A 121896-nucleotide genomic window follows, 5' to 3' on the forward strand; every position below is an offset into this window, starting at 1 on the left:
TATTTCGAAATGTACTAAGGTAATTGAAGAACCAGATGGAAACATACGAAAAATACAAATGTGGCGCCATCTCTATGCGGTTCTACACTACATAAATGCATGGGCTATAATTTACTTCTACGAATTAGTTCTTTTTAAAGGGTTGAATGTTAACCAATTCATTACATTACGTATCCTTAAAATCTCTCAAAGATGTGTACAATGATTAAAGTTTTATACACTCTAGTATTCAGATTAAATACTCAAAGAGAGGTAAATACTTACATAATTGTAAAAATCAGTACTGTCCAGAAAAGTCAATAAATCTTTTGAGTATCTTTACTTTAAATTGGCTGTTTTGAGAACTAAAAACGTTATTAAAATTAGTTTAATTAAAGCAGTTAAATAAAGAACATAATTATACAAATCATTCGATTTATTACGCTCAAGACTTGCGCTTATGGTACATATTTAAAAATTTTACATATTAAAAATTAAAAATAATAATAATAAAATCTGAAAGCTTTCAGATATTACATGACCCCCAAAGGGGCGTTTTTTTAACGTTAAGTGTGCTACCTGTATTTATTAAATATCATGTTCTTCGCACATAAACCATAAAATTCAATTCAACAGCAATATCGCATAAGCATATTTTTAGAATTTCCGATACACAGTCTCGCCCGCTGGAGATAATTTTTTTTTTCCCCCGTACAGTATTGCCATTGCTAGCTTTGAGATCGCTGAGTCTGTTAATAAAAAATTCGTTATAGTGTTATAAAATATGAAATCGATAATAAAACAAATTTCAAATTCGGGCTTTCAGATGCCCATATTCAGTAGAAGATTATATTATTCAAAATTTGATGACTCTAGGTACTGCCGTTTTATCACAATGAGAGAAACATACATACATTTATGCAGATTCTTCATTATTTAATTTCTTTTAATATAAAAGAGGACTCTAATATTTGGTGGGAACAATTTGAAAAGTGAATCGACATTTATAGTAAAATGCGAAAACAAAATTTATAGCCCTTTCCTAATAAGTGAAATACTGTTATGAGATTTTTATTTAGCACTTAAAATCCTCAAGAAAAACTCTGTTATAAACAAAAAACTAATATCATATATTGCACTAAAACCAACCTGGTAATTTACTGATAAATTTTAAAAAGACCTCTTTTGTTGCGTTTCAGAGAGAAAAATTTGCAATTTAAAAAGGCATTTTTCCAGTTACTACCACCAGAATATTTCTCTTTTCTAGAACCTTTACTCAACCCGTAGAAAGTGCTTAAATCAAGCCGGAGCTCACTGGACTCGAATACTTCTCAGTTTCGGAGATAAATTATTGTTTTGATCGGAGCCTTAAAAAAGAGAAGCTCCGGGAGCTATTTTGTAAAACTGAACGACAATTTCAAAAGAAATTCCTTTGATCTTGTAAGATTTTATTTTAGTTATAAATATGTATTAAAAATGGGCACAAATTGGCAATTTTAAGGTAAGAAAAGCCCTCATGCACATGCCAAATCTTCTAGGAAGTATAATAAACTCAAAAGAGCTTGTTTGAGAAAAGGTAAATTTAATTCTGCCCGAAAGTAATAGAAGTCATCACGTTGGTCCTGCCTTCGTATTCGCGTTTCGGTATTAGTAGTTTTAGTTACTTACGATTTACGAAAGAATGGTGAATGATAAGCATCATTTATGTTCATAAGTACTCTTTAAGTTACATTGGGCTTAATATAGTGATATACTTAAATAAACGGCAAAATGTTTTTTTGGGGGGAGGGGAAGGAATAGTCACTTGCATAGAACTGTTGGGACAAGTAGTTAAAACATCCCTCAATAGATGGCGGAACTAGCAAACATATATTTTTTGTGTCCCTTAGGCTTGACAATAGCACATGCTAATTTAAAAATAAGACTTAAATACTGTATAATAAAGGTTTGAAAGTGAAATTGGAACTACACTTATATGTGCCCTCAGGTCGCCAAACATCCACGGTGCCATATTACTATCTAAATTTTTTGTTTACATTTCGAACTTTAAGCCTAAAATGCCTCCAAAAACGCGGTTTTCGCACAAGTAAAAACCACGTTTTGAACACACAATTTAAGCTAAAAATTCGAAACAAAAACAAAAAATTTAGGTAGCAAAAACGTAAAGTTTCTAACCAAAAATATTTGACAAGAATTCATGTACTCAGCGATATGTTTTAACCTAAAAAAACATCTACGAATTGCACGATCTAGGCAGAGAAAGAATCTACGAACTACGCACACCTCGCTTTAATTAATTAACTTAACAACAATAAATTTCAAAGAATACCATGTACACAGCATACTGTTTAAACTTAAAAAAACCTCTACGAATTGCACAATCTAGGTATTGCACCCAAATCAACAAAATAAATTACAAACAATTCAAATAACAACAGAAATTCATAGTAAAAAAACAATGAACATAACATTCTACAAAATAAAATGCACTTATCATAATACATGCGTGAATAAAATTTCGCCAATCACACAACGTCTGTGAACCAAAAGTGCCACGGTTTTGCCATATCACATGTCTTTCTGTGATTCAAAATTTCGAAAGTAAGGATAAAAACTTCCTCCAAAGTTAACTTACTACACAAAAACCACGATCCAAATATTAAACTCCGCTGACAGCCACATACTTTACCATTTGACTGCAAACCCACACATGTCTATCAGAAATACCATTCTTCGTCCGAGTTCTCATATCAGCGCTGCATTTCGGACAAGCCAAACTCCCTTTTAAAAACAACTCCAACATCGTACCTTTTAATAAATTTGCAAACAATCTAAAATATGCCACTGAAATCTTGCCACCACGTCTCTCATTGCAACATTCAAAACACGCACGACACGAACCAACGAGCAATTAAACTACTGCAGCAAAAGAGTTAAGTTTCAACTTCAAAAGGGTTGCCATACAAACAGCATCGTCCACCAAACCATCCCACAGCACGGAATTGCACCAAAGACCAGCGCACAATACATATCGCCACATTTGGTGATCTTAGGGTGCATATAAAAGTAGAGCCGTGAAATTAATATTTAAATAGTGATGCATAATTTTTAAGATTCAATTAGTATATCTGAGCTAACGGGGACAACTAACAGAGCCGACCCATCTCCAAGGCCAGTTTTCCCCATTGGGCAGCAAGTTGAAAAATCTGAGTTGCAGGCATAGCGGAGCTAGTCGACACAGGGAACTGACTCCGTTAGCTCAGATAAGCCCTAGTGGGAACGGCTCTTAAGAGTGATGCTTTTTTTTCCGGTCACATTAAATACAGACTTGATCCTTGCTTTCCCCCTGTACGAAATTTTGCCACAGATTGCGCCAAAAGAGTCTCATTTTCTCGCCAGTTTCGTATTACGTTATCAAACAAAATCTGTGATGTGAAGCGTGATTGATATGAGAAATTACGTGCAAGTAAACCGTATTTTTGCATTTGCAAAGATAGAAGTTATAATAAATCGGCTACTATTCATCTAAATGAAATGAATATGGAATTTGAAAACAGACTATCTGGGAAATCTTCCAGTGGTATTTCAAGATTATCTGAAAACTTATCATTCAAAATGGCAATGCGTTTACGTGTAAGCCATAAATAAACTTCTTCATTAATCATAAATAAAGTCTTGATAAATGAACTTCCTCATTGTATTCAGCAGTTAAAATTGTTAAATGCTGCTTTATGATAAATTTATGCATTTTCTTCCAATTTCTTTTTATTGATGCTGGTTCGACCCGTGGTCGATAAAGAATAAGTCTGTACACCGTTTTTCTTCAAAACGCTTTGTCAGTTTTCATGCATCATGATAATTAGTATCTAAATATATTATTGTATATATTATCGCCTGTAAGACATTTTAATCATTTAAGAAATATTAATAAATTATTCCAAAAGTGAACCTTTGAGCTGCTTAGTTTCATATATGTACATCAATAAATATACTGTAAAATTTTCTATGGTTTCGCAGTACTTTCAGACACTTAGACAAATAATATAAATCTGATTATAATAATATAAATTTAATTAAATAAAAAAAACTGAAATGTACATGAGATACTTGTCTTGATTTCTTCATTTACTACGATAATGTATACATAACTGTTATCACAAAAGTTTAATGTGTAGTATTAATAAAAAATATATACAGTACTTTTATCACATAAACTATAGTTCTTAATATTACTAAATCAACTGCCGGGACTAGTAATGTATTTTGATGGCTTCTCACAGCAACTTGAGCAACTAAATACATACACAAAATACATAACTTGTATCATAAATAACTACACATGCATAAATACATACACAAAATGATTAACTCTTATTATACCAAAAATATATACTATACAGTATTTTATTACATAAGACTATAACTCTTAATCTTAATATTAAATCAATTGTTCAAACTAATAATTTATTTTAATGGCTTCTCACAGCAATTTGAGGTGGAAAAGTTTATTTTACTATTTATCATAACTGTGGCTGTTTCCTCAAATAAATGATAATTGAAAATTCACATTGGAGTAAGATAATGCTACCTTTTTAACACAGGTTGAAGCAAGACCGGCACTTTGCATCCAAGCAGGCATATTAGGTATTGCGGGGTCTTGCTAATTGCTGAACTCCACCATGAAAGGAATTCCGAGGGATCTTCCTTTTCTCATCCCCTACTACCAACTTCTTGAGAGGATTTATCCTTTCTGTGTGTGTTGAGTGTCCCCTTACCGCAGAAGCACTATATGCTTTATGTACTGTATGCACTATATCCATGCCTTCTTTCAAAATTACTTATTGCAACATCTTATTGAGACAGGTACAGGTTGAAGCAAAGCTGGCACCTGTACATACAGTTAGGCAGTTGCTAACTGCTAAGTTTCCGTCTCGGCTGGAGTTCGGAGAGACAACATCCTAGGTTGCGGTCCGAGGGTTTCCAACACCAACCTCTCGATAAGACTTCAGCTCACCATGTATTTTGAGTGCGCCTTTGCTATGCAGGTGCACTCAAAATGATTACAAATATTCATGCCTTTCCTAGGATTTGAAACTGAATCCTTTGTTACAGCAGTCAGCATCACTAACCATTTTCCTATCTGGGTGACATTTTATTGACACAGTGAGATAACCTGCTAACTAAATGATGGATTATTTTATTGTTGGATTGGTCGACATGGATATTTCTGTTGAAGTATGATACCTGACATTTTTTGTGATTACAATACTTTCTTTACTTCATACAAAGAAGTAAAAATAATACATAAGAAAAAAATCTGAAAGGTTTCAGATTTTAAATTACGTCCAAAGAGGCGTTTTTTTAACGTTTCTGTGTTACCTTTATTTAAATATCATGTTCTTTGCACTTAAACCATAAAATTCAGTTCAATAGCAATGTCGCAAAATAATTTTAAAATGAGCATATCTTTAGAATTTCCGATACACAGCTTCACGCGCTGGAGATAAAAAGGTCTTTTTCCCCCGTAGAGTGTTGCCATTGTCCGCTTTTAAATCATTGAGTTTCTTAATCAAAAATTCGTTAAAGTTTTAGAAAATATGAAATCGATAATAAAACAAATTCCAAATTTCAAATTTGGTCTTCCACATGCCCATATTCGTAGGAGGATTGCGTCATTCAAAATTGGATGACTCTATGTACCGTTGTTTTAACACAGTGCGAGAAATATACATACATTTATGCATCTTTTTTATTATTTAATTTCTTCAAATATAATTCAGGACTCTAACATTTGGTGGCAACAGTTTGAAAAGTGAAATGGACATTTATAGTGATTTAATGCAAAATTGCAAAACAAAAACAATAGTCCTTCAGGGACAAAGCCCCCTTTGGACTAAAAATTGATTCAACATACATTCACTCAATCTACATCTGTTAACTTATTCAAATCTCTATCTAACACATTTCAATAAAGGAAATAAATAATAACAATTAGCTTTCTAAGGCAGCCTATGAAGTAAGTAATATCTGACAACATTTGTTAATTGAAGAAACCCTGTAACTGCAACAGGTCTCTGCCCATACTAGAACTGAAGGTAAGATTGAAGATTCAAAGAAAATTCAATGACAGAAAAACCACAAGCTTGTGAATTTTCCTTGCCAGCGGTCATTCAGTAATTATAGGATTAAGAATCAGACATAATTCAGGAATGAAAATCAATACAGAAGGCACAAATTCTAATTCTAGGAATCGCCCAAACTGAATTCATTCCTTATCTAAGTGTGCCATACAATATTGATATTGCCTCAGAATACCCCATAGAAAATTGCCTCTGATGGATACCCCATAGAAAAAAAATTTATTCTTTGGATATAATTAAAAATATAATATACGTATATAAGCATTAATCAGTGTTGTTGTATGAGCAGTATAGACTGTTTTCATACTTTGATGAATATAACATCCAAACCTGTAAATTACTTAATTCATTATACATTCTTTATATTTTATACTGAGATAAGTATATGAGCAATTATTTTAAGTTTTATCTTTAACAATATTTCCTGATGTAAATTTAAATGGTGGAATAACTAAAGTTTTGAAATATTGGTATTTCAGCATTAATTATATTGTTACCAAATGTACAGGCGCGGTAAGATAGCTAGGGATCATCATTAATGACGCACTCACGTGGTCACATCATATTGATCACGCGAGAAGCCAATCAATCAAAATCTTGAAGTGCCTACTTCCCATCATAAGGAAATACTCAAAGCTGGATCTTAAAAAAAAAAAAAAAAAAAACCCGCGCATCTACATTTCAAGCCTTAGACCCTTGATGACTTGATGACTTATGCTTCTCCAAGCTTGGGCTACTGCTACTCTTTCGGATACTTCCTTTCTACTCTTACTGCTACTCCTACTACAAGCTCTAAGTTGTGCAAAACAGATTTTTAAGGATCAGCGCTAATGCACGCTATTATGTGCGAAATAAACTGATACATGCTGACTTCAAACTGAAAACACTGGATAGCTTTCTCAGGAAAGCTTCAGAAAATTCTTCGGGCGTGCTCAATATTGTGACCAAATGAACTTTTTTCTAACTTTTCACGACAAAAGTGCTCAACGAAGATACTAGATATGTTCGCCCTCATGCAGCCTTCATCCTTAGTGAAATCCAGGACTTTCCACTTATGAAAATTCTTGTACAGTTATGACACTACTTTTTAGAAATGTATTACATTTTCATAGTTTAATTTCAGCAGATGCCAGCAGCATTCTTCAAAGACAGCACTTGAGTGCGTGACCATCCACGTGACTCCGGACTGTGCTCGTTGTGTTATATAGCTTCAGTTACTGAACTTTAGCACCTACGATTTGTAAATAGATTCATGGACTGCCTTCCGCAGCTAATTATATGTAATCTTATATATTCCTTTATTATTTATTCCACTGTAATGTATTTTGTTTACTGCACTTTTAGATGAATTCAACCCAAATCTCGTGATACATGCAATTATGAACTCTGATTTGATATGCTCTCATCAGTATTGTTATCCAAGTTATTCTGCATAGCGACTAAGACTGTTATAAGACTGTTTTATGTATCAATTACCCTCCATCCATTCTAGTTGTCCTCCTGGACTCATCGACCAAATAATAACTACTTCAAGTGCTCACTCAGGCAACCACATCAAGATAGCCAGTAAACGACATGCATTTATAGCATGTTAATCGTGGTGACTAGCACAACCTAGAAGTTTAGACAGAGCGTGATTTCGCAATTATAAGCGCACATTTGCTATTTTTTCCTCCAGCTGTTAACTTAGTAGGAGCTACATATTCTGGCCCTTTAGTTAGTCTGTCGCCGGTGTAAGTTGCTGAGTCAGCCTGTTAGGTTAAATTAAATTGTGAAGTCTAGCACTATTTCTTACGTTTTGAATTTATTATTAAATTACCTTAAGTTCTCACCGCAGGTGGTCGATGTTTTTTGTGAGCCTGACGTCCGTGCCTTTCTCTTAAAGAGTTGTGATAAATAAAAGGGCTATTTACATTCTTTCTCTGTTGGATTCATTTTCACGCCTGCTCGAGAAATCACCAAGTTGCACTCGGACATCTAGACACTTCGTATGATAGGAAAAGAAGTTAGAACTAATAATCTTAGTAGTAAGTGTTACGAACAATGTGTTCAGATTGTAAGGAACTATTAATTGTAATTACTGGCAGCAAGAGCGCTTAGAAATATTGAAATAACCAGGCTGCTTTATTAGAAGCAATTAGCGGAGTGTCTAAACTATTCGGCAAAACGGTGGCTTTGCAAATGCGGTCAAGAGCAGGAGACTGACGTTAATTACGGAAGGGGAAAGTAAACGGCTGTGTCAGGGATCATAAGGGGAGATATATTTTAAAAGAAAAGTGTGTTTAGGTCTCATTCAGTATCAGTATATCAGGAATATATATCGCGCGCTGGAGATAAAAATGTTTTTTTTTCGCACAGTGTTGCCATTGCTCGCTTTGAAATCGCTGAGTTTGTTAATCAAAAATTCGTTGAAGTGTTATAAAATATGAAATCGATAATAAAACAAATTTTAAATTCAAATTAGGGCTTCCACACGCCTATATTCTATGGAAGATTACGTTATTCAAATTTTGATGGCTCTAGGTACCGCCGTTTTATTATAAGCGAGAAACATACATACATTCATGCAGACTCTTCATTATTTAATTTCTTTAAATATAATTTTTTAGTTATGGAATGAGATTAATTAATAGATCTTTTTTAAATTCTATAATAAAGTTTATTTTTATCGTTCGTTTAAATTAAAAAGATGTGCATGAAATTCTTAAAACATTGGTCTTCTTGTACAAAACAGATATAAAAATATTAGCTTTCTAAAATTATTCAACACATTTTAATCTTTACAGGCGTATTTAGTTAGATATTTTATTATAAGTGGTTAAATATTTTTATCATTTCATCAAAACATTTGGCGAGTAATGGCAAAATGTTTGTTTCGTCTTGTGTTACTAATTGTGGTAGGTGTTTAAAAATTGTTTTCGAATTTTACACAACACGTTTTGCGAAATTTGTTTCATACAATTGAAATCTCGATAACGAACACAAAATTTGAATATTTGAAGAAAATTAAACCGTGATAAGCATCGCATCATTCATAGCCATATGCTTATAGTCATTATCTTGTTAGAATTCGGAATTATTTTGTAGATTAAAATTTCGAGCTAATGGCTTAAAATGTCATTTTGAAATTTTAGTTACGTTTAATTAAAGTTTCATTTTGAAATTTTAGTTACCTTTACACTGATTCATTATATTTATCAATAAATATAAAAAAAAAACATAGTTTCAAAAGATGACATATACTATCATATTATTATTCAACCTGCGTCACATTTCTCCTTCGCTGAATAGTAATTGTTATAGTAATTATTATTTAGTGGAGTAAGTTTTCGAAATTCTTTTTTGGGGTCTCTTTGATACTGAAAACGTATCACACTATCAATGACATCAAAATGGGTTTTATCAGTACATTTTCTAATATAGTGTTTAGAATTTTTATTTTTATATACTTAGAATATATTTTGAGAGAGAAATAGCTGAATTTTTCTATTTTTTCATTGAGATGAAATTTTTTCCTTACGACTTGGTTAATATACAGTAAAATCTCTCGTAATTTCTCCAATAATGCAGCAATTTCAAAATTACCACACTTTTGAAAGCCTGAATTTAGATCATCTATCCAAAGAGTTATCTAAAACGTAAAGATGAATTACCGACTTCTTTTCCGCATCGATGAGTGAGCTTGTTTATGACTTTCAGAAAATATTCACATTGAAAGACGACATATTTACTTTGTGTCTTGCCTGAGATGTAAAGAAGATGTAGTCGCAAATTGTGGCTTATGAATATAGTTATAGACTGATGAGTTTGTAGAGTCATTAGGTTAATTGGAAGCAGAAAAGATGAAAAATGGCAAACGCCTTCGCCGGGAATCGAACCACGGACCTCTGGAATACCGGCCCAGCGTGCAGAACCACTACACCACGAAGGACGCTAGGAAAGTAGGAGAAATACAGGGCGATAATATTTGGTGGCAACAATTTGAAAAGTGATTCGCCGTTTATAGTTTTCAACGCAAAATGCCAAAATGAAATTAATAATCCTTCTGGGCGAATTGCCCCTTTGGACTAAAAATGTATTCAAAGAGCGATGGGCTGATGCCTAGCAGTAAGGGTTTGGAATCAAGAATATGTTTCGCAGAACCATTATATTACTTGCAAGTATTTTATTAACTGATATCGTTAAATTTTGAAATTTGATATAAACTAGAAAAGGGATATAAAATTAGGAAATATTTTATTTTTAAATAAACATTCAATTTATTTAAAAATATTTCACTCAGTTGTTGTCGCAAATATTTCACTCAGTTGTTGCAAATATTTCACTCAGTTGTTGTCGCAGAGCTGTAATTTTATTGGGGGCGGGTAAGTAGGAAATTCCACTGGTTAAGTAATGGAAAATCAAGAAATTTTTGCGATCGAGGAGCAAAACGCTTTTTTCTGGGCGGAGGGGGTGGTCTATACCAGAAACGAAGCAATACCACAGATAACTAGCATGTGACTAAATAAAATATTATAATTTTTTTTTTTAAATTACAAATTTACATTTATTAATCAATTCAAGAAATGCATACAAAAGCATTGAATTCAAGATTACTGTTTAATTTGACGATATTTTTAGACATTATGCTGTACATAAAACGGCTTTTCTTCGTTAAGAAGTTCGTTTTTAAAAAGGTACCATTTTTCATCGAAATCGTCGGCACGGATACGAAATGAAGGGCGATTTATACTATACCTCAATTTCCTGGCCTGTAAGACCCGCAGTGATTTATCAAGTTAAAACTTGGGAAAAATACTTAGACAGAAAACGATTAAGTACCTATTTTAATGATAAACACTTTATACAACGAAAACGGAACTGTTGCATTAAAAATTGGCAAATACATCAGCGTTTCTTAGAATCCCAGAGATTCGTCAGCATTGTTGCTAAAATTATAGTTATTTTCACTTAGGTTGTCACTGTAACTAGATTTACAACTTTCCTAAAACACAATGTCGTCCTTATTTCCAACTAGTGCACTGCTAATACGACACTTTTTAAAAGATTTATTTGTAGGATAAAATTGGATAATAGGATAAATGTATTTTTCAGTATTAACTTCATTCTGAAGAATTTTCTGCAGTCTAGTTGGCGTTATTTTATTCATAAGTCTCAAATTAAAAACAATTTAATGTTTATATGTCATTAGAAAATTAACCAAAAAGCAGCGACCACAATGTAATTGAAAAACAGTCCCTTAGACGTGAAAAAGTTGAAGGCCATTTGGGTTAAGACTATTTTCTCAGATACTCAGCTACTTCGAATACATGGAACATAGCATTCGAAATGAAAAATTCAATATTTACTACAAATTCATTGATGTAGCAAATATCTGTCTTTCTACTCCTACTTTAAAAAAAGATATTATTTGCCTTACAGTTTATAGTTCAATAATACATTTTCATTGTACAAAATTGCATTCATTCGAAGAATTCAATTTGTATTTTCCTCTGTATAAAAACTGAATGTAAAGAAGTTAGATGTTTAAACGACCCCCACATTTTCTCAAGACCACGAGCAAGATTATCCCCTTCTTTTCAGCACACCCCGTGAAAAAAGGGGTTCTAAATTTACGACCTGACCGCATATAGGGTGATTTCGCAAAACAACACGGATTTTGGAGTTCCCTCATAAATTTTTAACATACAACCTTTTATTATCTTCGCTAAATAATATATGGTTTACAGCGTCAAAAAATTCGATATCTTTGATAAACCTTATCGCGACATAGTAATAGAACATCAGATTTATATTTAAATAATAATATACCAAATAATTAAATCATAGACCAGTGCAGCAATTAACTCTTGTCATGGTCATGATGTTCTTATTAGGATATAGTTTGCTAAACAAAACTGAAAAATCTAAACGTAATTATCAAAAATCAATGCTGCGTAAAAACACTAAAATATCTCGAAGGAGCTCTGGGGATTTAAATTTTATTTCAAACGTGTTCAAAAATGCACTATTACTCGTTTCATTTATACATTTTTCACTGGCTATATTTGAAATCTTAGATTCTCCAAACCTCAGTCATAGGCTGTATCATAAAAGCATAAGGTTAGAAAGTGAGTTAAACGCAATTACATTTTTTATATGTTCTTTGAAAAAAAAATGGCATTCGTTAAAATAATTGAACCTATGAGATTTGATGCCTTTGTTTCACATGCTCATCGTGTAACATATTTCACTTTAGTTTGTTTCCAAAGCAGTAATATATATGCTTTGAGGAAACTGGCTATTTTTTTATCAGTGATTCCAGTGTCTCTTAAGACAGTTCATTATACCTGTAGCAATGTAGTGACAACAGAGAAATAACAACTTTCCAGTAGAAAGGCACCCAATCTACCCTGCTGTAGGAGATATCTGTGAAGAGGTATTCGCTCCTTTGATCATAAGTGGAGAGTCAACAAATATTTTAATCTATGGCAAGAAGTCTTCTCACTTTATCGAAAAAAAATAGAGGTTTAAAGTTCAAAAGCAGAAGACTCTGATTTGAAGTTCTACATTTGCAGAAGCTGCACGTTATATTGTCTTTTCTATCTTAGAATTTTAACGCAGCATACTATTTTGTGATTAGTTCTTTGTGCTCTTCAATTTTCTGCATTTCATATTCATTAAAGAAACATAACGTATTCAAATCAAAAAATGAAATCTGTGCTTTACAGGACTTTCATGTTTCTGGTGATGCTTGTGGTGCAGTGTACGTCAGCTTACAGAAAATGTAAGTAATATGCAGCAAATTTAGTTTGCTATTTTTATAATGAGATGATATAAATAATAAGCGTAAACATAATCAGTATACACCGAATGCTTCTTTTCGAATAATGTATTACTCATACAAGAAGACTATAGTTTTAAAAATTAATTTTCTCCTAAAATTTATAAATTCAATATGGAGAAAATTTATTAAGAAGCAAATAGTCGAACAGGATTTTCGTCAAATTTTTAGTGTTTTTTAATGCAGAAGGAATTACTCACCGTAATAGAACACCAGATTATCTCGAAAGTCGTATTTAGGTTGTGTACAAAATTGTGCATAAGTATACAGTAATTTTATTTTGGTATTTTTTCTATCAATAATCTTTGCATCAGATAATATTAATAGTTTAACAGTGAAATTTGTGTTAATAATTTGTAAATATCAGACTAATGTTATTGTATCTACTTCGTTGGTTCCGTTAGGGTATATAAAGTTGTTGGCGATGGTATTGGGACGCGTGAAATCAGAATCGTCACCAAAATAGAATTTGGAATTTCATTTTCTAGGGATTTTAATCCCTTTGACACAAATCAGCTACAAATTCGATGCAAGAGAAAATGAGGAAAATTTAGAAGGGGTGAAGTTTACATTAAATCTAAAATCGGTCAAAAATGCCTCGGAGCAGTTGCTTTTGTCACCTTTCTCAGTGTACACTAAGAAATTTATAAAAATGTGAAAACGACGTATAAGGAAATAAATAAAAACACTATATGTATATATATATATTTTGAAATAAAGCTTCGATTCCATCACTCTCAAGTGATATTTTGCTTGCTTTCCTGCTTAGCAAAATCGTTATTGTGTAGAGGCATTAGGTAATTTGGAAGCAGGAAAGATGAAAAATGAGCAACTGCCTTCACCGAGAATCGAACCACGGACCTATGGAATACCGACCCAGCGTGCAGAACCACTACACCCCGAACGTACGCTAGGAAGGCGGGAGAAATACCTTACACTACACTTCCCCTTTTAAAGGGCGACTGGGGTTGTTAGGGGACCCAATCGCCAAATCTTGGGTGAGAAGAATCATCATCCAACACTTTTTTGAGTTCGGACGCCACAGTAGAGACATTAGGTATTTTTGGAAGCACGAGAAATGAAAAATTAGCAACGCCTTCTCCGAGAATCGAACTGCGGACCTCTGGAATACCAGCCCAGCGTGCAGAACCACTACACCACGATGGCACGCTAGGAAAGCGGGAGAAATATCTTATAATTGATATTCCAGAAGTTTGTCTCATTACTCCATTTGATACTTTATATAAGTACAGTAAGATATCTTAAACGGAAGGTACTCATGTTTTACCTTAGGTGCTTCTTAATCATTCGTATTTATGAAAACTCTTCAGTCCAAGAAGTATTACAGTAGTATTACAGTGTATTTCAATAATTACGAGTATAATTACACTCTGAAGACTGTATTTTACAATAAACTGCAAAAGTTCAAAGTGACTATACTTTCACCGCTATTTTTCGTCTTCCCAAGCTATAACAGAAATAAAATTTCGAAATATTTCTCTTTAAAAAAAAAAAAAAAAAAGCAAGGAACTATTTATTATGTATGCCACCGTGATCACAATTAAATTGAAATTAGTGTTTTCCATTCAAAAGTTTCAATGAAATAAGGAAAGGTTAACAAGAACGTGAAGTTGTTGATACCTCGGTGGGATTTCTTTGAATACTCTTTTCAGCGTAAGAGTAATTATCTTCTGAATTCAGTTTCGTATGATAATTCAGCATCTCTAACTCTGCACCTCACCAATGATTGGATGGATAATATGGGTGAATACTGGTAGTTTTGTCAGGACTGCTATTCCTTCTAATTGCCTTTGGGAACTATTAGTAATCCTGAATGGAAGCACGGATCTTACTCAAACTATGCTCGTGTGTTTGTAGAAGACACAACACAAACAAAAAGCGTTAACTTTACACTTTACTTCTCACAGAGTACACTCGCTGCCACACTTCGGGATACAGAGACCAGCATTTTTGGTCTCTGTATCCCGAAGTGTGGCAGCGAACGTAGAAAATAAGTAGTAAATAAGAAATAAACTAACTTAACTTAATAAGAACTAAACTTAAATGCTTTACAGAGACTATTAACGCAAAGATTGACATTTTTGACACTACGTCTGTAGTGAACGAAATGAAAAAACTACAATACGTCTTCAAATATCAGCGGGAATTAAGTTCTGGCCTTAAAGGCAGACATGGACTGACTGAAAAGCACACGCGAGGCAGGGCAGCAAGAAGTCTCTTTCTTCTCTTGGCTAAAAGCCATTTCCTAAATACCTATACAATTTGTAACCTCATTAGCATAAACAACTCCTAATCGCGTTTATTCTGGTCGGCAAGGGAAAATAAGAGAGGATAGCAAAATTTTAAAATAAAATAAACGTTAGGAAAACTTAAAATCCTTACAGTTTGATCGAGGGTAAAATTCGAAAGGATGGGCTGGCTGCACAAACGCTTTCGTGATTTACCTTTTGTTTAACATACCGTATGTAATAACATTGTATTCACACATACGTGAAGTGAATATGAGCCACTGCCCCTTGTATAACGTAAATTTGAGCCAGTTCTCAGTTTCTAAGCTTTTCGTGGAAGATTTTTGCTCCTCCACGAAGACATCCCTTCGTTGGACAAATAACACCAGTGATCCGTATGACGTGAAAAATGCCGCCTCTATACCACCTGGGCTAGATTACCCTATTTATCGCTGATTACAATCTTTTAATTAGTTCATTTTGACATTTAATTATGGTTCGAAAAAACTTCTAGTTGTTAGAAGCTAGAGTGATACGCTTAATCCCGGAAAGCTGCTATTAAATTAACCAAGTTAGTTCTATCTTAATTATTGGATTTTTGTACTAGTTTTTATTCGCTTTTTGCTTTTTTCTGTTTTTACATAAATCAGCCTTCAAGTTTAAAAGTTAATTCCTGAAATGAAGCTGAGCATTACATCAGTCTGAGAGAGTTTTCATTAAACTAATCCCCGTTACTTTCAACTTTTTACTAGGTTTCGGAATATTACTGTCATTATATTTTATTCACATTGCATTTGAGTTTTAATGTAAATCGATCTGTAATCCTGATTTGTGTGCTTACTGAAATCAGGCTTACGGATTTTAATAATGTGCAGATTTGATCTCTTGAATCATTAAAGCTGAATCAAGCTTAATTTTGGAACGTGCTCTAAGAAGTGTTTAAGTCTTAAATGATTGTTTTATTTAGTGCTTACTGTTCAACTTAATGAAGTGACATAATACTTTACTTCAAGAATAAGTAGTTTTTAATAGCTAATGACTTAATTTAACCTAACTGGATAAGTCTACTCAAATTATTACTGAGATTCTTTGACACACATACGTCAGCTGTGCTTTCACAAGGGAGAAAAGCTACCTTCAAATTTTAAAGTTAAAATTTAAATTCTGGAGAACTCTAATTGTTTTGAGTTCAGTTATTCGGAATTTTAGTTATGAGGATTGCTTTTTCTTTCTCTAGCTGAGAAAAAAATAAGTGTCTTTTTAATTTATTTAGTTTTCAATTTTTTTTACACTGATTAAAAAAATGTTAAAAAATAATTAAGCACTTCTATTCTTAAAATCTAAGTACTATAGGAGAAGAATTTTATTGTTTTTACGTCAAAAAGTGTTAAAAAACAAGATCTTACTTTAATTTTGACTGAATAATAGTAGTTTAGGCGTTTTATTCGTGCCAAATAAAAGACAATTCCTTTATTTAATTTTAGTAATGTAAAACGGAGAACTAAATATTTACTTAGTTTCAGAAGTTGCGTAAATGAAATTTCCACTCTGTTGTTTTTGTTTAGTAGAAATTAAAATAGACTGAGTGTTTAGGCAAATAAAAAAAAAATATTTTTGGTTTAAATTTTGCGGAAAAAGTGTGCAATTGGTTTTCCAGAAATAAAAATGTTTTATATATTTGAATCGTAATATTTTATTGAAACAAAACTCAATAAACGGAAAATATAAATTCTCTCAACTGCATTATTATAAAGTATTTCGTCATAGATAATGCTGATTTTGGGGATATCCGAATGGATCCAAAAAATCTCGATTTTTGGAAATCTGACACTGTTCCTTTTACATCTAGATTCGTTTGAAGCTGTTTTCTATTTAAGCTAAAATCTTGCCACATTTTATGATGCGATTTAAACGACATATAGCTACAATAAATAGATAAAAGATTAAAGCAAGATCTGCAAGCTTTCTTCTTTTCGTAGAACATACATAATCTTAACAAATAAATAACAACAATTTCCTGATTTTAAATGGATATTCTTATTTCACAATGCAAAGATACTAAAAGATATGTTTCATTCTTATACCTACCTCTCTCTGCTCATAAAATTTTAAAGCATGTAAGCAATTATCTGAAACAATTGAGTGTCACAGTATTCGTAATTGACTTAAAGTAATAAAAAGGGATTTTACTGTGATTTTCTTTACAATATTTCAGCTTCATGTTCGCAAATAAATTACCATTCGAATGCTGAAGTAGTTAATTCTAAAACCGAAATGGTGGCTTGAAAACAATATTTGTAAAGAATAGTTTTAACAGCTACCACAGATAGGTGATCGTTCCTGGTGGGTGCAACAATTTGTAAGTGTTGCACCCATATCAGGGTGACCACCACCAAGATTTTCGTCATCAAGACCACTACCAAGATTTCCGAGGATTTCCTTTATATTTTAAGTTCTTTATTTATTGGAAAAAATAAGTTTGAAAACAAGCGATATAGAAATGCCATATACGGAAAATTTGCATTCTGCTTCTCCAATTTCTAATTTTTAAGACAAAAAGAAATTTTAGTGCTTAGTTTCGTTCCCCCCCTCCTCCCACACACCGATATAATACATGGAGGTAAGAAAGGAAGGAGAGGCCATCTCCGCATTACCAGTGAAGCACTGCTCCGAGGCTTCGATCTTCAGATGGGGTGCTTTTTGTTTACATGCAGATGCTCTCTTGACACCGCTTTGATAGTAGTATTTCGGCACACGACAGTTCCATACAAATCGAAAAACGGGAAACTTTCGCATAAAATAAACATTCACTGTGTGATGGATAATAGGCAATTTGTATAGTTTACTGACATTTACGCAAAAATCACATCTTGGTTATTTTTTGATAACTAATAACAGAGATTTTGATTATGAATTTGTTTTATAAAATTCTAAGCTGTTGAACTACAGAAATATAGATTTTAGCAAAAATGCTATGCTTAAAGAATAACAAATACCTTACGGTACCTTTAAAATTATAGACGTCTTTCGATACCCTCGATAGAGTATTCGCTACATTGATTTTATGTTCCAAACGTCAAAATGTTTTAAATAAAAAAAATTTTTGGTCACCCACATATTATTGTAACATGTACTTTTTAAAAATTTTTAGAGGAGAGGCTTTATAGTTGCTGATTTTAAACTTGTAGAGACATAAGGTTTTTTTGGAGTCCGGGGAGATGAAAAATTAGCAACACCTTCGCGGGGAATCGAACCGCGGACCTCTCAATTACGTGCTGAGTGTGCTGACCACTACACTACGAAGGCTCGCTAAGAAGGCGGGAGATATAGCTTATATGCCTGTAGAGTTGCGCGCCTCCAACCTGCAGGCAACCAAGAGGTGACTGTTGAAACTGGAAAATAGACAGAGTCTTGCTAAGGGTTTAAGTCCCTTTTTATTCAACTTAAGAAATTACAATTGCGTGCTCTTGACGCTCACAAACTACGCCGACCCGGCGGTAAAATAAAAATAAGAATCTGAAAAGAAATAATAACAAGACTCTAACTACGAGGCTCTCTAAAAGTAACTAACCTCACCGCGTTTTACAATACCGCTGCTAATTCAGCAAACTTTGAATATCACGTTGAACGATTAACAATTCTCCGCGGCAAGCACACAGGCCGAAACGCGGGGTTCTTCAATTTCTGGCTAACTACCTCCGCGCTCGTGAAGTAAGAACAGCACACCTCGAACTCGTTTCCTTTCTATTTAACTCAGAATACTTCCGCTGATAATTTGAATCCTTGCGCGTTCTATTAAAATTTACATACTCTGGCATTGGCAGTTCCAGGGTAAAGTAAGGCTTGACAGGAAAGATAGTTTAAACTTAAAATAAATGTTAGTTAAAATAAATATAAACCCTACATACTCCTCCTTTTAAAGGACGGCTGGGGTTTTAAGGGGACCTTATCGCTTAATCCTGGTTGAGGAGAATCATCATTCAACACCCTTTTAGTTCGGGCGCCACTGTCGAGACATTAGACACTTTTTGGAAGCAGACAAGATGAAAAATTAGCAATCGCCTTCGCCGGGAATTGAACCACAGACCTTTGAATACCCACTCAGCATGCAGAACCACTACACCACGAAGGCACGCTAGGAAGGTGGGAGAAATACCTTATAAACTCAACATTTTATTATTATATAATTTAAAAATAATCACTTTTGGTTTACACTTTTTACTTATTTGGGTTAATTAAAAAATAAAAATACCTCCAAATGCCGAATGAAGCAGTATTATACAGAGTAACGCAATCAAGATTTGCGATCTGATTACAAAGCGGTTAATGTTTAAATATGAAATGGATAATTATTAGGAAATACTCTTTTATGCTATCTGACTTGGAGTGATATTATTGTTCTTTCGGCACTAGGGTTACATATCGATTTTCTTCAGGTGTGGTGTTCCTACCACGACCATCGGCATGCTTTTGCATAGCCTTTCCACCCCTAGCGGCTCTTTTTAATCTCGAGATGACATTTTTCGATACTCCCATTTCTGTGGCCACAGTGGTGACACTTGCTTTCAGCTGTCCAACTGCTCGTCCACGATCGTAATCACTGAAATGATGTCTTTCAGACATTTTGCACTTAATTATTGAAACACCACATTACATTTCCCAGAAATAAGTTCAACAACGTATGGCGTTTTTTAGATAAAAGACCTAACAGCATGAAATTTTGAATGAATGAAGAGCTTGTGTGCCCTGCTTTTTATATAGGTAACGGGTCCTGCTCTACCACTTCCTATACACTTGATTTTACTGTTAGTGGTCGGCTGTCGGGAACGCTACATTGCATTATTCCTTAGCAATTGTCAAGCAGGGTAAATAAAAAATACCTGTCTCTTTTAGGTACTGCAACAAACTGGCATTCACCTCTTTCCCGATTAAACTGTCAAGAGGCAAGTGGCATTCATTAAAATGTTTCAACCGAAGTCTTTAAAATACGGACACTTAGTTAAAAAATGATGAACTGAGAGTAGAGTATGTGTGTGTGTGGGGGGGACAAATCGGTTCATTCTCTACTTTTAGTAAATAGCTGTGAGTAATTCGTGAGTGACCAATTCTAAGTCGAGTAAGTAGGACTTCCACCTTTCAGTTCCTAGTAGCATCCCAGTATTCGATTCTAGTTTTCACATTTCTTAGCTTATTATTTATCTGACCATCCCAGTGTTTATGCCATTTATCTAATATTTTCTTTTTGATAACCCTGCTAATATCGTCAGCAGGGTCAGCCCGACTAGGCAAGTAGATTGCCGACTTTGCTGTGGCGTCTGCTAGCTCGTTACTTCTTATGTCGACATACCCAAGTATCCAGCAGTACAAGATCTCGTTCCCATAGTGCCTCAATTTTAAATTGAGAATGTGGCATCTACTGTGACAGGGTTCTGGGTATCAGCAAGTGCTTATAATGCTTTTAAGGCACTAAGTAAGTCTGTATATATTTCAAACTTTTTCTGGCTTAACATGGATATGAATGAGAGGGCACAATATAGCAGTCAAATCAGATGCGAGGACTAAGCAAGCGTTATGCAATCGTCTGCCTACCATGCGGTCTCCAATAATGAAAGATATACCAACATGTCCAGCTGCTTTTGATCCATCATAAATACAGGAATATAATTATTGTAGTTTTGTGTTCAACAAGAAGCTGCCTGTACCCCAACTCGTTAGTATATCTTTTGCCAACATTTTGGAAAATATCAAGGAGCTGAAATTGAATATTTTCCCAAGGTGGTATTGCAAAATGCTTACTGCCTGGGTGCTCAAATGTGTCGTTTGATGTTTTTCAAGTAGTGAGCGAACCTTCAGGGAAAAATAAGGCACAGAAGAAGGTCGAGCATTAAGCAGACGCTCACACATATCATCTAACAGATTCATCTTACAAGGATGACCATGTAGTGATCATATCTTAAAATAGTAGCTGAGAGATAACTACTCAAGCTATAACTTAAGTGAAGATTCATAGCAATCTACATATAGGCTTTGAAGTGGAGAAGATCTGAAAGCTCGAGAAGAAATCCGCAATGCCTAATGGTGAACCGAATCTAATCTCAATAGCACATAAGGACGTGCTGATCCACAGACAACTGAGCCGTAGTCCAATTTAGAGCAGACGAGGGCTCTGTAAATATGGAGCATTGAGCCACGTTCTGCACTCAGGTGGAATTCCCCAAAACCTTTAATATATTTAATATCTTAAAATACTTCTTCCTCAAATATTGAACATGTAGAAGGAAAGTCAGCTTTCGGTCGAATACCAACCCTAAAAAATTTATTTCAGGTACAACTAGAATTTGTGAACATTTGAGATGAAGCCATGTAGACCATGTAGCCGGTTCGATTCCCGGCGAAGGCGTTGCTCATTTTTCATCTCTCCTGCTTCCAAAAAATACCTAATGTCTCTACAGTACAATACATTAGAAGAGAACGTTTCAGCATCTCCTTTTAAGTAGTAGTAGCATGAAAGTAAGAGATACAATATTCCAACTAAACTATATAGAATGAACATCATGCGTATTGGTTTAGTCGATTTCAAATCTTGGAAAATATTATTCACGAAGGCGTCTAGAGGGAGATTGATATGCATGTAAATTCCAGTTTCAATTTCGTAGACATGTATGTAAGTTTACTTTCGGAGAAATGGAAATGTAGTATCAATGAAATTTAGGGGAAAAAGTTAAGAGTAAAATAAAAATGTGAAAAGAAACTTTTTAAAAGAATAAAAATTTTAGATTTGTAAAAAGGAGAAAGAAAAGAGTTAAAATTTGCTTTAAAGTAAATAACAGAAATAAATAAAATAAAATAAAAATTGCGTTTGTTAAAACAGAAAAGAGAATAAAAATCAAACTTATGAAATTAAATATTATTGTTGTAAAATATATAAACTGAATAATGTAAAAAGGGCTTTTTTAAAATACAAAACCAAAAGGGAAATTTAAATTTGTGACCACAAATATTACTTTTAACAAAATAAAAAAATCTGATGCAGAGACCACATGACTTTCCTGTACGAAATATTAAATTGTACGCATTTTTTGCTGTATTTCATTTAAACTTATTTCCTTGAATTTCATTAGAGATATATTTTTCATTCAGTTCTCACTCCGCGGCAAGGCAAAAATACATAAAACCTCAAAATATCTTTATTAAAATTAAAAAATATAGAAACACATAAAACACGAAATACAGTTAAAACGATAAAAAAAATTACAATTGAAATTAGAGTTTCTACATAAAAATAAGCAATTCCGCCTGCGGGCGAAAAGGCTGATTTTTCAGTGCACAAAACTAAAGTTTGCTTTTGGTTCCACTCGGAAAAAGGACACTGAAGGTGCAGAAGCTGACTTAATTCACTATTCTGCTAAGTTTCAAATGTAAACAAATATGGCTGCTATGGTAAAAAAATAAGCTTAGCCGCACTTAAACACTTTTAAATTGTTAATAATTCTACAACTATTGCATGCAAATTAACTAAAGGCATAAAAACTTTAACCGGAAAAGAAAAACATAATTCAGTCATTTTAAAGCAAAAAATGCATAATTTACAAACATAAAAGAATAATAATAATAAAAAAAAAAAAACTGAGCTCACCGAGCCGAGTAAAAGAGTGGCTCTCTCTCTCTGTATGTATATATATATACATACAGAGGAAGGAAATATATTATATATATATATATATATATATATATATATATATATACACTTTTAGTGCAGCGGCCGATTGCAACCAAAAAGGGAGGTGCACAAGTACGTGTTATAGCAGTCCTATATACGAAATGTCAACGTTCTAAGGCTACTCGTTTTTGAGTTATGCTAAATACGTACGTACAGACGTCACAAAAATTCTCTTCTGAAACCATTTTAGATCCATTTTGGGAAAACGAATCCTTTGTTCTGTCCTTACGAACAGACGTCACACAAAAACATCGTTAAGTTACATTTGATAGCGGTCAAAATGAATATTTTCGTTCAAATATGATACCCGAAAATTTTTGCGATTACAATATTTGATTTACTTCGTACAAGGAAGTATAAAAGTGAAACTTAAAAAGTTTTTTAAGGTAAAAATATGAAAAAATAAAGATCTGGGAAACGTACTTTTGTAAAATAAAAAAGTTCAAATAAATGTAAAAAGTAAATCTACTTTTGTTGAAATAAAAATTACTTTGCGAAAATTTAAAGTATGCATGTGTTACCACTTAAACCTGGAGAGCACACAATGGGAAAGGCTAAAATTCCTTAGATATGTACTGACGCAAAGAGAACTAATATCCTTCGAAGTAATACTTTTAAATGAAAATGACGCATCGCATACAATGAATCTCAGGAGGCACGAAGGACTTTAATTAATAAGACGTTATATCGTCCTTTATGTTTTCTGTCCTATCGTGTGAATTTCTCTTGTTTGTAGCTAAAAAAATGGTCATTTTAAAGGTCAAGTGAAATTTTATCTCAGACTGGCCTTGATACATAAACGTTTAAATAAAGGACATAAATATCTTGAAACGTCTAAAAAGTACAATCTGAGTTTTTCATCATTGGGATCAGTTATTCTGCTCCTGAATTACTGCTTCATTACTTTAAGTACAACCTTTATGCTTTGACAAAATATATTTATTGGTTCTAAGGGCTCGTTTGTATTCAAATTGAGGTTTCTAGAGTTCTACTTGCTTTTTAAACGTACATTAAATAAAAATTTATTTGAAAACATCCAATCTAATGTTGCATTTTTTAAATTGACATATTTCTCTTACATTTCTTAATAAAACACCAGAGTGAAATACACTACCCGACAATGAAAATGCAATACCAAGAAGGGGAAGCCAGAAAGTGATGAAACTCGCCAGATAGAGAGAGACAGTCGAACAATAAATAATTTCTATTTCGAAATGATATACATAATACAGAACGAGAACAGCGTCGGCTCAGTAGGTTGTAGAACCACCTTGGAGGGCGATACACGAAGCAACACATCTAGGTACAGAGTTAGTAAGACTACGGATGGTGTCCTGAGTGAATGGGTCTCTATTCCCAGTCAACCTTTTGCCATAGTTCGTCGTCTGAACGTGGCAATGGCAGGGTCTTCAAATGGCGTCAAATCACATCCCAGATATGTTCGATTGGTGAAAGATCAGGAGAGAACGGTGGCCAGGTAAGCATCTGCACACCTTGAAAAGCACGTTGGCTGACGCGAGCAGTGTGTGGTCGAGCGTTACCTGCTGATAAAAAGCATTGGGCACTCCCTGAAGGTAGGGGAGTGTCGGCAGCAGTACATCATCCACGTATCGTTTGGCAGTCATAGTGTCCTGAATACGAACTAGAGGTGATCTGGAATCGTACGCAATTGTGCCACAAATCATGATGCCGCGTTCCACAATTGCTGCCGGATTGGACCTGTCTCCACATCGATGCCAGACTCGTACGCAGCGACTATCATTGAAGAAACAGAAGCGTGGCTCATCTGAGAACACGACCCTGTGTTCGTCGTCCACATTACTCGAGCCTGCCACCATTACGGACGTTGGCTTCTATAATGTGGGGTCAATAGCAGTCTTCTTAATGGACGCCACGAATGCAGGGCACTAGCCACCAATCGACGGCAAATGGTTCTGGTCGATATGGGAAAATCCAGGGTGTCTTTGCTGCAGAATGGAGGTAGAAGTGGCTTGCGGGTCGATCCACGCGTGCTGACGTGTGCTACGTCGATCCTCAGACTGGACCTGACTTCACTCAGGCTGGACCAGCACCCCTCGAACTTGCCAAATTTCCTTGTCGCAACCGTCGTCGCCCCAGCCGGTACACTCTGGACGCGTCCAGGTATGTGTCAGCTGAGATTTGCTGTATAGACCAACCTGCCCTTCTCAGTCGATACCACGTTAAATCGTCTTTCTTCTAGAACTGCCTCAGTTGACGAAGGGCTGATATTCTCTGCTATTAAACCTATAGATCTCTGAGACAAGAAAACAAATTTTACGATGGTTCCCCTAGCAGAAATAATGACACGAAAACTGAACATTCTGCAGATTCCTTCCTTTTTATCTTTTCCAAAGTACGCTGGAGAGCTGCTCATTTCACATCATTCTCATAACTTATTGAGGTGTGTCTACCCTGAAATTTGCATAATTTTCGGGCCACTCCTTCTTGGTGTTGCATTTTCAATGTCGGATACTGTATTATAAATGAGAATAAAGTTACAGAACTAAAAATGTAATGATGTAATGCCACACGGAAGCAGAAGAAATATGGATTTCTAGTATTCTTCTTAAAATCCAAGTCAAAGGATAGGAAGTTCCCATCTGTAAAGGTACCTATCAAGTTCTAAAATTAAAAGTGCTTCGATTCCTTTAGACTACGTCGAAGACGAATGTGTTTCTCCCAACAAATTCCAGAAAATTTTCTTCAGACTTCCAGCATCCGGGCCTGATTCAGTGGGAGAACTGCGTTCGAATCGCTTTGGAACTTACTCCAGAACAGGAAGAAATTGCCTCATCAAACTCAAACCTCCGAAAGGGCATGGCATCATCATAACAGTGCTTAAAGTTGATTTCAGGAATCACAACAGTTGCAAGGACTATATCAAAGTAAGTCAATTTTCAGAATTAATTTTTTAGAAATAGTTTGAAAATGTAATAGATTAAATACTTAAAAAAAAGCTGCAATTTTTTAAATATATATGTTTGAATATGTGTCAGATATAAATTCTTAATTTCGAAGAAAGTAATTAATTAAAATTTTAAAATAAAATATTAGTTACATTGCGGAGATGTTAGAGCACTAGCACTTCAGTCAACTTGGATATAAAACTATTGTTAATAATATGGTCTTATATGTACAGAATATTCAATATGCAAATTGCTATTCAACATCAACATTTATATTAATTTTTTATATTACCAATATTGATGAGTAGTAGATAGGATGGACACTGTTATTAATCTCATTTTTAAATTTCTACTTTAATAAGTGAGGGAACAACTAAATACGCTCAAGAGTATGCCATGGGAAATCCTTAACTTTTGACCTCGTTATAGGCATTTCCAGCAATGCAATTATTTACAGCTTTAACTGCAAGGATTTCCGATTGGAAGTACTTCCAATTTCCTAGTTTCAGCTGCAAAATGTTCAGTTTAATCCCTACAGGATGTCTATATGTCTATTCAAAATTTTGATACTTCTTCAGAAAAGCACTAAAAAAGGGGACTAACAATAATACAAAAAATTATTTTATGTTTGTTACACTTTTCTGAACATAGGTGTGCACAGAACGCTGGATATTTGCTTGTAGAAAATTTCACAGTAGAACGATTGAAGATTATTTAAGTGGGTTTCAGAAGTTTTATCTTTCTGAAGTAATGCTTAACAAATCGTTATCAGGTTTGATTTCACTATACATGCAATTTTTTACATTTTAAGCTTTAAAGGGTATTTTGTAAAGTATAGCTGTTGAAACTCTATTGAATATCGGTAACAAAAAAATTAGGCAAATGATATTGTAACACTAGTATCGATACGTTATTCAGTATGACAGGGGAGAAACTATTAAGCAGCTATAGTTCGAAGTTTTAAAAGACTTTCAGTTTCATCTAATTATGTTAGAAATAGCCATTAAATTAAACACTCATGGGCAATGGCCGCAAATGTTTTACTTAATAACGGATTTTTTTGTTAAAAAAAAGAAATATTAAAGGAAATATTAATATATATGTTTTTTCAAATCTAAAATGTTTATTTCTTTTCTGCGAATTGCGTCTTTGCAGTCAGTGTCAAGTTGATTACATCATCACTCCTCACTTCCTGTTTCAGGACAGAAAGTTCTGTGAAACACCCCTTCTGTTCTAAATTCTGGTGCAATCTCTGAGACCATACCGGAGGCAGAAATTAGAGGCGGCAAAATTTTGACAGCACCCGGTGGCAGAATTTGGGAGAAACAGAGATTGCACCGGAAGAAAAAAAATCCTTGCTTCGGGCTCGGCTCTTAAGTCAGTGCAAGTCGGATTTGAACATAGATAATTGTAGAATATAGAGTTACGTCATAGTCATGTCTTGGGTCACATTCGTGTGACCAGCATCACTATATGAGATAGAAAAGACAATCCTAAAGTCTTTTCTTAAACGACTTGTCGTTTCAATCTGATTTGAATTTAATTATGTATTTCCAGTTAAATCTGATACTAAATACTGACTTGTAATTCGGCTGATGTGTGCCTTCTGATCAACAGAGCTTCTCAAGATACTTGTCATAAGGGAACAGGAAGCAGTTTCCTCTCCTTTCGTAACAGTGCGAGGACTGTCACTTATATTGGCAATCTTCAGCGGCATGTTTTCTTTTGCTAAGTTTGATAAGACAAATAATGTATTTAATCACTAAATATTTGAAGTAAAGAATATTATTACCAGAAACTTAATGTTACTTAAATTGTACTTAATTGTACTTATATTTTTTAGCCATCTCCCTCAGTATCTTTTATATTTAAAGAAAAGATAGATACTTCAAAAATCATAATAACCTTTCTTTTTTTAATCTTACACTGATTACTGATAGCACACTGAGGAAAATCTTAAAAGAATTTTAAAAATAGATGATGTTATTCACATTTGGTATTCATAAGGCATAAATTTTCAGCATAATTGTGTTTTACTTTAATTGAAAGCGCATTACTTCAGAAATATTAATTTTTTTAAATGTAGAACTTGGAGACATTTCAGGTTATAGATATAAAGGATCACATAGAAACACTACAGATCGAAATTTAGTACTTAATAGGCATACTGACTTTTTTACGTAAAAATCACTTTATTTATGTCTTTTCCTATGAGCATAATTTTCTCTATGTTCTAGTATATTTAAATTTGTAATAAATCAATTTTAATGGATGAACCTTCATCATACAGTTTATATGTATAACCATATTTAGGGAGCGATCAAATTATACGACACTAAAATGAACTATAAGAAAACACCCTGAAATTGCTTTGGTTAAATGCTGAAGGGCCTATAAACGTCCTCCTACAGCGCCAAACGGGTGAATGGAATGCAACGAAGTTTTGCGCTCACGGAATTTCGAAAAAAAAAAAAAAAAAAAAGTTCCAAATTGTCCACCAGAGAGTGCCTTATCGAGAAAAGCATGAAATTTAACACAATAAACGACCAAAACGGAATACAGAAACAATATTAACATTTATTGACTAGTTTCTGCTCAGTTTATCATCGAACCACATTAAGTTAAGGTAAGGGAGAAACAAAAACAATTCAGTTTGCCGAAACGACAACAGATTAGGACGAAATTGTACAAGAGGAGCAGTTGTTAATCGTGTCGAAGACGATGTAGGGAAAGGTGCTCCACGTGACCACCCTCATTCACCTGCAAAATTTCAAGTCGATGGACAGTGTGTTCAACAGCAGATCATAACTGATCAGCTGTGAGGCTTCGCAAATGAAGCGTTATGGAGTTCTTTAAGTCATTCAATGTCGCAACAACTCCACGATACATCAGACTTTTTATATAGCCCCATAGCCAGAAATCGCACGGAGTTAGATCCGGCGAACGTTGTGGCAATGGATTAGGAAAAGAAGGACTAATAACACATTCCTCTGTGAAGTGTTGGAACAATAGCGCCTTCACGGACACATAGATATGTGGGGGGCGCACCATTCTGCATGAAAATGGTCGATGTAAGAAAACGCCTCTGCTGTAGTTGCGGCACAACAAACGTCTGCAGCATGTCATGATACCGACGGCCCGTAACGAAACGTGTGACAGGCCCACGTTCACCGATTTACTCAAAGAAGAACGGCCAAGGATGTCGCCGTGAATCCACACCAGGCAGTGATCTTTCGAAACTGTAGGAGAATGTCAGTGTGGGTCTGCGGATTTTCCTTAGCCCAAATGCGGCAATTTTGTGTGTTGACTGTCCCATTGAGGTAGAAATGAGCCTCGTCGCTCCACAGAATATTCCAAGGCCATGACAGATCAACAGTCATTTTGTTGAGAAAACTGACTGCGAACAAGGGACGTTGTGGCTTGTTCCTATCAAGCAGCTCATGGGTATTCGGATCTTGTATGGGAAGTAGTGCATTATGTTTCTGAGTAATTTTCGGAAGGTGCTGTAAGAATAGCCTGTCTGTCAAGAAAGTGCATGTGCGCTACTGCCCCCAAACTCTAATGTCTCTGACTGTGCGTCAACAGCTCTCTTAAGGGCATCAATAAGAACCGGTGTGACAGGTTTACGACTCTTCCAGGTTGAATTCCTAATTTCCCCGTCTCTTAATCATGGTGCGAATACCTTTAGTAGACATTGGTCCCCGCCGTAGGTTCTTTCTACGACGAAATTCACGAACTACAGCAGAAGCATTCCCCTTGTTTTCGTAAAACAACTTCACCAGTAACACACGTTCAACTAAAGAGACCGTCATTAGTACAGCCGGAAACATCGACTTAAACATAACAACGTCTGCCTTAGCCTATGCCTTAGCCTTTTATGCCTTAGCCTGTTTTGCATAAAGCTTCCTCTTCTTCCCAAGCATGCAAATATCGACATTTTTCTCCTACAACTGACAGTTTTTTCCCGATTTTGCATACTATTACTCATAATTCTTAATATTTTTTCTGTATTTCGTTTTCGTTGTTTATTGTGTTAAATTTCACGTTTTTCCCAATAAAGCGCACTCTGGTGGTCAATTTGGAACTACTTTTTTTTTTTTTTTTTTTTTTTTCAAAATTTCGTGAGCGCATCTCGTGTACAGCCCATATACAAAATTTCGTTGTATTACGTTCACCCGTTTGCGCTGTAGGATACCGTTTATAGAGGAAGTTTAATTATAACCACCGGGTATGTTACATGATTAATTTTTCCTGCTCACAATTCCATTGGTTATATTAGAGATTCTCAACCTTTTTCTTGCATGGACCAATTTTAAAGCAATTGTTTTTATTCATGGATCCCCTACACTTTTTCCTCTAATACTGTTGCGAAATGCCCAGCTGCGGTAAGATAGCTTCCCCGCGAAGCGGGATTAGGGTTTCCGGAAAGTGGCAGAGAAACGCAGGGTTGCTGGATTTTAAGCGAGATCTCCTGTTTGGCGACAAAACTGGTCACATGCCAGAGACGGAGCGAGAACATTTTAGAAGCATTCTTAGCGAGTTTCCTCGGGAATGTTCTCGAAGATAGGTTAAAACAGTAGTAGTGCTTTGAGCTTTGAGATTAACTTGAGAGCGACCGAACTGTGTCGAGAGCTGTACTTTAGTGCTTTGCCGTGAAGCTGTCTTCACCGTAGCAGCCTGAAGGCTGTATTTCTGATTGTGTCAGCGTGTTTATCGTAGTACTATTTCGACGACTATAAACGTGTCTTTGGAATTCTCCTGCCTAATACTGGCGAATAAATTGTGTTTTGATTCTTCATCAAATGTTATCATCAATTACTCCAAATCACCGAACCCGTAGAACGCAACAACATAAAGTATGCAACATAGTCATAATACTGTTGCGTGCATACGGGTTTGTAATGAATTGAATGCACAAAAGCAAAATGCTTAAATTTCCTCTGATATTCATACAATATTGCTATATCTCACAGTAGTTATCTTTTAAACTAATCAAACGTTCAACAGAACTTAATTCAAAACAGAGAAACATAGAGAAAGCTAATCCAATCTCGCCGCGAATTCGCTACAGTAAACCACAACAGTTTTCTAAACAAAACTGAGCTGAGATTTTCTCTCTTTGGCTATTATAGCTTTTTTAATCGGCCGCACGAGATTGTTCTAGTAATTTCTCGAAAGCAAAAAAAGTAGAATTACGGTTACGGCTAGTCAATTAACATTTATTCGAATTAAATATAAATTAAAAGAGATATTTATTTATTAAATCCGCGTGCTCCTGCATTTTTAATTTTTCCGGCGTAGCTTTCTCTTCAAATAAGTCTCGTGTATTGCACGGTAATATAAAACAATTTTTATTAATTCTATTTAAAAATAGCTATTTCAATACAAAAACCATGACAATACAAAAAATTGCACATAAATAACTTAAAGATAGCAATTAGATTAAGAATATGATCAAAAGTTTTTAAAAAAATTGTTAATTAAATTTATATTTTATAAGGTATTTACCCCGCCTTGGCATGCCTTCTTTGTGTGGTGGTCTGCACGCTGGACGCGTATTCCAGAGGTCCGCGGTTCGATTCCCGGAGAAGGCGTTTGCTAAGTTTTCATCTTTCCTGCTTCAAAAAATACCTAATGTCTCTACAGTGGCGCCCGAACTAAAAAGGGTGTTGGATGATGATTCTCCACACACAGGATTTGGCGACTGGGTCCCCTAAAAAAACCCCAGTCGCCCTTTAAAAGAGGGAGTATATAAGGTATTTCTCTCGCCTTCTTGGGGTGTCTTAGTAGTGTGGTTGTCTGCACGCTGGCAGCGTATTCCAGAGGTCCGCGGTTCGATTTCCGGCAAAGGCGTTTGCTAATTTTTCATCTCTCCTGCTTCCGAAATAAACCTAATGACTCTACAGTTTAATTATTTTTGTATTATTATTATTTTTTAATTTTGTAAACATAAAGAGATTGCGGAGATTCATTTATTTTTAGTAACAGTTAATTTTCAGTTAAAGCAAATTTCTTTTCAGTCTCGTTTTCACACACGCTTTCCTGCCATAATGCTCATCAGCTAGCGCGAGTGTATTGAAACTGAGGTAGAAAAAAGTTCCAATTAAGCTAAGGTTTTGAAGATGACTTGAGAGCGTGTTATGCCTCTTTGAAGTCACGGTGCTATTTTGAATTACTAGGGATTTGTTTCCAGCCGGTTTTTTTTTTCTAGTTGCTTCTAGCCATTAAGCATTAAGCTTGTTTCTCCCGGCTTCTACGAGCCAGAGCCATCCTACGTGTTAAATTATCATGAGAGCCGTTAGGCTAGATTTACTATATTTTTTTTAAAGTTCATCGTTACCTATGCATAGAATAGTTTAAGATAAGCCAGGAGTCTGGCTTTGGGGCAGCCCAAGTGGGGCCCTCTATTAAAATTATATTGAGTGAATAAAGGGTTCTTTACACCCTTCTTTTGACTTACTGTTGTATTTAAAGACCTAGGGATAATTCCTCAGACAGTCTATTTAGAGCTCGTTAGCTTTTGCTCCCAAAGAGGATGAGACTGTATAAAGTAAGAAAAAGGAAGAGGGAAAAAAAAAAACAAAAAAAAAAAAAAAAAAGAATCTAACTGCACAAAAGTTTGATTTTAATGTGATGGCTTCGCTTGATTTACTGACGCAATATTTTTAATATTTGCCATGAAATTGCTTAATTTTATTTTTAAATCAGCTTGTTCAATCTGTTTCTTGTTTTCCATTCCAGTTTTGAGTTTATCGTTTTTTTTTTTTTTTTTTTTTTTTTTTTTTTTTCCAAGGTGTGCAATGTAAGAAAGTAAAACGCAAGAACACAAGAAAACACAGTATAAAAAAAAAAAAAAAAAAAAAAAAAAAAAAAAAAAAAAAAAACCTGCCGCCCAGATAGTTATAGTGTTTAGCGGAGCCGACTGAAGGGCCCGGGTTCAAATCTCAGAGAAGGCGTGGTTGTAACTGTCCGTCTCTTCATAGGAGGTAATGTTGGCCTTCTCTTAAGTACCCCCGCAATAAAACGGCCACCACGTCCCGCCTTAGGAGTTGATAATGACGAAAAAAAAAATAGTGCCCGCCGTTTTATGAAAAAATAAAGAATTACGTACTTAAAAAAGTTATTAATTTAAAAAATAAATTAAATAATTTTAATGTATTTCCCCCTATATCTATCTTACATGATTTCTTTCCTTAATATACTGTACAGCTTTATACCAATAAATACTAATTTAAAATTTTATTGTTATTATTATTATTATTCTGCAATCAGTGGGATCTTGGCCAATCAATTGTCGGTGCATATTCGGCTCTCTACCTTCGACGAACCCTTGATCATCTATGACCCTCTTCAAGATATCACCGACTCCCAGGGCGTCAATACCGACCACATCGGAAACCCCCTAGGCTAAATGCAGACGCTCGTGTCTTTGTCTAATTTTCGTCCGCGACGTGCCTTTCATTCTCCAGTTGACTTCGTCAACATAATCGTGTGGAAGCAAATTTTAAGATAGTGGTAGGCCATTTATGTGACATTCGCCAACAAGAGCTATGGTGTCAAATGTACATAATCTTCGTATTTTAAAACTGTTTAAAGAAGAGCAGTTTCTTAAACGAAACTTTAGTATGACAAATATTGTTAAAAATACGGTAAATGCTTAAAAGTCAACAGACTATGTCTGCTATGATATTGCTATTCCAAGTGTTTGTGGATAACACATGTTTGTAACTTTTGGCTCGTAACGTATGCTCATTATTAATAATCTATGCACTTTTCTTCTCGCTAAAAACTGCTACGTACATCTGTTTTCTTACTGGATTAGATTGCAGTTCCTCTTATTACTCCATTCACACATAATTAATTCCTTTTCTTAATAATTTATTTTATAAAAATAAATCTAAAAATCTTTTTATATTTACCAGATCTTTGAGAGTGATGATGATGGTGAGAAACTGTGTGGTTATCAGGAACTAGGACTTAATGGAAAAACATTTTTCTCTGATGATGGTATTAATATTCTCTACCATACATCTGAAGGAGGAATGGGTTTTAACGATGGCTTCAAACTCATATTCACAGTAACTAAGTTAGGTAAGTATCATGTTGCTCATTTTTAGAATTAATTTTATAAGGTTTGGCATATTATTCTCAAATAATGTAGAGATAAAAGAGAATTCGCAACTGTAAAATAAGAATATGCATATTTATACAAGCTTGGTAGTCACCATCTCCATAGTCCCACAGTCCTAAAGAGGAGAAGGAAAAATCTCAGTTACTAGCACAGGACGCTTTGGCTCTCCTGCCTGTGAAGCTCGAGAAATGTTTGGCTTGCCTATCAAAAGTAGAACATAAGTAGTTTTATGGGCAGTTCCTGACGAAATTACGGGTTCGAATCCCGGCGAACGGGCTAGCTGCATGAGCGTTTTCGTGGTTTTCGCCATATGTAGCGTGTATACGAGCCAGTTTCTTTAGAAAGTCCTCCACTAAGGCAGCCCTCCCCTTAGGTAGATAGCCCTCGAGTGCTTTGTGTGCTAGAGTCATTACGCTCAGCTACCCTCAGCCGGTCTAGAGTCATTTTAAAGCCTTGCCGCTTAGCCGGTATAGTGGTTAGTGACTCTGACTGCCGTAGCGATGGGCCTAAGTTCGAATCCCGGAGAAGGAATAGTTGTAACTGTCCTTTCATACAAGACATCGGTGGCCACTTATTAAGTGCTTCCATAATGAAACGGGCACCACTTCCGGCCCTTGTAGTGGTGCAAGGATAATGGCTATTAAATAAAGCGTCCGGCCATCAGGGAAAAAATTATAAAGCCTTTTCACTTAAAATGCATGTTATTATACCTTTTAAGTCGAAAATATTGTGCCCAGTGAGCAATAAGATAACGCTAAAAACGATGCAATGAGCGGTAAAAGTAATAACCTCAAGTCTTCGGGCGACGAAAGTGGTCGTATTCAGAGGAGCCTGGATAACCACACAGTAGAGTTGGCTGGGAGTAACCAGAAATGACGTCACCGTCGACATCTTGAAATCTTGTAACAAGTAGAATTGACGTAGCCGCTTTTGAATGACGTAATGTATGGTATTTTTATTTTTATTTAAAATTTACATGCATATAATTTCACTCTGCAGGTCTTCATGGACAACATTTTCTGAATCTTAAAATCGACTGAAACCAATATATACAGTGTTCATTCTACACAGTTTACTTCGAATACTAAGCTCCATACAACGTACACTCATGTCCATAAATTAAGGATAATTCGGAGTCACGCGGAAGTCCAACTCTAAAATAAATATCTCACCTGTAAAATCACTACACACATCTTCAAAAATAATATGCAAATTTCAGGAAGTAACCAGATGACACCGATGGTACGTCACAATGACAAGAGTGTAAGAGAGTGATATATAAGGAATACAGGCAAAGAAGTAAAATTGTTTGCAGGCGCTTTATAAGCATTTCAGTGCAATAACCGAATAGTTATGACACAAAGGACGCATATGGATGATTTTTACGTGGTAGAATTATCGGCCATCTGGAATGTGGACGTACTCAACTGGAAGTATCAGACGAACTTGGAACTGCCCAGAGTGTCATCTCCAGGCTTTGGCAACGATTCCAAGATGATGATAATGTGAATAGACGTTACAGCACAGGTCGCCCCAGAGTTACAACGCCGAGTGAGGACCGGAATTTGGCAGTTACTGCCAAAAGAAACAGGCGGAGCACAGCCTCAGACCTGTCTTGTCAGCTCTCTTCAGCCACTGGTACGACAATTTCAAGGCAGACCGTGTACAGACGCTTAGGGCAGATTGGTCTATATGCTCGTAAACCTGTCAGATGCGTTCCACTTACTGAAACTCACTGTCGCCTGCGGTTAGCCTGGAGTAGAGAGCATGCATTGTGGACACAGCAACAGTGGGCTTGTGTGATGTTGTCCGACCAGTCCAGGTTTAGCTTGCAGTCTGATTCTCGCCGGACTTTCATATGGAGAGCTCCAGGTACCCGTTACTACCAAGAAAACATCATTGAACGACATCGTTACGGTGGTGCAGGAGTGCTCGTTTGGGGTGGAATTATTCTGGGTTCTAGAACTGACCCGCATGTTCAAATTGGAACCATGACAAGCCAAATCTATCGGGACGTCGTTCTGGAACGACATGTACGTTTGTTTCGGGGCGCCATGGGAGCACAGTTTGTGTTTATGGATGACGACGCCCGTCCTCACCGTGCAAACATCGTAAGCGAATGCCTTCAATCGGAGGATATCACCCGTATAGACTGGCCAGCATTCTCACCGGACTTGAATCCAGTAGAGCACGTGTGGGACATGCTTGGCCGACGAGTTGCAGCCCGTCAACCTCCTCTTAAATGTCTACCGGAAGTTCGGAGAGCATTGCTTTTTGAGTGGTGTAATATCCCCCAAGATCAGATCGATAATTTGATACTCAGCATGCCTAGGCGTTGTACGGACTGTATTGCATCGTCTGGGAGACATACAATGTATTAACAATCATACAAACCATGTTATATTATTTTTTTGTAAATAGGTGTTAATTTGCTCCAGGGAGAAAAAATCGCTAATTTTTTTAATAATATCAAACATATAGCATCATTTTTTGCTCTTTACCTTTTGTTTAATAAATAAGCTTTACAAATAAGACAAATTTGTTTTGCTTCTAACTCTTCCTTTGCCTGATTTTAAATTATCCCTAATTTATGGACATGAGTGTATTTATACCACCGGCATGTAATCGGAGATATTCAGAACATTTATCTTCTAATGTATTGTACTAAGTACTAATACTTTATCAGGACTTGTATTCCTCTTGACTTGCTTTGGAAACATGAATTGTCCTGACTCGGAACAGGGAGCTTACTCAAGCTATGTTCAAGAAATTGTGAAGTAGACAATACAAGCAGGAAGGGTATACGAAACCCTTTATTTTTCCATCTTTACAGATATTTCCGGAACTTCGGAATACAGAGACCAACCACTTGTGGTCTGAACGTAAGAATATAAAAACTACTAACTAAAACTCTAATTAAAACTAACTTTGTACTAGTATACAAGTGCCTAGCATTAAGATTGGCCGTTATTTAACAAAGTCCGTATGTAGTACGCCGAGCTGCTAAAACTACGATACGTTTTGCAATTATCAAGAGGACTAAACCTCTGGCCTTGAAGACAAACAGCAACCGAGTGAAAACTCGTAAAACGACAATGGCAAGCGGCCTGCTTCCAATAACTCCTTCCTCTCTCTTGCTTGGCAAAAAACCACAACTTAAGTACTTGGCGTTAGCAAGACAAATTTGCATAAATAAGTTAAAGCTTTTAATTCTGGCCGGAAGTAGAAAATAAGAAGTGATAGTAAAGATTTGAAATAAAGTAAACGTTAGTAAAACTTAGGATCCTTACAACTTGTACTAACATTATAAAATATACAAAACACCACGAATTCTCTTTTAGATTTCTTATTTTAACCTTTTTTCTTATTTACATTTTCTTATTTTACATTTATTACACTATGTGTAGCAACTGCAAATTTTACATTTTCTACTTTCTATTTACACACTTTCCCTTATATTAAATTTTATCCTCCTTTTAAAATACATTCATGTTATATTTCTGATTATTTTTCCTAATAAAACAATGCAGACTTACACTAGTTTCTCTATTTTAAGATCGATTTATTTTGAATCAAACCTTATAATACAGAAAAAATAATTTTTCATGGCATACAGTCTATACTGATACCAATACGTGGGCATTTCTAGCCACTTTAGTTCAAATACGTACGAAAAAATATTGAATTTCTTATTTTATGTCCCATATATGTATGTAAATTTACTCAGAATACTTTCTTTTACTCCGCACAAGGGTTCATTTACACTACTAACACATATTTTGCAAGCTCCTTAAAACGGCTTACGAAAATATCTTGGAATTTCTTGTATACAACTTACCTTATGCCACAAAACATATGGTAAACCTTGATTTTACTCTCGTGAAAACTTTATTTGGATCCTTCATATGATTACCTCATCCATAGCTCAGCTTCATAACAATAACTGTATTCGAACGTATCAGTAAAGATCCCTTCCTTATTTCAATATAATGAATATTGAATCTTGTAGGAAGAATAAAGCTAATTTTTCAGAATAAACAAAAAACTTTTATTTAAATTTTAAAACAGAACCAAAAAAATAAATATTGCAGCTCTTAACTATCAAAATTTTAAACTCTTAACTACTGCAGTTGAAACTCTTACAACTATTAAAATATTCAAAAATCCTAAACTCTCTAAAAAAATATATATATATATAAATCTTTCGAATCCTCTTCTTGTTGCCACACCGTAAAATGCAAGTTCTTGTCCTATTATTTATATTTCACGTTCTCTTTAAGTCACGATCTTCACAAGTCCTGATCTTTACAAGTCACGATCTTTACAAGTCCCCCCACAAGAAGCACATTCGTCACCGTAGAGACAATGCTGCTCAGAGTTCATTGAGAGAGAAAGAGTTAATTGCTAACCTTGACAAAGCATCAGCATTCCCATGTGAACTTCCTTTGCGGTATGTCACAGTCATGTTATACCGTTGTAACGCTAAGGCCCAACGAGACAGTTTAGCACCATGAGGGGTGCTTTGGGTCAAGTAGGTGAGGGGATTGTGATCAGACACAATCTGCACTTTGGCACCGAAAATCCATGTGTCAAATTTTTTCAAGGCTTCGATGACACAAAATGCTTCTCGTTCGATGGTTGACCATCGTTGTTGACAGGGCGTTAATTTCTTACTGAAAAATGCTATGGGCATTTCTTTGCCATGTTCGTCGTTTTGAGCTAAACACGCTCCAATTGCGAAAGCAGATGCATCCGTATAGAGTTGAAAGGGCTTGCTGATGTCCGGAGTATGCAGAGATGGCATTTTAATCAACTCTTCTTTAAGTTTGTTGAAAGCTGCTTCTTTTTCAGAGTCCCATGGAATATTATTTGGAACACTCTTCTTTGTAAGGTTTGTTAGAGGTAAAACAATCTCAGAAAAATTTGGGATATAATCCCTATAGTAGCTTGCTAGCCCTAAAAGACTCCTGACTTCTTTTTTAGTGGTAGGCTTAGACAGATTTCTGATGACTTCTACCTTCTCAGGATCTGGAGAGTGAGTGCCAGAACCTATTACATGTCCTAGAAACTTCACGTGACTCTTTCCGAAATCACACTTTTCTAGATTTGCGGTTAGACCTGCGTTTCTCAGTGTCTGAAACACTTGGTCGATGTGATAGAGGTGGCCATCCCAAGTTTCAGAAAATATTGCCATATCATCAATATATGAACGGCAGTAGTTCTTATGGTTTGCAAGCACCTTATCCATCGAGTTTTGGAAGGTACTTCCAGCATTTTTCAAACCGAAAGAGAGAACTTTCCATTGGTAATGGCCGGAATGAGTGATAAATGCTGTGTAGGGTTTAGCTTCTTCTTTCATAGGAATTTGCCAATATCCCTTGGTTAAATCGAGAACTGTTATGAATTTGGCTTTCCCTATTTCGAATAGTAAATCTTTAGCAATCTTAATCGGATAGGCGTCCGGAGTTGTGAAGCTATTTAAAAGCCTGAAGTCTATGCACAGTCTAATGCCGCCATTCTTTTTTGAAACACATACTATAGGATGTGCCCAGTTACTGTCACTGAGTTCTATAAGATCCCATTCTAACAGTTCTTTAACTTGACGATCGACTTCCTCTTGAAGTGAAACAGGAACACGGTAGGGCCTCAATCTTTTCGGATTACATCCTTCTGTAACCTTGATGTCATGACCATCAACATTGGCTTGACCAGGTTTGCTACTGAAAACATCTACATAAGATTTTAGTACTTTAAATAGTCCTTTCCGTTGGTAATATTTTAAGTCGCCTTTCAAATTTTGTAAATGGGTCCAGATATCATCAGCAGATTTATTCATAAGGTCTGCTGGTGCATAGTGGATATCTCCAAACTCTTCATCTTGGTCAAAAATGATACCAACGTGATCTACACGAGCAATATATGGCCTTAACTTATTTATATGGAGTTCTCTAATACTTCCGTTTTCCATTTCGATTATGGCAGAGTGTGGCCTGGTAAGTTTGATCACGGTAGCTGGTCCTTGCCACGTGTTGAGCAATTTATGTGATGATGATGGCATTAACACGAGGACTTTGTCCCCAACATTGAAAGTCTTTTCTTGAGAACGTAAATTGTATCTTGAAGTGTACTCTTCTTGAGATATTTTGGAATTTCCTGATGCAATGTCATGAGCTTTTCTTAATTTTTCTAAAAGATCCTGTAGGTAATTTTCAATTGAACGGGAAGCTGTAACTGGAATGCTACGTTCACCTGTCCATATCTCTTTCAGCAAAGATAATGGTCCTGGTGGTATTCTTCCATATACCATCTGGAAGGGAGACAAACCAGTGGTGCTATGTGGCACTTCTCTGTAGGCAAACAGGAGATAGGGAAGATTCAAATCCCAATTTCTCCCATGTTCTTGGATATTTTTGTTCATCATCTCTTTTAAGGTTCTATTCCAACGCTCGACGGCACCCATACTCTCGGGGTGTCCTGGAGTGGAGAATCGTGGAGACACACCAAGTAAGTTCTCAAAGGCTTGGGTGAGTTTGGCTGTGAAATTAGTTCCCTGGTCGGAACAAATCACTTTTGGAAATCCACTTTGAGTAAAAAACCTCATCAAAACGTTGCATGTTGTTTTCGCACTTATGTCTTTGACGGGGGTGGCTTCTGCCCATCTGGTGCATAGGTCAACTGCACATATCACAAACCGATGACCCCTCCTGGATGGAGGTTCTAATGGCCCGATACAATCCACGCTCCATACTTCAAAGGGTGTTTCCGGTCTAACAATAGGTTGAATTGGAATTCGATCTTTGTACGTAACTGTTCTCCTCAATTGGCATTCTTTACAACTTTCACAGAATTTTTTAACATCTTGCTTAATAGTAGGCCAAAAGAATGAGTACTTGATTCGTTGAATTGTCTTTTTCTCACCGAGGTGGCCGGCAAGAGGGATTTCGTGTGCCATTCTTAGGACTTCCCTTCTTTTTTCTAAAGGTAACACAACTTGCTTAATGTTTTCACCACAGATATATTCGGAATGAAGTAATATGCCATCATCGAAAGTATATGAATTTTGATTTTTATTTGCCCATTCAAAGCATTTTTTCAGAGTTTCGTCTTGTTCTTGATGTGTCTTGAATTCTAGTCTTACTCTATTCGTTGTTTTCCCAGACTCAATGTTTTCTTGGGAAAGCTGATTAACAACAGCCAAATTTGTAGTATTTTCTTCAACTGGTAACGGTTTATCATCTGTCTCTTTGCACTCTAAGGGGGATGCATCCCAATAACGATCACAGTTAAACAGTTGGATATTCCCACAGAGTGTTTCATAAGCTGAAGAACTCAATAGCAAATCGGTAACTAGCTTTTTTGAAACAGCACACGTAATGGACACTCTACCGTGAAAATCATCGTCAATTTTCATCTGGAAAATCTTTAGTGGAGTAATTTCGTTTTCACCAAAAGCAGAAGATATCTCTATTTTACTTTCTCCTTCGCAAGGTATGTTGTCAACCAATTTCTCACGGACTACTGAGATTTGTGCTCCCGTGTCTACGATTCCATTTAAAATAATATCTCCACATTTAACTTTGACAAGTTTTAATTCATCTATGTTTCTAGACACGTCCACTGATTTCGAGACAGGAATAGAGATCTTGGCAGTTAGCACTTCTGGTTTTTCTTTTTCTGTAAGGGGTGCTTGTGTTTGTATTAAGTTGTTTTGTGCTGTTGCAGAAGCACTTCTTGGTATCCAATTTTTGGTACATAACTTAGATGTATGACCTTCTTTTCCACAATTATAGCAAGTTAGTTTGAAACTAGGCTTTTGTGGTTCGTCACTCTTACGGGATGGGTACACTCTTGGCGTGTTTTCAACGGACAGCGATTTATTTCTGAAAGCTCTTCCTGGAAGTGGAGAATGAGGTTGCCATTTTTTATTAGTTCTGTCTGCTGATGGATTACTACCAGTCCGTTTTGAGATATTACAAACACTGTCATATTCGTCAAGTTTATCAGCTAATTTGGTTGGAGAAACGAACTTCGCCCAGTCGTCAAGAAGATGGTCTCTTACTTCATAGGGTACTCTTTTCTTAATTTGGTCAGTAATAATCAAGTCTTTTAACGCGGAAAAATTTGTGATTTCAAGACCATTGATCCATTCTTCAAAATAACTTGTAATTTCGTAGCAAAAATCTCTCCATGATTTTTCAGCGCTCTTTTGGTGCATCACAAATTTTTTTTCTAAAGCTTTCAGGATTTAATTTAAATCTCTTCAATAAAATGGCCTTAATGTACTCATAATCTTCAAAATTTTCTTCAGATTCCCTACCAATTAATTGAATGATTTCAGATGGCATTAAAGTCAATAAACATGAAACCCAATCTTTAGGATCAATCTTTGTCCTTTTAGCTTGTCTTTCAAATAAAGATAAATAAATCACAATATCATCGTGTCTTAAATTGAATTTGGGAATAAGCTTAATTAAATCAAAATTATGATGTCCATTTTCATTTGTTGGTGGAGTTTGTGTTAGTCGAACACGAGATTCAATTTCGAGTTTCCTCAATTCAAACTCCATTTGCTCTCTTTTCTGTTGTGCTTCTAATTCTTCTTTCTCCTTTCTTCGCTGTTCCTCAATCTCTTCTTTTTCCTTTCTTCGCTGTTCCTCAATCTCTTCTTTCTCCTTTCTTCGCTGTTCCTCTTCTTTTCTTTTCCTCTCTTCAATAATCGTTAAAAACACTTCTTTAGCAAATGCTTCATCATATGTATCACTTTGAATTATTTCATTTTTTATCGCCACGATTTTCATACTTGGATCTACTTGAATTTCTAATTCAGCAGCTAAAACTAGCAAATTCTCCTTTCTTCGCTGTTCCTCAATCTCTTCTTTTTCCTTTCTTCGCTGTTCCTCAATCTCTTCTTTCTCCTTTCTTCGCTGTTCCTCTTCTTTTCTTTTCCTCTCTTCAATAATCGTTAAAAACACTTCTTTAGCAAATGCTTCATCATATGTATCACTTTGAATTATTTCATTTTTTATCGCCACGATTTTCATACTTGGATCTACTTGAATTTCTAATTCAGCAGCTAAAACTAGCAAATCCTCTTTTTTCCCACGTCCCATAAAAGCCATGTCTGGATTTTATTCAGCCAATAGACTCTTAGTTTAAAAAAAAAAAAAAAAAAAAAAAAAAAAAAAAAAATTCTCTCTTATTTTCTATTTAAATATAATTCACAATGAATTTAATTTTATTCGGCACGAAAATCAATCAGTGGAATCAATACTTAATGTGTTGTTCACTTACTCTGGCGAGTCAAACGAAATTACATTTGAACACTGGCGTATTCATTACTTTGACAAGTAAATAAACTAATATTCCATGACGGAAACAATAATTAACTTTTCATAATCTTAATTAATTATTTTACGTTAACAAGGTAAATTGAGCTCTCACCTGAGTTATTTTGGTTCGTAATTATATGCGGGGAAATCCCGATCCTGTCGACTGCGCCAGTAAAGATCCCTTCCTTATTTCAATATAATGAATATTGAATCTTGTAGGAAGAATAAAGCTAATTTTTCAGAATAAACAAAATACTTTTATTTAAATTTTAAAACAGAACCAAAAAAATAAATACTGCAGCTCTTAACTATCAAAATTTTAAACTCTTAACTACTGCAGTTGAAACTCTTACAACTATTAAAATATTCAAAAATCCTAAACTCTCTAAAAAAATATATATATATAAATCTTTCGAATCCTCTTCTTGTTGCCACACCGTAAAATGCAAGTTCTTGTCCTATTATTTATATTTCACGTTCTCTTTAAGTCACGATCTTCACAAGTCCTGATCTTTACAAGTCACGATCTTTACAGTATCATAGTCTTATTTCTTAAAAAGGTACACGGACCTCTGATTGCTTTTAACTACAGAGAAGTAGTATTTCCGCACTGTATCATGTAATTTAAATTTGAATAATAACCAGATCCAAGAGCAAGAACTTAAAACAGAGTCTAAAATACAGATAGAACTTATTATTCAGGAATGGAAATAAATGAAAGCTTGTCTTCTTTCCTGAACTTGGAATACGAAAATTTCTCAAATTTTAATATGTTTTTCGATAAGCATCATCATTACGTTTCATAAATCTCAAAGATTTTTAGCATATTCATTCTAACTTAAGCTAAAAGAGACTCTTCCTTCATTAATATTATTTTATTTTTTCTTCTGAGAATACTTCAGATTCAGCATTTAGCAAATAAAAATCATGAGTAAGCTTCATCCATAACTGGTAATATTGATATGACATGAGAGCAAGGAATATTGACGTCATACAAAACAAGTAAGTTGACAATTCCAAATAATAATCCAACACGGTAGTTAGCAGTTTTAACACATTCATTCTAACTTAAGATACGCATTTCAAACTGACATTATGTTACTAAACATTAAACTTCTGCAAATACTTGCGAGTATCTGAGATTTAATTTCTCATGAACAGCAAATATAATTATTTATAAATACGATAAATAGCAGGTAATACTGACATGATATAACGATTCAACATAGTAGGTAAATTAAGCGAACTTTGAACTCATTTTTACTTAAGCTAAAAAGAAATATCTGCAACAAAGCATAATTTAAATTAAACATTTGAACCAAAATGTTCTTCGGACATAAACTGTGACATATTATTTACCATGACAATCAGATGCAATAAATTAAAGAAACACATTTTATAATGTATGAAACACATTTTTATCTTTTAACCGGCAGTATTTTTAAGAAGAGCAGATGCAATGTGAATGCTTACAACCCCTCGGTGCCAGTGTTCCTCATTTTTCTACGCATTCATCAAAATACGCGCGTACTTTAAAATCAGCTAAAAGAAATTTAAAATGCAGGTATTCAAACAGGAATACTTCACAAATTAGAGAAAAGACAGAAACGGCAAATGCGACAAAGCAAGTAAAGTATTAAAAAAAAATTGCGTTCTTGGAAAAACATTCTGAGGCTATCACAGAGGCTACATCCTTCGTTTCAGATTAAGCAAACATTCACGATAATTCCTGTATACCTATAAGGTATTTTTCCCACCCTCTTAGCATGCTTTGGTGGTGTAATTATCAGCACACTCGGCGCATATTCGAGAGGTCCGTGGTTCGAGTCCCGGGGAGGGTACTGCACATTTTTCACGTCTCCTTCTTCAAAATAACCTAATGTATGTACAGTAACGCCCGAACTAAAAAAAATGGTGCATGATGATTCTCCACCTTCAGGATTTGGCGACTGCGTCCCCTAATCCCCGGCCGCCCTTTAAAAGGGGGAGCATATAAGGTATTTCTCCCGCCTGCTTAGCATGCCTTCGTGGTGTAATGGTCAGCACAATCTGCGCGTATTCAGAGGGTCCGCAGTTCGAGTCTCGGCATGGGCATTGCCCATTTTTCATATCTACAGCATCAAAGTAACCTAATAACTTTACAACTCTACATAACTAGGGATTTTATTCACGCATGTTTGTAATGTATATTATTAGAACAGTTACAGGCAGCAGGAGCATTATGGAATAACCATAAAAAAAGTTTTCCGAAGGAACAAAACGTAATAGTGAAATTTGAAATGGAATAAGAAAATGTCAGATGTAAAACAAAACGTATGCACCTGAATATGAAAAACATAAAAAAAGAAATGAACATTTTTTCTCTATTTGATCCAAAAAAGACAAGTCCTTAACAAGATTCGCGAACTTTGCAAGAAAAATAATGAAGTACGATGTTGCTCAGATCCGCCTCCAATTTTAACGCGCAGGACCCCGGAGGAACAGGTCCGAGAGACTCCTACCCCCTCTCCTCCTGCCACCAATCTCTCGAGAGGACTCTTGGCTCGCCGCATATTTAGAGTCCCTCATGCCGTACAGACACTGTACATTTACAAACATCCGTGCCTTCTCCTCCATTCGAATCCGGCCCTTCGGTACGGCAACCAGCGTCGCTAACCTCTATCCCGATTGGGCGGCTACATCAGTTTTTCCACCAGTTAATGAAAATGCTGATTTCTATTCTAACCAGTAATTGCACTAGCGTGTTACTTTAATGAGGCAAGCATGCTCTTTGACCCACTTATGCCAAATTACAAAATTCCGCACTTAATGCTCGATACATAGAATAATTCGGATGTATGATAACTGTAAATACTATAATGTGCACGCATTTCACTTTTTGCCAAACATAATATAAAATGTATACTATACTTAAAGGCAAAAGGCTATTATTTAAGAATTTAGAATATTGCATTCAAAATTATATTTATGACTTCAAAATTCTGAATTGCACATTTTTATATATAAATTATATTATATATATACAGGGTGATTATAATTAAAGTTTAAGTTTCAAACCGCTATAAAAAAAGAACCACTCATGAAAATGACGTCAAATTTGAAAGGAATGTTATTGAAGAAGGCGGAAAGCGTATGGCAGAAGAAAAAATTTGGTTTCAAAAGTTAGCAACAGATGGCGCTGCAAGCGAAAGAAGACTTAAATTAAAATGTTAGTTAAATTTCAGTGTTATAAAGCCACCAGGTACCAGGCTGTTCCTCATTTCGCGTCTCAGACGTTCGCCATGGGTGTTTCACTGCAGGACCGCGCTCTGCTGGTAAAGCTGTATTACAAGAATGATGATTGTCAAGAGTAGCTCTGCAAAAATTCAGGACACTGAAGGGTATAAAAGAAGGCGTTGGTCCAATGAGTGTCGTAGGTCTAAAGAAAATGATGCAAAAATTCGAAACGACAAGTTCGTTTGATGTGCAATCTGGTAGAGGGAGAAAACGAGTGCATTCGACGGTAGTTGAAGAAGTGCCCACAGCATTACAGGAGGGGTCGGCCGGTGGTGTGCAACCGTGCAGTGCACGAGGAATTGTCCGAACATTGGACAGGCCTATGAGCACAGTGCTGAAAATTGTGCGAAACATTCTGCAATGCTATCCGTACAAAATTGGCCATGTGCAGGAGTTGCTTCCGTCTGACCTGACAGCTAGGGAGACGTTTGCGTTAGAATTCCTGGCTCGCATGGAAGTGGATAATGAATGGCCGTGGAAAATTTTGTGGACAGATGAAGCCCATTTCCATCTGACAGGATACGTGAATACCCAGAATTGTCGAATATGGGCAACAGAAAATCCACTGGCAACGCACCCCGTACCACTTCATCCTGAAAGGGTCACGGTATGGTGTGGCTTTACGGCATCATTCATCCTACAACCATATTTTTTCGAGCAAACGGGTGCTTCAGGTCCTGTTACCGCAACCGTCACTGGTCAGAGGTATGCGTCTCTTTTGTGCAACCACGTGATTCCAGGTCTGCAACAGCATGGATGTGTGGATGAAATCATTTTTATGCAAGATGGCGCTCCTCCGCACATTGCACATCCCGTGAAACAGCTGCTGAGGCGCCATTTCGGAAATGCTCGAATTATCAGCCGTCATTTCCCTACATCCTGGCCATCCCGATCGCCTGATCTTACTCCGTGTGATTTCTGGCTGTGGGAGTATCTGAAGGATGTTGTGTTCCGTGCTCCAATTGCAAATTTAGCGGAATTAAAGACACGCATTTCGCAACACATTCTGAACATCACCCCGGAGACACTGCGATCCGTTGTGGAACATGCTGTTTGTCACTTTCAACTTGTTGCACACAACGGTGGACACCATATTGAACATGTTTTGCGCCAGTCTCGCGACAGTTCCGAACTTCTTTGATGAATGGTTCTTATGCGGTATGTCGCCGCAAAACTCTTGAAACCGATTTGTCCCTTTCGATGTGATATGTACAGTCATGCAAATAAAATTATTCAACAATTCTAATTTGTCAATGCGTTTTAATGTGTAACTTCCACCTTAGCCATTGTTTTACGAATCATTTCTCGTTTCTCGTCGTGATTCTGCCGCTTACAGCGCCATCTGTTGCTAACTTTTGAAACTAAAATTTTTCTTCTGCCATATGCTTTCCGCCTTTTTCAATAACATTCCTTTCAAATTTCACATCATTTTCATCAGTGGTTCTTTTTTTATAGCGTTTTGAAACTTAAACTTTAATTATAATCACCCTGTATATATATAGATTAAATTAAATCTTTTATCATGTCAAGCTCATGTTTAAGTATGAAAAATCTGTAAGCTGTTTTACTTTTTCCTAATAATAGTTGCGCATTTCAGAAATATGTTTTCAACTGCTTGTATTTTATCACAATATTAAAATAATTTTCTTCTGTATTTAAGTAATACAATGGAACAATACTCGTTACTTCTAGCACGTACTTTGCTAGAAGCAACGAGCATGTGCAACGCATCTAACAACAGCACATACTTTGCTGTCATTAGATGCGTTGCGTCCTTAGGGTCATCATTTTTACCTCATTCTCGTCTTCTTTTTCTCTATCTGTAACTCATCAATAGTCTCAAAATCTGTTGTTTGGGTGGCAACTTGGATATTATTGCTATTAAAAAAAATCTTCCAATGCAATATCTATTTGCTCGTTACCGTCGATATGACATAAATCTTGACATATGTCATTTGAATCAAATTTGTGTTTTAATCATCATTCATGTCAGGTTCTGTATTCCGATAAAAACCTAGCAAATCGAAAAGATTGTTTAATTTTATTTTGATATACATCTTTTAATTATTGCACGTATACCAGTGCGTATACCAATATATCTTAGTTTCATATCCAGACGTAAATGTATGATGTGGTTTTCCAAAATCCAGTATTAACTTTTAAATACACTTACTATTCAGTAACTTATGACTAAAGTTCAAAAGGGCTATTTGTGAAAAAAATTTCATTTCGGTATTCGGTAGGTTTAAAACACAATGACATGTTGAGCAATTATTCAAAAAGCAACTAAATTTTTTGCCTCTTTTTTCCCTTTCTCCTTCTTTTTTAAAAAGTCTTTATCCTAGGCCAGCAAAAAGGTTTTGAACTATTCATAGTAATCCAGAAATTTCATTTTATGTTTATATGATTGATCAGGATTGATCAGGATATCGTTTGAAACATCGAAATGATTTACTTTTGCCGGTTTTTAACGATTTTGTTTTCATAGTGCCTTCAGATTGGAATCTGAAAAATCGCGTTTGTTTTACTGCTTTTTTCCACTGTGATATTTTTAGTTCTACCAACTATATCATATCATTGTTTAAGTACTATAATTAACCGGATCTTGCACGAAATTATTTATATCGTAAAGACTTCTGCTTTTTGCTGCAGTGTGGAATCAAAAATAAATATATTCTAAGAACGAAGATCCATGGCGATTACTTATTATAGAGGTTTTTCTATGTTGTCATAGGCAGACCTTCGAATGTACCTAACAGTATCAATATTTAGATGTTCATTTAACTTTATTTCGACGGTTCCTTTGCTTTTCAATATTACTTAATGTACTGAGAGGTATATTGCATTAATTTACTGCCACGGTTTTTTTATCTTCATTGCCCTCTTTATGCATAATTTCGATCTTCATATGGGGGTAGGTTTTTCTCTTTGTTTCGCTGATGTTTTTAATGTTAAGCAAATTGCTGATACACAGAATAGTTATCCTTCTCTTCCATGCAACATAATTTGTTATTTTATTATGTGATCAAAAGTCAAGCTGGGAGCATTGCCTGAGGTTTCAAGATTCCCATGTCTGGGGAAGTTTAAAGCGCTTCTCTGTCTCTCTTCCGTGTGCTACCTCTTCGCATGAGAATTCCTTTAAGTTTCCCTTTCACCTAAGGAACTGAAACATGCACGAGGAACACAAAACAAAATACGTGAACAAGGGCTGGATTAAGACCTTCAGAGGCCTTAAGTACATAAAAGATTTTGGTGTCCCCACATATTTTTGCGCCAATTTTTTTTATTCCATCTCTCTCTCGCTCTCTATTTTAGTTTAGCGGCACCGACAATGATAAATTCTTTGATGCCTCCTTTCCTGAATACCTAAACATTTTATTGAACTGCTCCTTTTCGTCGATGCCCTTAAGCACATGCTTATATTGCTTAGCGGTTGATCCAGCCCTGACGTGAACGAACTCCAATTCATGTATCAGGTTCAATATTCCTTCTAACCTTCTTCGGGAACATACAAGGACCTGACTAGGAACAGAGAGCTTACTAAAGCTATGTTCACTAATTTGTAGTAAGTAGACAGGATACAGACGAAGGATATACAAAAACCCTTTATTTTTTCTCTATATACAATAACTTCCGTACTTCGGAAACAATGACCCGCCACTCGGGGTCTAACGTAAAGGTATAAAAATAAAACTAAACTCTAATTTAACTCTAGAACAATACACGTGGAAGATTGGCCTTATAATAACAGGAAGCGTATGTAGCACAGAGACTGTGAACACTACAATACGTTTAATTTATCAAGAGGATTAAAACCTCTGGCCTGGAAGGCAAACAGCAACTGCGTAACTTCTAAGGTAAGCGGCCTGCGTTGACTTACTGCTTCCTCCCCTTCGCTTGGCAAAAGGCCACACTTAAATACTTGGCGTTCGCCAGACAAACTTTGCATAAAATCCTTCACGCTTATAATTCTGGCCGGAAGTAGAAAATAAGAAGTGATAGTAAAGATTTAAAATAAAGTAAACGTTACTAAAACTTTAGATCCTTACATACTTCCCGCCAGAGTTAATTAGTTTGAAACTGAGGTCTAAAACGACCTTGTTGAAAACTTTTAGCTCTAGAATCTAACGCGAGGCCAATCTTTTACAAACATAACTTCGCTAGAAACTAGAAAATTTAAAAGAAAGAAATTTGTTACAATAGCAGCTCCCAGGATATACAACAATCTTTTTTTTTCATCTGTACTGCATCCAAACAGGAGCTTTTATTCAATTCTGGTTCCTTCCAGAGATCTGGAAGGAAAACTAGTTTAATGAAATGTTACACAATGACATGGCAAGTAACATATACAATTATACTGCTCTTAACATTCTTATTTCATTCATGACTATTTTAATTATCTCTCCCCGTGCTCTCTGACATGTGTTGTAAAAGAACACCAAACACGAATGTGTTTCTGTCTACGTGTGCCACACTTCCTCCTACAATCAAAACACTAACGTGTTAAAATTCAACATAACGAGACCTCTTAACACACCCTAATTTCAACTCTAAACCCTGAGGTACTATTCTAAAAGTGGCTAACTCTAAAGTGTAGCGTCAGAGAGCCTAACTACATCATTCAACCTTTAACACATATTCGCCATGATTTAGTCTTTACAGTCACACGAAAAATTTTTAACATTACTTTCACTTTTACCATATCACGGTATTTCTTAACATTTAAAATAACAGAACATATCAACATGCCGTTAATTTTACAGATTTGAAAACATACATTAGTAGTACATTGTTAACTTCTATTCTTTTCAAAGCAAGTGCCAATTCTTTCTACATTGAAATAATACATTTCAAAAAGTCTTTCAGACTAAAACTTCTCTCTTGCTAGAATGTTTTAAATAAAATTTATACAATAACTTTTTACAATATTTAAGTTTTTACACAACGCTATTATACATCAACTTTAGTTTTACGCGCGAGTAATTGAAAAACATAATACGAAAATCGGTCACAACTCATTTCTCGCCCTTTTGGCGATAAAGGTAGACCTCGCATGAGGTAAAACTTCTTGAAATCTGCCACTTGCAGTAAGAATGAAAGATTAACTTAAGTTTGCAAAGTAACATAAAATTTTACTTATCTTTGTAATATTCGGACATCCTTTTCTGGGCCCAGTCTTTAAAGGTACTGCAGATAGTAGTTTGGTTTGTCCTCCTTCTTGTACGGGCTCGCCCTTCAGTGCTTTCCTCTGGAAGCTTCCTTTTTTCACCAGTACGGCCACCCTTGAATACTTTCCTTTTCTCCTCTGCTTGGGGTCTTGGCCGTTTGATGGCAGCTGGTCTTGGCGGAACCGGGAAATTTCTTCCGTGTTCTTGCTTGGACCTCGTTGCTGGCCGTTCAAACTTTCCTTGTACTTTTTCCTCCGCCGCTGATGGCCCTTCCGCAGTTCGGCGACTTTTGCTGCGGAGAGTTCTGTCGGATGAGTAGATCTTCCGTTTTAAAGCCGGGTTATAGTTGCCGTCATTTCTCCTGGTCCTCTTCACATACGTCGTCCTTCTCCCTTCTTCATTCTGGGGGTGTTCGTGAACTCTGTTTTCTGGACGGTGGAACGGCTTCTTTTTCTTGTTACCTTCCATTTTTCCGCGGGGCAATTTTCTTTTCACTTGCTTCTGTCTCTCATTGGCTTGCCCTTGTACTTGTCGTTTTTCCACCTCTGTAGCTTGTGCCTGCGGTGTCTGCCGTGCCGGATCCTGCAAAAGATCACTTGTCGGATTCTATCTTGCTCGTCATTAGGTAGGTGGTCAAGATTTACCATCGGTGGTTCAGCCTTTTCAGTACGAACTGGTCTCATTGTCAGCTTAAGGGACGCTTCATTAAAATCCAGTGTTGCTTGTCCGTCTACGCACTTACATTTTTCTCCTTGCGCCGCTAACACTGTTGTATTATCCGCATTATATATGCGGTATTTGCGAAAATACTTCCTAAAAAACTGTTCTGCCACACAGGAACACTGCGCGCCGGTATCCAGGAGTGCGGTGGCTGGGATATTATTCACCAAGACTTCAATCTTCGGAAGAGTCAAATTTTTCACCATTACTGTATTTAACTTGTGGGAAGAGGGATTTTCGTGGCCTTCGGATTTCCGCACCCTCTCGTCAGCAGAAATCCGTTTTAGTTTAAATTATTTTTCCTTTCCGTGCTTTCCTTCTTTTTCCACTGGCCTTGATACTTTTTTCCTGGGTTGCTATTGAACTGTCGACGTTCGCCGGCTGTTTTTGAATGCTCGGGTTTCCTTGCCCACTGATTCGCTTTTTCTCCGTAGCCGTATGCTTGAGTTTGCTGTAGTCTTGGCGTACCAAATTGGTTTCCCTGTTGATATTGGCGTCTTCTTTCGACGTCCGCCGTTCTTCTACTTTCAAACTGGATTGCTAGCTCAAATAACTTTTCCAGTGTAGTCGGATTTCTTAATTAATTAAAGTCTTGCACTTGGGGTAGTAACCTCGGCAAAATCACTTGAATTATTTCAGGATCCGGACGGTTTCCATACAAGAGCTTGAAAACGTGAATTTTTCTTAAAATAAAGCTCGATTCTTTGTTGATATATACTGAAAAGTTCCGTTTCTAATTTCGCACGATCCCTTACAACAGGGAAGGCTTTTAGTAGGGCAATCTTGAAATTTTCGTAAGTATAGGTGGGACTTCCTGCTTGACCCAAGAGACTTCTGCCTATACATTTGAACCAGTTAAGCGCTTGGCCCCTCAAAGCGCTGGTAGCTAAGGTAACTTTTTTAAACTCGTGCACGGGGTAGAGCATGAAGTGGTCATCCAATTTTTCCAAAAAACTGGTTACCGGTGAGTTTCCCTTAAATGTTGCTTCTGGTTTCATCGAAGCGCGCATGGTCTGGACGATGTCCCCAAATCCTTCCAGGACGGCAGCTGGCATTTCTGGATTCTGAGCCGTTTCTGCAGGCAGCACAGGTTCTTCTTGAAACTCGGCCATGGTTATTCTTCTTCGTTTGGCGCCACTATCAGGTTCAATATTCCTTCTAACCTTCTTCGGGAACATACAAGGACCTGACTAGGAACAGAGAGCTTACTAAAGCTATGTTCACTAATTTGTAGTAAGTAGACAGGATACAGACGAAGGGTATACAAAAACCCTTTATTTTTTCTCTATATACAATAACTTCCGTACTTCGGAAACAATGACCCGCCACTCGGGGTCTAACGTAAAGGTATAAAAATAAAACTAAACTCTAATTTAACTCTAGAACAATACACGTGGAAGATTGGCCTTATAATAACAGGAAGCGTATGTAGCACAGAGACTGTGAACACTACAATACGTTTAATTTATCAAGAGGATTAAAACCTCTGGCCTGGAAGGCAAACAGCAACTGCGTAACTTCTAAGGTAAGCGGCCTGCGTTGACTTACTGCTTCCTCCCCTTCGCTTGGCAAAAGGCCACACTTAAATACTTGGCGTTCGCCAGACAAACTTTGCATAAAATCCTTCACGCTTATAATTCTGGCCGGAAGTAGAAAATAAGAAGTGATAGTAAAGATTTAAAATAAAATAAACGTTAGTAAAACTTAAGATCCTTACACATGTAGTCTTTGACCAAATATTCGAAAGAAAACTTTAATGGATTAACTTTTTCAAACTTAAATGTCATTGATATACGAAATTAAGCTTTAAATGTCATTGATATACGGAATACACATCTTAAATATATTTTACTATAAATGATTTGGTTTGGCTTATTGAGATTATGGCAAAGCATACTAGGGCTATATGCCTAAGGGGAGGGATGCCTTCTTGGAGGAATTTCTAAGGGAAATTGGCTCGTATACACGTTACACATGGGGAAAACCACGAAAACGCCCATGCAGCCATCCCGTTCGCGGGATTCGAACCTCGGACCGAACTACCAGTGTTCAGCGACTTTATTGCTCGGCCGCTGGTGGGCTTTTTACTATAAATGATATTTCTAGTCATGTTTTCCATTGCTGTTTATAATGTAAATATTTTAAGTTAGAAATATGCACTAGTGTGAGACAAGCGACTTCGATTATGAGTCAGTTTGACTGATGATACTGTTACTGATTATGCACTTAATTTTTTTTTCTTGCTACTAGATGAAGACGCAGCTGCATGTTCCTCTCCGGAAGACTTCAAGTGCGATAATTCACATTGCATATGGGCTGGTGTAACCTGCGATGGTATCAACAACTGTGGAGATGCCAGCGATGAGAACTCAACGGAGCATCCACATTGTCGTATGTACAACCAGATTTACAAGAACTTCTTTTTTAAATTAGGTAAACACATGCAAAGGACTTCCACATTACGTCAATGACGAACAGTTTGAATTCTTTATTAAAAGTTAATCGTAAACTCGAGGAAATGTGGCCGACTTATACTCGCCATTCCATTTGCAGAAAGCATCAAAAACAATGATTTGAATTTCCGAGATAAAAGTAACCATTTCTTTTAAATTTAGAGGGTCTGATCACGAATAAGACAAAGGAAATTCGTTAAACGGATTATGGCTTCCAGTAAGCTACATTAATTTATTGTATTTTCAAGATCTATGTAAATAACACACATACAAATGAAAGTTCGCTTATCTTAAGTCCATCATTTGCCTTTTGCACTTTGTAACTATGTTACACTTACTCTTGCGAGTGTACAACAATAGCCAGACAATATAAAACGGAACATTTTCTTGGATATATTTTCAATCAATAAATCTTCTTAGTGGCTTAATGAAATGTATTTTCTCACTCCTTTCCGCACGCCTTCGCAGTATAACGGTAGAACACTCGGCTCATGATCGAGAGGTCTAGGTTCAAGTCCTGGCGAGGGGATTGCACGTTTTTCGTGTCTCCCCTCTTCAAAATAACCTAATGATTCTAGATGGTTTAACGCTTTCATCACTTACTATACCACAGATGTCTGGCAAGAAATCAGAAATCCAAGAATCAAATAGTTGGATTTTTAAGGAAAAATTGCAGCTAAGATTGTGAAACAGTGAAGTTTAATAACCATTCTGTAACTTTTCTTCCTGTCATGACTGAAGAGGCTAGCCGACCCTAGACGTCACGTGTCTCCCTCTCCCTCCCTGATGCAAATCTCGTCTCTGAAAAATAAAAAGAACTGCTGTTTTAATGCTGGCTTTTCTGAGTGAAGGAAATTTTTCAGCAAGAACGCTGATTCATTCTATATTGTAGTTTTTTCGATGTTCTTTTTGTGGTCTGGCAGAAGATAGGTAGGTAGTAGAAGTGAGAACAGTACCAGAGACTTCAGCATGGTACAAGTAACGCTCCAACACGCTAACCATCTTTAGAATTAACCCTACCATTGGCCATTAGTACACTGTTGAATTCATGGGCTGTTGTTGGGGATGGGACTCATTTAATGTCAATATCACAGTTGGGTATTTCATATACGATGTGTTCCGTAGTACATATTCATCTGGGCACATTCATGATTTGTTGAATCGTACAGCTTTTTATATTGTTCAGTACACTGTGGATGCTGATTATATTCGGCATTTCTTGCGTTATTCTGCTTGGCAAATTTCAATCCCGTAATGGCTCAGTTTTTCCATAATTTTTTTTAGTTTCGGCAGGATAAATCGCTGTTTTATTAATAGATAGTCTGACAATGTTAGATACTGAATACTCTTTTTCGGCCTTAGAATATGTTTTCAGAAGCCAGCCCTTCTTCAAGTATTGCAACGTCTTTTAATCTGCTGTCTCAGTAAATTAAGAAAAGGCATTGCCTCATATATCTAAATAGAGGTCCACAATAAAGATACTAGCTCAGCAGCATCCATAAAATAACAGCCCTATTTGCGTTTTTCATGCCTCTCCAACATTTGCATTTAAATTGAGGATCTGAAAGTAAGTTCCGGTGAATCAATATACAGCCGCCAATTTTACGAACTATGTGTGATCCCAAGGACAGTATGCCATCTATACTGCAGCAGACTAAAAGTCATCTTCTCTTTAGAAGAAATTGCTCGAACTGCTGCTGATAAGGAGTGCGAAACACAATTGAATATTCTTCCGATTCTAATACTGAAATCTTGATGTCGATAATTCAGTTTTACTCTTGGGTTTGGTTTGGTTTGTTTGAGTGTGGGAAAGCATGAAAGAGCTATCTGCCTAAGTGGAGTGATGCTTTCGTGGAGGGCTTTTTAAGGTTTGCTCTTAGTAAATCTAGATCGCAAATGAGATTATTAAATTCTTCCTACATGATTTTTTTGTGATGCAGATTACTTATCACTACAGAAATAAGCTTCTTCCATAACTCCATAATATTAAGACCCTCACATTTCAGTAGGAACCAAGGTCCGTTAGTATCTGTCATCTGAATTCGAAGAAATTTCCTATAGACGGAGAAAGAAAAAAATCGTCGCTGTATAGAAATGGTAGAAGATATAGTGCATTCGACTAAACTACATTGGTTTCCAAAAAATAAGGAAAAATCATAAAAATAGCGATAATTCGTCCAAACATGAGCCAATCCGCATAAAATTTGAATATGTTATCAAATAAGAGTTGTAGCGTAAAACTGCAATATGCAAATTAGTGGCGCTGCAATCGGAATGTGCCATCTGCGAGGAGCATAAAATTGCATGTTTGAGAGAAAGCCTGTAAATTTCTCTGTGATATTGATATAAGAAATCTGAGATAGCCAATTCATAATAATGACCACCAGGCATCATTTGCCCGAAGAACATCTATGGAGATCTACTGGGAGACTAGAGGCAGAACAAAGTCAGACAGAAGTAGCCATATGGCTAAATGTGAGTCCTTATGTAGTTCACAGATTTGGGCAATAATTTCTAACCACAGATTTGGCATCCAACAGGTTCAGCCAAGGACGGCAAACCACTACTACGAGCCCCGATGACCAATATTTGTTGTTATGCTCAGGAAGGAATATAACCGCATCCCGACTCAACTCAAATCTTCCCTTGCTGCAGCCATCAGATGATTGGTATCAACGTCAACTGTGCCTAGAAAGCTTCACGAAGGAGATCTGCATGCGAGGAGACTAGCCATTTGCGTGCCGCTCATGTCACATCATGGAAGGGAACGTTTGAGTTGGGCACGTCAACCTGCCCACTGGACGGCTGAGCAGCGGAGAGTTTTTCTCATCAGTGATGCGTCTTTGGAAGAAATGGATAGAGAAGAATCAAACAAGGCAAAATCCTGGCAGTGGGGCAAGCAATAGCACAACGGCATAGACACCTCATCCGCATGGCTGTGACAGATCGTACAGAGTCCTCTCATGTATCAGCACAATGTTGGAATACAGCTACAGGTGTTGTGTTGTCTAGCTACACGGGTCGTCGCCGTCTGTTGCTTGCATGAACTGCTTGCAAGAGTTCCTTAACGCAGGATTGCCCTATCGCTGAATCACAGACTCCTCTGACTTCAATGAGCACTTTCAACACAGTGCGCGGTGTGCCCTGTGGCAACAAATTGTTTTATCCAATGAATCTCGTTATAATCTAGAGTACAATCATGGAAGAGTACGTGTCAGACGTTACAGACGGGAACGTCTGCTCCCACAGTGTGTTATCCAGCGTCATACCGCACAAACGCCTGATATCATGATGTGGCGAGCTATTGGGTATAACTGTCGATGCCATTTAATGCAGATTGCAGGCAACCTCAACAGTGATGATCACTACATAGTGGACGTCGTGGAGCCAGAGATCCTTCTCATTCTTCGACGCATTCCGGACGCACTATTTCAGCAGGATAATGCCCATGCACATGTTTCTCAGACTGCACAAGCCTTATTTAAGGCACAACAGGTTTCGCTTCTTCCATGGCCTACTTATTACCAGGATATGTCGCCCATTGATCATGTCTGGGATTTCATAGGTCGGCGACTCGCTTATACAGCTGGTGGGGCACACACTAAGATTGAACTTTGGCGTCAAGTATGGAATTCTATTTGCCATGATTACTTTCAGAACCGGTATGATTCAGTACTATGGCGCGTACAGGCTCTCATCGCTCAGCGTGGCTGACGCACAAAAATACTAATTTCTGACGTTCTTTTTTTTTGGGGGGGAGGGGAAATTTAATGGTTTCTTTGTAACTCTATCAGTGATATGTGGAATAATTTTCATTCATTTCCAACAATTCCTTCATGGTGTTGCATTTTCCACAAACATTAGTGGAAAAATGCGTTATCTGGACTCAGACTCCCTACCATTCCCCTTTTTCCCGTGCGTCTTAAAAATAATCTATTCTCTAGGTTACTAATAGTTTTGAAAATAGGTGAATTACAGAAACTTATCTTAAAGCATTGCGATCTTCTCCAGATATAATCAAGCAGCAAGTAAAGGAAGGTGTCATAAGCATATCTAACGAAAATTAGTTTAAGTAGCATCAGATTTTACGATCAGAATTTCATGTTTGAAATATATATGAGAAATTTGAAATAAAGTACTTTGTAAGAAAGAAACAATACATGATTTGGCAAATGCATTATTGATGGTGTACGTTTTGTCAACTCGAGGCAAACCAGTATCATTCAGATGCGCCGCGATGGCTTAATGTGAGATTTTCTGCTGCCCAAGTATTCCGAAATAAATTCTTTGCACGGATTCCTCCCTCCGAAAGTTCAATAACACAAGGCTTTCTTCAACCCTTGTGAAAAACTAATATCTGTGATTAACTTCAAAATGACTGTGAAGTACTGAAAATTGGCTTTTCCTGAGTATGTAAGATTTTGGTAAATGTAATCTCTATTTTAAATAATTTATGTATCCTTCAGGTCACATAAAAGCAAACTAAGATACTGAATTCGACACTCAGTCATGTTTCATAGCTTAAAGACTTATGAAATTTCGTACTCTTCCTAGATGAATGCAAATAATAGAGCGCATTATCAGAAGTTATTTGGAATGGAGAGGCATGAAAGGAACCATACATTCGTAATCATCTCATGTGTTTTTATGTATGCTTTTATGCAGGTACCATAGGAAACAATTTCATATTAGAAGACTATACGTCCTATTATCTGTATATCTAGGGTATAGACTATACGTCCTATTATCTATATATCTAGGGTATAGACTATACGTCGTATAGTCTATACCCGACTATACGACTATACGTGTCCATATTAATCTGGAGAGGAAGAACGATAACAGACTGCTGGGTGCAAGGACTGACCAACTCAGTTTCTAATCATAAAATTGCCTTCTGCACGTGTGATGCGTTCAAATTAAATATTTTCTGTTCTCACACTGTCAGCTAATACAAGCAGATAGCTTAGGCTATTTTAAGGTAAAGATGAAACATACTCCTTACTGAGTTGATTGGTATTATCACGAGCAGCGCGGAAACATGCCTATTAATTTTACGTTACGGAAAGCTAACAGCTGCATTTTTTACCGGAGTTAACTTTCTTATTGCTATATCACCCCTCCTTTTTATACAAGCTTTCATATGAGAGGATTTTTGACTGAAATATTTTTCTTACAAGATACTTTCACGCCATTCTAAAAGTCGTAATGTAATACACGTTTTCCTAAATTTCAAAATATTTTAAACAGATTGTTCGATAATTTGCTGAAAATATAATTCGAAGTTTATAGCTGCAACTCGAATTTGTTCTTTGCTTAAAAATTATTTTTTTTTTTAAATTGATATTTTACACGATGAAATCGATTTTATTAAATAATATAAGTGACTTTTATACTTTTATAGAAGTTTCGCCTATTTTAAAGCAGATTGATTTTTTTTAACCGTAATTACATAAAGTTACGTGAATTACATTTTTATTATTATGTTATTTATATTTTTAATTTTCCCCCTAAAATCTCAGAAATAGTAATTTTCTTTTATCTGCTATTCAGTTTTCAATATTTCTTCATTCTTGCAACTGAAAGTTTAATACAGGCTTTTTATAAATTAACCAGGTTACTTAACAGCAATACTATTATTATTTAAGTTCACTCTTTTTATTATATCCTCCACTTGAATGAGCCCACCAGCGGCCGAGCGGTAAAGTCGCTGAACACTGGTAGTTCAGTCCGAGGTTCGAATCCCGCGGACGGGCTGGCTGCATGGGTGTTTTCGTTGTTTTCCCCATGCGTAACGTGTATACGAGCCAGTTTCCCTTAGAAAGTTCTCCACGAAGGCATCCCTCCTCTTAGGCAGATAGCCCTCGAGGCTTTGCCGTCATTAAATAATTTAACCTAACCACTTGAATGACTTTTTCATTCTAATGCTATCCTAAACGCAAAACGTAAATAATATCCCGTGAATTAACAGGCAATATGTGCGATCTTCAAAAGCTGGTTAAATCTGCAGACATTGATGAAAAAAATGTATGCATCGAAAATTGCACTCAAAAAGTACACATAGTAATAAATTTTAATACCTTTAAAATAATCACTGTGACTCACATTTTTCTAGTCTGTACTTATTTGATTACATCATAAGACATTAAGTGCACTAGCCCGGATAAAGGTCTAGACACACATAACTTTTTCTATTTCTGCCATAATTATTTTGCGCATGCGTGAAATAACTGTCGCCAAGAAGCGCCAAAGCTCGAAGCTGATGTCGAAGTTCGAACAGGTTCGACGGTCACATTACATCTATGGAGCCTTTTCTTCTTTACATAGACTTTCTTTGACTTAGCCGACGCACGTGTCGGTATCGGTGCTACTCTGTATAAACGTGTCGATGTCGGTGCTTAAAACTAATTGTTTAAAAAAAATACCCTGGAAAATATGACTACAGGAAACAAGAGATTAAGCTATACAATTCTTTATAAACTAGGAGTGTTAAACTACGCCAAAGTGCATGGAAACAGAGCAGCAGCAAGGCATTTCGGTCCACCACCTACCGAAGAAATGATACGTACTTGGCTACTGCAGGAAGATCAACTGAAAACTGCTAAAAAACAAAAACATAACCTTCGATGCCCAGCTCCATCTTACCCTGAACTTGAAAATGCCGTAAAAATGTGGGTGATAGATAAGAGGAAATCTGGGATAAGTGTTTCAACTAAAATGATAATCAATGAGGGGAATCAGAACTTTTCAGGGTTTGAGGGCTGGTGCTACAGGTTCATGAAAAGGCAAGGCGCACAAAAAGAACTATTGCACAGAAAATGCCAGCAGATTATGATGAAAAAGTACTAGCATTTCATAGGTTTGTCATAAATGCACGCAAGAAAACTTCTTTTGAGCTCGGTCAAATAGGAAATATGGATGAAATTCAACTCACATTTGATGTACCATCCAACAAGACTGTGAGTATTAATAGGTCTCAATCAATAACCATAAAAACCACAGGTCATAAAAAACCCAATATACGGTAGTTCTAACATGTTGTGCTGGTGGCACAAAACTACCGCCGTTTTTCATATTCAAAAGAAAAACTCATCCGAAAGAAAAACTTCCAACGGGTGTAATTGTTCATGTTCATCCGAAAGGCTGGATGGACGAGGCTGGAATGAAACTGTTGTTACAGAAAGTATGGGCGAGGCAACCTGGTAGACTCTTAAGAAAACCCTCTCTTTTGTTTTTGGGTCAGTTTAGCGCTCATAGAACTGAAACCATAAAGAATAAAGCGAGAGAATTAAAAACCCAGATAGCTGTCATTCCTGGTGGAACGACCAGCCAATTTCAGCCTTTAGATGTATCGGTGAATAAGCCATTTAAGGAAAAAGTGCGAGAACGATGGAACAAGTGGATAGGAGAGCCACATCACGCCCTCACACCCTCAGGCAGAATGAAGCGGCCCTCTATTTCAGAAGTGTGCGAGTGGGTAAAAAGATCTTGGGAAGGACGTAAAGGCTGAAGTAATTGTTAAATCCTTTAAAAAGTGCGGAATCAATAATGCTCTTGGCGGAACAGAAGACGTCGCATTATTCGAAGAAGGTGATATGAACGATGACGGAAACAGTAGTGATGACGATATTCTCGTTTTCGATGATGATGATAGTGAAAAGGATTTTTATGGTTTTGAAAGTGATTAAAGTCTAATTTCATGATAGGCAATGTTTTCCTTGAATCTGTGTTTTTTGTTGTTTCTGCTTTATTTTGCATTATGTTTGATTGATTGCCGTTCATTCATTTATTCATTATTGAAATTTACATATCATGTTCAAAATAGCTTGCCGTTTGTTAATTTTCCTTAATAAAAATATGTTTGGTAATTGCATTCAATGATTGTTTATTTGGCTTTTACGAAGCGTGAGAACTAAAAGAAACCACATTAGTTATTGTGGTACCGCGCTGTCGCGCGGACTATTGAAACTTTTTGCCTTGTGTGTGGCCTTCTAAATAAGGGTGCGTCTTATATGCCGTCAAATACGGTAAATGCAGTATCGCTTGACTGAATTGTTTACGTCTTAATTAAATTATTTTTTGCCAGTAACTAATTTTTATCTTTATTTACTTCAACTAATGTCTTCAATCTTTTTTATGACTAATTTTTCTTCGACAATACAGCAGGCGTTGAAAACATTTAAGTAAGAATTTTTCTATCATTTCAATAATTTTTATTTAAAAATGATATTCAGATTTAACAAATCCAATAGATTTGACCAATAAAAGTTCAAATTTCAAAATTAAATTAATGAAAAGTTATTTCATTAATTTTTGTCCAGTCGTTTTCGTATGTTTATATCCTATTTGTCTAAAAAAAAAAAAAAAAAAAAAAAAAAAAAAAAACTAATAAATATAACTGCGTATTGATTGCAATGTTGAATTGTTTTGTGGGTACATGGTTCCACAGTTGATCAGCGGTTAAGACCGCTGAGTACTGGTAGTTCGACCGGTATTCTATCCTAAGCGAACAGTAGGGCTCAGCGTATAGTTTCTGCAGATTTTTCGTATGTAATGTGAATATGAGACAGTTTCTGTTAGAAATTTTTTCACGAAGGCATCCCTCTCCTTAGACAGATAGTCCTCGTGTGCTGTTTGTATTCAAATAACTTAACTTTATCTAATTCTGTAGGTATAAAGTAGTTAACTTCTGTTAAAACATTTCTTCTATAATTTATTTTAACTTATAGTACATCACATTTGTTTGATGGCCATCCCTCTGTGAAATTTTGATATTTGTTAATTTGCAAACTAAATTACTTTCTGTTATTTCTTGCAGTCTATTAAAATCAATTAAAAACAATCTGTTAAATCAGTTTTCATACTTGTCATAACAAGAATTATTGTCGGTTTTAGGATGTAGAGTATTTGCATTTATACAGACAGCCGAAAACTTTCTTCTTGTATAAGGACACCAATACTAGAACTAAAATATTAGGAAAAAATCTGCTTTGGCCTAGAGTTGATTTTACAAAAGATTCCATCGGTTTTGAAAACATAAGGTTCTTTTACTAGAAGGAGCAAACTAATTTTACTTCCACATTCAGAGTTGTGAGATCCGCTTGGATATAGGTTGTGCGTCTAGAACACCAAGAATTAGTTTAAATAGTTTATGTTAAGAAATATTTGCCATAGTGCAATTCTTTCTGTATAAAGTCGTATCCTCCTGACAGCATTTTTTTAGTATATATAATTTATTTTACTTTCGTTGAATAGACAGTTGCATTGTTTTATGAAGATCATTTTTGAGAGAAATACGTACTTTGTTGCCAGCTGTGCTTAATCGTAAGTCCTTTAATAGCGTCCATTGAAATAACAGTCATTTATTTCGATAAATGACTGTCTATACAAGTCGTAATATAAATTTTAAGCATCGAAAAATTACCCTTTAGCTTATACTCTAATTGACGGTTTCAAAAAAGCCGTTATAATTTGGTGAGAGTCTTTTCGGCATTTTAATAGAGTAACATTTGATGCACAAGATGTTAAAGATTCATATTTATGCTTAATATACTAAATGCACTTCTCTCCTACAGCGAAGTTTTGCAATTAAATTATTACTTCAAAATATCAATAAAGTTTAACACAATAGTAGGATAAAAAACAACAGCGAGGATTATATAAACTATTAGGATGAAATAAAACAGTAAATATATATATAGGGTGTCCATAATTAAACTTAAAATTTGCGAGCAGTCTGTAGCAAAAACTATACAGCGGAATTGTACGAAATTGGGAATGGCAAAAATGAAATAATGGGAATTTTACAGAGGGGAAAAAAAAAAAATGAGTTTCAAAAACCACTCCTAGGTGGCGTATCATAGCTTTATTGAGAACATATAAATAATCTATAAAACATGCTCGATATGATGTCCACCATTGTCTGCTACCATCTTGAAGCGTAAAATCGCATGTTTGACTGTGGAAAGCAGCTTAAACTGGGGAATGTTATGCACATGGCTTTCTATGCTTTCTTTAAGGTCGGACAGAGATGTGATGGGATCACGGTAGACCATGGCCTTGAGGTATCCCACAGCCGGAAAGTTGCAAGGATTCAAGTCCGGAGATCTAGGAGGCCAAGCTGTAGAAAACTGCTAGCTGATGATTCTGTCATCGCCGAAATGGCGGCAGAGTACTTTTTTCATACAACGGGCGATGCGTGGGGGAGCACCATCCTGCATAAACACTGTGGTTGTTGGTTGTTTTTGAAACTCACTGTTGTTTTTTTCCTCGATAAAATTCCCATCATTTCTTTCTGCCATAACCCAATTTTCATGCAATTATGCTGCATAGTTTTTGTTACAGACTGCTCGCAAATTTCAAGTTTAATTATGGAAACCCTGTATTTAAAATATTCGTATTTTAAAAAAAATATTTTTCCTCAAAACTTTCGTTTAGCATGAGTCCTGCTAATTTTTCATTGTTAAAATACTTCGAGTTCTTCTGAAACTGTTTTTGACGGACTGCATTTTAGAAAGTCATCATATTCTTTCATTTTGACTAAAAATCAGTCAATTTTAAATTTGTCACTTGTAATACACATTTAGTAGATAAATCTTCAATTTTAATATCAATGCCATGTTGTTTTTTTGCGAGGGAGGAAAACCTTTGAATAGCTTCCTGAAGACTGCCAATATGCAATTAATTTGGGCGAAGAAGTATTAATGCTACAAAAGAAGCAAACCGTTTAAACCTATAAATCCAAAAACATGTGCTAATACATCATCATCGTCATATATTTCTCTCAGTCTGCTAAAAACTTCAATGAAATGCACTCTTTTCTCTCGAATTACCCTTATTTTATTTTAGAAATAACTATATTCTTGCTTTTGCAGGAAAAGTAAGAAATTTTAAAGATCTTGAGCAGCAGATAAAAGAGTATTGTATTACACATTTAATTAAGAAAATTGAAAATTTGAAAAATTTGAAATTTTTACAGCTAACATCACACCAATTGCTATTGCTGCCACTGTGCTTGGAATAACAAGCTTCATTGCAATCCTTGTTGCGATGTGCGTCTGTTGCTGCCGCGGACAGCCAGACAAGCCAACCAAGCCTCCTCTGATGGAAGATTTTCCTTACAGATCTAATGGTGGCTACATACCCCTTCCTGGATATACCTATGGTTCCATGAAAACCACAATCGGACATCTCCAGCCAGTGCATTCATCAGCAGTGCAAACAGAAGTACAACCATCAGCTCCAACCGATTATTCTCGATATACTCAACCTAAATCTGAGTTTCCGTTAATACATCAGAAAGTAGAAATAAGATACGACAGACCACCGCCATACAGAGCATGATTTTCTAAAATGATATTCTTGCAATATTTTTATGCCACAAGCATTGCTTTTTTATTGCGAAACTTTTTTTTATTTCCATGTTACATTTGTTTGGATCTTGTTTAATAATGATATTTCTTAGCATATTCTATTTTGAACTAATTAATTGTCTTCAAAGAGGAAAGTTCTCTGCATTTAATCAGTGTTTATCACGCTTTCTTACAAATTGCATTTATTGTACTATTCTTCAATAAATGTTATGATATTTTTAAACAGGTATTTGTGATATGACTTAAGGCAAAATTAAGTTTTCAGTGGCAATATAATATTTTAAATGAATTAATGTAACATGAATTTATAAAACTTTTTATGTTTGATACTACACTAATGTTCATTTACTGAAAACTGCATTTGTTGTTAATAAAACAGTATCAACATTGTATTTAACCTATGGAATACTTCTATAATTTTCTTCTTAAAGCTGTGTTAAAAGAAATTTTTTATGTTTAAAAGAATTTATTCAAGCACGTGGGCGGAAGATGTTTTAAGCATAATTCAGTTTTGTCTTTTTCAACTTTAAAAATTACTTTTACTTAGAAATTGAATTTTCAAAAATATAAGACAAAAAACTTCACAAAGTATGCATCAATTGATTTTTAAAAAGAAAAACATGATACTGAAATTTGATTTTAAATTTAGGACAGTTTTGTTTTCAGTCTTAATGCTTTTCTCTTCTATTATTGTGACGTAGCTGTGGCAATCATTTATTGAAAGAAGAGTAACCACAGTTATAGGATAATATGTTTCAAAATGAGGTTATTTTTACTGTCAGTCAGAAGAAAAATTTTGCTTCTGAAATGCACTAAATTTATTCCACAAAACTTATCAATCTATATAAACAGTAATGTTTCCTTGGAAGGCTTTCGCAGAGAAACGAGCTTGAATTCAGTTTATAAATGAGGAAAACTAGGAAAATACCCATGCACCCAGTACATTCGCAGTTAACTAAACAAGGGATAAACTCGAAGTGTTTAATGTATTAAGCATACGGCCGCAGTTTAGCCATAACCATCTTGAGTACGAACATCATCCAGTCTTTTCCTCAAAAGCTATGCTGCATGATGCTGCTTCCTTAGAAACTGTTTTTAATTTTTAATAAAATATTACAGCACAAAGTATATGATATTTTATTTTTGCAAAAACACCAAATACAGGAGAAAACAAATGAAGAACGTAATTCGGGTGAAAAACATATGAAATACATCTAGTCATTTTATTTATCTATACGATTGTTTAGATTTTCTTTGAAGAATGGCTTCAGATGCATGGTCATGTAAGTTTAATACTGTACTTCAGACATCTCAGTAGATGGAAATTCTAGCAACAAGATTGGCATGCCTGACCTGTAGCGCTTTCAGATGAGCCTAAAAAATAACCATGTGTGAGGGATTAATATGATAGCATCGCTTTTACATTTTTTATGCATTTATAATCAGCAAGCAAGGGTTTTTAATTTAACTAAAAAATAATAAAACTATTTTAGATATAATTTGTTTCAAAATTAATTAGTTATTTTCAGCATAATGATTTCAGTTTTCAATATTCAAAGAAATATAGCCGAAGCAGAAATTGAAAGGAAGCAAGACCAGTTGCATAGTTTAGGTAGTATAATTTATCTCTGAAGAGCAGACTCCGAGATATTGAACTTGATTCACAACTCGAACGTCAATCTTCACATTATTTTCTTAAATTTCATACCTATGTTTTCAATACTGTTATGATTGGAAGATCTTATATATATACACCAGAGTGGAAGAATACTCCAAGAGGTAAGGACAGGCTGGGTGTAAATAGAATATATTTTAGTCACCCTATTGTTTGAATAAGGACAAATTGTTATAATGCAATTTGCACGTGTAGTTGTACGCAGTATTTCATGAGATTTTTTACGTTGATTTGATTAAAAGACTGGCTTACAGAGAAAAGCTAAGGTTGATATACTGCCTGCTCATTTATATTTTTGTGGTACGCACCAAGAAAACTTCTCATGACTATTTTTTTCGGCTGAGGAAAAACAGTGCAAGTGAAAATGGTTTTCTTGGACTATTATTCCTTAATTGTTGGCTATCAGCTAATGATACAATAAAAGAAATATCATTGATATCAGGAGTTTGACTGGAAATTATTAAATGCACATACATACACTATTATTAAATAAAAAGAAATGAAATAATTTACAGTTAAATTAGTCGAATCTTTTAATTAAAAGTGTATTTAATTTAAGTAGCAATAACTTTTAAAAGCCTGTATTTACATTTCGTTACGCATGGATATAGGATGGAAGAAAACATATAAACTACACAAACGACTTCAATTTTTAAGAAAAAAAAAAAGTTGCAAGTAATGAGCATTTGCAAATGGCAAACGTAATACATTTTAAAGACAACCATAAAATTAAAAAAAAAAAAAAAAAAAAGCTACTTACAGCAAAACGAGCAACGATTTGCACCTCTTTCTCGATATGTCCTAAAAATATCTGTGAAAACTGCTATACAAGCCATAGAGATACAAAACCCACCAAAGAGTCCTAAGACACTAACAAGAAACACTGCAGTAATGACCACAGCACCTAAAAAATGACAGTAAAAATAAAATGTTTCATAAAATAAAAGTAATTTTTTTTTCAGAATTAAAGCACTATGCACAGTAGTTGCCGCGTAATATGATCACGTACAATTGTTATCGAATTGGAGCTCCGATTGTCTGTATATAAAAGCATCGAGAATTCATCATTTATTACAATCAGTAAGTCATTTAATTTTTTTTCCAGTTAAAAAGAGACTGCGAAATAGAATGGTTATCATGTGCTATTTAAATGTGCTATTTAATCAATCTATATTTTTATTGGTTTTTAAATTAAGTAGACATGTATAAAGTGTAATGATGTAAGGAAAAAAAAAAAAAAAACAACTCAGTTCATTAAAATTCTTTGGATGGCTCTTTGGCGCGAAAGGCATTAGCAATTTTTAACGAATTAATTTTGAAACGGAATAAAGAACTGAAGAAAATATATCATGAAATTGTTTTAAAAGCTTCAAATTTACCATTATATTAGTTTATTTTCAACTGCAATAAATACACATAACATTGTCAAAACAAAGGGTTATTTCACAGTTCAATAAAACAAAGCATTTGCGTTATAAAAGATTACTGATGAGAGCAAAATAAAAATGGTCTGTATAATGAGCACAGTTCATGCAGATTAACTATCATACCGAATTTATTTAAAATACCCACTCATTCATTATAAAAAACAATTTCAGTTTAATTACACCAACTATAATGCAACTAGAGTGCACTGTGACCTAAATTAAGACATAACATGAAATAGCATATAAACGTTCAGTGAGACATGCGATTGCATTTTTTGGCACAGGTTTCTTATTTTACGTTTAACTGATAATAACTGCAATCGAATGTCTGGTTCTGCGTTTAAGTGGCTTTTGTACTTTGTTTTGGTACTTGTATAAGCGTCTCGTTTCACAGAGATCTTTAATTGAGAGTGAAACAATAATAATTGGAGTAAATACATCTCAAAATTCAATAGTTTTTGTTTTTAAAATGAGATTTTTAGTTAGCTGTGAAATGTCAACTCTATAAAACCCTCGTTTTCTGCTGAATTTAAGCGAGGTGTTTTTTTATTTACTCTGAATACATCAGAACCCATTTAAAGACACTAAGCGCCTTTTCTCGAGGTGTCGGAAAATAATGTTCAGGCTAGTCTTTCAAAGCTTCAAGATGCAACTGAATATTTTTCTATATTTTTTCTTGAACCTTGCAGTTATTTTCATTCAAGAAGCTCTTGATAGCAATCAATATCTTGCTCTTACGTGCTCTCCAACCAATACATAAATTTCCTATTAAAAGAAGATATTTTGGCATTTGTATAAAAAAAATATGGCATTTTTTCTAAAAGTGTCAGTCAAATAGGCCAGTTTGCATACTCAGACTTCATCATTTAAAATCGTCTCCAGTAGAGCGATATGGCCCATCAAAAATACTGCTACTTCTCTACGAAGTTCTATCAAACGTGTCAACGTTTCTACACGAGGCAACCACTTTACTTCAGTGTTTAGCTGGAGAGATTCATGGTGACTGCCCGTATCTTCAAACATTAGTTTGAAGAAATGCTTTTAAGAGGTCTCTAATTTATATAGTTTATTGTTTTTCTATCATCATTCAACGCTCTTATAAGCTCAGAAGACATTTTACTCGAGGCTAATACTTATCTATGAAGAATACAGTGGCTGCTGCTATATTTCTCTTACTTCTATATAATTTTAGCAATGACTCTTGCATTGTGACCCTTCATTATCTTTGCTCCATCAGTGCATATAGCTACAAAGTTTTCCAACGGTATTTAATTTAATGAAGAATTCTTCTAAAGGATTAAATGTTTCACCTCTGGATATGGCGATTGGTAGTCGTTTGCAAAGAAGGAACTCTTCTTAACACATTAAAGGCGGGGGATCTTGACGAAAGTATGCTAGATAACGCGGCGACCGCTTCGCCTCGTTTTTCGTCCTAGAGCGGGCGATATTTTGTGTAATCATAAAAAATTTAGACTTAAAAAAGTTTATTTAAGCTCTTAAAACTACAAGAAATATTAAAAAAGAACTAAACACTAATTACAAAAAATGTTTTAAAGTACATATTTATAACCTAGTATTTTTTATGAGTGCGATAATGTTGATAACACTCGCCACGGTGAAAAGGTGCATTGCAAAACTCGCATTTGAAGAAAGTCAACTTTCTTTTTTTATGTGCCGCACAAACTACGCAGTTTCGTTGGGCATATAGCTTTTTGCCTTTATTTTCTATCCGAATTAATTTGTGCTTTTTGATGTCTAGCGAAAGACGTCCAGGCGGATCAATTTTATATCGTGGTGTCCGTGGTGCCCAATTCGATGTACCAGGTTGTGGCTCTTCACTGTCCATCAAATCGTCTGCATATATATATCTTGATTTTCACGTGAAACCATATTGAAGGATTTCCAAATTTACTGTAAGTAGAATTTGAACAACCGAACAGCTTCAAACCACAAAACATACTAAATACAAATGTAAAGATGGCGCATGGATTGCGCAATGCATGCGCTAGCTACAGTGGAGATGCGCAAGCTACAGTCGAGATAAATCGTATTACTACGACTCCCGCCTTTAAAGCTACAGTCGAGATAAATCGTAGTACTGCGGCTCCCGCCTTTAAGCTACAGTCGAGATAAATCGTAGTACTGACTCCCGCCTTTAATGTGTTAATTAATAGCTTTGTAAGTAAGCATAACGAACAAATACCACTAAAACGGTTAAGCCGGCGACATCAATCGATTCATCCATTCGTAATGTAGAGCGAATTTCGTGTACCTGATACGACTGATTAATGTCTCTTCCACATCGTCAGCCACAGCGCTGAATTGTTGAGCATATATGTTATTTGTCAGTGCAGTGCAGTGTTTACATAGTGCAAGGTGTGTGTCAAAGTTAGAAAAATAGCAGAATTTAGTGCGGTGCAGTGTTTACATAGTGCAAGTGTGTGTGACAAAGTTAGAAATAAATAGCAGAATTCAGTGCAATGCAGTGTTTACATACTGCAAGCGTGTGTGTCAAAGTTAGAAATAAATAGCAGAATTCAGTGCAGTGCAGTGTTTACATAGTGCAAGTGTGTGTGTCAAAGTTAGAATTAAATAGCAGAATTCAGTGCAGTGCAGTGTTTATATAGTGCAAGTGTGTGTGTCAAAGATAGAAATAAATAGCAGAATTCAGTGCAGTGTTTACATAGTGCAAGTGTGTGTGTCAAAGTTAGAAATAAATAGCAGAATTCAGTGCAGTGCAGTGTTTACATAGTGCAAGTGTGTGTGTCAAAGTTAGAAATAAATAGCAGAATTCAGTGCAGTGCAGTGTTTATATAGTGCAAGTGTGTGTGTCAAAGTTAGAAATACATTTACCGTGGATAACAATTATTAGATTTCAACTAATTAATATCAGATGAAGAACAGAGAAGTCTGTCTGCCAAGATACCCAGAGAGGCACAATCGTGCAATAGCGCTAAAAGTGTGTTAAAGTGTGTCAAGTGTTATAAGTTCACCAAGTGTGACGCAAGTGTCATCTCGAAGTGCTAAGTGCTAGTCTTTTAGTGTTCAGCGCATAATTGCTCAGTGCTGTGTTCCACTCTGACATGACACGTCCGACAACTTTATCAGATAAAGCAGGAACTACCTCACAAGATAACTTGGATACGGAGGCCTTATTGACGTCTGAGCTTACACGCGAAGAGCGAATTGCAGCTCTAGCAAGGGACATCAGTCTAATTGCCGACACTTATCGAGGAGGCAAACACGTTCTTTCCCAAGTCTTAAGGAACAGGCTCAAGGATTCACTGGAAGTGCTAAAAGGGTTGGCACTCGAAGGGCCAGATTTCAGTCCAAAACCGCCAACACACGAGGCAGGCACAAACACATCTACCCTCGTCTGTTGCGGCTTAGCGCACTTCCAACCTAACGCAGGACCAAGTGATTCAGCAGCACCAAGCCCTTTCACTGACGTAGAAACAGCTGTAATTCCCCAGGTTCCCATCCCAAGATCTTTTGCGGAGGCAGCAAAGCTGATTCAGAAGCCCAGCCAGTCTAGAAAACCCAGAACCCATACTCTGCTGATCTATCCGGCCCAAGACGCCAAAGGAACAGGCAAAGATCTAAAAGCCACCTTGAATGAAAAATTCCCCCTTGCTACCTTAGGAGTTAGAGTTAATGCAATAAGGAAAATCCAAAAAGGAGGACTGGCAGTAGATTGCCCCACAAAAGAAGACCTCTCTAAACTAGCCAATACATTGGGCAGTGAAGAAGGTCAAAAACTTGTACAGACGAAACTCCCGGAAAAAAGGCATCCTAGGGTTGCAATTCACGCTGTACCGCCAGAAGTACAGAGGGAGGAGGTCGAAAGGACTCTAGCTTCAGAATTTGCTCTTACAAAGTCCACAGCAAAGGTTCTGTACAGACTAAAAGAAGGACGAAATGGAACAAAGTGGATTATCCAATGCGAACCTGCGGCATACGACAAGCTTACGCAACTCAAAAAGATCAGCTTCGGATGGAGAGTCTACAGAATCTCAGAATATTTTAATACGCGACGGTGCTATAGATGTCAGGCATTCGGACACCTACAAAGTGAATGTAAATTCCAGCAACATTGCGCCTTCTGCTCAGGAAGTCACAGCGTTAAGGAATGCAGAGCCAGCAGACCAACCTGCATCAACTGTGCCGATTTTAATTTCAGAACACGTGGTAAAATCAATACCGCGCATGCAGCATACACAGCCTCATGCCCGACATACGCACGATATATTGAACGGCAACAACGCAGCACAGCGTACTAACAGCCAACTAATAGCAACAAGTAATAATCAACCGATACCCACAGAATCAAATAACCCTACGACAGCACAGATAATCCGCTGCACACAAATAAACCTGCAAAGAGCAGAAGTTGCTACAGCACAGGCGATACAACATGCAACGGAGCATTCTGTAGACTTCCTGATGATCCAGGAGCCGTACTGCCAGGAAGGACGCATTGCAGGTTTCCCTATAGCATGGCAGGTCTTCCAGTCAAAAGCAAGGAACCAAGATCAAGCACCAAGAGCGGGTCTAATATGTTGTAACCCAGCCTGGAATCCGCTGCTAATTAAACAGGACAGAGACTTTGTTGCCGTTTTAATTGTGCTCAAAAATGCACAACTGATTCTTATATCTGCGTACTCCTCCCCAACAGATTCCATCGACAATTTCGTAGCAAACGCAACGTACGTCCGATCTAAATGCCATTCAACGCCACAAGTCTATGGGGGTGATCTTAATGCGCATCATGTAAACTGGGGATACCAAGATATCACTCCCAAGGGACAAGCGCTAGAGGACTACTTAACAGCAAACGACCTACATTTGGTCAATACCAGCGGCGCACCCCCTACCTTTGATAATACGTACTGCAAAGGTTGGCCAGATGTCACCCTGGCAACAGGAACGGCTCTATCGCAAGTACAGGACTGGAAAGTTAGCGACGAACTAAGCTGCTCGGATCACCGTTACATAACCTTCACAATCAACTGTGACACCAAAATCTGTATTTTAAAGCGCTTTAAGTTACCCAAAGCCAAAATCCGTCCTCTGACAGCAGCCTTCTCTACTTTATTAACAGCAGAACAGGAGACACTAGAAGCCTACAACGGCAAAGACGAGATGGAAGAATTTACAGAACATCTTCTGGATAATATTAAGACCATCTGCTCAAATTTGCTTCCAACGCGAGCTGCCAAGAAACGGCACAGCATTTCATGGTGGAGTAAAGAACTCAGGCAACAGCGTCAGAAATGTCGTGCTCTAAGGCGCAGAATAAGAACAGCAACCGACGAGGACACAAAAATGCACTACCTTACAATTTTCCGTAAGGAAAGGGCATCATACAAAAAGAACATCCTCGCAGCAAAGATAACAAGTTGGAGAACTTTTTGCACGCAGAATAACAATCCATACAGCGTCCTCCATAAATTGTCGACTAATAAAATCTACCAGCCATCACAGATCTTCGCCCACCCCTCTCTTACAACAGACATCGCAGGAGCCACAGCTGCCACCTACTTAGACGCACTGTTCCCGAATGACGATTCAACACAGGACACAACAGAGCAAAGGGAGATACGTGCAGACTCAACACCTCCAGCAACTCCAGCCGACGAGCCCTTCAGTGACTCAGAAATCAGACAGATCTACCGCCATCTCCCTCTCAAAAAGGCACCGGGACCCGATGGCATCGATTATAACATCCTTAGAATAGCCTACAAGGCAAGACCATCCTTCTTTACTAAATTCTTCAATCAGCTCTTGCACCATCGAGTTTTCCCTCGCGTCTTTAAAGAGGGACAAGTCGTCCTCTTCTTAAAAAAGAATAAAGATGCAGAAAATCCGCGCTCCTTCAGGCCAATATGCCTTCTATCCTCCCTAGGGAAGATATATGAGAAGTTAATAGTCAATAGACTCAGATTTCACCTTCATCGCAGCCGCTATCTCAGTAATAGACAATTCGGCTTTAGAGTTGGACAATCCACCACTCATGCTCTGCACGCTATCTTGGAGGAAATACAAAGGAATAGATCAGGCAACCTGCACACCGCCTTCATCTCGCTGGACCTCCAGAGTGCCTTTGATACACTCTGGTGGCCAGCAATCAAGCAGGCACTCAGGAAAGCGCAATGCCCCATCAATCTCTACAGCGTCCTCTGCCACTACCTGCAGGACAGAAGTCTACTAATAACTCATAACAACGGAGTTACTACTAAACACCAAGAAAGGGGCTGTCCGCAAGGCTCGTGTGCGGGACCGATTCTTTGGACGATTACTTTCAACGCCATCCTGGAGGCCACATGGCCAAGACATACGTCCATCGTCGCCTACGCTGACGATGCCGCACTGTTAGTACAAGGAAGAACCCGCGACGAGCTTGAGAAGAATGGCACCGAGTCTTGTGCACTCTTTGCAGAACTCTGCGGCAAACTTAAACTTCAACTATCTGCTGAAAAGTCCTGTGCCCTGATCATACCGAAGCAAAGAGCCAACCTGAGACGCAAACCATGCATCAAATTAATGCAGAGGAACATTAAAATCAATAACACCTTAAAGTACCTTGGCCTTCTGTGGGACAACAAATTAACATGGATTCCCCACCTCCAAAGTATTAAACAGCGAACTTCCGAAATAGCAAGAAAAGCCCGCCTATTTCAGGGGCGAAACTGGGGTCAAAATCCCCACATACAGAAAATTCTTTATCTCACAGTCTCAGAGAAAATAACCCTTTACGCTTCAGCAATATGGGCCAGTCCGATGAGTGGTAGAAAAGTCAAACAGCTGGGAATTATACAACGACCTTACGCCTTACTCTTGTGTAAGGCCTACAGAACAACGGCCACTAGTGCAGCAGTGGTATTATCTGGTCTGATGCCACTGCACATACGCGCAGAAACTGAAGCTGCTTACGCTACTGTTATCCATTTAAAGAAGGAAGCTATCTTGTGCGGAAACACTTATAGTCCAGTTCAGTATGAGCATCCAAAGAATACCCTGGAGACGCACCCTGCACACAAGGGAAGAAATATAAGGATTCACGTCAGCAGAAGTGGCGAGCAAATTACAATACAGGATCCACGGTACCCAATGCAGTACTATACAGATGGATCCAAGCTCGACGAGGGTACAGGTAGTGCCTTCGTCCTGTACCACGGAGGATGCAAGGAAATCGAGTGGAAGGGGCATCTTCAACCAATAAACAGTACATTCCAGGCTGAAGTCATAGCCATTACCACTGCGATTCAGCATGCAATTGACAGCGGGATCACCGATGCAATGCTGTTTACAGATAGCATGTCAACGCTATTCGCCCTAGTCAACCATAACCACACCTCCCCATTGGTAGCGGACCTCCAGAATATTCTACAATCACATCCTCAACTAACTGTAAATTTAATATGGACTAAGGCACACGTTAACAACGAGGGTAATGAGACAGCTGACCAACTGGCAAAGGAGGCAGCACGCAACATAGCTGCACAGATGGTAACTATTCCAGCGCCACCCTCGTATCTCAAGAGAACTCTTAAGGAAAAAGGTCTGCAGAAGTGGCAAGCTGAATGGGAGACCTGTGATACGGGTCGCAGAACCAATTTATTTCTGCCTAGAGTGAAAACGGAGCGCCAATACTCCATACCTCCCATCACTAATTACATCTCGGGGCACGGGCCTTTTCCCACCTATTTTGAGCGATTTGTTATCTCTCATACAGGCTTGTGCGTCTGTGGGTCGCTCGGAACTCCAGACCATTACATCTTTGAATGCCCGCTCACGGAGGATAATCACCTCCACTTGCCAGCAGACAACCAAATAGCCTTCAAACGATTCATCGTTAATAACAAAGGCACAGTGAATACCATCTGCAGAATAATCAGCCAGATAACCGCCCTGGGGCAAGACCTATGCCAACCCCACTAATTCAGGGTCTTAAGTGAATGTAAGTACTCCTCTGCATCTAAGGAAATACAGTATCTTCCTTCTGCTAAGCGCATGTACCTTCTTTATTAATAGTATTTATGTGTCATGTCATGTATGTGTTATGTTAATATTTTTTTTTCTTTTTCTTTCTTTCTTTTTTTTTTTTTTTTCTTAAATGTGTAACCAGTATGTTATGTAACGTATACGTTGCAAACCTAAATCTGTAATACAATATAAATAGCCAATGTATCTCTCATCTGCCCCTGTATGGCAATATAATAAATCTTTTAAGATCTCAATAAACCTCCGGTAGATAGGGGAGGGCGCGGGACATATGCCTGTTTACCTCTGTTAAACACCAGGCGTCCCCGTCCTCCGTCACCTGTCACCTGTCAAATAAATGTTAGATATGAGTTACAACAGCTCGCGCTACAAAGTAGCTTTTTAGGTAGCAAGATCCCAGTACCTTTGTATTATTTGTTTTAGCAAATTCTGCATACATTTCTGTGAAGCTAAAAGTCTCTTAATTTCCTCATGAAAAATTCAAACGGTTTACTTTTCAAATCAGTATAGTTTTCTCCGGAACGGCGCAGCAGTTTAGCGGGTAATATGGAACTATTTGTGAACACTTTTTCCGCAAATCACATAGAGAGGCCAGGCGTCATTTGTTTCTATGAATCAGATACTCAATTAACTTTCTTCATATTTTAGTTTTAATTAGAGCTCTTTTCCCTCATCATCCCACTTCTATAATTTCTGCAAGCGTTAATTGCGGCGACGCTATATATTCAAAAATGATTTGTTTTCTGAAAAGCTTAGCTGACAGACAAATTCTGAAGTGCATTCTTCCGTTATTTCTTTTTCTTCGTTCGCTCTTCTGGAAAAGTAAGGTAGTGAGCATCTATTTTATTCAACATGTCTGTTTGAAGACAACGAAGATAAAATCCTAAAAGAAAAGCCTAAAAGAACATCAAACATAACAAATTCAAATACTTAACTACTTAAAAACCATTAAAACCATCTGCGCCAATCAATAACGCAAAATTTTTTCCCTGAAATTTAGCGCCAAAGTTTGAGATTCAAACGTACGAAAACGAAACACAAAACAAATATAAAGTTTATTTTAATTAACACATTTTGGTTATCTTAAAATCTATCCTATATTCCACTTTTTCGTTTACTCCATCAGAATATGTAAATAGGAGAAGTTTTAAGTAGGATCCAGGAAATTAAGAGAGCGAGAACGGTTGCGACCAGCATAAGATAGTTTGTATCTATCTGCTGATGATCTTTGATGATCTTCAATATTAAGTAATAGTTATTAAAATTAGCCGAGACAGCTGATAGGACATAATTTAAAAGTACGAATGATAAATATCTGAATTATCTTATCTGAATTGGCTGTTATTTCCCGAAAATAAGGAAGTCAAATTGTAATATTTAATTTAGTTCCATACTTCAGGCTAAAAGCGTAACATTGTAATTCACTTATTGTTACTAAAAGTCTAAATGAAAATGCGTTCGGCAGGCTAAGAGGTTAGACTAGTATTCAGTTAAGCTAAAATGAACTTAACCTTATACACACACTAACTCCGCAACTAAACCTCAGAATTTGGTGAAACGCACACCGCAACTAAATAATTTCCTAGAGTGATCAAACGCACTTCACAACTAAACCTCACAAAGTGATCAAACGCACAGAAAACTCGCGGAAGAATCGCTGAGAAACCACAGTGTTATCAATGTGAAAATTCACTGCGAAATAACTTAAATAGCCAGTTCGTGTTTATATGGGGCTAAATTTTAAAAAGCTTTGAGCAGATTACATGAATTCTCGAAAAGTCGACAATAAGCAAGAAAATTCTTAAGTACAGTAGTACCTCGGGATACGATGGGTTCACGATACGATGTGTTCAAGATACGAAGTGGAATATCGCAAATATTCGTGCTCGCGAAACGATACGTTTTTCGCGATGCGATCCCAATATCTCTTGCCGCTTGAAATTGTTTTGAAGTTGGCGCGCTACGGGCAAACCTCACGCGTCACTAAGCAAGCCTCAGTAAGCCTCAATACGTCACTATTCAAGCTGTTCTGGTATTGGTCGACGTGACGTCATCTTCCTTTCTCTATAAATCCTGTTCTCCTATTGGTCGGCATCACGGCATCGTAGGATACCGAGTCCACACAAAGCGTCGATGTGATATCGTTCTCTCCTTCTCGAGACCGCGTGGCGTTCGTACAGTTCATACGATATTCTTGTGATTGTGTGATCGCAATATTATTTTGTGATAAACTTTATTCGCCATGGGTCCTAAATGTGATTCTAGTGCTGGTGGTGATAAGGGGAAAAGAAAGTCACTGATAACCATGGAAGCGAAGTTGGAAATTATAAAAAAATACGAAAGTGGCATGCGCATCATGGCTATTGCTAATGCATATGGACAAAACCAATCGACGATTAGTACCATTATAAAGAATAAAGAAGCCATTAAAGCCAGCAAGTCTGCAAAGGGCGTTACCACCTTCTCATACAATAGAACTGCCCTTAATGACGAGATGGAGACTCTTCTGATTTGGATAAAAGAGAAGGAAATTGCTGGTGATACGATAACACAAGCTGCTATATGCCATAAAGCCATTGCGATCTTTGAAGACCTCACAAAAGCCCAGAGAGACGAAGGAGGCGAAGGGACATCAACACAAGAGGCCCCAACGTTCAAAGCATCTCATGGGTGGTTTGAACGATTCAAGAAGAGATCGGGGATACATAACGTGGTCAGGCATGGGGAAGCTGCCAGCGCCGATGAAAACGCAGCGCAAGAATTTATCGACGCCTTCAAAAAGTTAATCCTTGATGAAGGCTACATCCCTCAACAAGTCTTCAACTGTGATGAAACGGGGCTTTTCTGGAAGAAAATGCCCCGTCGTACATACATCAGAGAAGAAGAAAAGAAACTTCCTGGACACAAACCCATGAAAGATAGGCTTACCCTTGCCCTATGTGCGAATGCCAGTGGGGATTTAAAAATAAAACCCCTACTGGTATACCACTCAGAAAATCCTCGTGCCTTCAAGGCACATAATGTGTCGAAGGATAATCTCGCCATCTTCTGGAGGTCCAACGGCAAAGCCTGGATCACGAGGCTTTTATTTGTTGAGTGGGTTAATTGCTGCTTCGGACCTGCAGTGAAAAAATATTTAGAGGAGAATGGTCTTCCTCTAAAATGCCTCCTTGTGCTCGACAATGCCCCTGCTCATCCTCCTGGCCTTGAAGAACAGATACATCCCGACTTCGACTTCATCCCTACTGAAGAAGAAACTGTGGATGATCCTGCTCCATTGGAGGAGATTATTTCTCTGTCAAAGTCTTTGGGGCTTGTTGTCGATGAGGCTGACATTGACAACCTACTCGACGAGCACAAGGAGGAGCTCAACACTGACGACTTGAAGGCATTGGAGGCGATGCAAACCAGCGATCTTCAAGAGGAACATCATTCGAGTGTTGAGGAGGAGGTGGAGGTGGCACTGACATCTACGGAAATAGGGGAAGCCATCGGTTGGTTTGAAAACTTAAACAGTTTTATTGAAAAAAAGCACCCAGAAAAAATGCGTACAGCTCGTGCAATGGACAACGTGAATGACATTTGTATGAGTCATTTTCGAAACATTTTGAGGAGTCGTCAGAAACAGGCTTCTTTAGATAGATATTTTTCGAAGAGAAGTGCCCCAGAAAGTGAAGAAGCGAGTGTTTCTAGTAAGAAAACTGGAAAGGAAAGTGAAGACGATGATGTATCCCCTCAAATTTAAGTTCAGTTAGTTAAAAAAATAGAAAAGCGAAAAAAAAAATTACAAAATTTTACATAAGAAATTTTATTTTAAAAGAAATTTAATTTAATTTTAAGTTTACATTACTGTGTCTAAGTTTTATAAACGTTGTGCGCAATTTATCAGTGTCGTAATAAAAACTATCCCTCGCTGACTGTACAGTACTTTACGGTAAGTGAAATTAATTTTTCTTTTTCTTTTTTATTTACTTATAAGGTTATTTAAATTTATAAATGTGGTATAAATGTTTATTGTGTGTATGTGGTACTTAATATATACTATTTTGTGACTAATTATTATTACGTATAGACGATTTTGGTGTTTATATATGGGGCGTTGCACGAATTAATTAAATTACATAAGATTACATTGTTCATTATACGATTTTTTACGATACGATCCCTGTCCAGGAACGGATTAAGATCGTATCGCGAGGTACCACTGTATGCGGTTCAAAGTTATCAGTCAGACAGTTAAGTTCCAAGAAGGGCCAATAAAAACGCAGCGGGCGACAGAATGCGTATGTCAGCGCTTTGTTAGGCAAGAGACCTTAAAACCGGCCTTAATTCCCAGACAACTTGAAAACATATTTAACGGAATTAAAATTGTGTAAATGAAGCAGATAACCATATTCTACAAACGAAGCTAATATCAACTCAACAAATGAAACAAATAAACATTTTCAAATGCTTAATTATATATGAACTAAATTTTCACATAGTGTGCAGTTTCGCATGCGTTTTCGCTTACAGAAGTAATAAAAAATAAGTTTCTAATATTATATACCTAGCACAGATCATCCAGAAAAATATTCCTTGTTAACCTTCATCAGTACTGTAACTGTATTTTAGGCACGGATCTCCAAGAGACTGAAGAAGCAACGACAAATTTTTAAATTAACTTTTAGGTAGTTTCCTCTTGTTAGTTATAAAAAGATTAGAAAAGTAAGTTTAATAAATAAGTTAATAAAAGTAAGTTTCAAATATTTTCATTGCATCGTTTTCGGGTACATCTTCTTGAAATGTGTTTTCGATATCTTTGAGAATCTTTATTGCGCGATTACTGAGCATTTTCTGCAGTCGGCAGCAAAGCAGAGAATATGATTTGTGAAAAACTTAAACCGTGAGTAGAATATGGAATGATACTAGAAGCGTTTCTGTGAACATAATGATGTTAACTTTATGACCATTTGATATAAATATTAAAATGGTAGAGTCATTAGGTATTTTGAAGCAGGAGATGTGAAAAATGTGCAATGTCCTTGCTGGGACTTGAGCCTGGACCTCTCGAATATGAGCGAAATATGCTACAGTTACACAACGAAGGCATGCTGGAAGGAAGAAGAAAATACACTATAAAATGATGTGCATTTTTTAATCAGATTAACATCTACTTTGCAAGAAAAAAAATGTCTTGCTATATTTCTGTCACTTGAATTGCCAAAATCTTGCTTAAATTTGTCCAAGAGTAGCCCTGATTTTTTTTCCCAAATAACTTATGAATTTCTATTTCCGCTCAACTACCTCTGTAACGTGTCTTCGGACTTGCTGCTTTTTTTTATTGGAAACTTATTAGTTACGTGTTAGCAGTCATTCGAAAAAATGTATTCATCCATGTAATACTGATACTCCAAACTGTAAGCTCTCAATATTTATTTCTTTATTTATCATTCCGGCAACAGAATCAAGTTCTTTTGTTTTTTTTCCAGCGCAAATGTAGCTTTGCCTTATAGATAAAGTATCATATAACTTTTTTACAAGACCTTTTTTTTTTGAGTATTTAATGAACTCTATATTTAAAGGCCTACAATATCTAGTACCAAATTATTTTAGAATAACTGCTATCAGGGTCACAAACTAAATGAAGATGAACGAAGATGCCATAAATACAGCTGAACCATTGGCTTTATGAAATTACTTGTTTATAAGAACTGTTATGATATTAGATGCAGATATAAGATGAATGCGTGCATTTTTATAAAACAGTATTTTATTTACAGCATAAATAATACTAGCAGAAGAGCGCGTAAAGGTACGCCGGTGGCTTGTCCACTGACTTAGTAGTGGGGAGCAGAGAGTGGAAGAGTGACTGCAGCGCCACTCCTCCTGAACTAAAACTGCGTTCCCTACAAAGTTTCCCACCAGTGACGAAGGGAACGACGCAGATACATATACTAAGTATTTAGACAGATGATACAAAATGACAAAATATATGATATAAATGAAACAATACAAATACATGCAATACAAATACATACAAAATTTAAAACAGATTGTCAAACATTTATGAAGTACGTGTTAAAGGAACGACAAAATAATGAGTATGCAATTAACTAATATAATAATGAAAATACCATTCATATACATAATAATTAATTGGCACGAGTTTACATTTCACCAATCAGTCTTTTCCGAAAATGGGCAACGTCTGCCTGATTTTGTTGTTTTGCTGTCTGCGAAGGGAATAGCAGAGATTGGTTCCAATTTGTGTTGGTTGTTTTGAAATTCAAATGATATTATTTAATGTTTGAATATAATTTAGGCTAACAAAAGTTTTCCGAAAAGTGAAAGGCAGGTTTGAGTCTTATCTATTGTTACGGTAGTTGGTTTCCCATTTAAATCTATTACAAATGTTTTGTCTGTTCGCTTTATTCCTGGGTGTGGTCCAAAATATGGAAGTTTGAGTGGGGGAGGGGGCGAATTTTTTCGATTCATAAGAATATGTGTGTTGCATGTTTTTAATGACAGATTGACATACGTTTTGATATTGCCATGACTTGTTGAAACAGTAGGATTAAGTTTTCTCCTCATTACAATTAAATTAGAAATATAAGTAGTGGTAGCAGTGGTAATAGGATGTTTGAGAGATTCTGTAGAAACAAGATCGGATAGTAATCGTAAAGAAGTTCCGTATACCAGTTTGAGAGCTTGTTGTATTTAGATCATTTTCAATAGCTGTGTGTAATCCTAATAACACAAATGGTAGGATTTCTGTCCATTTAATATGTTCATGAGCTGTAAGAGCACTTTTGAGATGTCGGGCGATTCAAAATTGCGTCCTTGATTTGTTGTAATTGTGACAGGCGTTTCAAATCTAGAGCTCCAACCGTGTAAAAGAGTACGTGTTGTGGTCTCAGCAGACATATCTGAAGTAGGAATAACCTTAGGCCATTGGGTGAATCTATCAATAATAGTCAGGCAACATTAATTGCCGACCGATGGTGGTAGAGGTCCAGTAATGTCCAGGTATATGTGAGAAAAACGCACGTTAGGTAAAGCAAATGCGCTAATCGGAGCTTTAGTATGCTTAAAGACCTTAGCTCGCTGACATATGACACAACTTCGAACTTTCATTTTAATCTTTTCTCATACCAGTGCAAACGAATCTTTTGGAAATTAAATGTGGTAGCTGAAATTCCAGGATGCGAAAAATAATGCAAATTTTCGAAAATTATTTGCCTAAAAGATTTAGGAACGAAAGAACGGGCATGTTGGGTTGATCTATCACAAAACAGGTATATATCTTCAAGTGGAAAATAATGTTTTTCTAACTTCAGCGGTGAATTTGACTGAAAAAATTATTGCACTTCAGCAAGTCTTTTATAATTGTAGAATCATTATGATATTTTGGAAGCAGAAGACGTGAAAAATGAGCAATGCGCTCGACGAAACTTGAACCACAGACCTCTTGAATACGCGTCGAGCGTGCTGGCCATTACACCACGAAGGCATACCAGAAGGCGTGAGAAATACCTTATATACTCCCCCTTTTAAAGGGCGACTGGGGATTAGGGGACCCAATCGCGAAATCCTGGCGATGGAGAATCATCATCCACAAACGTTTTTAGTTCGGGCGCCATTGTAGAGACATTAGATTATTTTGTTAAAGCAGGAGAAATGAAAAATGAGCACTGCCGTCGCCGGGACTCGAACCACAGACCTCTCGAATACGCGTTGAGCATGCTGACCACTACACTACGAAGGCATGCTAATAAGGCGGAGAAATATCTTATATAATCAATAGCAAACGGTGGCGAGATAACATTGATCTCTATCCTAGATAATGTTTCAGCAATGATGATTTGTTTGCCATTTCATTACAATATCCGCCGAAAATTGAGATATATAATCCAAATGTCTGATTTGACGAGGGGGAACATTCATCAGGCTTTTGTTGTAAAGCGTGTATCAATGGTTTTTGATCCGCGTAAAACAGCTAATAGCTCACGATGGTACGTTGACCAATTTCGCTGAATTTTATGTTTCACGGACAAGAATGCTATTGGTTACCTATGGTTATTTCAAAATTGCATAAGAGAGCTGCCGATTGCTACGTCTGACGCACCGCTCCACAGATTCACTTTAGCACCAGGAATCGAGTATTCATGTAAGGTTGCTTCAGCAAATGGGGGCTTCTTTTGCTGCTGAAAATGCTACTTCAGCCTTCGCAGTCCATTAGAGTGAATTTTCAGGTTACTTACATTTCACTGATCAGTCTTTTTCGAAATGGGCAAGTGTCTTTGATTTTGTTGTTTTGCTATTTGCGAAGGGAGTAGCAGAGATTGGTTTGTCTACTTTCTGTTGGTTGTTTTGAAATTCAAATGGTTATTTAGTATTTGAAGATAATTTAGGCAAACCCAAATTTTCCGAAAAGGCAGGTTTGAGTATATCTATTGTTACGGTAGTTGGTTTCCTTGTTTGTATGGCCTTCTCTTGTTTGTATGATTTTCTTTTGTTGTATGGCCTTCTAAAAATTGCACCAATGGGGCTAAATTGTGAGCAGCCTTGGGAATAAACCTATGGTAAAAATTGTGGATACCGAGAAATCTGAGAAGCTGAGTAATCGTATTCGGTCTAGGAAAGTGTTGTATTGCTTGAACTCGATCAAGTAAGGGTGAAAGTTTCTATTTCGGAAACTCAAAATTCTAGAATCTAAGGAGGATGCTTCTGAAGTGCATTTACATAGTTTTAATAAAAGACCATAATGATTAAGACGTTCAAATAACGCTTGTAAATGATGACTATGCTCCCTATGAGTTTTGGATGCAGTCACTATGTCATCAATGCAGGCATAAACACCATCTAACCTCTAGTAACGTCATCAATGAATCGTTGAAATGTCCTTGAAGCATTGCACAGGCCAAATTGCTTTCGAATACTTTCGAAGAATCCGAAAGGGGTACAAATGGCTGTTTTATGGGTATCTTCAGATGCGACAGGAATCTGATGAAAAGCATTTACTAAGTCTATGAGAGAAAATATCTTAGTACCGCAGTTTACACGTAAAGTCAACTATACTGGAAACACTGATCTTTTATAGTCTACGCGTTTAAGGCGCGATAATAGCCAACCGGATGTCAGTCTCCACTTTCCTTTATAGGAACCATATGAAGCGGTGAGAAATAGTTGCTGTTCGATGGACGCATATGACCTAAATCAAATATGGTGTCTTCCTTTTGGCGGTTCTTAAAAAGTTCCTCTTTCCGTGAAATCATCAATCTTCATTAGCCCCTTCCCCAAGGGGTTACATAGTAGGGGGCCGAGGGGACCTTGACCTCTCGCGAAATGTAAGAAAGGAAAATATTTTTAAATTAAAAAAGAATTTTTAAAAGAAATAATCGAAAAGTACTTACGATCTCAGATCTTTGCATGAATGAAGCTAATACTGTGTTTAACCCTCTGAGCGTTATGACCGGGTTTAGGCGGTCAAGACGGCCTACCTCGAAAGCGTTACGGACGCTTCTAGGCGGTCACTGGAAAAGTGTTCGAAAGCGTTACTGACGGTTCTAGGCGGTCAGTGGTGAAGACCTCGAAAGCGTTATGACCGCCTTAAAGCGGCCGTGCAGATGTCTCCTGCCCCCCTTATTTCTGGAACCCTGGAGATCTCTAAATGACAGTTCTCAGTAGGAGGCAAAGAGGGTTGCTCTTTTTCGTTTTAGACCGCTATGTTTAATCGCCAAGAAAACGCTTGAACATGTAGTGGTTTATAAACAACAAACAAACGTGGACATTCTTCGCGAAATAAAAAAGTAGCATGTAAGCATGTTTTTTCAATACTCTCTTTAAACAGATAACATTTTCATAAAATATCCTTTAGTTTTTAAATTGATTGTTCAGAAATATGCGAAATGCTCGTGAATTCAATTAAAATAGCATTAGGAAATATTTAAACAAATTTACTTATGGATATATAGATACATAATTAAAACCGACAAGTTATAAGTTTCAATTATTCGAGCGAACGAATAGCGCATTTAATTACTGCATTTAATTTAATACTGCATTTAATATGAGTTATATAATTACATGTAAAGAATAACATAATTAAGCAATAATTCAAATAAAAATTAGCCATCAACAGTAATTTATAATAAGCGTATTTTGAACGGGTTTATGAAGCATAATCTAATTTGATAGTAAAAATAATAATGGCGAATTATTTATTCATTTTGGAACAATATTCGTCACTTATACTGGTTTGATGAAGTTCTGTTCAAATTCATTTCAAATATTCCAAATCTTTATATGTACATTGATTTCAATGCAATTTTTATTAGAAAAATATTCAATGAGTTTGATTTTCTTACATAATTGTAATTACATTGTTCAACGCAAAATAACAGCAAGCAGAAAGGCAAAGGTGTGTTAAAATTTCTGTATTTTGCTATATAAATTATTAAAATAACCAACCTACAGCCTAACAACTGAATGTCCAAAATATAACCCGCCACTTCTCTAAAAGTAACAAATTTCAGTTAAAAAAAAACCGCAGTAAATAAATAAAACGAAATACTATTAAGAAAAGAACCACGAAAATTTACTTTTTTATGTTTGCTTACTTTATTTTTAGTCCAAAGAGGCAATTTGCCCTGAAGGACTTTTAATTTCGCTTTGGCATTTTTCATTGAAAACTATAAACGGCGGATCACTTTTCAAATTGTTGCCACTAAATTTTATCGCTCTGTATTATACTTAAAGAAATTAAATAATGAAGAATCTGCATGAATGTACGTATGTTTCTAGCATTGTAATAAAACAACGGTACCTAGAGCTATCAAAATTTCAAAAATGGAAACCCTAATTTGAATTTGAAATTTGTTTTATTATCGATTTCATATTTTATAACACTTCAACGAATTTTTGATTAAAAAACTAAACGATTTCAAAGCGAGTAATGTCAACACCGTACGAAAAAAATCCCATTTTTATCTCCAGCGCGAGAGACTCTAAGATACGCTCATTTTAAAATAATTTTGAGATATTGCTGTTGAACTGAACTTTGTGGTTTGAGTACGAAGAACATGATATTTAATGAGGTAACACACAAAACGTTAAAAACGCTCCTTTGGACGTAGTTTAAAATCTGAAACCTTTCATATTTTTATTTATTAGTCCAAAGGGGCGTATTAGTATTTAAAACAATAGTCCTTGAGAGACTATTGTTTTAAATACTAATGCTGTTTTCGATTTTGCGATTTTGCGTTGAATCACTATAAACGGCGAATCACTTTTCAGACTGTTGCCACCAAATGTTAGAGTCCCGCATTACATTTGAAGTAAGTAAATAATGAAAATCTGCGTAAATGTGTGTATATTTCTGGCATTGTGATAAAAAAAAAAAAGGTTTGAAAAAAGACCATCCAAGTTTGAATGATGTAATCCTCCTACGAATATGGGCATGTGGAAGATCAAATTTGATATTATCTATTTCATATTTTGTGAAACTTTAACGAATTTTTGAGTAACAAACTCAACGATTTCAAAGCAAGCAATAGCAACACTCTACGGGGGTGGAAACCTTTTTATCTCTAGCGCGCGGAATTGTGTACCGGAAATTCTAAATATATGCTCATTTTAAAATTAATTATCGACATTGCTATTGAACTGAATTTTATGGTGTAAGTACAAAGAACATGATATTTAATAAATAAAGGTACCACTCAAAACGTTAAAGAAATGTCCTTTTAGACGTAATTTAAAATCTGAAACCTGTAAGATTTTTTTTTTTAATTTTTATTGTTTTTTGAATGTATGTTGTTTGCGAATGACGCAGTAGTCGTGTATAATTTGAATATATAATAATTATTTGTGCTATTTTTTATTTGAAATGCATATAATTCTCTAAAATAGTAGCATTCTTAGATTGAATATTGTCTAAGCAGGTGCAATGATATTTTAACTTCATTACCATATCAAATACAGTTTCTTTTTAATTTAAAAACTTCGTCAGCGGTCTGAAGCACCTTTTTGAATCATAGGATGAGTTTTACTAAAATTTGTATTAGTCCGAATTTTTATAAGTATTCAGAATTACTGAAATAAAAAAAGCTAAACTTTTAAGAATTACTTTATCAAAGTATTACATCTTAGGCCAGCAAGACCTGATTAGTAAAATCTGGGAAAGGATCTACGATTGTTTAGTAAGAAGTAAAAAAAAAAAAAGTACTCTAGGTCTAAGCAGTAAAAAAAAGCTTGTCCCTCTATCGAAAATTGTCACGTATGTTAGAAAGATTTTGCAAGACATTAACATTTTAGCTCAAACATGACTTTTTTAAAATTTAATCTCTTGTTTTGGAGATGGTGTTCAAGCATTTTACCATAATTTTATTTTCACATGTGCAGAATTTTTATATTTTTTATTGATCGCTGTATTTTTAACTTCCATAGCATAAATTAAAGAAATACACATAGCAACTTCAGCCTAAACAGATGACTTAAGAGAAATTTGTTTTGACATATTATGCGAAAGACTAAATAAATATTAAATGCTTTTGCAATTATGTGACATGACAGTAATTAGAAAACAATAACTGTAGATGTGCAAAAAAACTGTACTTATAACCTTCTGTATTTTTAAAGAAAGTGCAAAATAGTTCAGAATAGCAGATGGCTTTGAGATCATTCAGTAATGTCATCGTAAGTATATTCTCTTCACGTTTCGGAAGAACTGCAGTAGTTCAGATTTGTCGTAAAAGAGTAATTACACCCCTGGGGATTGGCGTACTTACGGAACGGAAAAACAAGCTTTGAAACATACTCATACAAAAGTCCTACCTTTTCTTCGACAGATAAATGACAGATGTGATAATTTGAACACATGCTTTCAATCAGTTGTTTCCTTCTAACAAAGCGTCTTGGGCGGCTAGCAGGATCCTAGCAAAGTCTTGAAATAGTCTCTTGTTTTAAATATGCTGTATTCGAACTCAAATTCAAAGACGGGCATTTAAAGATTTTATTAATGCTTTTTTTTTTTTTTTTTTACATTCGACGATTCAATATTTGTTTAAAAAATAAACACATAAATAAACTTGCATAGCAGATCAAAATTATGTTGCTGTGGAAATGTTTCATCAACAGTTATTAGTAGTTATAACAGCATAACTAAATAAGCCCATTTCGAAATATGGATGATATTGCATTCATTATTTTTAATCTGAAACAATATCAAGTTGTTATTACTAGGTAAAATGGCTTAAAACAAGCTCACACATTATAAGAAAATTTTTTAAAATGAAAATTGGATTCACTTTCTTTCACGTAATTTCTGACCAGTTCTTCCAAAATATTTTAAAGCTTACTTTACTACATAATAGAAATGTCTCCACGTTCGTTGTTTTTAGTTAGTAATTTTAATTGGGGCTGTTATATAAGAAGGCTATTTATCGTTGTTGTTGTGTTATAGTACTTATTTTATTATATAATGCAAATTTTTATCAATTGGTTAATTTTATAATGTATAGAGGAACTTAAAAAAGAACAAAAGTAATTTCCACCGTTATAATATGTCCTTAAATGGTTCCTAATAAAAACATAGTTAACTAAGTAGTATACTACATTATATTAATTAATTTACTAACCAAATTGCAAAAACATTTCAAATTCGAAATCCATCTTTTTACTAAGTACTTTTTGCAAAGTAACAAAAATTCTAATCCCTTTGTTGTTTAAATTAAAGATAAACAAAAAATGTTGTTTTTTTCCCCATGAAATGCTAATTTTATGTTATTTGATAAAAACTGGGAAGTGCAAAATCAAAATCCTGGCGAAATAGATATACTTATGAATGAACACAGCACACAAACATTTCTTCCCCCTAAGCACGAACACAAATAATATTTTAAACAGCTTAAAATGAATCTACATTCAAAGTATTTAATTTGTGATAGATAATGACAGCTGAAAATATTTTCCAATATTACAAGATAAAATGAGGTTATTTCTCAAATAGTTTCACAAATAAACTCACAAAATAAAGAACGCTTTTTTAAATTTTTAATTTGCAATACGTTAGATGCTTTATTGAAGAATTTGCAATAATATCGTTCTGATTTTCATTTTATACAAGATTGCCATCATGTTTCACTGATGAGCAACTTGCTAATTATTAGTCCAATGTAGAGTCCTCCTTCTGTTTTCTCATAAAATCGCTTTTGTAAATTTAGAGTTTAATTTAGCAAAACGTTTTCCACCTAAGTGGTAAAATGTCTTTGTAAAGGATTCCCTAAAGAAATCTGATTTGTATTTATGTTGCGTTTAGGTATATTTTCAAAAACACACGTTGCTGATTGTTATTTTTAATAGGTGAACAAAAGAAATATTTTTTCTAAGAAAGAATATAACTTAACTGCAAGCTATATCTTATTCCTAGATAGCGAAACTTGATTACAAACTCAATTTTTAAAATACATTTAATTATCTTTATGCTTTAAAAAATGTCTTGTCTGGTATTTGGACACCCACTTAACTTACACGTTGACCATTTAAATAGAGCACTACCAAATGGCACATTGAAAATGATCATCGCATACCTTTTCTGTTTCGCATCTCTTTCTCGGAAACAAATCTACCTATGTAGTAGATTAATGTATAGGTAGCAGACATTCTGTCACTGTCAGCCGAGCGGTAAAGTCGTTGAATAGTTGCAGAATACCGAGTTCTGACTTAAGTTCGATTCTAAGAGAACGGGCTGGCTGCATGGGCGTTTTCATAGTTTTCCGCATATGTAACATATATACGAGCAGTTTCTTTAAAAAGTCCTGGGGCCCACTAGCGGCCGAGCGGTAAAGTCGCTGAACACTGGTAGTTCGGTCCGAGGTTCGAATCCCGCGAACGGGCTGGCTGCATGGGTGTTTTCGTGGTTTTCACCATGTGTAACGTGTATACGAGCCAGTTTCCCTTAGAAAGTCCTCCACGAAGCCATCCCTTCCCTTAGGCAGATAGCCCTCGAGGCTTTGCCGTAATTAAATAACCTAACCTTTAAAAAGTCCTCCACGAAGAGACCTTCCTCTTAGGCAGACAGCTCTAGTATGCTTTGATGTAGTCAAATAAGCCAAAACATTCTGTTGGCGAAAAAGCAAGATTGCATTTATCATGAATAATTTCTAATGCAAAAGTTATACTTGTCACTAAGGAAAGAATTTATCTTTGTGTAAAATTCAGATTGCTTGAATTTTAATAATTCTCAGAAACGAAACACAAATAACAAAAAACTAAAAAAATATTCAGAATTAATTAAGATATATAAACGATGTAATTAAGCATATTTTTAGTAAGAAAGAATATTTTGTAATAAATAAATGAAAAATATATTTAATACTAAAGAATCCTCTATATATCTCTACAAAGTATAAAAATTACAAATATTTTTCAAGGTGCATGTGTATATGTACCTGATAAAAATATTTACATTGTTTATTATTCTAGCGATAATTTTAACCAGGTGCATATTTTCCGTGAGGCCTTTTCCGGAGATTTTTTTTCCCCGATATACATTTTCAGGATATTTTCTTGGCACTCGTTTTACTCAAGTGGTTAGATTAAAGTGTTATTTTGTACGCTGTGAAACCTAACTAGAATTTATTTTCATTCCATAGTTGCTTCACATAAATTTTCGATTTCATGTAATATTCAGTTTCATAATTGCACTATCATTTTGAGATTTACTATACTTTTCAGTTTTTTTTATTAAATGTTGTCTACAACTACTTTCAATAAAATACTGATATGATATATAATAGGGACATACACGTGCATACATGCTCACAAACATACATCACCATATGTATACACAGTGTTTTGTATGTGTGTTTACATATATCTATATATAGTTTACATGCAAAACAGTTTTAATAATTCCTACGAAAAATGTGATAAATTTTCACGAAATAAACTGCTTAAATTTTTATATATATATATATATATATATATATATTGCGCTTTCCATAGTTTAACATAAATGAAGTTTTTAAAGTCTGAATTTAAATAGTGATATTGTGTTCATATGTACTGTAATTACTGATGAAAGGATGTTTCTGAATTTAAAGCCAGGGTAGCTTAAATTACTAACAGACAGCAAATACACAACTTGAAATCAGAGTCTTTGGAAGAAGCAATAAATTTAGAATTTACGGCAGCTCCATTTCTCGTCATAGTTAACAAAATGAAAGAACTGAGAAAGATAGATAGCGGATGCTTTTTTGTCCTTGCACAAAGGTAATGGTCTCCCATATAAAGTAGAAAATGTACAAAGGTGGTAAGCTTTTAGTTCAATACCCCCTGGAGGTATATTTACGTTGAAGTCAACTTAAAGATTCCGCTATTAGGTGTTTTCTTTGAAAAGGGTAATATCTTTTTCAGCACATAACCAGAAATAAGAGTTTATGTTTTCATTACTTAATCTTCAAAGCTGTATAATTTGGAGCATCTGCTCGAAAAACTATTAACTTATTTTTCATTATTCATGAAAAAAATACACACCTGTGTAAATGTCTTAGAGAAATAATATCGTTAACAATTTTGCTACAAAGAAATTTTTTTTTTTTTTTGGTTTCTATTAACATCTCGATAATGCACGTAGTATATAAATACTTGCATTGTAACTCATATATAGCTAATTACAAGGAAATTGCATTGTAACTCGAAAATACATTTATTTTCTCAAGAAGCTCCTTCGTCCAAGCTGTTTACTTGTTTTCTACCCCCAAAGTGATTTTACTCTATAAAAGCCGAACTGCCTGATCTCATTCATCAGCCACTTCATCTATTCTGCTGTTGAGTTATGCGATATACATGCATACATACGTATGGACATACGTCGCGCTAAAACTAGTCATAAGTCCCAAATATAAAATTTCAACATTTTATGTTAAGTTATGCGACATACGTACGTGTAAACGTCATGATGGAACTATTCAAAATGGAAATTTCCTTTGAAATATGAAAATCGAAATGTTTCACGATTACAATACTTTATTTATTTCTCACAAGGGAAAACGGTGTCATAAATAACTAACTACTAATAAATTTATGATGCAATCTAAAGAATTATTTAAATCTAACACTTTAAACTGGAATAAACTTATAATATTTGAAAATTAAATATAAACATAATACTAAAATAAGTTGCGAATAATTTGTATTCGAAAAATTGGAACACGAGAGAAAAAAATTCTCACAAATTCCCTTTGTATATTAAAAAAGTATTTCCTCAGAAAATAAGGATAAAAAAATGCAAGATTAATTTTTCACCATTATCGAAGCAATTCCTTAAAGAAACTGGAAAATTAAAGCATTTTACATAGTTTCTATTACTGATGTATATTGACTAACTTTCTGTATTCGGCTCATATCTTGATTTAAGATACGAGTAATATACAGTATATGTGTTAGTGTGCAAATTATAAAGTAGCCAAATAGGAGATGAAATACTATTTTAGCAACCAGTCTCGTGACGAAGATACCATAAGGAGAAAAACTAATTTCACTCGCTAAATTCAACGGAGGGGAGAATTAGCTTAATTATATCCACATGGTAAGGGGGGCCCGCTTTTGAAGCAGTTTGAGTAAAAATGCTTGCCGCTTTTGCGACAGACCTGGTAAGAAAACACGATTATTTTTACGTCTTTTCCTGAAAAAACCCGTAACGCTCGGGGGGTTAAAAGAAAAGAGAGAGATGTTCAAACTCTGTGATGAATTTTTACAATGAACTAAAATATGGGGAAGGAGAGAGTGGAAGCGTGTTTACAGCACCACTCCTCCTGAACTAAAATGCGTTCACTACAGAACTGTGTCCTGAAGAACCATTGAATCCCCACTTTTGAATTAAAGAAAGTTTTTCCGGCTAGTCTTGGTAACGTGAAATAACACTTTCTTGCACAATAATAATATTTACAGCAAGAAAATGAAAAAATTAGAATGTCCTATTTCTGCTATAACTATTTATTATCATTATGCAAACAAAAGTGCCGGAACTGACCCGGAAACTAAACTAAACGATTTCATTCTTCTTTGTTTTAAAACCACAAATTTTAACCATCATAATTCAATAATTCAAACTTTTTATTACTAAGCACAAATGATAAACGTGCATTAAAACATACATACCTGTACTTGACTTACCCGTGAGAAATAGTTAAAATAAAAGGACAGTAAATCAGATCAAACATTTATCCTACGAAATGCTTCAGAAAGACTTAAGAAAAGCTTTCTAACTCTCAATTTACTTTTAACACATATTTCAAACAGAAACAAAGAAACAAAAACAAGAAACTAAAATTTCCATTAATAACTTTTGCATACTCAAATTTGAGAATGTTTTTGTTACAAAGAAAGCCACGTCCATGGTTACCACATGCAAATAAGCTCGGAAGAAAAAGCAGTCTTTCCCTAGTGCCCAGTCCTAGTGCCTAGTGAAGAAAGAAAGACAACATTTGAAAACTTTTTAATTGGTTTGTTTCCTTGTTTTATCGATTAGAGAAAAGCATGCGAAGTTATTTATCTAAGGTAGAACTTCCTAATAAAAATTGACTCGTATTCATCTTGAAACATTTTAGAAAAATCAGGAACCTAATTTTACACTGTATTTTAATCTGTTTCCTTTAAACGATTTCCTATTTATTGCACCCTTTTGAAACTGAAAGGAAAGCGTTACATAGATTCTAATATAACGCAACAGGAAAGCGTTACGTCGAAATCTATTTCCTTATTTTAAACTTTTAACAAACGAATTACATTGCATTAAGCATCTTTCCATTTTTAAAAAATAAAATGTCTCCGGGTAATTTAAAGTTTCCTAATTTTCAACAAAATAAATACCTAAAATTGTCCAATATTCGAAACATCTTCAGAACTACTTAATTCCAATGGCATGAAACAGTACCGGTGTGGAGTTAAGATTACAACAGTAGGAAACGTTTCCGTTAATACAGAAGCAAAACATTTTAAGTATTAAAACGTTAGCTTTTTTTTAATGATAATAAATAAAAATAATGCTTTTTAACGCAAAATAACTTAAATAGAAACTTACTAGTTTTCAGACATGCCCTTTCATCACTATAATCTCCGCAGTTGTTATATCCATCGCAGATGAAACCTTTATAGATACAATATCCATTGTCACAAAGGAAATTTCTTAGAGTATCACAAGGAAGACCTACAAAAATAATATGACACATATAAGGCATTCAAGGGGAAGTAATAAAAATTTTGAAGTATTATATTCAATTAACATTTGAATAAACTACTTCAGAAACTTAACACTAGCTAGGCAAAAGAAGAGGAATTGAACTAGTTGCACTTCTACTCAGATTAACGTTTTTGCATTTGAATCAATGTAGTCTTTAATTAAAATATAGTCTAAGACGAAAGCATATCAAGTTTTACTTAAGTAGAATATTGTTAGCGCTGTAGCATTCTACATGGCATGTAGAAAGGAAATACATTCCGACAAAAATACATATATATCAGCTTTCAGTTGTTGAGTGAAACATATTTTGGATGCGAAAGAGTAGAGAATGGTTTGATTAAACCTCTCTATAATGCCAATCTGACTGGGGATGTAACGGTGCCGTTTGAGTTTTGTCGATGCCGAGTAGCTTGCAGAGTTCTTTAATTAAAGTCGAGGTAAAATTTCTTCCTTGATCGGAATGTAACTGAACAGGCATTCCAAATCTGGAAATCCAATGCTGTATCATTACCTCTGTTACTGTGAAAGCCTCTTGATCAGAAATAAGATACGCCTCAGACCACTTGGTGAAGTAATCAATGACAAAAAGGATGTATCTGTTGCTATCAACAGTTTGTGGCAGAGTTTCCAGGATGTCAAAGGCGATGTGTTCAAAAGGTGCTCCTACACTGTAACGTTGCAGCCTCCGTCGGCTGCGTTTCTTCAGTCCTTTCTGGACTCGCACAGGCGTCGTAAGATTGGCACCGCTATTGCATTACTCCAGTAGAAGCGCTCTCGAACTCTGTGAAAGGTCTTCATTATTCCGAAGTGGCCTCCTGTACGGCTAATATTTAGTTCTTCAAGGACGTCCGAGATCTCGGAAGTAACAGCTGCTATCGGAAAGCGCTTCCATCATCCGATTCGAATGTCCGGTAAAAGACGTAGTTTGGAATATGAAGTGAGGTCCCAGAGAGCCCAATATTGTTTGTCGTAGGACTACAAATCGAAATGTCCTGTCAGGTTGGTTTTTCTGTTTGAAGACCCCATTATGTCAATTATGGGTTTAATGTCTCCGTCTCCCAGCTGGACTTTCCTGACTTTTTGTCACTCCATTGGTCTCGATCAGCCGATGTTGATGTTGTAATTTCTCGTGCGACTGGATTAAGCAGCTCGTATTTCGCTTCGGCCCTGAAATAATATCGGCAGATTTCTGGGCAAGGTCTTCTAGACAGGCCGTCGGCGTTTCCATGTGATGGTCCCTTCCGATGACGGATAGTTATGTCATATTCCTGGAGTCTCTGTATCTACTTGGCTATTCGACCTTCAGGATACTTGAAATATAAAAGTCAGGTAAACGATGCATGATCCGTGCCTAGCAGTAATTTTCAGCAGTAGTTTCTAAAAGATGGAAATGTTCTATGGCTTTAACTATGGCGAGCAACTCTTTGCTGGTGACACATTAATGCCTCTCCGGTTTAGATAGGCACTTGTTCCAGTAGGCCACGATACGTTCTTGGCCGTATATTTCCTGGGACAAAACAGCACCGACACTCTCATTTCTGGCATGTGTGTCAAGAATAAATGGTTCGTTGAGCTGAGGATACGTGAGGATTGGAACATATGTTAAAGCTTCCTTCAGGGTGTTAAATGCATTCTTACATTCCTTTGGCCACTAAAACTTTTGCTTGCTCTCTGTGAGCTTGTGAAAGGGTCTTGTGATGGAAGAAAAGCCCTTCGCGATTTTTCTATATTAGGTGCAAAGCCCTAGGAAACTTCTCAGCTGTTGGACATTTCTGGAGCGTCTCCAGCCTTTAACTGTTAATACTTTTTCAGGATCCGTACACACACCTTCAGCAAAAATGACATGTCCGGTGTAAGTCACTTCCTGTCTGAATAATTTATATTTGGAAGAACTTAACTTTAGATTGCCTTCTTTAAGTTTCTGAAGCACCATCCTAAGATCTTCTAGATGTTTTTAGAAACTCTTCCCGATGATCAAGATGTCATACAAGTATACCAGCCAGACTTCGTAATGAAGTCCCCTCAACACGGTCTCCATGAGGCGTTCGAATGTTGCCAGCGTATTACATAATCCAAACGGCATCACCGTGAACTGTCAAAGTCCTTGCCCGGTAGGTCTCTGCGCGGTCATTAGGATGTATCTCTACCTGCCAATATCAACTCTTTAAATCAAGGGTCGAAAACCACATGCTTTCAGAAAGAATGCCTAAAATGTCGTCAATTGTAGGAAGAGGGTAGCTAACTTTCTTCGTAAATTCATACAACCGGCGACAGTCAATGCAAAATCTAGTTGAACCGGCTTTCTCTGACCCGGACGATGGGTGATGCCCATGGAGTTGCTTAAGGCTCGATGAAATCGCTTTCTTGCATGTCCTTTAGAAAGTTCTCAATGACATCCCTACCTCTTCCTGTTTTTAGCAATCGGTAGACGTCTTGGATGTTGGATATTGCTTGATTGGTGGAATACTTTCATTATCGATTCTGTGCTGTGTCAAACTGGTTCGACCCACGTCAGAAGACGAGCGGAAGAAAACATCTCGAAATTTCTGAATGTCACGTTTGACAGCATTCCTTTCTTCATCTCCTAATTGTGCATTCTGCAATAATTTGGATGTAATACTCTCCGAAGACACGGATTCTGGATGTTTACTGTTTCGTTCAACTTTGGTTACTGCAGTACATGCTGCAACCACTTCACCTTTCCTAGTTATTTTCACTTTATCACTGACGTTAATGATATTTTAGATGCTACCGAGCTTCTGCCATCGAAATGTGTTATTTCACGGGCGCTCGCATCGTGTCTAGGAGGAGAGAGAAGCGTTCCGCTGGACTTCTTGGTGTCTGTGGGGCCTGCGATCTTGGGGGCCAGACTAAATGTTTCCCTGTTTTGTGGCATGATTCGCAATTTGTTCGGGTGGGGGGCGGCTATGAGAAATCTTAAGAAAAACTTGCACACGCTCAGTACAGTATTCTAGACAAAGTTTTTATGAAGTTTTGGAAACATAGGCAACTCGTCTTAGATCAAGCGAAGACCTGTGTATTCAGTGCTAGGATAATGAATGTTCAGCTGTACTGTAGTTTAATACATTACGCTGCTGGCACTGAGTATGAAATTTATGAGCTGCAATTAAACTATTCGCATGTTCTGAAAAAGATACTCTTTCAACTGGATACCTACTAGATTATTCGTTTCGCAACGTAACGATGCAACGCAACCCAAAGTAATTGTTCTGCTCATTGCTATTTATTTTTTCATCTTTATGTACAAGTTCAATAAGCTTACACAGCCTTGTAAGCCTGGGTAACATTAACTCACGAGCTCTAGAAAGACTGTAGAGGAATTACCCTCGTTTCTTTAACTGTAGGCAGACAAAGCCAGAAGAAGTACATAAATAGCCCTTTTATTCGATCAAAAATAATTAACAGTCGACCTCTATGGGTTTACATTAGCCAGCACTTTTGGTTTAACTTAAAGCACGTAATCTTGGACTTAAAATGCAATTTGGACTAGCCTAACCGTTCACAGGATAATGTAAACGCGCAGGATGACTCTGGCTCGTAGAAGCCGGTGAAACAAGCTTAATGGCTAGAAGCACTCAGCGCCACAGAATCAAATCGCTATTTAGTCACGATAACAACATAGCCTCAAGTAAGCAAAACGCGCTCTAAAATCCTTCGTTTGCAAAACCTTCGCTTAAATAATATTTCTTTCTCCTTTCAACTGAATAAACGCGCACTATCTAATTTACCTTCTGGCATGAAAAGCGCGGATGAAAAGAAGCGTGACAGTGAAGTTGCTTAACTTAAAAATAACTATTAGGCAAAATAAAAAAAATAAAATTCTCACATTTTTTTTCCCCTTTTTTTGGTCCATCGTATCCTATAAATGTTCCATCTCTCGCTTTACCTTCATATTTTCAAACCAAATACGGGTGCGGCGGCAAGAGGCTTGAGGCTTCTTCACGCCAGCTATCAGTAGACAGATGGATATCATTGCTGAACTCGTCTGCTTGTCAACTAAGTTCGTACAGGTGATCGATCATACCGGTGTTGTTTAGCCCTAAGATCTGTACAAGCGCAGTGCTGAATTTGCTGCTTTCCGAAATGCAAAGGCATTTTGAATGGAGCGTGATCTTTGACTTCTATATTCATTGCTAGTAAATTGTATTGCATTTTCTCATAATGCTTGATTGGAGTGCAAACTAGGAGACGTGATTCAGAAACACTTGGACATCTTATAAAATTAAAACGACAGCCTGGAGCAAAGGGCCTTCTGAAAGGCATAACAGATCTCATGCTTAAAAGGTCCATTTAAGCTGAATGTATTTTTATGCTTTCTCTTAATCTCTCATTTCATTTCCTCCACAGGAGAAGTTTCACGAACATGTTGGTAAGGAGATTTTCACCAAATTCTGAAATGACGCGTTATTTCTAGCAACGCGGACTATTTAGATTAATTTTTCCTAGATTTTATTAATTTTCTTTAAAAATTTTATTAACAGAGTTAAATCTTTGTTAAATGGACTCCATATAAATCTTTTGACCCTTTTAGTGTCATATAAAAGCTATATATTATCAATATGATTTAGGACATCTAGATTTCGAAGTTTTTCACCATATTATAAATACAGAAAAATAATGCTGATTTACCGTTTAAAGCAGTTCTAGACAGTATTATGTACGCTCACGAACTATTTATGAAATTCACTGTAATGTATAATATAAATGCATAATGTAGAAACGGACTTTTTTAAAAAAATGACATTTAGCAAACTTACCTGCAGTTGCTGTGTAGATCATAGAAACACCCTCCAGATTATCTGTTGCCCTTCCTCCTGCATGGGTAAAGTAGTGGATTCTGATAGACTTTCCGTAGTACTGCATATTTTCGTCCAGGTCATTTTTAGAACCACAAAGTGCAATACTGCGTTTTCCATCAGAAATCTAAGAATTTATAATGTAATGATATGGAATGAGAATAAAATATGAGAAATAATTAAAATAGAATAAAACAGTCTGTTATACAACACTTTATATTCGTTATAATTAGAATTACAGCAATAATTGTGTAATAACAATCGGACAAAGTATTCACTACTGCCAATTTTACACGTAACATTTAGGAATATTTATCAGTGTTTCCATAACACACTGTGATACAGAAAGAATGGGAGACGTACAGAATAACAGAGGTGCCTCTCTTAACTAACGCCTGACATTTTGAATGACTCGCATAATGAAAGAATGCACGAAATCTTTCTAATTTTTTAATCTTTGCTTAGGCTCATGAAAGTATACAAAATGGGTATGCACATAAACTAAAAATCAAACAGATTAGGGGGAAGTAAATATATTTTTTATTATTATATTACCACTAAAGAAGAGCGCACCCTTCTTGCGCAGAAACATGGAGAATCTTAGAAATTTCTTTTGACAGGAACAGGAGAACTCAAAGGTTCAAAGGGTCTACAATCATGAACCACCTTCTGAAAAAGAGGGAAGAATTCTAGGCTTCAAATACGCAGTACCAACTCCAGACACTAACTACTTTAGGACATTTTTATTGTGAAGAAGAAGTACATCTTCGTGAAACCTAGACCTCCCTCCTTCCAGAGAGAGATATGAGAAAAAACATGAAGAATAACCGTGTGTTCACCTCCACTCCAGTAGAAGAATGTAGAATAACTCTGACTACAAGCACAAAAACCATTTGAGTCCGGTACATATACAGTATATATAAATAATTTCATAACTAATTTATTAATGGCGAAAACAATCACACCATTCTTAATATTTCTAACATTAGTGGTGTTTAAATACTCTGTAAACTTTTTAATGAATTTTGCTATTTGGAATCAGGTTCCAAAATCGATTGTTCCCGTAAAGTTCGGGAAACAACGTCCCGCATAAGGAATACGTTTCGGGAACGGATAGAGTTTTCATGCGAGGCACCACATGGATTGCTAAACACTGGATTACTGAATGTTTTTAGCTTTTTTCGAAGTTTATGAGAGTGAGCATTCATGGATCAAAAGTCATTTGAAGTAGATTTGTAAATTTCAAGGACTGTAACAAAATTAATATTTCGTATACGATAACGAATAGGTAAAAATATGTCTGTCCTTTGATAATGCTGTGTTAATCAAACTGAATAGTATTTCCTTGAAATCTTTGAAAGATTGAAAACCCATAGAATTTCAGCAACTCGTAAAATAGATTATCATTTTCACGATCCTTGCTTACAGCTATGTTACGTAGTTAGGCTACGCAGCTAAGTCATGTGATCCTTTTCAGGCAGAATCTTTCTCCTGATATGCTGACCTACATGCAACTCAACTTTTACATTCTTCCGAATAAAAAGTTTCGGTTGGAAATTTACCTTTCAAACCAGTTCTGAGAGCACGCATTGCTAGGAAATGTTTTCTGTTACTTTCTTACTCTTTAATGTGATAGCGTCTTAGCACAACATAGTGCCACAGCTAAAACATTGTTAAATAGTAAAATTTATTTCATTAATCAGCTTCTAATCCTTAAGATAATTTAAAAAAGTTATGTAAAGTTGGTATAGTTGTTGATTTAATGAACTGTCAATTACACAAATAAACAATTTTTTATTATGAAGAAGTAGATATTGGTAAGAATCAACACAAGGATACCAAGAAGAGATTCTCACACTCTCAAATTTTCTTCCTATAAAAAAACTGAAATTGAAAAACATTTTTGAGAAACAACAGAAATTGTTAAGATGCAGAAAACACAATCTTTCCTTGCTGAAAATAATACAACATCAAGAGCAAATACTCCCATTCGTTGAACTTTCATATTAAAAGGTAGTCATAATAAAAATGCATATCCCCCTCCATATTATTTAGCTTTACTTATTAAAAAAGAGCTAAATGTAAAATATTTATCTTTTGTTCTTACAGAAATCATTTAAATAAGTAAACAAGTTTGCCCACGGCGTTTTCGACAAAAAATTAGAGTACTTTCCACGAAGTTACGTACAAAACGGTTAAAAGACTGTAATTGTGATTAACACTACTCCTTCTTGAACACTTGAATAAGGTGCCGGAAAAAAAATGCAAAAAAGGATTGTCATCATAGAGATAACGCCAAATAAATTATACCTACAAGAAAAAAAAATTAATCATTTTAATGTTTCTCAAGGCTAGTTTTACCATTAGATAAGCCTAGGAAATTGTCTAGAGACGTGGTTCTCAACGTTTTCAGCCCATGTACTCCTTTCCCCATTGTTAGAATATCATTAACCTTCCTCCTTTCCCAACCTCGCAAAATACATAGATAAATTAATTTAAATTTAGATTACTTTTTAACTTATTTCAAAAATTCAACAAAAAAATGCATACAAAATGTTGATAAATACCAACATTTGAATAAAAGTTGTATTTTATATTCAGAACTATAACTAAATACTTAAAAGATAAATAAAAAGTTGACTGCATTCCCCCTAAAGCTATGAAATTACCCCTAGGAGGAAATCCCCATGGTTAAAATCCCCTGGTCTAGAGGTCCCAATATACGGGAAACCATCTTTTATTCATGAACAAAGTAAAGGTAGATTACGATTTTTTGATTCTGGCAAAACATTGTTTGATTTAATAGTAAACAAATAATTAAAATAAATATATTTAGAATTTTAAATGCAAATAAGGAAACAACTACTACGATACAACTACTCGACTTATAGTAAAGTACTCGAGGGCTAGCTGCCGGGAAACAGCCCTTCGAGGACGACGTTTTAATGGAAACTGACTCGTGTTCATGTTACACATGGAAAAAAATCACGAAAGCTCTTATTCAGCCAGCTCACTTGTCGGAATTTGACCTCATGTCGAACTACCAGTGTTCAGAGATTTTAATGCTTGGCCCGTGATAAACCTTCACAAATAAGGAAAAGAAAAATGCATAGGAAACGAAAATGATATCAAATGATGCCATAGTAGTATATGAAAGTGGTTTTTATTCCATTATAGTACTTAATTTATATGTACATATTGTACATAGTAGAGACATTAGGTAATTTGGAAGCAGGAAAGATGAAAAGTGAGCAACCGCCTTAGCCGGGAATCGAAGCACAGACCTATGGAATACGCGCCCAGCATGCAGACCACTACACCAAGAAGGCGGTAGAAATACCTTATAACGTAATAATGAGTATATAAATATTGTTAAATCATCCGTTAAAAGAAAGTTTCTCAATATTAAAAGTAAATCAAGTATACAGCCACAAACCTTCTGTTTCAAAATAACTGCATCAAAATGCAAGAATAATGTAAACAGAAACACACATCATGTGTACTGTGAAGTAATAATAATAATAATAATAATTAAAGAAACAGGAGAGAAAGGGGATGTATGCGCGCTTTCTCTCAAGAGAACGCTCATTTAATTTGCATGACCAAATAAATGCATTTATTCGCCAGCGCAGTTTACAGGAAGAAAAAAATGGTAACCCTTCTCTTGAGTATTTTTTACTGTTCTCGGATTAATCATGATTTTGAATTAAACCTAGATGTTGCTCCTGGTATTACCCGGTTAATCAGGACATGACTGTACTTCTAAAGGTATGTTAAATATGTAAGTATACAGTTGTATGCATGCATTTCTTTGGTTTATGAACATTGCAACGTGTCTTGTGTAGGTAGGAAAGCGCAGTGAAACCTCACTAAAAACACCACTCATGGTTCAAGACGACACTGGTTTTCTAGGATGTGGTAGCTTTTCAAAGATGTCGTTCAGTACCAAGGTTTGTTTAGGGATTAAAGAATGCGTGCTAGTACTCTTAAAAGTAAGAGGTATATATGTAGACGCTGGCACAAGAGAGCTTAATTTTTTTCCTTTGTCTAGAGACATTAAATTATCTTGAGAAGGCCCTGATTTTTCTTCTTAGTACCAGCAATCTCTCATGAAGCAGCCAAAAACTATTTTAATAATTTTGAATCCACATGCAACCTTATAACATACAAGTCATAGAATACGCGAATATATATTCACAAAATATCCAGAATTTAAGGGTAATACTAATTTTTTACTCTTGGATATATAAATAAATATACAACTAAGAGAAAATAAGTGCATAGAAAATATCCAAGGCATGTACATGCAAAGTATTTAGAAAAAAAAAAAATTGCATGACTAAATACTCTTCAGCAGCTGACGGTATATCATTGATTCTAGTTTAAGAAATAAATCAAATAAAGTTACCTTTCAGAAAATGGAAACTTTTATCCGCAAAATATTATACGGAAAATACAAGAAATTTAAATTTTTATGTATTCCTGTTTAAGGAGAAAATTGAAGTTAGTCGTTTCTACCGTTATCTAACATATAGGTTTTATTAGCTTCTTTCCACTGGATTATTTTACACTGTTATTAACTCATGTCAGTCTTGATTACTTTTTGAGTTTTAAACATTCTGATGTTCCTAATGAAATATGATTACTTTTTGTCTTGAATGGAAAAATAATCGAGCTTTTGATATATTCCTTATCATCTTTGAAGCATTAAAAGGAACCTCCGTTGTTTTACTGCTGTAGTAAACTAATGCTAAAAAAAATTCAGATTTAGAGAATAAAAGTTATTTTTCTACTTTCAATTTAATTAAGCACAGAGTTCCTAAAAGCCTTTACAATCTTCATGTTGTAGGGTTTATATTTATTTTAACTAACATTTATTTTAAGTTTAAACTATCTTTCCTGTCAAGCCTTACTTTCCCCTGGAATTGCCAATGCCAGAGTATGTAAATTTTAGTAGAACGCGCAAGGATTCAAATTGTCAGCGGAAGTAATCTGAGTTAAATAGAAGGGAAACGAGTTCGAAAGTGTGCTTTCTTGCTTCACGAGCGTGGAGGTGGCTAGTTAGAAATTGAAGAACCACGCGTTTCGGCCTGTGTGCTTGCCTCGGCAGATCGTTAATCTTTCAACGTAATATTCAGAAGTTTGCTGAATTATCAGCGGTATCTTAGAACGCGGTGAGGTTAGTTACGTTTAGAGAGCCTCGTAGTTAGTCACTTGTTACTATCTCTTTTCAGTTTCTTATTTTTATTTTACCGCCGGGTCGGCGTAGTTTGTGAGCGTCAAGAGCACGCATTTGTAATTTCTAAAGTTGAATAAAAAGGGATTTAAACCCTTCTCAAGACTTTGTCTACTTTCCAGTTCTCAGCAGTCACCACTATTGTTGCGTGCAGGTTGGAAGCGCGCAACATTACATTGGCGCCCGAACACTTGTCGAACTGAAATGGCCGAAAATTGGATGGAAGTTGCTGGACAACAACAAGAAATGGCAAGCCAATTGGAAGGATTTGGATACCTGGTCCAGACGATGAGAGCGTCAATTAAGCCAAACGTCAATTTCGACGGAAAAAATTCGGTGGCGATGTTTCTAGAAGGCCTAGAAAATCACTTCCAGCTCTACCCTGTGCCTGAAAGACAAAAAGTTGCCATCGCCACATCTGCACTAAGAGGATAGGCCGCGCTATGGTGGAAGAATATAGGCAAATTTTTATTAGGGGAATTCGGAGGCCAGACATATACATTTGAAAATTTCAAAAAATCGTTATTAAAGGCCTTCCCCATAGTGAAAGATCGAGCAAAGCTAGAAGCCGAACTATATAGTTTTGCCTGCTAATTTATGTAACACATCTTTTTATAACAGGTCATAAGGTACTTTCTCCCTTCTTTCTGCATACTTTTGTGGTGTAACAGTAGCACACTTGGCAAGTATTTGAGAGGTCTAGGTTTGAGCGCCGCGAGGGCATTGGTCATTTTTTCACGTTTCCAGCGTTAAAACACCCTAATGACTCTACAGTAGCGCCCGAACTAAAAGAGGTGGTGGATGATAATTCTTCACCACAAGGATTTGGCGATTGGATCCCTTAATTCCGAGTCGCCCTTTAAAAAGGGGATTATATTTTCTCCTTACTTTCTGCATGCCTTCGTGGTGTAACGGTAGCACATTCGGCTAGTAATCCAGAGGCCCAAGTTCGAGTCCCAGCGAAGGCATTGCTTATTTTTCGTGTTTCTTGCTACAAATAACCTGATGACTTTACCAAGTGTGCAGCATTTTGTTAAATGCAATTATTCGGACAATAAGAATAATGCTTTCAACTTTATTACGAAATTTTCTGTGGAACATAACCGTGAAAGTATTGCTACGAAATGAAATCTTTAACTATAATTAATTTAAATAACATTTGATATTTTAAAAAAAGGAACAAACGAAAATTTCATTCACGGTTCAGCAGAATAAGCGTATTTAGCTAAAGTTAAAAATTAGATTTTAATGCAAAAAGAAATTTTTGATTTTATGAGGTATTTCTTCCACCTTCTTGGCATGCCTTCGTGGTGTGGTGGTCTGCACGCTGGGCGCGTATTCCAGAGGTCCGCGGTTCGATTCCCGGCGAAAGCGTTGCAAATTTTTCATCTCTCCGGCTTTTCCAATTAACCTAATGTCTCTACAGTTTCAACAATAAATTAGTGAACAATCAGCTTAGTATCGAACTTAGAGAGCGCTTAATTCATTGCAACTTAACTTTAATGAATGCATTAAGAACTAAATTGTATAAAATAATAAGACTTAAAATTGTGTAAAAATATGTCTTAAAAACTGCTTAATAAGCACAAATTAAGGCCTGCTGCATTTTAAAAGGAAAATTGAAAATCCACTTAAGAAAACATATTGAAAATTTAATGAATGCGTTAAAAGGAAAAATTTTAAAAAGATGAAGTAGAATTAATGAAAAATGAAGAAACATAAATTTGTGGGCGGGACTTAGCCTTGATCAATGCTATGGTGTCCAGTAGTCACCTTACGAAAACACATTCTGAGTAACTTAAGCAAAGATTATTTACAGCAAATTATTTACAACACGATACGATTTCAATAAAACTTGAACTTCTGGGATAAATATTAGCAATTTGAGCTAAAATGATTTAACAAAGATTATTTACAACAAGTTACGAGTTCTAATTAAACTTGATCTTCTGGGATAGATAATAGGATAAATAACGAAATTTCTTAAGTAAATATAGAGTAAATAAGCTTAAACTGAGTTCATATGAGTATATAGGAAAAGTACAAAATATATTTTACTTTTATATAATCGTGGCATCCAGGTCTGAATTGGACTTGTCTCACGTTAATTATAAGGCCATAAACTGACGTAATTTTGAAACTGCAGTTTCTTCCAAGACTGTATGTTCCCCTTCTGCTTGATTTTACTTCTCCTGTAGACTGCAGACCTACACTAGGTACCGAAATCCAAAGATCTTCACGTGAGTTTAAGTTACTTATGCGGCAGATATCGTCTAGATAATCTAAAAAATGTTTAAAATAAGGAATGCATAAAATTCATTAAATTACACGACAAGAACAAAATCCTCGAATTTTCTTTTCGCGTGGAATTGAACTAATAACACTATTTACGCATAAAACAGCTATATAGAAAGTGATTAAAAATATTTGACAAAAATGTAAAGAGGACCGATATAAGCAGATTTTAGAATGGGCGGAAATGTAGAATTGAGGTTGTACAGGGATTTGTTGGCCAGGTGGATAAAAACGTTTTGCTAGCATAAATCGTCATTCCTCTGGTTGATTTCCAAAAACATGCAGCTCTACACGAGAATGGAGCTCGCTAACATGCATTTCACATATGAGGCCTAAGGGAAACATATGCTCAAAGAGGGTACTCAGGTATTATGTGTTGCGCCTCCTTTGAGTAGCTGCTTAGTTTTAGCCCGATCCCTTAAGTTAAATGAATGTCGACTAGCTCCAATTCCTTGTAGAAATACACATTGCTCGAAAGCGCAAGGAGAACGAACGATTTACTTAGAAGAATGCTTTTATTTACCTCCCACACATTCGATTATAAAAACCAACTTACTTCGGTCCCCCTCTACCTATCTCTGCATTTTATCATATATATTTTAATCATCTTACATGATAAAACTACATCTTCTGCACTTTTAAAACTATACACAGATCACTTTGTAAAAGTTTATATCTATTTTAGATACCGAACGTAATTCAACATGTAATCAATGTTCTTACCTTGAAATATGTGTCGCAAATGAAAGGTGGGGTTCATGGACCGACGAGAAATTAACTAATTTTGAATGTTACTTCAATTATTAAGAAATGTTCATTAAAATATGTTTCAATGGCTTGGCAGAAGGCTATAGAACATAAAACAGAAACCTGTTACCGAATAATTCCATAAAGGTCACATAAAACAGAAACTTGTCACTCATGCATTCCGTAGAGGTAAGAATTCATGGAGCCACTCAACCGGGATAAGGGTTAGCGACGCTGACTGCTATAGCGAAGGGCCCAGGTTCGAATCCCGGAGGTGGAATGGATGTTCGTAAATGTATAGTGTCTGTGCGGCATAGGGGTACTCTAAATATGCGGCGAGACAAAAGTCCTCTCGAGAGATTGGTCCTAGGGAAAAAGGGGTGGGAGACTCTCGGACCTGTTTCCCCAGGGTGCTCTCCATCAAAATTTGGGGCGGTCCTACTGTCACCTGTATGGTGCTCAAAGCTCTTTCCAAAGACAGAAGCAAACTTGCACTCTTTGCCACGATAAATTTCGTGGGCTTGTGCTGATGTTACTGTCAGACAAGTGAGATAAGTCGCATCAACAACAGAAAAGGCGCAAATGTAGACAGGGGAATTAAAATATGCAGTATTCTTATGAGATAGAGGTTGGATCGCCGAATGCAAATAGGCAACCAAAATTAGCATAAAACGCAAATCCGCCGTCACGCCTTAAAAAGAGGCTTGCGAGAACCTAGACATCAGTTTGCAAGCAGAGATAGTTCCGTGTAATGCGAGATAACCAAAGCCGAAATGAAAGGTGGAGCCTTTCATTGCGATGAAGTGCCTTGGACGGTTGTCGGTTGTCGGTATGGTGCAAGACAATCCGCTGTTGTGAGAGAGATAAATGGGCATCATAGTGTCATCAATAGGCTGTGGTCTCGTTACCAAAGCGATCAAAACCCTACAAAAGACGTGGGTGTGGACATCGGAGGATTACCACAACTGCAGATGATCACTTCCTTTTGCTATGTTCAAGACGCCGTAGATCGCTAATAGCACACCAGATGGCGTCACATCTGTCTGCTGCTGTAGGACGGTCCATATCCCGCCAAACTGTCTGATCGACTGCACGAAGGTGGGCTATACACCTAACGACCTGTGGTTTGTATTCATTTGCCTCCATCTCATCTCAGAGCGCATTTGAACTGAGCCTGTGGATATGGCAGTTAGACACCAGAGTAGTGGGGCCATGTACTCTTTACGGATGAATCACGGTTTAACATCCTGATGGATTCCCGAAGGGCACTGACAGGGCGAGAGCCAGGGATACGCTATCGGGCGCCAAACATCGTCGACAGAGACCATTACAGAGGAGGATTCTTAATTGTATGAGCTGGGACAGAAACAAACGCCGCACCGTCACCTATACGTGATTCCTGGTGGTTTCGTCACAGCCGTCCGATATCGCAACGCAAACTTCCACGAGCACTGCATTTTCCACTCCGACCCGTTTGGTTTTTCGCGATGTGATGGTCATAATACATGTGTTTTTGCATGTCTTTGCTTTATTGTTTGTTATGTAGTCTAGTAACGCCATAGTCTCTTGGATCAACTTCACGCATATCCATTAAATAGTTTTTTTTTTTTTTTAAATTTATTTACGTGTTTTGCCTCTTTGTTGCTTATTTATTGAACAGGAGTGTATTTATACCAATAAGCAAAATTTCTAGCGTTATAATCCTAGAATTTTAAGAGGGGGATAGATCGCTAGAGATGTCAAATAGTGCAAATAACTTCCTTCGTTATTTTCTTTTGGATATACATAGAAATTCATGCTATAATTCCGAGGAATATTATGAAACAGATAACTTATACCGTGGTATATAATTTAAGAAATTAATTATAATATTTGATAGATTTTATTCCTATCACTTGCAATATTTGTTCACACCATTCTTAATACAAATTTACTGAGATCTTTTAAAATTTAATTTGATTAAAAAATTAATAAAAAATAAATTAATTAAATAAGATAAAAATTAAATGAATTTAAATTTGGAAAAACATAATTGAAAATTTTAACAAGATCAAAGCATTCCTGTGATAGATCGAGCTATTATAATAATTTGAAACTTTGGGCAATATGTGGAATCCCTTAGGAAAATTTACGATTTTAAATTCTGTTTGTTCCATTGATATTGATTTTCCCAGAGAAGCTTTATTTTTGACTTACTGTTTAGTAGCTTCCTTAGAGAGAAAAATGTAAAAATGAAATTGAAAACATCCCGTACATATAGTTTTGAAAATTACTTAAATAAATTATTAAGAAATAAAATTTTCAAAATTAATTCTATAGCAAAAGAATTAAATGAAATCAATTTTTTAATCTAAAAACGTATTTCATTAATATATATTATGTTGGTCATCAACAAGAGATTAAGATAGAGTATAAACAATATTTGATTTTACTTGCTTTTAAAAATATTAATTTGAATTAATTTAACACAATATTAATATTAATTTTAAGTAATTTAAAATTACGTAAATAAAAGCCGTCAGAATTTACTTTCAAAATTTTTTTCAAATAATCATAGTTCCACCATGCTGTATAAATAATATAATTATTTCACGTACATTATCCGTTAAAAAAGTCAAGAAATAGAATTTAAATAACATCACATTCGTTATAACCTCCAAAGTAAACTATAAAAAGACATTTTCAAAATATGATCCCGCCTAGGAAATTCTAACGCAAGAGAAAGAAGAAACAATGCGAATGGGAAAATATATAAATTACTTTATAAATATTTATATAAAAATGACCCACCTAAGCATAGTAATATTTTTGATGCATCACTTCAGCTGCATCGACGTCAATAGCATCCCATTGTAACGAGGGAGTGGATAAGAGGAAAATAAAAAAAAAGGGTGTGCGGGTTGAAAACTGACTGATTTCTGGATTCAAATTTAGGAGATGTTGTATGCTCCATCTACGTCTTGACTCCATTTTGCATTCACTTAAATTCAATAACTCAGACTTAAATTAAAATCGCTTAACTTTGTTTATTTTTTTTTCCCTCCATTTTAAAATGACAAGCTTATCCGAGGCTTAGCGTATCAGACAGTTGAACACTGATAGTTCTTGCTGGCTTGGAATCTCGGATGATGGGTTGGCTGCATGGTTGGTTGTTTTCGTGATTTTCCTCATGTGTAACATGAATTCGGGAACAGAAGCCTTTTTTCCTTAAAGGTCTTCCAATGCATCCCTTCTCTCTACTGATCAAAATAATATACACTCACGTTTGTGAAAATTGCAACACCAAAAAGGAATCGTCATAATTGAATGCAATTTAATACACAGTTGAGTGGTAGTGGTACAAATAAATGATTAAATGTTCAAAGCAAACAAACAAGAACAAGAGATCAGAATCAGTATTTTGTGTGGCCACCACGGGCCGCAATAAGTGCTGCTACACGACGTGGCATGGAGTCAAACAAAGTTTGAATGTCTGACTGAGGAAGAGCATTCCATATCGTTTGTACGCGTACCCAAAGTTCGTCTGCAGACGCAACAGGACGAGGATCACGAGCAAGACACCGACCAATGACATCCCACACATGTTCAATTGGCGACATATCCGGGGAACACGCTGGCCAAGGAAGAAGCTGTACCTGCTGCGCTGCAAAGAAGGATTTAACAATCCGAGCAGTATGAGGGCGGGCATTGTCCTGTTGAAATACAGCGCCTGGCAAGCTTTGAAGGAAGGGAACAGCTTCGGGCTGTAGAACTTCACGGATATACCGGTTGCTGTTCAGATTGCCCACAATTCGTAGCAATTGAGATCGTCTATGATATGCTATGGCGCCCCAGACCATAACTCCGGGTGTTCGTCCACTGTGGCGTTCGATAATGCACTCCGGAAGGTGGCGTTCACCGGCATAGCGTCTGACACGAATGAGGCCATCATGGTACCACAAATTAAAGCGGGATTCGTCAGAAAACACGACATGCTGCCAATCAGCACGCCAGTCTCTATGCTGATTGGCCCATTGTAGCCGCAGGCGGCGATGGTCGTGCGTTAGGGGGATCCTGTATAAAGGAGTCCGTGCGCGCAGTCCACACTGCAGCAGAAGTCTACGAATTGATGAAGCACACAATGAAACACCTGTAGCTATTGACCACAGTGCTGCCAATTGTCTAGAGGAAGCTGTACGGTCCGTCCGCGCCATGCGGACCAGGTGTCTATCATCGCGAGCTGACGTCACATTTCGGGGTCCACTCCCGGATTTCCGAGTTGTCCGACACTCGTCCGTCCACTGCTTCCAAACGCGCATCACTGTGCTGCTGTTACGCTGCACACAAGAGGCTACTGCACGATACGACAATCCAGCTTCACGAAGGTCGATGATTCTCCCTCGTTCAAACTCTGTAAGTTGTTCAAATCTCGCTCTCTTTCGTCGACGAGGCATAAGTACAGATTGAGTTAACGTTTACCACTAGCAGATAACCACCGATAACCATACACGCCTCGCTACAGCCGTCTATTTATTCGGATCCATCAGCCGTTCAGAGGGCGCTGCTCAGCATACGCATGCGCTACGGATTTGCAATTCTAATCATTTGCATATCATGCGCTACTTTGCATTTCCTGAAAACTTCAGCTCACTCGCGTAAGTCCTTCATGGTGTTGCAATTTTCACAAACGTGAGTGTATTTTACAACCGTTATGTACACCATGTTGAATAAAAAAGTATTAAGATTAACAGCTGTAAAAAACTGCATTTTGTGTTCCAAACGCAAAGCAGGCTCAAAAACAGTTTCCTTTATATAAAAATATATAACTAACAAACAGTAAATAAGCTAGGTAAAAATTAAAAATTTTAGGACTTCATTTCAAAAGATATAATCCATGTTTTGTAAGGCAGTGCGATTTCGATAAAGCAGCAAAATTATTTGCATTAGTTAGAATATTATAATAGTTTGGATCAATACGTAGGTAATACACAAATTTTGCAAGCGATTCTATTCATTTCAAATACATTACAAGAAAAGGGGAGGATCCGGTAATATTTTGCAAATTGACGCTTAAAATATGTACTCTCTGCACACACACACACGCAAAAAAAGGCGGGGGGGGAGTGTACCCGTTCTACTGGGCCCGACTGACAAAATTAATTTCCTTTTCCCATGCCGCGCGAAAGCTCAACTTAGGATGTATATTAGATTTATATATAGCATTGTTCTAAAATAGGTACTTTAACCCAAATTCGGGCTTTTCTTAAATGGCATACCGATTTCTTTCCGTGTTTAGATTCTATGACTCAAATTAAACATTAAATTCTGTAAAATTTGGTGAGAAACTTACCAAAAAATTTAAAAATTAATTAGTCTGTGTCAAGAATTAAGAATTACATGGCGCTTAATTTATTAAGCAAAATTCTTAATTTGTGGTAACCTCTTTTCCTCTCCCTTTCATTGTGCACAAACGGGAAAAAAAAAAGGTGGATCGTGCATTCTTTCAAATAATTTTAACGTGTAAACCACATTTAGAGTTATTGTTGCTTATAGCAAATATGCCAAATTTCAAAGCGCTCCGATATGTAATTCCCCTATATCTTGGGGAATTTTGAATAAAAACTTCAAATTTTTGCAGATATGTCCAGAAATACATCGACTTTAAGGTGACTGTAAAAATTTCATAAATTATAATTAAAAAATGTCTTTGAATAATTCATAAAAATTACTAAAAATACAAATTTAAAAAATAAATCAGAAAAATATCCGCAGTTTTATTTAGGTTGAATCTAAATTTCGAAATGTGAAAGAAGTAATCAAGTTAGTCCAATAAAAAAAAAGATATATTAATAAATACATACCAAATTCAGTTAACATTGAGGAGTTAAAATTTTGAGAGCTAATCTTGTAAAAACTACTCGTGCGATATTTACAAAACTTGGCGCTTTGGCATAATTTGAGTCGTATGGAAAAATTGGAATATTCAGTATGCCATTTCAGAAAAAGTTCGATTTTGTGTCAAAATGTCTATGTTAGAACAGTGCTATAAAAACTTAATCAAGAATATTTTTTTCTGGATTTTTTACAGTTAATTTTAACTCGTATCATTCTTTTTGAAGTACAGAAACAGCTGAATTTTTTTCAAAGAAATCTGATTAAAATGTATGTATGTGTAATTATTGCAAAGCCTCGAGGGCTATCTGCCTAAGGGGAGGGATGCCTTCGTGGAGGGCTTTCTAAGGAAAACTGGCTCGTGTACACGTTACACATGGAGAAATCCACGAAAACGCCCATGCAGCCAGCCCGTTAGCGGGATTCGAACCTCAGACCGAACTACCAGTGTTCAGCGACTTTACCGCTCGGCCGCTGGTGGGCCATCTGATTGAAATGAGTTCTAAATTTTTCCTGCTAGTTGAGTTTAAAATAATGGAATGTTTGGACAAGCAGAATTTGAACTCTCAGAGGTAATAACACTAAAACTCACGGATTTAAGTTATATTATGAAATTTTATACTTCGTCATGTAAATTTTGCTGTTGTAAGGGAAATTTTGTGTGTTTTATGTAATAATCGATGAAATACTTTTTCTCAACTAAAACCTCGTAGTTGATTCGAAGGGACTTAACCGAATCTAAAGGCGAAGCAATATATCAGAAGATTTCCTGTCAAATGGAAAATTTAAGAATATTTTCTAGGATTTAATGACTAGACTTTTTTAAAGCCAATTTTGGGTTCTTTTCTTCTTCAGATTAAAATTTCACTTTACAAGGAAGGAAGAAATAAGGTCATCTTGGGGATTTATATGTTTATGAAAACCATGGGAAAGAAGTGAAATTTTTCTTCGAATATTTTCCTAAAATGATTCACATCTCTAATAATTAATAAAACTTTATTCTACATATTAATTTAAGCAATTTTTATCAAACTTATTGGAAATTTATTATTTCATATATAAAATATTTCGTTTACAAAATCAGTTTACTTCCATCTTCAACAAAGCTTTCTTATTCAAATTCCGTATAAAATAAAATTAATATTCATAATTTTGAATTACATTTAAGTCATTTTTTTCATTTCTTGAGTTACACATTAATGTAGCGTATGCTTCGAATAAATAAGCAAGTCGCACACTAAATGCTCAACCACTTAGCAAAATTTTAACTATGAAATAATACAAAAATATGGGATTATTCAAGATAAGATATATTCAGCTTGGTGCTTTCAATTACTGATGTTGTAATTATTAAATTATTAATTTTACATGATAAATATCAGTTAAAGATGTTCGTTACGAAATAATTATAATATACAATTTATTTTTAAAATGCACGACATGCTTTATTATTGTATCAAATCAGCGTTTAAAAAAGCAAAACATGTTTAAGGATTACTTACAAATATTACATTCAGATGAAACGATAAAAGTGATCACTATTGCAAAACTGATGTGACATGCTTTCATTCTGGAAATAATATGCACATAAGCGATGGAAAATACTTCTCCATTACTTTCGAACTAAAGCTAATCCGTAGATAAACGACCAAATGCAAAGGTAACTTCACTCATATCACTTCTGTTTTGTTCCAGCGGTGATACCGATATGACATAAACAGAGAGATAACATTTAGAGAGAGAGAGAGAAATGTGGTTGTATTTGATTACCATTTCAACATATTAAAGATTATTTAGTTCAAATTGCACATAAAGAATAATATTCGGAGATGTAGATCTATCTGTTTTGAACAGAGAAGAATAAGAACTCCTTTAACTCGAAAAACTAAAGGGATTTTACTTTTGCATTTAATTAATAAATGTAAAATAATTGGATAATGTAAAAATAAGTGCATTATATAAACATCTTTTGATTACAGTATACAAAAGCAGTAATCCATAGTTTTTACTGCAGCTAAGGAAAATTTTTATGAGAAAATGCGACTAATTGTTAATAGTTCATTGGAAGTTTTAAATGCAGTAGTACCTCTTGCACTAGTCATCAGGTAAAATACTCCTCAGAAATAGACATCAAAACGATCATTTCATAATCACGACGTTTTATTGACAACTTAAGTTAGCCTCATACACTGCATACAGAATGTGTTCATCTACCAAAAAACATATTAAACAATCGAAATGGTATTAACGCTTAAGATGCTAGTTTAAATTTGATAAGAGTGATAAAAATCAGAAAAGAATTAAACACGAAAATACAAACAAGAGTTTTTTTAATCATTAACATTTCTTTTAAATTAAAAAACTGTCTATGATAAATGTTATTAAAAATTAAATTTAAAAATGTAAAATTTATTGGCATATATTCCGGCCTTGCTAGGTTAGCTGCGAACTTGAGACAAAAGGAATACCGGTACATGATACTGTAATTTCATTATAAATACTTAGTTATCACTTGAAACTTGCAAAAAATATTATAGGCATATTTTTGCTTTAAAACAAGAGAATTAGCTTTAGATTTCCCCATGGACAAAATTGCGTGGTAAGTGCTTTACATACAGAAAGTCATTGTAGTAATGTAAATAAAAATTTGATAATTTTCCTGTCCTTGGATACCCCAGTGGTTCTTTAGTCATAAACATATTAGCTATTGAAAAACTTCTAGTTAAACATGTGATGATTTTAAAACATATTTATTTAAGTCAATCACATTAAAAAGTTGAAACAAATACTCTCAACTTATTGCTTTTAAATCTCTTAATTTTTTCTTCAATAATCTTCCAGAAAGTATCTTAGGCTTCACTGAATAGCAACATGCTCTTGCGTAGAAGATAAAAGAATTTTACTTCCGGCAGCGGCAACACATTGCTTTCGCAGAGTGGAGTTTGTTAATTAGATTTGAAAGATAAATAAATATCTTACATTTTTCCGATTGGAAATAGTCTCCTGCACTGAGATAAAAATGTCTAATTTCAAACAGTAGTACCATTTTTTGCTTTCATATCGTTCAGTCTATTAATCAAAAATTCCTTAAAATTTTACAAAATACAAAATAAATAATAAAACAAATTTTAAATTCAAAATTCGGGCTTCCAGGTGAGCGAGCATGTTCGGGTGAAGGACTACGTTATTCAAAATTTTATGGCTCTAGGTACCGTTGGTTTACTCCAGGTTATAAAGTATTTCTCCCGACTTCTTAGCGTGCCTTCGTGGTGTGGTGGTCTGCTCGCTGGGCGCGTATTCCAGAGGTCCGTGGTTCGATTTCCGGCGAAGGCGTTGCTCATTTTTCAAATCTTCTGCTTCTAAAAAATCCTATTGTCTCTACAGTGGCGCCCGAACTAAAAGGGTTGTAGATGATGATTCTCCCCACCCAAGATTTGGCGACTGAGTCCCCTAAAAACTCCAGTCGTCCTTTAAAAGGGGAGTATATAAGGTATTTCTCCCGCCTTCTTAGCGTGCCTTCGTGGAGTGGTGGTCTGCACGCTGGGCGCGTATTCCAGAGGTCCGCGGTTCGATTTCCGGTGAAGACGTTGCTCATTTCTCATCTTTCCTGCTTTCAAAAATTACCTAATGTCTCCACAAGATATTTTTCAAAATGCGAGAAACATACATTCATACATGTAGAATCTTCATTATTTAATTTCTTTAAGACTTATACAGGGCTATAATAATTGGTGGCAACAATTTGAAAAGAGATACGCTGTTTATAGTGAACCAACGCAATACATATTCTATTAAACTGTAAGAATCAGTCATATTGTAAATTTAATTTTAATAATATAATTGACTTTTGTATTTAGTTTAATGGAAATACTAATAATGGATTAAATATACGAACAAAATTAAATGCTGCAGACGAAATGAGTTGAAAATTGAAAACTGCAAATAACATAAAGCGACTTTTCTTTTAATTTGCAAAGTTCACTTCAAATTAAGTACCAGAATTGTGCTTAGTTATTTCTTTGATTTATACTTAAAAATATGTCTATTAAGCACTGTGTTATAGAAAATTGTTATGCATTATTTTGTTGTGTAAAATTATTATATTATTTTACTGCGTTTAATGAATTTGTATTGTTATTATTTTAGAATAATTGTTTAGTATTAATGTTTAGTATTTAGTATTTTTTAAACTTTAACTCATTTACGGCAATACTCTTTTAAGTTAGCTGAAGAGTGTGATTCAGAAAAAAGGGCGAGGCATGTTACTTCTGTTTCTCACGAAGCGGTTAGTTGCTGCCAACTGCAAATTCCTTTTCGGGGGGTTGAACACACGTGTTTTGCTCGTTCAGAGGCGAATAGTTCTAAGGGTCGGTGATTTTTGACAGAGTTATAGGTTGGAAACATTCTTCTGTTGCGTGGGAAAGAAAGGGTCTGTCATCTTGCTGAGAGTTCTGAATTTTCTTGGAAATTTCGTAATGATTTATCGCCAGTTTGTAGTTGGCCAGAGAGGGGTCCAAGTTTCTTTAAGATTGGTTAAATTTTTAATTTTACTGTGGTTTGAGCCAATAGTGACTTTGAGGCATTTCTTGGTGATTGTCAACCGAGTTTTCTTAAGCCGTTGCACGAGAGGCAGGAGCAGATTTTTGACTGAAAGAGACCTTTTAGCAGATTTTTTCAGAGCCTTAGCGGATTTGCTTCTTTGACGGCGGCCCCTCGGGGCCGGCCGCGGTCAGTTATGTGCTGCTGCACCGATCTGGGCGATAGCAAAGATTTTTGTGCGAGTTCTGACCCACTCTTCTTAAGGCTCCTATATACCAGGCTGAATCATCAGGCATTCGCGCTCCCAAGTGGGAGATTTAATGGCGGCTGAGTGGTTAAGGTGCAACAATTTTTTGTGTTTTTTTTTGTGTAAAATGGGCGGATGTACAGCTATTAATTGTTCAAATCATTCACGGAAAGGTCATACATTGGTAAAATTTCCTAAAAATGAAGAAAGAAGAAAAATATGGGTAAATAATTGCCGAAGAGACAATTGGAAACCTGGTCCAGGCGCTGAACTTTGCTTGGTAAGTATAATGTTAATTACGCCTTCATTTAGAGTTTATATCTTCTCTGATGTTTATAATGTGCAAGTAAAGTGAAATTCTTGTGTACAATAACCTGAGTATCTGCTAATTTCTGTAATAATAGCTATAATTAAATTAGTCTAGGGTTAATGTACCCGTCGCCAAACATCGCCAATGTAGATGTTTTGAATATGGAAAAGAAATTTCTCTTCTAATATAAAGCGCGGATTTTGTTTTCCTGTGCTAATTGTGGAATTTATACTAATGTAACATGAAAATCATTAGCATATTGAAATTTATTAAAAAATAAATAATAATTTGGAAAGTCAAGATAAAATCTGAATGTTTGCTAAAGATATATGTAACATTATACTATAGTTGCAATATCGTTGGAATGATATATAATTTTTTCTTTATTTTATAATCACTATTGTTAAAAAGTTAGATGAGTTGTTTATGCACGGTGCCCACTACTGTTTCTTGGTTAAAATAACTTCCAGAATTTTGACATTGACATCTGAAGTCAATAGAATAAATTGAATAGTGTGAGACAAAATATATATAATCTGACTTCAATAATTGCAAGGATTGTGCAAGTTTATTTATAATCACAGTATTATACAATTTGGCAATGGAGTAAAGATTTAGAAATGAATGCAGAACATTCAAATTAGTATTTTCTTGTTTCTAATATATAGAAATATAGTCTATTTTCCAGTATAAAAGTTTTACTTAAAAGTATGGGAAAGCAGATTTGTTTCATGCATGATCTATATAATACTGGTATGAAATGAATGAATTTTAATCTGTAAACAATTTTTTGTTAATATTGAAATGCGTTTCTTTGGGTACATTTTTAGGCACTTGTGGATCATGTCAGACAACATGCAATAGAAAAAAGATGTCCGTGTGCATAAATTTTCCCATTGTGTTACTTCATTTTATCTAAATTTCAAGGATAATTCTTTTCATTTTTATATGGCATGTTATCAGTATAAAGGCTAGTGAAAATAAATTGGTATGTGTATCTGTTTTTGAAGTGTAATGCTTAAATAAAAAGATGGTGTGTGTTTCTTCATTTAAACAAAATTTCAAGGATAGTATTTTTCAGTGTTGTACGGTTTGTTATTTCTCAATGTAAAGTGTAACAAGGGGAAAAAAAAACTGGTATGGTATATCTGTTTTTTAAGCATGATAATTTTATTTATTTCTTTAGTGATGCATATATATAGAGAGAAGGTGTTTG

At 35.8% G+C, this 121896-nt stretch overlaps 2 protein-coding genes across 3 annotated transcripts; one reads left to right on the top strand and one right to left on the bottom strand.

Moving 5' to 3' along the window:
* Positions 1-12654: 12654 nt before the first annotated feature.
* LOC118181662 (uncharacterized) lies at positions 12655-68398 on the top strand. 2 transcript variants are annotated; one of them, XM_035350841.2, is made up of 5 exons: positions 12655-12885; positions 25585-25817; positions 33761-33929; positions 54713-54895; positions 65894-68398. In XM_035350841.2, exons 1-5 carry the CDS (start codon positions 12810-12812, stop codon positions 66256-66258), a joined length of 1026 nt encoding a protein of 341 aa, XP_035206732.1. In that variant the 5' UTR covers positions 12655-12809; the 3' UTR covers positions 66259-68398. The 2 variants fall into 2 exon arrangements, with proteins under 2 accessions (XP_035206732.1, XP_035206733.1); XM_035350842.2 differs by having other exon boundaries at positions 12659-12885; positions 54713-54853.
* LOC118190981 (uncharacterized) lies at positions 67409-117267 on the bottom strand. The gene is made up of 6 exons (XM_085808419.1): positions 117087-117267; positions 108730-108953; positions 101397-101562; positions 96460-96585; positions 68723-68866; positions 67409-67661 (listed from the first exon to the last, which is right to left on the bottom strand). The coding sequence occupies exons 1-6, from the start codon at positions 117151-117153 to the stop codon at positions 67615-67617; spliced, it is 774 nt and encodes a 257-aa protein (XP_085664545.1). The 5' UTR covers positions 117154-117267; the 3' UTR covers positions 67409-67614.
* Positions 117268-121896: the final 4629 nt, after the last annotated feature.

Source organism: Stegodyphus dumicola, chromosome X1 (genome assembly GCF_044657685.1).
Source record: "Stegodyphus dumicola isolate Sdum_Otavi_A_Nest chromosome X1, ASM4465768v1".
In the NCBI taxonomy this organism is placed as follows: Eukaryota; Metazoa; Arthropoda; class Arachnida; order Araneae; family Eresidae; genus Stegodyphus; species Stegodyphus dumicola.

What these genes read in the sequence shown, in the direction of transcription:
- LOC118181662 (XM_035350841.2), top strand. Translation starts at nt 12,810, where the DNA reads ATGAAATCTGTGCTTTACAGGACTTTCATGTTTCTGGTGATGCTTGTG. An exon ending in TACGTCAGCTTACAGAAAAT is followed by an intron (nt 12,886 to 25,584) that starts GTAAGTAATATG and finishes CGATTCCTTTAG; the next exon opens with ACTACGTCGAAGACGAATGT. An exon ending in GTTGCAAGGACTATATCAAA is followed by an intron (nt 25,818 to 33,760) that starts GTAAGTCAATTT and finishes TATATTTACCAG; the next exon opens with ATCTTTGAGAGTGATGATGA.
- LOC118190981 (XM_085808419.1), bottom strand. Translation starts at nt 117,153, where the DNA reads ATGAAAGCATGTCACATCAGTTTTGCAATAGTGATCACTTTTATCGTT. An exon ending in GATGCCACGATTATATAAAA is followed by an intron (nt 101,563 to 108,729) that starts GTAAAATATATT and finishes ATAAATTCTTAG; the next exon opens with ATTTCTGATGGAAAACGCAG. An exon ending in AAATCGTTGCTCGTTTTGCT is followed by an intron (nt 67,662 to 68,722) that starts GTAAGTAGCTTT and finishes GTTATTTTTTAG; the next exon opens with GCTCATCTGAAAGCGCTACA.